The following is a 121,896-nucleotide window of genomic DNA, read 5'->3' on the forward strand; positions in this document are numbered from 1 at the left end:
GGCATTTTCCCATGGATTCAATCCAACTGACCTGGATTCTGTGCTTCTCTTGTACACCAATCATAAAAATTAAGAGTTAGGCTTCAAAATGAGATCTCATATTTATATGGAACAAAGGACAAGCTTTAGGAATGGGAGGTTAACATTTTTTAGCCACTTTAGAACTTAAGTATCAAGTCCCTGAAAGTAACAAAAAGTTATGCAAAATAATGTCTATTATAATGTAGTACAGCACAAGTAGGTAAGATATTTGAATGCACAAACATCACGTACAGCCCTGTTTTCAATCAGCCTTTTCAAACTTGTAGACACTATCCTTTAATCGTTATTAATGACAAGCACTCAGACTTCACCACAGCAGCAAAACCCTTATTAAAGGGGGTGGGAGGAAAGAAGAAACTCACCCTAAGATAGGTTTTTCAGCAACACTTATCTCAGTGACTTCCGAAATCTTCACTGCCATGGATGGTGCTGGCCTCTATGAGACAGAACATAGGACCGGGCTGGGGATAAGGTGAGCAGAGCAATCCTTACAGTAAGAGAACCAGCTTTTGAATCGAGGGTCTTAAAGAGGGTAGGAGAAAATAAAGCAAACAACAAAACCTTTTCCTTGACAAGATAACACATGGAGAAAAAGGAAACGTGGGTTTCAAGATGTGTTCCCACCTCTCTCTGGATACCTCAGTCTGACCAACTGAGTTTTCACTCCCCAGAGCATAAGTTGCAGTGATTACTACATCACCCCTTTTTGATGGCTAAAGGTGGGGAAAGTGAAAACACGTAAGATGATGTATCCTTTATCTCCTGTTTTTATCAAGCCAGCTTTGGGGAAATTTTACACTCCTACATGAGCTCCAGAGGATTTAACAGGAATTCCTGTGCTTTCTGTCAGGATTTCACTTTTTCCATGTTGGGTTTCAAAATGTTCCCATTTTAGCATGAAAATGAGGGAGGGTTTAAACCAACCCTGCAATGTTCTGACAACCTGGTGCAACTCAGAAATACTCATATGTGAATGATCTGACAGGGGTTTGTCAAACCAACCCAGAAGACTTCAGTGTCCTCAGTGGAGGCAGGATGGGTCCCTGGCAATCCAGGATTAAATCAAATAGAACACAGTGTATTCCAGTTGGATTTTAACCCAAGAAAACTCTCCTGACTGTAATGGCACACCTACATTTCAATTTCCCTTTCTCCCTTCCATTCCTTAGTTCCCTATGCCAGCAACTCCCCACCTTGCCCTCCAACACACAGTGCTCTTTCTCCACCTCAGCCTCAGTCACATAAGTTGCTCTGAAAGGCAGGATCCCCAGGCTCACATGAAGCTCCTGCTGAAGTTAACAAGATCTGGCACAAGATCTACCTATAGAGAACGATTTGCAAGAGCAGCACCTTCTTTAGTATCGGAGACAACACAAAAATCACTTCTCCACTGACAGTTTCCATCCTCAGCTCTAATCTTCACCCGAGTTCGGAATAATTTTTGCTTTCTATCTGACTTGACAGTTATTAATACTACTGTGAGTACATCCCACCTGACTTTATGCGATTTGGAAAGAGGAGAGAGAGCAAAGATAACAGTTTCATTATAAGCTTTAAGTGCCCATAAATCTTTCGACATCAAGCCACTCCTGATCTCCCAAGAGGGACTCTCCAAACACTGCAGCCATGCCTGTTTGGCAAGACCTACAGACAGGGATTTCATTTTTAGCCTCCTTCATCTCTACAGAGGGCAAAAGTCTTGGATAGAAAATGCTGGTCCTTTTCCTTTCCCTGTCGCAGTTGGAGGCACAGTGATAGTTTTAATAGAGCTCTCTAATGGCCCTATTGCTACTTTTTATGGCTGTTTCTTGGAGTCATAAAGCAGCAGAGGCAGCGGTACTGAATCACTGACTTTTCTGCGCTGAAGATGACAGTGTAATGAGTCCATAAAGTTATTTTCATTCAAAGCCCAGTGCCCAACACATTCCAAGCTCCTGCAAAACACAGAGCCCAAATCCCTTCTCACCTGTGTGCTCTCCCAGTTAACATCAGCGGGTGAGCTTGTGCTGTGCAGCTACTTGGGGGGTAACTTCAAAAGTCCCACCCTTCACTTCTGTTCTGTGATGTTCCAGTGACTGTTGCTCAGAGTGCCTGGAATAGAGCAGATCAATGCACCCCTGAGGAGCTGGTGCTCTCCAGGGAAGTGCAGCTGTAATGAGGAGCTCCACAGCCTGACTTCTCCCAAGTGGGCATAGCACAAGGCAGCTCCCTCCATAGTCACCTCCAGGGATAAATTGCACCATCTCTCTCAGCTCACCCTGAAAAGGGTCAAGGCTCCTAATTTAGGCAATTTGATGACAGGAGCAGAACAGGATGGTTCTAGACCCTCACACAAGCACTTTTTCTAATGCCAGGGATCTTGCAACATAAAATCATATGATCCCAGACTGGTTTGGGTTGGAAGGGACCTTAAAGCTCATCCAGCTCCAACCCCTGCCACAGGCAGGGACCCCTCCCACTGGAGCAGCTTGCTCCAAGCCCCTGTGTCCAACCTGGCCTTGAGCACTGCCAGGGATGGGGCAGCCACAGCTTCTCTGGGCACCCTGTGCCAGCGCCTCAGCACCCTCACAGGGAACAGCTTCTGCCTTAGATCTAACCTGAACTTGCCCTGTTTCAGTTTGAACCCATCACCCCTTGTCCTGTCACTGCAGTCCCTGATGAAGAGCCCCTCTCCAGCATCCTTGTAGCCCCCTTCAGACACTGGAAGCTGCTCTGAGGTCTCCACCACAAATCTTTATAGAAGTGCAGACTGAGACTGGAAGACCCATTCAGTGGCTGTGAAGTAAAATATGAGTTCCACATAAGGGACCTGATTTTGCCACAGATTGCAATGACTGGAATTTCACTCCCACTTATGCTCGAATGGCCAGCTTTATTAGCAGGAGACACCCCAATCTAGTCAGTAGAAACCTTATTAACTTTACAAGAGTGTATCTAAAATCACTATCTAAACCAATCACAGCTGAATACACGTACCTCATTAACCAAAACCAAATGTGTTTTCCTCTACAGTTCAGTTCTTGCTGCAGCTGTAGCTGCGACATGGTTCTGTGCTATGCTGTACTCTAGCAAGGCATGGCAAAAATGCAAATGAAAGGGTAAAATCGTTTCATTCCCAAACTGAAGAAGTGCCTTGAGTCAATACCAGCACACAAAAGGCAGGTATTTTCAATTCAGGGACCTGCAGGCAATTGGTTCCTCATGAAGCTTCAATTAGCTTTCAAATTATCTCCCTCACAAAGTGTACAAATATTCCTAACCAAACTCCACTGAAAAATGGATTCTCGATACTCTTATTTACCTAATAGTTAATGCAAGGATAACAACACACATGCAAATTTAAAACAAAAACACATGCGGGGACTTTTTGCCCCAAATAAGAATTCGAAACAGATGTGCTCTTCTAACTGTATTTCTTCGCCCAAAGTTTTTCTCTTCACTGTTTGTATTTTCAGTGTCTTCTTTATTTTCCAAAGGTACATAATAATTTATTCCCCCTTTTATCTGACAAGCGTGGCTTTCAAATAACTTATTCTATCTTTACTTCTGCCTGGTGTAATTCATATCACTGGGTGTTTCGCACAAAGGGAGGTGACTGCAGTTCAGCTATAAGCAGGGAGACTATTTGCATTAGAACCGTATTCAAAAATGAGCATAACACACTGGCAGGATGCAAACATGCTAATAATCACCCCTGCTTCTGCCAGTCAGCTGTTCTCACATCTTCCACTAAACCCAAGCTTTTGTTGCCATCCGACTTCCCGTGTTTTCAAATAGTGCCTAATGTTTGGAGGGGTAAATCAGCTGTCGCAGCTTTTCAGTCCCTGACCCAGGAATACTGGGAAAGATACTCGATGCCCCTTTTCCTTCTCAAAACTGAAAGCTTTGCAGAAAAGCATCAAAACTCTGGCAAAGCAAAATTCCACGCAGCAGCAAAGCACAAGAGACATCAAAGAGTCAGCTCCCTTCCAGGTGCACCAAATCTGAAGGCCTTCTCCAAGACTGAGATTGCAGGGTCTGCTCACCTACACTGCTCCCAGCTCAATGAGTTCAACAGATTATTGAAGACATCAAGACAGATCTCAAGCAGGAAACAGCAACTTGAATGGCTGCAACAAAACATCATCAGGTTTTCTTTTATAACAAATGATACAAGAAGTAAGGAGTGATAGCATCGGGCTGGTGACCCCAACCTGCTGTGTCACCTCACTGAGGGGACTGGGAGGCTGTGCTGAGACCAGGAAGGAAGACGAGAAGAGTGTGACTACCGCCAAGCATGGGGAAAAGGGATGAAAGCTGTTTCGCCAAGTGTTCATCAAATTGCCTTTTTTCACCTCAATGTATCAGTAATCAAAAGGATGTCAATTGGCAGTAAATTAAACTCCCCGAATCAAGATGCTTTTGGCCATGGCAAACTTAACATTTAGGGGAATCCTTATCTGCCCCTTTCCAGTGTTTTCCTGTGTATTTGTTAAGACAGGCTCTTCAGCTGCCCGGCTGTAGGCTGCCTTTACCACCAATCACTGCCACATCCACCACAAGTGATGTAATGATGAGAAAATGGCCTCAGATGACAAGGAACTTTTCCTTCTTTTTTTACCATTCATACTCAGAATCTTCTGGAAATCAGAATTGGGAATTGCCTTGTTAACATTTCCAGTGTAATAACTTCAAAATACAGTCTCCAAGAGCATTTACCACATGGCAGCAAAGAAGAAATCACTTCAGTAATAGCTGAGCAAGCCAGAAATTTGCAACACCCAGGCAATGGAAATGCTTCACATAATTCACACTTTACAAGCTCAAACGTTAATGAAAAATAGATTTGAGTTCTGATTTCTGAAAAGAAGTGATAATTTCGTCAAATAAGGTCAGATTTTTTGATGGCAGATGTCAAAAGACAGATTTCGGGCCCAGATACTAACACCTCTGGCTTTGTCAGGTCTCTGATTCAAAGCATGTGGCTACAAATGCTCATTTTTAATCCTTTTAATACTTAGCAGTTAAAATAGAAATGAAACCGTCTATTTCTTCCCGTTGCATTATTCTGAAGGATGCTAGAATAGAATGCTGGTGTATTTTTTGTCCAAGGAAACACATTTTGCTTGATGCAGACACCTTACAAAATTTAAACCTAACAGTTAAAGTCTGGCAAAGCTGAAGTGACTGAAATAGGGTCTTATTTCATAGGGTCTTACGAGAATAGCTTTATGGAAATGGATAGAAGAGGAAGGCAAATTCAATAACAGGGGAACTTACTAGGACCAGGATTAATTTGGATACCAAAGAGTGAATTAGAATATTTTAGGAGCTTTGGCGTCCTCGAAGAAGTGGCGTTCCACAACAATCGGCTAGAAGGGGGGGAAACAGGGCCATCTTGCAGAGCTGGCACATCTCACTGAAAGTTCCCAATAGGAAACCAAGCTGCAATGGCCCTACACCAATCACAAAACCCTATAAAGACTGAGGCTGGGAGACGGCACTATAAAAATCATAATCAGACTCAGGAACCAGGCTGAGTGAATTACGTGTTGGCCTTTGAGCAGCAAATCCCAACAGCCAGCAGAGAAATCCAAGCAGCAATTGAACGTTGACCATTGGAAAGGAAGAGCAGCAGCAATGCCCTGAGATTTTTCAGTTTTCTTAAAGAGAACTCAAGGAAAGGCAGTAAAACTCGGCAATTGTTACCATCCCACCATAACTACGGGTTTAATAACGGCTCATAAAGGGGAAGCATTCGGAATTCCCATGCAACACACCCATTTCACACTCGCAGGCAGCAGAAAAGCAGATGAAGGTTTATTTTTCTTCTGATAAAGAAGTTAGGCAGATTCTGGCAGTTTGCCACCCATTCGACCCCATCCCCCAGCTTCCCCCCTGCCCAAACGCTATAAATTAATCTTACACTGGTTGAGGGCTAAAAAAAACACAACTGAAACTCTTCCAACACGCAAGTCCTTTGGCTGAACCTCTCAGGGGCACTTCCCATGGTGACAACCTTCAGTCTTGACCATCTCAGCTGGCCTCTTCCCCACAACCATGCCTACAGAGCACACCTCTCCCTTTAACTCCAATTCCATTTTCTCTTGCTCTTGATATTACCATCAACCACGACTTGGTGTTCAGACTCTCTCCCGGACTAGCTGCTGGTCTTCACACAAACACTTTTGCAGAGTAACTTTGCTCGGCTGAAGTCGCTCCAGGTTTCCAACTATGAAACCTAAGAGCCTACAAAGTTAGTCCCACAGATTAACAATTAAATCCAGGACTTAGGCAGGGAGGAAAGAGGTTTAGTTGGTTTTGAATGAAAAGCGAATTAGATGAAGATTTTTATAACATGTTTGCATAGCAATGAATATACAAACAGTGACCAAACGACTCAAAGGGATTCCTACTTTACACACACACAAAGTGCAATGCACAAAGGTTATCCTCGGCCAGATACTGACATCCCAATCCCTCTCCTCAAAGTTTAACCATTTTTCTTCTTATAACGATTCTGCAGCAGTTTCCTCCGATGCTAAACCCCCAGCTTCCTCACTTAGATCCTGACATGATTTTTCAGGACAGCCTGAAAATGGAGGCAAGTTTCAGAGTTTCCATGGAAGTCTGATTTTTTGGGAAACAAAAAGCTGGTTGTTACATCACTCCATGGAAAAATATTTATGTTGGCTCTTGCTTTAAGGTTACATTTCTCAGTTCCTGCAAGTGGCAGGAAACATGCAGAATCTAATCAGGAGATAGTCCACAAGGCCTGTGAAGTGAAACGTTAAATAAAGGCTGGTTATGAAAACAAAAAGATGCAACTCAGGAAATGAGCTTGGTCATCTCACAACTCTCTGCTGTTCCCCAGCCAAGCATTGGCTAAACATTAGATTATCATTACAAACAATACACGGGGGGAAACTGCGTTCAGGATTTACCCCTAGAAGTAAATTTGAAGAGCACCAAAGTGACTTATGAGCCTCAGCTTTATTTTCAGATCTGTCTTAAAAGACTAATTCAGGTCTTAATGAAAACCAGGGAATGTCGGCTTCCAAGTCACGCACTTTTGGAACGCTTACCTGAAATCTAAAGTACAGTTTAATGCACGAGCCAGAAACACCTGCAAGAAAATGTATTTACAAAATGTGAACTCACATCCACAAAACTTGGTTTTCCCATGGAAGAGTCTTTCTTTGAGGAGGAAACTCTCCTTCGTTTTCAATGCAGAAGGTCAGTGTCACTAGAAAATAAATAACATGAAAGAGGAGGAAGAGGACAGGGGAAATTGCTCTGCAGAAGAAAAACAAAGGGCACCAGTCACAAACTTCTCATGAACTCCCGAACTACCAAGTTACCCAAGGTAATCTATTGCTATCCTCCATATTTCTGGTCCAGCCCTTTGTCCTCACTGCTGTGGCTTTTGTACATTTGTAAGAGTGAACTCTACGTTAGCACAGTGGATGTGATCTCTGAGTTACCAGTGTGGCTCTCAAACCGCTCCCCATCAGTTTCAGAGCAAGCATTTCTTCACTTCACACAAGTGCAACAGCAGTGCCTTATATTAAGATTGTTGCCTCTGGTTTTATTTGACAGCATGATTACATTTACATTTGGGGGAAAGCCTGTACAAAGGGATGGCTTTTGATCTTGGCTCCCGTATATGCTCCTAGCTCCTAACTTGGTGAAATTAATAGCTATTTTTACTTCATCTGGCAGGGAGTTTTGCAGCCAATGTAGGATTGCATCTCCTGTGACCACAGGGTTTCTCAAATTTCCCAACAGTTTCATTGCTCTATGCTACGTGAGGCTGCATTTTCAGAGAGAGAAGGAGCTATCTCGTACAGCCAGAGCTCTGCAAAGCAGGCAGCATTCTTGAAACTCTGTTCTGTGAGAAGTAGGGAAAGAAAATGAGAAACATTTCATTGGATCAAGAGCCTAATAAAGAGCTTACGCTTAGAAATTACTATGAATCAGCCTGATAAAATTAACTAATGAAGTGAAGGCAGTTTAAAGCAAAACCTAACATGTTCAGTGAAAACCTGACTACGATGGAATGATTTAAGTGTCTTCACTATCCTTCTTGCTGCATTAAAATTCCATAACCCCTTGATTTCTACAAGTGGGAAAAAGGGGAAAGGAGAGAAGAAAAAGGCAGCCAAGTGAGTTGGTTGTCTGGACAAGCAAGGAAACCTGGACAATCAATGAAAACAAATACTTGGTTTGTTTTTACTTTCCTCTCTTCCTGAATGAATTAATGAAACTGCTGAACTTTGGCCTCTTCTTCAGGCTAGGGCAGCAAGGGGACGGGCCCACTTAATATCCCCCACAGCAACGCTGATGGAAGATTCTAATGCGAGAACACTGTGTGCTCGTTTGGCATTGCATTCCCTTGAGGAAGCAAGGTAGACAGAGTAGAGATTCAATTTAGCTACAGTTGGACATTAAGAAACACATACTTGTTGCCTTGATAGTGAAGAGCAAGGGAGGTCACTTTATACTCGGTTTCCTTTGTAGGTTTACAATGCCTTTGCCTTTCTCCCTTCTTTATTTTCTTTTTATGGCATAATTGTTGCATAGATAACTATTTTGTCTTTCTCAGTGATGCCAGTTAGACAATATGGGAAGGCAGTGTCAGGAAAATAGTCAGGCCTCTCTGAAGCACTTTTGAAGTCCTTTCAGCGTGCCTCATAATTGAGTTCAAGTGTCTGATGAAAAGTCAGGCCCTGCGACACAATTTCCCTTTGGCTTCAAAATCAGATGAAGAAGAATTGCTGCCATAGGGAAAATCACAACTTCAGCTCTGAAATGAGAGTTTTCTTGGGTTTTTCTTTTCGGACACGGAATGCCACTGTTCAGAGGTATCCTCAAGCACTGCACCAGCTAATAACAACACAAGGAGGGTGAGCTGCAGCCCCTCTTTGCAGACAGTAAAAAGGCTCGCTTTTAAAGTGTGGTGCCAACAACAGTTTCAGGTCATTTCCCAACCGGCTTTTCCTGTCTGGCTTCAGAGTTTTGGCTCTGTTGACACTGCGGGTTAAATGAAACAAAAAATCCAAACAGAAGCCACAAAACTCAGCAACTCAGCCTTTTTGATCTACCTAAGTGGTTTTAAGCCTGCTCATCACCACGGGATCTAAGTGCCCTTTTTCACATTTCAGTGTTTCCAAAAGGGTCAAGCCATGGTGGGACTACAACGCTTGAGTGGTTGTTGCAAGAAAAGACTGCTTTAGAGAAGAAACAGGTCCTCTTCTCCCAAAATAAGCCTGAACATGACAAATGAAAGGTGGAATAGGACAGAAAGGAAAGAACTGTTTCTCCCTGGCAAAAAGATTAGCAGAGTTGGCAGCATATGGAAGCAGAGTTGTAAAGAGTTGGAAGAAAATGCTTTCCTCTAACCTTCAAAGGCAGAGAGGTCACTGTTCTTTCAGAGGGCTTCCCTTGGGATAACGTGAGTATGGACCATCCCATACTTCACAGATTGAATAACCATCTGAAAGTACAATAATTGGAGATAAACTGAGATTAGTTTCTTGCATTGACATCTGCTTAGAAAATCTCACACAAGGGTCATTTGGCTTTGCTATGTTAATGATAATACTGCCAGCATCCAGTACCAAAACAATGAGTAATTTGTAAAGATTTGGCATATTACATCCTGCTTAATAAATTCAAAGTTTTGAACATGACAGCATATTGTAATGTAGTAACCTAATATTGTACGTTTGCAGAGCCAGATTCAACCCCTAAGCAGGCCCAACGCTGATTTCAATGTACATACTCCAAACTGAACGAATAGCCTGAATACGTACTTGGCTGAATAAATCCTAACCCCACTATAGACGTGACAGAAACAATTTATGCTCCTTTTTTCTAGTCATTTTATGTAGTCATGCAATAACTGTAGTTTTTCATACATATTTTCATCTATATTTCGGCAGTGAGGAAAGTATACATTTAAATGCAAGGCAAGATAATTGGACTTTGAAGATGTGGCAGGCATGCTTGAAGTTAACAGAAGCACAGGCAAGGCATTCATTGAAAAAGGGCACAGTGACTCTGGGGTGAAGGGAAAGGAGTCAAATGAAAGGCAAGACCTGCTTGGGTCACCCAATATAGCTAAATAATAATGGAGAGTACAAACTGGTCAAGGGAGCAATGGAGAGAGGGACGGGATAACCAGTTACTAACACTGGCACACGGGACAAACAGGTTAGTATTAATTGCTTGATTTCCCCTAGTAAGTTGCTAGCCTGACCACCCACTAGAGAGCCTAAAAACCATCTCTCTGTCCATTTTACACTGTTATTCCAGGATTCCTGACTCTGGGTGTCCCATTGGCAAGATTCTACCATACATCTTCGCAGAAAGAGGGAAGTTTTCCATTATCAGAGATGACAGCATTTCTGCTGGGACAGGCTAACCACCACTGTCATCTCCTTCCTACAGAACACCTGATGAGCTTGTGGTCAGAGCAGGAACTCATGTGGAGCGACTGCCAAGTGGGAATAACGCCAGATAATCCCTACGCTTCGCAAGATATAAATGGAGAGGCACAAAAGAAATGGCCATAGATGCGCAAATCCTGTTACTGCTCCAAAAACGGGTTCATTTGCTGCGTGAAGAGTGAAAGCTCCCTCTATTAAAGCACTTCCTCTGTCAGCAACAAACATGGGAGAAACGACCCAACGCTATATTACTATCCAAGACCCAAGTGTGCCTCTTTGGCCACCTAGAGAGAGCTAGTGGAGGCAGAGGGGGAAGCTGGGCAGTGCGGAGAGACGGCCCGCTAATCCTGTGAGGAGAAAAAGTGTTTCATGTCACTCAACAGCATCTCCACAGGGCAGTTACGGGAGAAGCGCTGACAGCCTCTGAAAGGAATCACATCCAGTCGTCCTCCAGCAGGAAGAGGCTGGCTTTGACACGAAGCTTATAGGGTGGGTGAGATGAAAGAGGGGGGAAGGGACCTCTGAGCTCCATGCAGGATTTCACCTTCCTCCGCCCCATGAGGAGACAGAAGAGGAATGCATTAGCAGTCCCGACTGCTTTCAGCTAGCCTGTCCTTTCTGACCCCTTCACCAAGCAGTTTGGTATCTCTCTCATTCCCCACCTTTCAAAAGCTAAACTCGCTCACCCCACTGCCAAAAATACAGACAGAAATAGCATTAGGGTTGAAAGCAGTTTCAACGCAAGGAAGAGCTGCAGGGGCCGAGCAGGGATTCTTGACATGAAGTACATCCCATTCCGCAACATACACTGATGAGGACATTTTGCAACCAATTTTACACACTTGTCTGCTTTTCCTTTGAACATATTTAGTCCGGTTCTTTCAGTCGTCGTGCACTCAAATGATTTTCAGCAGTACAAGAAGTAAATAAGCGTAGACAAAGAGCTGAAACATCTACAGAAAGGATGAAGGCAGCCAAGACATCAACGGGGTTAATACACCTAAATCATATACCAAACGTCTCTGTTGGTGCAGAGTTACCCTCTCAGAAAGCACACAAAATTAAGGTAATTGATGTTCTACCTAAGGGCAACAGCTCTTTATTGGGTGAATGGGATCCATCATTCCTGCACCACACTAGAGCACTCTGAGGGACAGGAGATTCAGCTGCCACCAAGGACCGAAATCCTCCCCCAGAAGACACCTCCAGAGTCAGGTTTTTAAAACACAGAGGTGTGCAGGGTTACAGATGGGCATCTGGGTTTTTACACCGGGTATCCCTAACTGTGTAGGAGGTTTATACAGCGTTTTTACTGCAGCACACCGCCTACTTTCTGCCATTCCTCTGTGGCAGCAGCACGCATCCCTCTGAGAGACCCTCGTCTTTCTCTTCCAGGCCCCCAGAAACCCCTTTAAAGAGGCAATAATTGTTGCCGCAAAAAGCAAGTGAAAATGTCTTACTCCTGATGCTGAATGACAATACAGAGAGCAGCCCCTCACCATCAGTGGGGAATAAACTCCAGAAGTTTGGCTGCTCCTTTGCTTCGATTGTACTTCAACATCCCGCGTTTCCCCCCTTTGGTGGATTAAAGCTGAAAGGCTTTGTAGGAGCCACGTCTGTTACGGTAATGTAAACAATAAATAATAACAGCAAAGAGAGAGAAAGACTGATTTATTGAAGGCTATGCACGTCTATAAAGTAAATAACCGAACTCTCAATTTAAGAGGACATTTTTACTACCCAATAAATCTCCTTGCACAGATATGAGAGGAGCAGAGACTTCATGTAGTACACGGAACAGAAAAAGCTAGAGACATCCAGATAATGCTAGTAAGCACATAGGGCCAAACTCTTTATGGATACTGCTGGTTCACACCAACCTCTGATGTTTATCTATTCATCTGCCATTGAATGCTAATGTTATACACTAAGATACAGCAGAAATAAACAAATTGCTTTTGAGTAAACAAAAAAACCACCCAGATGCCTATTCAGTGGCTTTCACATCATGATGAAGAAAGAGGGGGCTGATCTCTGCTCCCAAGAACAAGGGATGGGACAAGAGGAACCGGCCTCAAGCTGCCCCAGGGCAGGTTTAGATGGGGCTGAGGAACAATTCCTGCCCCAGAGGGTGCTCAGGCATTGGAACAGGCTGCCCAGGGCAGGGCTGCAGGCACCGGCCCTGCAAGTGGGATGATTAAGATTGTTTCCTTTGTTTCCTTAAAAATCAGTAGTCCTTGCTTTAACAGTGAAGAGCTAGTTGATATTATTCTTTATCCAGGTACAAACACAATGGACCTTTTTTATTCTAGGCTGATCTATTTCAAGAGCTCTCCCTGTTTTGGGACCACAAACAACAAACCAACTTTTCTGTAGCTAAATCAAGCGGATTGTGAACTCTTCTCTAGACTGAGAGCAGGCTTTGAAGCCAGAGAGTCAGAGTGGTTCAATTAAAATGCAATAGGACATTAGTTCACTGAGTTCATGTACCAGCAAAAATCTGTTTAAAGATTGGAAACTGAAGTTAAAAGCACAATAAAGATACAAATTCCTGCTAATCTGAAACTTTCTCTTTCTCACCTTGTCATAAAAGCCCTTTGTGCCTGTAACCTCAGCCCCTTATCTATCCTCCAGGCTCTGCCAAAAGGAAGCTGACACCTCATCAGAAGATATCTGGGGGGAATGGTACTGCTTGAATCCTGCCTCTATCTTCAGAATGACATTTTAGTCTTCAAGGGATGGCAAGGGATTTCCAAGGGCAGATGGATCAGCAGAATACGTAACCCAACAGCTCATAAACAACATGTCCTCCTCATAACCAGCTAGTCGGTTTTCTGTTTCATGGTCTTACTTTGAAGACTTCAGCTGTGACTGTATCGCTGCCCAATACCTGTGAATTTCATTTCTTTAACTCCTACCCTGGAATTAGAACCAATTTAATAATTACTGTAAATGAAAACAGTGTTTCCCTTCACTGCCAATATTACTCTGGTTTTGCTATGGTAGATACATAACTTTACAGTATTAAATGTTAGCCACCCCGCTTAGCGGAAGCTAAGCACTAGAGTTGTTCTAAGAGATCAAAGTAGGCAAAGTCAGTCACTGCTGAGTGTAAGAGAGTTAAGCCTACTTAGGTACCGAGTGGTATCAACCCGTAATGCCTGTAGGACCTTGCAGGGTAAGGCTTGGCAGAAATCAGTCTGGTTTTACTGTTTCCTTATGCTTTAGATATATTCCACTTTTCCAAGTGTTCACATAGCATTTCCCAAAACCAGATTTGGATGATTTTTGCTCAGTCAGTGCATTTGACTGTTTGTTACATCAAAACGCAACTTTCCATTGATGCCCCTTGACTACAGGTTTTGACTCAAGATAAACAGTTTAGGAGGAGCAGGGGTAACACCGAGTACAGAATAATGGGAAATGAACAGTAACGATCTTTATTCAAAACTATCTTTTATTGTGCCTGGTGTAGCCATCAGAAATAACGTTCTCCTAAAGACTCAGGAAAAATGAGACTCGGAATTAACAAACCATTCAAGCATGTGCTTACCTTTAAGCCTGTAGAAAGCCTTACAAATGTTAAGTGGCGTAGTCATGTGCCTGGAGTTAAGCATGCTTAGAAATACTTCACTGGACTCAGAGCCAAAACCTGTTTGCTTTATGGCTTGGGAATAGCAAGAGACAGAGAACAAAAGGAACGGCTATTCAGAACTTGGGCAAACAGCTGTAAATACGTTTTTGGGTATTATTTAGCCAATATTGGCTCTGCTCAGAACACACTGACTGAACACAGTCCTAACAGTCACAGCTGAAAAACACAGCCCACGGACGTTTATTGATTTAGACAAGATCACTCCTCACAGGAGAGCGAGCCTCTAGTTTTACAGACCTTTTAATTCCCTGTACACCATTCCTTTCCCTTTTACAAATCTCCTGCTGTGAAACTCTAATGCACCCTTGAGACACCAGAAATCATGGAACTAACTCTGTAAATTATGTATCAGCCAAAAGAGAAAGCAACTTCCAAGACCGAGGAGCTTAGTTGTCCTTATCCATGCTATGCTTTTGTCCAAGCAATAAAGCAACAGAGTCACTATGTACACATAGAAACCAAAATGCTGTTGCAATAGAGGTAATAGCTGCATATTGCTGTTGTTTCTATTGGTGCTCTTTAGCCAGCTCCCACCGCCCAGAAAAGGTACTTAATATCTGGCGTGCCTACTGGCCAAAACCTCCTTTCTTATTTTAAGCAAATCCAACATTGCACTCAAATGGAAGTAATTTCTGCAGTACAAGAAAGGCCTTTCAGAAAACGCTGAACTGATTAATATTATGGAAAAGTGGAACTAATTACTAGAGTGATATAACAAACAAAACCACTCCAGAAATGAAAGCCATCCAATTCTTGCAAAAACACCCGATGGTGTATACCCCGCATACACATTTCATGCACACTCAGTAAAAGGTACAAGCAAGCTTATCATACATCCCCTATCTAACCCAGAAATGTCCTCTGCAAATCCTTAAGGACCAGGAGTACAGCAAAAGCCTGCACAAAATGTTCATGCCTACACTTCATTGCTCTTCACAAGCTCACCAAAAGGGCTATTTTAATCCCCAAACACGGGCTTTGCTAGCACAAACCTTATCTATCAGTCAAGCTGCACGCGAGCCTGAGGCAGAGACCTCTCGCTGGCCCTTCACTCCATGCTAAATTTCACCTTTGGACAAGCAGAGAGGCCACGGGCTCCTCTGAGCAACATGTGCCCCTGGATCTGAAGGAAGACTGTCAAGGCCACAGGGCCAACTCATTAACCTACCCCCCAGCAGTCCCATCTGGATGGTCGGATCTGCAGGAACTCAGGCGTTCATTTATTTTTGTAACCACCGTTTGTGACAGAGTTTCTTAAAAAGCAGACTCATGACTTATTATTAGCACATGGGCAGGTCAGAGCACGGGTTTATTTGCTGTTAACCAACATCCTAACCTGCTGCGCTTAAAATTTCCAAAGGGACTATGAATAGGTTGTAAAAGTAGGAGGTTGAATTCCTGAAGGTAAGAGCTTATGATGGGACCACTGTCAAAGCGAGTCACGGTTTGCCCTGAGAACCCACGAAAACTGCTGTGCAAAGACACGTCTTTCATACACACGTGAGTTCCTGACAATTCCCTGTTTTAAAGGTGCTTTGATGGCTGGTCTGTAACACTTCAGCTGTGCCACTTAGGGACAACGGGAAAATAAGCGAGCCTTAAACTTGGAAAACGTGCGATCGATCCAGTAAAGGTAAGAGACAGGGAGAAGCTGGGGTCAGGAGAGAGAGGAAGGGAAAGAGGAAAGAGGGAAAGAGAATATCCCCACGAAAGCATATGCAGCAGAATTCCCGCAGGCTATTAGGGAGAATAAATACTTCCATCACTTTTGTCAGGGGCAAGCCCCAAGCACAGGGAAGTGACCTGTAGGACAGTGCTGGGAATGCTTGGCAGATCCCATTTCCTACCCAGGATGTCTATCAGATCCTAGGCTATTCAGAGCTTCACCCGTGGAAACACTCACCAAAGTACCCGCACTGACTTCTCGTGGACATCCACTGCATGCACACAGCTGGACACCACATCCTAGGAAATGATTCCTAGTGGAAGCAAAAATACAGCATCACCTCCAGAAAAGATTATGCACTCGCTTGCTTTCATCTTGCGCAGAGCGCTGGGAAGTCCGGAAAGAGATAAATCTCTCCTATACAGGGATTTACACATTTCAGCCAGACAATTGACTTAGACCTGCAGCATGAGGCCAGAATTGATCATTTATCAAGCTAATCTCCATGATGTGTCTAACCATAACACCTTCAATTGCCTTCACAGTCTGCAGAGCACCTGCTGAGAATCAAGAACCAAGAAAGTGCTATGCAGTAGATCGCAGTTACAAATACTGGCCCTGATCCTGCAAAGGCTGAGCACCAGTGTGAACGAAGCTACAGCTGGCTGCCTTAGCGGTCTGATGATTGTCTGTTTCAAGCAAGGACCACCTTCTTCGTTCGTGGAGAGGCACGCAAAAGGATTAAGTGCGCGCTGTGGTCCACCATTTCATTTACCCTAGTGAAAGAAAGGAGCTGTGAAGGTAACCTGATTACAGCATTAGCCCAAGTTGTTAGGATATCCAGCAGCTTCCTTTCACCACTACTGCCTTCATGTTTAATCAGCACCGAGGAACTTTTGTTCCGATTGTCGCTTTTTATCACGCTGCTGCCAAAAGCAAGTATTAATACAAAAATCACAGCTCAGACATCCCTCCAGCCCCCATATCCAAGTCAGCTTTTTAAATCATGAGCTCTTCCAGCCAGTGCAGAGTCAGAACCTTATTTTCTTTCTGGAGTGAAAGCATAGTTTCTCAAGTAATACTCCAGTCTCAGCAGCGCTAGGTAAATCGGGAAACCTCCGATCCCAACTGACGATGTAAATCATGAACATCTTTAAAGCTAAATTAGTCATTACCCAAAGTTCTGCACCTTGAACTTCAAAACTAAACATTCTAAATAAATATTCTTCCTGCTAAACTGATGTACAAATACCAGAAAAAAGACCCAAAACTCTATTCTGGGTTTAGAACACAAATCCTGCTGACTTTCCGGAAAAATTACGCTCCTGAATCTCTTGAGCGTATTTGCAGAGCTTTGCCTGTTTTGTAAATGATCCTGTCAAACTTTAACGTTTGCTTTGCTTTTCCAGCTCTCCTTCCTATATATTTCATCTAGTTTCATTTTCACTGACTCTTCTCTGCATCAGCTTGAGTGTAAATGAACAGGCCAAAGTGTTCATTCTTAAAAGCAAAGGGTCCTCTCTCTGCTGCTGTAAGCCTAGGAGAGTGGACCTACAGGCCAGTTTCTTGGCTGTCTGTAACCATCACACATCAATAGGTGCTGACTTACAACAGCACTACATGCTGAGGAAAAAGAATGACCCCTTAGCTCTCTAATTAAATCAGCATCTTCCCCCCTCCAGCTCTACCCTGTCATTTGATGACCACATCCATACCAGTGGGAGGAGGGGTAGCGTTCAACCGCTACAGGGGGTCAAGCAGAGGAATGAAGAAGGCTCCTTGGGTTATTTTCCAGCCCACGTATCACAAGAAGTGATTCTTCATTCTGATTTTGTGCAACACCTTGACAGCACAGAATCCTGGTTAGAGACAGGAGGTTTTCAGCACTCCTGTAACGCAGGAATTCAATTAACAGACGCGGAGGCCACTGGGGTTATTCTTGGGCATCACTGTGTGAAGAGTTGGGGTGCTGTACCTCTACAGTCACACATCCCGAGTAGTACAATTATTTCCATTGCAGATGTCAAAGACTGGCATTTATACACTGAACAACTGCAACGAGAGTTTTAATTACCCAAATGAACGAGATGATCGCATTCAAAATCATTGCTGCACGCGTTGTCTAAACTGTTCTTAAACACGCATTTCGCCCTCAGTTCGGTAAGCCCAAGCACAGATCACAAACGTGTGAAAGTCAGAGACGACGGGGACCAAACCTGTAAACTTCCATTTGTGCTTTTTCCAACTCTCTGGGGTTAGTTCTGCATTACCTCTGAATAAAGAAAAAAGAAGGAAAATCATGATGTCAGGGTGAAAACGCACACATCTGGGTAGGAGGGAGACAACGCTGGTTTGCCCCTTTATACTCCAGAATGGGCTTTATTTCAAAATGGGGAAAAACCCTTTAGGATCTGTATTAATTATTAGTAATTTGACAAATAGCCAGAAGCACAAGCCAGGCTATGCAAGGCAGATGGAAGCTACTTTGGCCTGACTTTTGCTTTCTTTTCTGAACTGCCGCTTCACTAAGTGGCAAGCAGCAGAGGTCAGAGGCCAAACGAAAAGGATAAGCGTCAATGGGAGGCCCTGTGGTGTGACACAAGTGCATAGTGGTAGATTGTCCACAGCCCATGAAGAACTTGTCAACAGCTCAGTGAGAATCCCTCAAAGGAGCGTCTATAGTTTCATTGCATCCTGCTCCCTGGAGGCGGTGGCAGATACCCTGGGAAGGAACAGCTATATAAGCAGGATGGCTCTCCAGGAGCTCTGCTGCCTTCTAGGATTTGGTTTTATTTATCAGCATAAAGATTAACATAGAAAAAGCTTCCAAATACATGGAAAGGTTTCTACAAGCAAGAGCAGCCACAACCAGGCTAGACTAACAATCAGTTCTGCCTTAGAAAGCTAGATGTGAAAAACGAATCCAGACCATATTTGCTAAATTGGCCCAGGCTACATTAAGCCCCTGCAAAGTCTTCTTGTGACATCCCAGTGTCCGGCCTTTCATTCTCATGTGAAACCTGGACTTACCTACGCAGCAAAGCAGACGTGGACAGACCAGAATGTCCCACAAGGGAAATAGTTACTAAGACATAATGTCCTTTTCAGGAAAAATTGATTATCAAGTTATCTTCAAAAATGCAACCTGTTGCAACAGGCAAGCTCTCATCTCATTTGTTCTCACCAATGAGGTTATCAAGGCCAGCACGGAGAGCATCTACTGTTAAATGATCATAGTCAGACTCTTCAATCCCGATATACGGCTAATGGAGTTGAGCAGAAGTGAATTTGTCCCACCCCTAAGGAAAATTCCTGCCTTTCTAGAGTAACCAGCCAAAAAGTATGGAATACGCACACACATTGCCTTTGTTCTGGTTTTATATAGCTCCTGGAACAACTGAGGAAGAGCCCAGGCTCTGAGGCCTAACATAATGCAAGTAATAAATCCTCATCCCTATTCTGTTCTGAAAAGAAACCAGGAAATGGAATAAAGAATCTTGATTTGTGTCTGTAACAACTGTGACGAGGTTCATCAGGAAACGAGATCAGGAGAAATGAAGCAGCATTTGGCAGGGGGGTTGGAATTAGGTGATCTCATCAGAAACTGAAAGTATGAGGGAAAAAAAACTGAAATAAGGCAACATTTTGTTCTCTTAGAGATAGATTTTAGGAAGCCACAGCTTGTGTTTCTATCACCTCTATTATTCCAGTTCAGCTGTCTTGAAACAAATGGGACTATGGCAGCATGAACTGAAACACCAAGGTGAACCGGACCCTTGCACTGCAAACGTGATGCCATTTGTGGGATGCAGTGTCGCATGTTCCCATCCACTGCTCCCAAGGCCAGAAGAGCTCAGGCTCTCCCATTGAGCAAAGCAAAATCCAGAGCACCAAGGTTTCGGAGAAGTGACCGGCAAGGAACCAAACCGTAACTCATAGACACTAGAAGATGGGTTGTGCTGCTCTGAGTAAAATACCGCCCAGGTTATAGTAAGATACATACCTTATGATTGTTCACAACAGTAACGTGCAGGTGTTTAAACATCTGGGGGATCTTAAAAACACTGGCAAATATCAGTCAGCCAATCCTGACAGTATCCCATATCTTCAAGAGACACGCACAGACACTAGAAGCAGCATTTTCAAGCACCCACTTGAAACCAGGAGTATCCAACTCGAATCAAGTCCTGCTGTTCAGCAACATCGCCACCTGCATCTCCTGTCGATTCCAGCAGGAACTGTGACTCCTTCCAATCTATGAAATTAGGGTTTCGGACCCAGCCCAAAAGCTGTCTTTGGCTCACACCTCCTCTGCTCCAAGCAAGATATTGGCGCGCTTATGTCAGAGCTGAGAAGACAATATCAAACAAGAGCTCCAGCTCCTGCACTGACAGCCTATTATTTCTCACTCTTTGGCGCCTGCTGCAACTAAATGTACAACTCAGTGTTACAAGCACTCGAAAATCCTTGGCACTTCCTTCCCCACAGTTATGAAGTCCCACTCTTCACACTAAGCTAACCTGAAACCAAGTGGAGACCAGAGAGCAGCTGCCTGCTGAGAGCTGCTCATCCAAAGAGAAGCACAGGCTAGCACTCGGCCATGCTGCTGCTTCGGGAAAGCAACTCAATTTGGGTGCCTGGGAAGCATATTGTGCTCTCTGCACAAAGCCCCACTTTGATCAGCTCCCTTAAGAAGCCCAGAGGAAGCCCCTTTTAAATACAGTATTTGAACACTCGGTAATAGGAAGCTTTTTGTCTGAAGGTTTCCCAGTAGGATCCAAAGGCTTCAGAAATCACAACTATACTCATCCTTGGAGGCCACATTTACCATTTTTGTCTTGTGAGCCCATTCCCCATTAACATCAACAGGAGACAGACACGGAAGCTGAAGACCTTAAGGGATCGCTCCACTTTTCATACCTTAGTGCTTGAACTCTTACTAAAAAGGGTATCTTAATGAACCAGGCACAGCTTGCAAATCTACCTGCAAAACTGACTTCGGTCCTGTTCCTCCCCTCTTCAGAGCCAAAAGTGGTCCCATTGTGCCTGGCTGCAGTGACCCACCAGCGCACCATCATTTCTTACAGGCTGTGGTATTCAGAGTGTTAATGGAAGAAAGAAGAAGGAAAACAGAAATGTTTTTCTCCAAATCCCACAAAGTATTCCATGGCATCTCCATAAGCAATAGAAACGGTCATTCACAAACCTCAGCAACTGGTACGGGATCACAGTAAAGAAACAAGAAACTCTTTGTGGAAATGGGTGGATTTCTCTGTGGAAAATGGAGAATAATGGCCATTTGAACAAGAGGATAATTATCCGAGCTCTGAACACAGAAATTTGGCTGACTTGAGAGAAAACCCACACAGCTTAGAAGCACATGCTAAACCAAGGCTATCCAGCACAAGAGCCGACCCTGCACTACTGTAAGGCAACTTGACTTTGTTGGATGATGGGCATGATAAGGAGATGCAGAAGGGAGAGTGGCAAAACTGCCCTGAGTTTTATTCACAGACCCGCCAATCCCTGGGCAACCGTAGTGTGGGAAACCAGAATAACACACTGAGGCCTAAAGATGAAAACCGCGTTGAAAGGACTAAATGTCGCTGTGAGATTGAAAGATAAACAGCATCTTTCCCTTCAACGGCACCAGTACCACGTGACTCGTAATCAATTACGTGAGCAGAGATTTACAGGCTCATACCCTAAACTTATCCCTGCTTTGATAAGGAAACGTGCAAACAGAATGATCTGGAGAAGAAAATTAAATTCCCAGGACTGGATCATATTCAGAACAAAAACAAAGAGGTTCTTCAAAAGCTAATCGCTCAGACGTCTCAGTACAACATGATACTCTCTCAAGGTGCAGATTTCTTTACCTTGCTGCTTAAGTCTGCTTTACTATGCAGAGCATAACAATAAAGGGCATTTCTTTCAATTTAGTTAAAAGGTAGCAAACTATCCTAAATAACAAAAGAAGAGAAACAACTCTCTTAGAGCATGAAATTAGAAGTGGTAGGAATCAGATTCTCAGACAAATACAGCGATGTCACCCTGACGACTGGCTATTAGATATCTTTATTTTATGAAAGTCTAGCAGTGTTTTCTTTATCAGCTACTGCGTCGGGCGTTCCTGAATGAATATATTCAGACAGCCAAAGCAACCCCTCCAACGGAAGGAAGTGAACTTTATTATTACACTGACCTGTAAACAAAGCCAGTGCCAAGGGTGTTTCAGGGAGCATCACCCTCATGAAACCAGAGCTGGCAGTCACCTTCCTGCTGATTTCCCAAAATCCAGACTAATATGAGCTGTCCCCCAGGGTTTACAGACCCCACTACCCACAGCCTCGTCACTCACACCCTTCCACTCTCTTTCCAGCTGGACAAACCATTTCTCCTCCCCATAATCTCTGTGGGCAGACAGGACCCCTTGGCTTATGCCACCACCATAAAATGGGAAACACACCCCACTGCAAGAGCCCCCCTGCAGGGTCCGAGACTGGTCCAGTGGAAGTTGCCACCATGGAAATACACAGGCTGTAGATAAATGGCTATACAGGACGCCCTCGTGCACTGTCAGAAATCCAGACCAAACACTTTGGGGCAGCAAGGAAACCCCGTTTCATTTGTAACTTCGGTTCACCATTTGCAGCTCCCTCACTGGCAGGGTCAAGGACAGAACCAAGAGCTCCAGCTTAAACCTCCAGCTCCATCATTTTATCTTCCTGAAAACAAATCTGAGAAGAAAACACCTACCTACAATTAGGCAAAATATGCAGCCCAGAGTCTCTCAAATGCTCTCTTCTGTGTGGTATTAGCTTGACAAATGACAAAGACACTAGGCCATCAGACCCACCTTGTTCTGCAAGCAGCCGGTGCAAAAGCAGGGGTAAAAGCCCTGTAAAAAGCACTGTAAAAGCCAGTGTAAAAGCTCCCTCAGGTCAGAGCCTGGCACAGATCATGGCAGAACAGGACACCACAGCAGAGAGGTGTGGATTATTCCAATTGATAGCTCCTTCCCTGCTGTGGACCCTCCTCCTTCAAAGTCACTGCCTAACCACAACTCCAGACAATTCAAAGAGCAAGGAAAGAACGCATGTGTTGCATATTGACTATATCTTTCCTGTGGTCTTTGGTGCTGAAACTTTGCCCCCCTCTACCTTTTACTATCATGTGTCACAGTGAAGGACCAGTCCTACAGAGCGGTGAGATTATCAAATGCCTTTCGACTTGGTTCTTCAGGCAGTCATAGAGTAAAGAGTCTGTCCTGGAAACCTCTTGAAGCAAGATCTACACGTTAAACCCATGGTTTATTGCCCTTCCTGCAGTGTTGCTCTCCATCATCCAACATTATCTCAAAAAGGCTACAAGGAAGCTTTAAAAGTAAAAAAAGGCATCATAAAAGATTAAATACCTGGATCCCAGACTAGCTGCTTCCTATAGATTTATCTGTAGAGCAATCCCAATTTCTGCTTCACAAAGGGAGATTTACATAGGCTTATCTTGCACTCTGGAGGCATCAGGCCAACTACATAGCATCACAGAATACTTTGGGTTGGAAGGGTCTTTCAAAGCTCATCTAATCCAATACCCCTGCAACAGCAGGGACATCTTCAACTAGATCAGGATGCTCAGAAGCATCTAGTTCCAGCCCCTGACTGATCTTAACCCAGCTGGTCACTTTAGACCAGTTACAAAAATGCAAACAAAATTCACTTGAATAAGTACAAAATTATGGTGTTTATAGATTAGAAACGTACATCTTTAACATGCTCAAATCTTCTTCCATTGGGCCTTCGGAAAAGTTCAGGGTATGTAAAATATCTGCAGGCTGATATCCCAAAAAGGCCGTGCACCTTCTCCTTTTTACACACACATTGTTCTTCAGGAGGCAGCCACTAAATATTGAATGTTCATAGTACTGAAAACTGGGTAACTGGGTAAATGCATGAATCCAGAAATGCTGGATTCTTTATTGTGTCCTGTTATTTCTATATGTATGGGGCTACAAGGAGGAAACTTGGGGGGGTTATTATTTTTTGTTGGACATGATGATCTTGAAGGTCTTTTCCAACCCTGTTGATTCTATGAGTCTATGATTCTCTCACATCAAGTCTCTTACATGCGCATGTACCAAAAACTCCACTGTTCTGGGACACGCTTCAAAACTTCACCTTCAAAAGGTAAAACTGGTTTTTGACATTTTCTTATTTATCTAGTGCATTTACAAGGAACAATCCCACATTGTTCTAAGGCATTTCTCAGCTAATGAAACATGACTGAAGAGGCAACTAATACCACTTGTATTGGTTCAAAAACAGAATTGCGCACACATGATGCAGAAAAATACATTAAGTAATCCAGTGTGAGCTGGATAATCATTTCAAACGCATGCTCTGAACCCCTGAATGTGTCAGCCCACAAGTCCACTTCCTATGGGCTTCTATCTGCAGGATCTGCAAGTAATTTCTTCTTGTTTTCACAGAGTGCAAAGACATTCCATTTGTTTACACTAGAGACAAATTTTACTCAATTGACGCAATTCCATTGATTAAATAATGGCTTTCTTCCTCATTTGAGGCAATTTTGGCCTTATATCATGACATAAAAGAGGTAAGTGATTGTCATCTGCGCTCACATTATGTGACGGGCAGATTATCAGCTCTGAGCCTTACTGCCTAATGACAAGACCTTTCCAAGGACTGATTTGAGTCTGAATGCTCATAGGCTGCTCTGAAAACCAGGCAGATGATTAAATAAGTGAACAAAAGGGCAACTATGAGCCAACTACAGGTGATGTAGCTGGAGGGACCTCTAGTAGGTCTAGTGAAATAAAGCAGGTATCATTTGACCAACTTACACATTAAAAACCACTGGTGAAAACCAGCTCCTGTTTATCCGCCATCTTCATCACAACCCGTCTTTAACAAGATTATTGGGCATCCAGGTCCTCTTTACAGACCTTTAAAAGGGAAAAAGCATACAAACGACTGCATGTTCCCTATCAGCACGGAGTTTTGTCGTAGAATAAAACACAGAATTAGCTGTTGCGTTTGGAAGAGGAGGAAATAACATCCTCAGCAATCCTGGTGAAATCCTTTCACAAGAGAGGTATTTGCCCTGATGTGCTTGCATGGTGCTAACCCCAAAGACGTTACTGCACCAGTCCACAGACTCTGCAAAACCTTAACGTGGAACACAGGCTCATTTTCTGGCCTTAACCAGGGGACAGGCCAACATGGGATGTCTGAGGAGAGGCAGGAGAAGCCATAGAACAGGAGCAGCGCTGAGGGATGCAAACACAAGTGATGATGCTCACCTGTATACCTGTGTATCATCTCTGGTAGGGATGGTACACAGGTATATATACATATATATCTGGACCATATATACAAGGAGCTACCAGAAAAGGCTTTTTAAACCTTGCTTCAGTGAAGTGCCACTGACATCTAGTGGACAGCTCTTCTCCTGTGGTGCATCCCATGGGGCAAACCCGGGTAACTTTCCTATTTCTTTGAGGGAGGTTCCAACAGAGATTGGTAGATTTAAAAGGAAACTTTAAAGGTTTTCCAAGTCCAGGTCCCTGCTCTAATGCAGAACCGACTATGTCTGTGCGGTTCCCAACAAACACTAGCAAAAATGGATCTTAACAACCTTCTGTGATGGGGCCACAGCCTCCTCCTGAGCAATCCAGCAACAGGTTAGTGAATTACTTGCTGCATTGTAACACCCTTTCTTTCCCCTTCTTGTCCTGCTGAAGACAGGCACCGAGAAAAGTGGGTGCTTAAAACTCACCTAGTTACTCGGATAAGCAACTATAGCATGGCATATAAATGGTCTGGACAGGTTAGTTACCTGCCTAGCAAGTCACTGTGCAACACACGCGACCTCAGAATGGTCTGTCCAAACCTGGGTGAGATTTCATAGATGCAGCAGGAAAAGCACATCCCCGGCAACAGGACAATGCCCCAGCCAAACCGCAATACCTTGTTCCAACAGGAAGAGCACAACCCCCCTTTCTCAAACACATTTTCAGCCATAGTTTCACAAACAGCCTCATCAAAGTGCTCTGCTCACACAGAAGCTTTTAGCCCCAAAAGCTAAAGTTTAGCAGACGTGTGTAACAGCAGCAGGGATTTTGTAAGGGACAATACTAGGCAGTTGTAGCTTCTAGGTACAACTTACCTGCATTTGCCTGTATATAACGTATCAGCAGCTAATCCTTTCCCAAATAACACCAGCCAAACGGCATTTCATTTCTCAAGCCACGGTACGGACTTGTGAGGTTTCAGCAGTAATTCCCAACACTAAAACCACCTAAAAGCCAGAAAACCAACAGCAATTTATTTTCTGAATAAGATTCCACATAAGCACTTTATGGACACTCCTGAAACTTGCTGGAATAACACAAAGATTCTTTTCCCTAAGCCAGCATCCAGACCCGGGCGGTTTGAGCTGCTGCGTGTGCTTCACACCGCACAGCAACATCTGCTAGCAGTTAATTCCGAAAATGGGAGACTGTCACCACGGAACGCAGACCTTTTAAAATAAACACCACAAAAATATTACCGAGCAAAAATAAAAGTGCACAATAAACACAAGCGGGTGGTAGCGACACGCGGGTACAGAGGGCTTTACAACAGACCAAACAAATCACCGCGCTGGGACTGCCCACCGCCGCGCTGCTCGCAAGAGACTGCTGCTGTCAGGCGGACCTCGCTCTCATCCTGCCTTCGCCATTCCATCCCGTGTAAAAAGTCCTGGTTATCTATGTATTTCCATGGGATTCTAATAGCAACAAGATAAACCTCAAACCCTAAATTTCCAATGGACTCTTGTCAGCAAGAGAAGCTCGGTCTTCCTTCTTTAAGAACTCTAGCTATAAAGAAGCAGAGAAGTACGATCCCTCCCAATATTAGATGAAATCCAGCTTAAAAGCAAAGTCAGAACTTAGTTACTGCGCCTCAGTGGAAGCGCTGCTCTCAGAGGGACAGAGCTGCTTGTGTTAAATAACGGGGGCTGAAGAAAAAGCAAAGCTTTTCCCTATGTTTTCCTATTCCTCAGTCTGAACAATGACAAAAGGATAATCCTGCAATTCTCAAAAAGAACAAACCTCTAGTGAATTTTAAATTCATTCTAGTTAATTTTGAAATGGAAGGCAAAAATTCCAGTGGTCCAGCTGGTAACAACTGGCAGTTCTTTTATAAGCCTTGCTAAATGGGGCTTAGTAGATGTTATTGTGAGGATCCTACTGAAAGAAATATCCCACTCTCATAAGCCATTAAAGCTCAGTAAGGAATCATGAGGCAGGAATCATCCCTGGCAGTGCTCAAGGCCAGGTTGGACACAGGGGCTTGGAGCAAGCTGCTCTAGTGGGAGGTGTCCCTGCCCTTGGCAGGGGCTGGAGCTAGATGATCCTTTCTGACCCAAACCACTCTGTATTTCACTGGGAAGCCCATTGGTAAAATGAACTTTCCAGGCACCGCTGTCATTGTGAGGATGGGATCTCCTGTGCTGATTGTAGTTACAATTTGACGTTCATAGGGAGTCCCTTCCTTGGGGAAGGCTTTCAGGAGGACTGTGCCATCTTTAGTCTGAGAGCACATTGCCTCAGGGGTCAAGCTTGTGCTTGGCATTACCAGTTCAGAGCTGTTGACTGACTGCATGGGAGCCTATCTCAGGAATGCTTAGGGAGAAGGGTTTTGTGCAAAGCTCCCCAGGAATCACACTAAAAAGATTCTACTAAAGGAAAATTAAACAGCCAGAGAATTAAGGCTCTCCGTGTTTTGGTGCACAAAATGACCTGGATTTGGCCAGTAATTTGGATAAAGCTCCAGCTGAACGGAGTGGGGAAAAGAAAAACCCCTTATATTATCAACAGTGGGGCAGAATAAAACCCTTTTATTTGAACACTGATGCCCCTGGGGGGGGATTTTCAAACATCCCACAGAGCTGAACCATGCATTTACCAGCCAGGTTTTACATCACACGTGTTTTCTCCCTCATTCTGCCTTCTTGAGGGAAGACTTGAAGGTGCAAAGTGAATGCAGGGAGAGCCGCTGTCATGGCTCCAGGACGTGAATGCTGCTCTCGGTCATTCAAGTTCACCTTTGCTGATGGGCAAGGCTTTCAGGTGGCTCTAGGCAGCTCAGGTACTCCCAGTTCCCTACAGATGCTCACCGGTTATGGGAGTTGTGGCACTCAGGGTGAGAGTCTGAACCAGATTTGGCTGGAGTGCTACCCAAATAGTAATAGTAACAATAATCATAATCATATCTAAATAGTAATATTAATAATGTATCTAAATAGTAATATTAATAATGCTATCTAAATAGTACTAATCATAATGCTATCTAAAAAGTAATAATATTATTATTAATAATAATAATACCACCAGCTGAAATAAGCTAATAATCAGTTAATAATAAAACCAGCTGAAATTATTCAAGACTCTCAACATCCCCACTGCAGTTTTAATCCCCTCTGCCACTGGTTTGGGCCATTTCCTCACCTCACAGGGGCAAAGTAAAACTGAAGGCATTGATTTTGAAGTCTCGGATAACTTTGTGACCGTCACCATAGAAAAGTCAACAAAAAGAGAGACCTTTACATATAAAGGATACTTTGGAAACATATAGGACCCAAAAGCTAGCAAGAAGACATGGAATAATGAAGTGAGATGCCGAATAACTGTTCATCCATTCAGGGAGTGCTATCCATCCTGTGCAAGGCTGAGCTGCCCTCAAAGGTGCAAGCTACACATGAGCAAAGAGGGCCTCTTCTGCAGTGGAAACAGACACCTCACACAGTCTCAAGGGGAGAGCCCAGCCCTCTGAGTTCTCTGGCCCCTTGGGTCTACCAAGAGCTACAGGAAATATTATTCCCTACAGCAAAAAGCTGGCTTTTGTAGGCAACTGAATGCACTGCAAGTGATAGTACCCGGGTCAGATGTCAAAGGACTGGTGCCAGAACGGTGATATATGGCTGGCATGAAACGGCTTGGGGCGTCACCATCACCTTCCATCTGAGGATATCAAAGACACAGCCGGACGTGAACAGATAACATCCACTCACACTTGGAGCAACAGGAATTCCAGTGCTTCCAAATATTTCTATCCCCAAGGTAGTCCCAATGAATTAACCCCTGTAGAACTTGGAAGTATGCAAGTATATTTGGTCAGGGAGTTAGAACCAGGAAAACAGCAAAAGAAGATCCTGACAAGCATTTTGAGGTGTGCTCAGTGGGGAATGTCACTGTTGGATCTAATGAGGTATAGTAGCCTAAAGTTCCCCTTCCGTCAGTATGAATGGATCTAGAGGACACAACTCTCACGGGGAGCAAAAGCTGCTCCTGCCATTCCTCCCTACCTCAAGGCTGTCTCTCTGTACCCCAGAGAGCCCTTGATTAACCAAGCCTGGGTTAACCATGTTAGACCTACGCTGTTTCTCTGCTCCTACTCTTCTGTTGCTCATCCACCTTCATCCTTTTGCTCTCAGGCGAGGCGAGGTCAGAGCACAACATCCCCCTTGGGCCACAACAGCACTGGAAATGATTCCACGTAGGAAGCTGCTGTCAAACCAGACTGGACTGGAGCTCACTTGCCTGAGACTCGTGTGGCTATTCCATAGCAGTGATTCTGAAACCACATCAATTCACATGAGAACTGTGCTGTTCACTGCGGCGATGCCCATGATCCATAGGAATCACAGGGTGGGAACAGCACATCATCTGACTCTTACACTCCAACATGAAGTTAGTGATACAGCCAGACCTTTAGCTTCAATGCCATAATAAAGATTGCCTCAGGGGCTCAGCTCTTTCTGACTGGGCATAGAGGTCTCACCCCTGTACTGAGGACTGGGAATCTTCCCACTGTGGTACAAGTGAATTCATGGGGTTTTATCTGACTTACGGGTTCTTGCAGCTCACATCGCCACATCCCTGCATTGCACTGCTTCTCCAGCAACTGCACTATTACACATCTCATCGCTTTCCGGGACCTTTCACGTTTCTCTTCGGTTATTCAAAGCAGCCAACCCTTCCAAGCAGCATGTGAAGTGCTGTAACTCACATAGCCTGCACTGAAACTGGCAGGCAGTGATGGAGACACACAAGTCAGTGGAGCTTTTGCTCACATGCTTGTTTTGCCATTCAGCTTCCAGGGCTGGTTTTTATGCCTGTCGCAGGGTGTCTGTCATCACTTGTCTTCAGAAGCCCAGCAGGGCATCCCAAACAATACCAGCCTTGCAATGGGGAAGAAGGTTCCTTTCTTCCCAAGGTTTTAGTGGCAAAATCTCCAACAACAGAGTGAAAAACATTGTGTGGCAGAGCCCCAGCTGGAGAAATACAATAACACACACATAAACCCCTCCACCCATAAACCAGCTTTTCCACCCCCCGCCTTTGCCGTGAACCCAAACTCTCCCTGCCTTATGGCAAGCACCCTGGAAAATGCAAGATTTTTCCAAATTAAAAGACCATATGTCCCAACCACAGCTCCTTTCCAGACAAAATCCCAGCAAACCCCCTGCGTTCACAGTCTGCTCCAGCGGGAGCTAGAAATTCTGGCTTAGCCTTTCTCCTAGGACCCAATGGGAAGAACAAACGGAGAGTGGTTTCGAGGAGGACTACACGGCACTGAGGCCCAGGCATCACCAGCGCTGCTAAATGACAAGCAGACACCTTGGGATCGGCTGCATTCTGCTGGTTCCTGCCTTTGGTCTGCAGAGAGAAAACGAACCCCAAGTTTTTCTTGGTGTGAGGCTCCCCTCTCAGGGCACGTGCCTCTGCCCTTTCGGTGTCCTGCCATCAGGCCACTGTTGCCCCAGCTGCTGGCCCCTCCTTTACAGTCATCCTAAAGTCCCAGGCAGGTCCAAGGTGCCCATGCAGGGTCCATTTAAAGTACCCTTGCACCAGGCTGGACAGGGCCTTGGGTGACATGGTCTAGTGGAAGGTGCCCCTGCCCATGGCAGAGGGTTGGAGCTGGATGATCTTAAGGTCCTTTCCAACCCCAATCCTATGATATCTCATGCCCAATATCTGCTGCATTGTGTCTGGGAACTGATAAAACAGAGCCCAGGGTCCTGAGTCACAGTGATTTCTTTGCAGTGATTCGAGGCTGTCTCAGCAAAGCTTTTTCATCAGGAAGACTGAGGAGCATCATATTCATCTGCTGGCTCCTAATCCCCCCAGACTAAAGACTACTTTCAAAAGGTTTGTCAAATCACTTTCAACTTCTTCGGTTAGATCTTGAAGGAAAGAATGCACAGAAGATCTTATCTGAAGCCTGGCATGCAGTGACCCTGTTGCTTCATCTCATCACTGGTTTTGGAGTCATGTTATTAGGGATAATACTGGGAATTACAGGATTATCTTAGGCTTCCAGATATGTTTTACATTGACTAATTTATTCTGTCTTCCCTTTCATGAATGCCTGATGCAATATAGAAGGCAGAGTTTATAAGACTCTGAAGGAATTAAGCTTTCAACTAATCACTATTGTTTGAGGTCTGATGGAAACTCAGCCTGACCTGCAGCTGGGTATTACTGGTATCTGACCCCAGACATGTGATGGTACATTAAAAGTGCTAGTAAAGTATCTGCTTAGCAGATTCGTGAAGGGAAAGGTAATGAACTAGTACTGTACGTATGCTGCTGTGTAAGTTCTATCTGGCTGCCACGTGTGCCCAGAAGCAGCTCTTTCTCAGAGCATGCTGAAAAGCTCTGTCACCACAAGTCAGGCGCACCCTTGATACTTTTCATAAGGCTCCAGAGGAAATTAATGTTGGTTCTTCCAGGTTATAGCTTTTATATGATAAAAAACCCCAACGCCAGCTGTATCATATGGAAACCAGAAACAGAGCACAACAGAGGCAGGTAACATAATCCACATGCAACTGATAATTCAAGTGCAGGTCTGATGTTCAGCATTTGACAGCACAATAAATGAGGCCAGGGTTTACCTCCTTAAAACATCCAATATCAATGGGAGAAATGAAAGCAACACACAAAAACGTGCAGCCTGATCATGACTGAGGGACACCTGGTTTGCTGGTGACAGGCGGGATACACCAGTCCCAGAGAAGAAAAAGGGTTTTGGGGCAGGAGTTAGCAGGGCTTATTGACAGGGCTTTAAACTAGTTATGAAGGGGGGAGGGGATTTAACAGGGCCTGTTGGGGACAAGCCCAAGAGGAACATGCTAGGGATTGAAGGATGGCGGGCTAAGGAGGACTATCAATCTCTTGTTTCACTTGTGGGAAAGGATAGCTTTTTAGACCCTGTCCCGCAGGGGAAAAAGGGTACTAGGACTGGCTCCCTGAAATGCCTGTACACCAATGCACGCAGCATGGGGAATAAACAGGAGGAGTTAGAAGTCTGTGTGCGGGCTAAAGGTTATGATCTAGTGGCGATTACAGAGACATGGTGGGACAGTTCACATGACTGGAATGTGGTCATGGATGGCTATGTCCTTTTTAGGAAAGATAGGTCAGCAAAGCGAGGTGGTGGAGTGGCTCTTTACGTGAGAGAGCAACTAGAATGTATTGAGTTCTGTCCGGGGTCGGATGAGGAGCAAGTGGAATGTCTGTGGGTACGAATCAAGGGGCTGACTGGCACGGGTGATACAGTTGTGGGGGTCTATTACAGACCTCCTGATCAGGACGAAGGAGTTGATGAGGCTTTCTACAGGCAACTGGAAGTAGCCTCGCGACTACATGCCTTAGTCGTCGTGGGGGACTTTAATTACCCCGATATTTGCTGGAAGACTCACACAGCCAGTCATTCACAGTCTAGGAGGTTCCTCGAGTGCATTGATGATAATTTCTTAATGCAAATGGTGGACGTACCAACTAGGGGAGCAGCGCTGCTAGATTTAGTACTCGCCAACAAGGAGGGTTTGGTCGAAGTGGTGACGGTCAATGGCAGCCTTGGCTGCAGTGACCATGAGATGGTGGAGTTTAGGATCCTGTGTGGGAGGAATAGAATACCTAGCAAAGCCACAGTTCTGGATTTCCGAAGGGCCAACTTTGGCCTCTTCAGTCAACTGCTAAGGGAAGTCTCATGGGAAAGTGTACTAGGCGGTAAAGGGGCTCAAGATAGTTGGTTAGCATTCAAGGACCGCTTCTTCCAAGCTCAGGATCGGAGCGTCCCAATAAGTAGGAAGTCAAGTAAGGGATCTAGGAGACCGGCGTGGTTAAACAAGGAGCTGCTGGGCAAACTCAAGTGGAAAAGGAGAATCTATGGATTATGGAAGGAGGGGCTGGCCGCTTGGGAGGAATATAGGACAGTTGTTAGAGGATGTAGGGAGGCAATTAGGACAGCTAAGGCCTCCTTGGAACTCAATCTTGCTAGTCGGGTTAAAGACAATAGAAAGGGCTTCTTCAAATACATAGCAAATAAAACTAAAACAAGAGGCAATATAGGCCCACTGCTGAACGAAGTGGGTACCCTGGAGACAGAGGATATAAAGAAGGCAGAGGTGCTGAATGCCTTCTTTGCCTCTGTCTTTACTCCTGCAGACTCTCCCCGAGGGCCCCGGATTTCTATAGCCCCAGAAGGAGTCAGGACAAAGGAGGAGTTTGCTTTGGTAGATGAGGATTGGGTTAGGGATCAGCTATGCAAACTGGACATCTGTAAATCGATGGGTCCGGATGGAATGCACCCACGGGTGCTGAGGGAGCTGGCGGAGGTCATTGCTAGGCCACTTTCCATCATCTTTGGTAAGTCGTGGGAAACGGGCGAGGTGCCTGAGGATTGGCGGATGGCAAAGGTCACACCAATCTATAAGAAGGGCAAGAAGGAGGACCCGGGTAATTATAGACCGGTCAGCCTTACCTCCATCCCTGGAAAGGTGATGGAACAACTTATTCTTGACTCCATCACTAGGCATATCAAGGATGAGGGGGTCATTAAGAACAGCCAACATGGTTTTATGAGGGGGAAGTCATGTATGACCAACCTTATAGCCTTCTATGAGGAAGTGACTAGGTGGAGGGATGATGGTAGAGCGGTAGATGTAGTTTTTCTTGATTTCAGTAAGGCATTTGATACTGTCTCCCACAGCATCCTCATAGATAAGCTAAGGAAGTGTGGGCTTGACGATCAAGTAGTGAGGTGGATCGAGAACTGGTTGAAAGGAAGAAGGCAGAGAGTTGTGGTCAATGGCGCAGAATCTAGCTGGAGGTCTGTGACTAGTGGAGTTCCTCAGGGGTCGGTGCTGGGACCGGTGCTGTTTAATATTTTCATCAATGACCTGGATGAGGGAACTGAGTGCACCCTCAGCAAGTTCGCTGATGACACAAAACTGGGAGGAGTGGCTGACACACCAGAGGACTGTGCTGCCATTCAGCGAGACCTGGACAGGCTGGAGAGTTGGGCGGGGAGAAACTTGATGAAATTTAACAAGGGCAAGTGTAGAGTCTTGCATCTGGGGAAGAACAACCCCATGTACCAGTACAGGTTGGGGGTTGACCTGCTGGAAAGTAGTGAAGGGGAAAGGGACCTGGGGGTCCTGGTGGATAGGAGGATGACCATGAGCCAGCAATGTGCTCTTGTGGCCAAGAAGGCAAATGGCATCTTAGGGTGCATTAGAAAGGGAGTGGTTAGTAGGTCAAGAGAGGTTCTCCTCCCCCTCTACTCAGCCTTGGTGAGGCCGCATCTGGAATATTGTGTCCAGTTCTGGGCCCCTCAATTCAAGAAGGACAGGGAATTGCTTGAAGGAGTCCAGCGCAGAGCCACAAAGATGATTAAGGGAGTGGAACATCTCCCTTATGAGGAGAGGCTGAGGGAGCTGGGTCTCTTTAGCTTGGAGAAGAGGAGACTGAGGGGTGACCTCATCAATGTTTACAAATATGTAAAGGGTAGGTGTCAGGATGATGGAGCTAGGCTTTTTTCAGTGATATCCAGTGACAGGACAAGGGGCAATGGGTGTAAACTGGAGCATAGGAAGTTCCACGTTAACATCAGGAAGAACTTCTTTACTGTAAGAGTGACAGAGCACTGGAACAGGTTGCCCAGGGGGGTTGTGGAGTCTCCTACACTGGAGATATTCAAGGCCCGCCTGGACAAGTTCCTGTGTGATGTACTGTAGGTTACCCTGCTCTTGCAGGGGGGTTGGACTAGATGATCTTTTTAGGTCCCTTCCAACCCTTGGGATTCTGTGATTCTGTGATTCTGTGAAGGCAAACTGCAGAAAGGGAGTAACTGTTATTAAAGGTGACCTTTCAATCTGTAGTAAAGTCCCCGGTTATTTCAGTGGGCTTTAGGCTGGGACAGACGTGACCAATCTGCAGGTATCAAGAGATTTTCCATATACCACCAGGCTCTGAATGATCTGGTCCTGAAGCTGTAGTGGACAGACAACAGCAACACACGCTCTACCCTTGTCAGAGCTGCCAGCCTTATACACAGGACTGAAGGGCACTCAGTTAAGAGGATGCACAATAAATGCCTCAGTGAGACACAGAAGGGAAAAGCTTGGAGGTCACCCCACGGTGTTACATGGGTATGAAACTGGGGTGATGCAGCACTGAGCCAAACCGAGGGCACAGAAACCAACTAGCATGAGGGCTCCCTTCCTGACAGGCTGCACATGAGCCTGGCGAGAGCAAAGTGACCCCCGCAGACAGGATTTGGGGTGAATCACCCCTTCTACCTTTTAGCTACTCACTCGCAGCCCCTTTCCGTGCTAAGGCAAAGACAGGCTGTACATACAGACACAGGCTGTGATGTATGGGGATGGAGGAGGTGTGCTTACATTGAAACCCGCCTTATGCCCAAAATGCAGCACCCAATTTTTCAGTGATTATCTTTTTAAATGCACCCCTTGGATCTTAAATGCTACAAATATCCAGGTATAGCTGTATAGAATTTGTCACTGTCTACACAAAAATTCCTCTTCAGGATCCATCATTTCCCCTTAATTTGCTATTTTCGCTATCTCTGGGTTTGCCTCATCAGAAGAATTCTTCTTTTAACCTGGTTTCACATCAAAGCAAGCTCTATCTTCATTGGCACACAATTTATCACAGAGAGAATGAAGATTTACAGCATCTTGTCTGACCAAACCAGGGAACACTCTACCAGCACAGCTCAGGGTGTCTGCAAATGCAAAGTCCCTGAAACTGGTGGTCCCATAGAATCACAGAACACTTAAGAGTTGGAAAGGACCTTGAGATCCAGGGATGGAGCACCCACAACACCCTTGGGCACCCTGTGCCTCAGCACCCTCACAGGGAAGAGCTTCTGCCTTAGATCTAACCTGAACTTGCCCTGTTTCAGTTTGAACCCATCACCCCTTGTGCTTTCACTGCAGTCCCTGATGCAGAGTCCCTCTCCAGCATCCTTGCAGCCCCCTTCAGACACTGGAAGCTGCTCTGAGGTCTCCACGCAGCTTCTCTTCTCCAGGCTGAACAGCCCCAATGTTCTCAGCCCGTAGCCCACTGAGTTAAAGGTGTTATAATGTAAAGGCTCTCTCTATATGCACTTTTTTAATAGGATATTTAGACTTCTCCTTCCTAATTATTTTAGCTCTGGAATAAATCTTGCACAAAGTGCAAAGGTAAAGAAGATTTTCCTCCCCTCCAATCCTGAAGGGGAACCCTCTGACAGCCTCAGAAACAGCCTCTTGATTAGCAGTGACAAAGCAACCCGGACTCCAGAATTCAGACTCCCCCCAGTTCATCATGCTGATGCCTGGCCTGATGCGTGCTTTCCCAGCTCATAAGTGCATCACATGCAGCATCTAGGATTAAAGCATTCAGCCCAAAAAGGAAGAGGAAACACATCCGGATGAAACCTTGTGTGGAACAGTCAGTGCTGTCCTCCCCTGCTTAGCAGTCTGACAATGCTGCTCCAGCTTTAGCTGCTTTCTCAACTTGAGCTGCACTATGACCCCAGATGCCCCAGACTGCTATGAACATCTGATCCAGAGCCCTAAACAACCGGGGTCATTTTCAGTCAGTGCTAAATCCAGCCTGACCTAGATAGAAAAGCCCTTACATCCCATCGCTAATCCCTTCGGATCCATCCAAGCAGCGCAGCCTGCGAGCAAACACAGCACAGGGACTTGAAGAAAAGCAGGAAAACAAACCCTGCTCCACAGAAAGCTGAAAGCTCAGGCTTCTGGAGATCGACCCAATACCAGCCTCTAGAAGCACACGTCTCTGTACTGCCCAAACGCTCTCAGAATGACTGTGATGGAAAACAGATTTCATCTTTCCTTAGTGCCTGTCTCTCTGGACCAGACTGCAGCAACAATACATCCATTATCTCTTTCTGCTCTTCTAAAAAGCACCATTTTGCACGAATCCCGCTAGAAGTTACAACGAAAGAGTCACAATGGTAAAATATTCCACATGCCAGGCATTCCATTTTGCATTTTTCCCTCAAAATCATGATTCTCCGCCACAGCCACTTCATCGGTACAGGAATAGCTGCTTTTCCTGCAGCCTCCTCGACGCTCAGGCAACAAACCTGCACCGAGATGGCTCAATTTCATTGGAGTCAGCACCTACTGAGCTGCGTGGTTCGGGCTGCTTTAAAGCACTGAGGAACGTTTCTCACCGTAATGCCAGATGGCACTGCGAGCAAAGCCTCCACGTCCAGCCCTCCACCTCCAAATCCAGCGCCGAGAGCGGATGGACTGGAACTGGATTACACAACACAGAAGCAGCTTCAGCCTTTCTCAAGAACGTAAACCAAATTACCTGTGTAGCAACACATTGCCCACCTGCATCAACGGGTCCCTGCCTTCCACATCCCTTTCCAAATATCACATGAAGAGGGAAAGCCGGAATTCTCGACTACAGTCACCACAGAAATTGTTCCTTAATTACAAACAGGACACCCGTAAGCCAAGAACTGAAGAGAAGGGCAATCTATATGACCTTTCCCCATCATTTTGCTTTGAAATATGGGGTAGGCAGAACCAATTGATGTGAACAGATTTAGTAAGATAAACACCAGTGGCAACCCTCTCTATTTAACACCACCAGGCCTTCTGCAGGACAAAGAAGGAGAACACTTGTTATATGTCCTCTTGCAGACGGGACTGGGTATTGAAAAAGAAAACATTTGCTTATCAGTTTTGTGGCTGTCTAATGTCAAACATCCGGCAGCTACGTGGTATTTTAACCTTCCCCCCAAGCTACAAGGAAACTGAGAAGACAGCTGGTTTTCTGGTGTCTTAAAGTACCTAAACATGAAAGGTCAGACTGCGGGAGAACAAGAGATAAAGCTGTCCAACAAGGCTGGCAGAGCTGAGGAAACACGCTCATGTGCGGTGCATATCCCAGTGTTTGCTTAGGAACGTGTCATACATGTAACATTTAGTGATGGTTCAAAGTACCCCATGTGAATAAGCAGTGGAATTTACACAGGAAAGGATATGAGGGACTGGTTCAGAGAGTAGAGATTGCTGTGCTAACGCTCTCAGACCAGTTTTAATTAACTTTAGGATATACCCCCATAGTTACTGGCCTTATGGTCACACATCACAGTTAATGCAATCACAGTTCCCATGGAGACCGAGACACCCAGCCTCAGCACAACATCCTGCACGTATTTTAGCCACTGTGTTGATGACAAAGGGATGAAATGGGGAAGATTTGCCTGGGCTGAACCCAGCATCCTCTCAAATCAACTGCAGGAAGTTTTCCACTGACTTTAACATAAAATTCCGGAAGAATCGCGAGCACAATTTTAGGTGCTTGCTATTAAATTCTGTCATAACTTGTATTAAGAGTTGGAGGGGAACTGCAAACGTTGCAAGCTTTTCATGCCAATACAGAACAGTCCAATACATTGGAGAAAGAGATATAGGGCCCGTTCCTATGCACAGGATTCGAAACTCCACTATTCAGTGACTGTGCCCAAGACATCTGGAAGGCAGGAGGTCTCAGAGAGAGCAATGGGTCCTACCACAGCCACCCACCACCAAGGCGGTGTATCCTACATTCAGGTAGGATGTTCAGGGCACTGCTCTTCAGTGGGTACCTCACAACAGTGCCACTGTCACCACAGATGATGCTCTCCAGTTGTCAACTCTAGGAAATATTTGGCTGTTCTGGTGGAGGCTTGGCTGGGTAGAACTCAAAGTGAGTATCTTCTCCTCATCAGATTGCTTTTAGAGCGTGGCATCCCATGCCCAAACTCACACCACAGGGAGGCTGAAAGCAGGGACCCCTTCCACTGGAGCAGGTTGCTCCAAGCCCCTGTGTCCAACCTGGCCTTGAGCACTGCCAGGGATGGGGCAGCCACAGCTTCTCTGGGCACCCTGTGCCAGCGCCTCAGCACCCTCACAGGGAAGAGCTTCTGCCTTAGATCTAACCTGAACTTGCCCTGTTTCAGTCTGAACCCATCACCCCTTGTCCTATCGCTGCAGTCCCTGATGAAGAGCCCCTCTCCAGCATCCTTGTAGCCCCCTTCAGACACTGGAAGCTGCTCTGACCGCTTTGCTCCGAGGCCGGTTGAAGCAGCAGGCACTCACTGCTGCAGAGGTTAGAAACTTGCAGCGCACAAGACAACTGCCACTGCAATTCAGCAATCGGAGCTCTCATCCCAACAAGTCACAGCCACCGCGGTTCCCTTTGTGTGGTTCACGGAATCAAAGCCACATCCCTCACCCGGCTGCAGAAACACCCCCAGAGCAGCACTGTTTGTCCAATGGGCTCAGTGAAGCTGCATCCAGTGCCCGGGTCCCTCTGTGGCTGCTCTTCAGCAGCACCAGAGCTGCACAGGGGCACTGCAGTGAACCAGTCCCTGTCCCCAGCCACACTCCAAAGCTGTCCCGGGACCCTTCCCGTGTCCCATCTCAGTGCAGCACCATTCACAAGGACACAGGATAGGGATTCATGCGATAGAAACATCACGAGCCTCCTTCCACCATCATCCTGAGCCAAAGCCTGTGCTATACTTCCAACAAACAATAGCAAATGGATGTTGGAGTTGGAAAATCTCACAGTTAATGGAGGTGCAAGTGCCAATTTGAATAGACTCCGGTTAATCTGATATTCCCCTATTGTCAACTTGTGATACTGTACTTTTGCCTTCAATTCTGATGAAATCTTCTTTAACTTCAGTTTCGAGTGCACCCCCTGACTTCCATAAGCTTGGGGTTTATTGTGCCCCAGTCAGTTCTCTCACACCCAGCACAGAGTGCCCATAAATTTCAGGTTAACTGACTCACATCTGGTTTGCACAAGCAGAAATGCCAAGTTCCGCAGCCAGCTGCTCGTACTGGCTAAAGCGCTTTGTGCTCTCACTTGTCTGGGGATGAAACCAGTGCATCCTTGATTTCAAACTCTATATTCCTCAAGCCTGATGCCACGTTAGGAGGCCAAGGGTTATTAATTTCACAAACAGAAGGGGGAGTTTAATGAATAATGAATAGCAGCTGTTGGAAACAAATCTTTGTAGCCCTGGGACCGTCTTTCCCTATGTTACAATTACACTTTGATTGACCTCAACAATAACTAGCAAGCATGCCCAGCTGGATCATAAACCAAGTATATACTGTGTCCAGACAGGGTGTAAAATTTCACATCACTGTCAGTCTGACTTCGGCCCATCATACGTCAATCAGACTTACAAATAAACTGATTAGAGCAGGGATGCGAGTTTTCCGAGGGGAAAACAGAGCTCTTTAAGCAGCAATGGACACAGTCTAGAAAGCCCATGAGTACCTAAGGGTGGCTCTTCCTTCCACTCTGACAGACCTGTGGGGTTTGCTCACTGTGTGGATGTAGAAGGGCTTTAAGGAGAGGCAGTTTTCCAGGTTGCCTAAACCAGTTATAGCCCCATAGCTGAAAACACAGCAGAACATTCGGTTTGGGCTGATGGAGCATCTGCCACATTTGCTCTATGAAGGAATGTGCTGCAATGGGGTCTGGTAGTTTGCATGGGGGGCCTGGAATTCACTGGGGGTTCAGCGCCTCTCTGCTGTGGATGTAGTGCATACAGTGAAACACGCAAAGTGGGATCTGTCTAAATAAATGGGAATAAAAATGCAGGGACAAGCTGTTCATGCCCACAAAACCAAGGAAAAGCGGCTCGTGCTGTTTGGTGGATGGATTGCTCACAGTTCTACATCCTGTCTTATCAGACAGGAACCTTGGGCTACGGCCAAACAATATTAGGGATGAGCCACAAGTGAATAAAGTACTCCAGCCTTGGCATGTATATATACTCTCAGCTTTATAAGACCTTATCCTCCCTCTCCTGACAGTTCCAGGTGAAACAGAGAAGCAACAGCTCTTTCTCTCATCAAGTCACTAGACTTCTCCATGGTTTCCCATTTAGAACAGCCAGGCCTTGTTATTTATTTCTATTGTCAAACACAAGAAATTCATCCGTCACCATTTCTTCCTGTTCATGGAATGCACTGTTCCAAACCCCAAATCGTTTTACAGGCACTTTCTTTAAGGGCACAGCACAGCCAGTCAAAATCACCGAGATGCCCAAATATCCCAGGTCTGGTTTTCCATACAGTACCTCACACAGTCTGCCCTGCGCAACAGCCAGCCCAGCCTGTGTGTCCTGAGGGCAGAACTGGAACTAAACATCCCATCCTGGCTCTCTCCAGCAGAAATCACGGTCAAGCACATCCCACCCTTTTGCAGCTTCCCCTCTTCTGCACCTCATTTAAGGAGGTAAGAATAAAACAGAGCGCATGACAAACTTCAGCATGGGTTTTGCCTCCCTTTATACTGTCGCTTGTCTTTGCTTTGTTCTCTCCAGCTAACATTTCTACCCTATATTGGCATGTCAAGTCCTTCTATCAGAGGTTCCTGATCTCATCCATCTTTACACAGAACTTCCTTATAGATTCTTAGCTGACAGCAAAAGCTTCGCTCAGGGGAATAAGACCTATTACCAAGGAATGAGTTGTGCATTCCCACTGATTTCAATGGAATCAGAAATGCAACTAACATGCAGCTGGCAGCGCCTTGGCTCCAGGCGCACGCTGTAGCTGCGGTATCATTTCAAAAGCAATAGTGTTCTCTCCAGCACAGAGAAAGGAAAAGCCACCCCACTCACCCGCAGGTAAAATCACACCCCACCACGAGCAGAAAGCAAACCTCACACCATCCCCTACCAGCTCATCAGGCAGAGAGCTGAGCTTCCAGCACACACTGGCTTTTGATAGAGCCCAGCCCAGGTGGATGGATCTGGGACGTGAATTCCAAAGCCGAGGTCAAGAACTGGCTGTTCCCAGTTCCAAGGGCTGTAGGAAGGGAAGCAGCCCCCTGGGTAACCATTTGGGGCTTTATAGGTTCAAGCTAACACCTTGAATTCTGCCCAGGAACTTATTAACAACCGGCAGAGCTGATCTGAGGCGTTCTTGGCACGAAGCTCTGCGCTGTGCACCAGCTCCAGTTTCCAAGGGTCTCAGCACACAGTCCCATATGGAGCGCATGGCCAGAACGTAACACAGCACCAAGGTGTCAAAGGCATGGATAACTGCCACAGGGCTCCTCCGCTGGGCAGAAATGGCAACACAAGGGAGGAAAGTCATGGATCTGTTGTCAAAGGCTTTCCTCAGCACGCTTTTATGCCCTGGACACCACTAACGGTGGAGCCCTTATAAAGGCTCGGTGATGGATGTGCACTGAGTTCCCTGACCTCACCCTGGTGAAATGAAGTCACCTGGGTGCGAAAGCAGCGTGGGGGGTCCCAGCAGCCCCAACACTCCTCGGGTGGGAAGATTACCTAGGGTCTATGGAGGAATTTCAGTGGATAAAATGTCCTGAGCTTGCTTGGGCCATGCCCCTTCGAGGGCTTATGGAGGTCAGTTCACTCTTCTCTGTTCTCCATTCAGGACCGAGCTGTACAGAGGCTGGAAAACCTACTTAAAATCACACGGAGCTGAGCGGAATTTCTCCACATTTCCTCTTTCGATACTTTATTTCTGACTGCAATTATACAAACATTTCAAATTACTTTAGGACCAGAGAAGAATCCAACGTAAGGCCTCATCCTGCTCTAACAGATTTGCTAGACCAAAAGCAGACATGAACAAATACTGGAGATTCCTCCATACGTAAAAGCAATCTGAGTCTTGGATAGTGCAAATGTCCAGCACAAAGTTGAGGACCCAAGCTCTGGCACACACAGACGGTGTTACTGATTTATGGGCCATAATAAGCAGCAGGGATGCAAACCAGTCAAGAGCAAACTAGTCAATGAACTGGAGTTATCAGATAGCAAAGGATGATTTTAGTTTATTCTCCAGCCTGGAAAACCATCCAATTTCCTCTATGATTGAACTGATCTATGTAATTGGGAGGCTATGTGTTGAGTTACCAAGAATGCACCAGGTAGTCGCAGCTCAGTATCTTCTTCCTAAGTGACGAGTCGACAACGTAAGGCCGAAGTAACAAAGCTGGCTACGAAAACAGGCATCAAAAGAGCACTTCAGATAAAAAGCTTCCTAAGAGAAAGGGGTCAGAGGAGACAGACTGACGGAAGAAGGGAGTGAAAGATCCTGAGAGGGAAAGTTTCCTCCTCCACAGTATCACAACCAGGGGCATGAAGGAGAATTGGAGCAGTCCGGTACAAAACTAAAGGACTTGTTTCTGAAGCTAAAGGATTTGAAAGCAAACGTCTTCAAAAGTGTATCTCTGCTTTAAAACCCATTTACTCTGTACCACTTGGCTAGAAGAGAACTTCGGGTCTTTCTCCTCCTCTTAAGAGGAAGCACAATGAAGGGCCAGAGCCTGGAATCATTCCTGCAGAAATGGCTGCTCTTAGAGCTGAATACACAACAAGGAGACGACCTGAAGTCAGAAAATAGATGAGGGGGGTCTCCCTTGGCTTTTCCCACTGGAGCCCACCTTCAAGCCCTCGTTTTCTCCAAATTTTCAATTCAAAGAGCAGCTCCAGACTACAGAGAACTGGGAAACAAGCACGTGCAATGCAGCCCTGAAGGATGCCAGTTATTGCCGCTCAACGACTCAAGAGAAAGCCCATGTGTCCATTCAGAACTGGTGGTTTCAAACCATATCCATCACACCCACAAGTCCCCAGAGCCTCAATTCAAGTCTTTGGTGGAACAAGATGATGGAACAGAGACCCTCCCACAAAGCAGCATGATTCCAAGGTAGTTTAGCAGTGCTGTCATGCTTCCTACGGTATAAACATCGCTCCAGGCAGAAGACCCTTAAAGAAGGGAATGCTTTTACTAAAGGTGAAGGTTTTACTAAAGTGAGCTCCAACTACAATGAAGATTATGGCTAAATCACTGAAGAACCTAACAGAGCTCACAATCACCCACTCGCAACTGCACGGAGGTGACTGTTCCTTTAGGCCTTCACTCCAATAAGAGACAACCCATTCTGGATATTATCTGAAGGCCCTGAGCACGTAGAAAGGCAAAGTCTTTCTCCTGTTGCTGTTCATCACCTAAGCAAAATAGCCACAGATATAAGGAAAGGAGAGGAGCCTCCATCCACCACAACCAAACCATACAAAACACCCATGGAATTTACACTAAACACATCTATGAATCTGAATGTCCTTACCATAAGATTTATCCCACTCCTATCCTGACAGGCGAGTGCTTGCCCCTAAGTCAATTATTACTTTTGGTTTATTTCAGTAAGTAAAATCCTCTGCCTTCATCAACAAATGCTGAGACAATCCAAACACAAAACCTATATATCCTAACGTGCAAGCTGTACCAGCTCTACCAGCACATGCTCTGCCTTCATGGTAGGAGGAAAGCATAGAATCATAGAACATACAACTGTTTGGATTGGATTTGGCAGGACTGAAAATAAACTGTAAAAATACTCTGGAGATGAAGCAGCCCCACAACACTGGAATCATAGAATCATAGAATAGTTAGGGTTGGAAAGGACCTCAAGATCTTCCAGTTCCAACCTCACTCTAAACCAGGCCACCCAAGACTCCATCCAACCTGGCCGTGAACACTGCCAGGGATGGAGCACTCATAACTTCTCTGGGCAACCCATTCCAGTGCCTCACCACCCTAACAGTAAAAGAAACACTGATCCACACAAAGAGAAAGCTTCCACTCACAAAAGAATTCCCTGCACCAAACCCTGTTGAGATGCACCTTACAGATACAGCCGCAATAGAAATGCGCACGAGATTCATGTTGTAATGACAGCTCCACTGCAGAAGGACCTTGCTTTTGACTGTGACTGAAAGAAGCCCAAAGCAGCGAGGTGTAAGAAACACTTACCATGAAGTTGGCACCTTGCCTCCACTGACAGCAGTAAACGTTTTCACATCAGGTCACCAGTTTAGACTGTTTGGGCACCAAACCCAAATGGGTTCTTCTTCTGTAGAGACACTAAATAACTGCTCTTCAAAGCATCCAAAGACAACACACAGAGTTTGAGGAGGGGGTTTTAGTATTGCAGGACTTCCATACAAAAAAGGTCCATTTACTCCAGTCACTAGAAAGAATAACTAAGTGCAGGAAACGCTACATCACAGCACGGAAAGCTCCTCAAAGCGTTCGCTAAGGAAAGAATCCCAGCCTACCTCCACATGAAAACAGAGGTCAGATAGGAATCTAAAGAATAGCAAGTTACTAAAGCATCCTCCTCCGAGCTTCCAGGAGAAGGGAAAACAGAGCGGGGTGTTAAATCTTTGCGTAAATCTCCAGTAAAGACAGCCAGAAACGATGCTGCCTTTGGCCACATGAAAGGGAATAGAAGGATTTCTCTTTTCAACTTGCTCTTTACTGTGTGCTTCGTAAACCGTGCCCGCATGTGGTATTTATTAGGGGGAAATTTTCTTCCCGCTCCAGCCTCTCGCCTGCGTTTGGTGCTTTCTGGTTATTACACAAAGGATTCCTGCAGCTCTGTGCAGGAAATGCCCTGGCTGTGCACATGGCACAGCCACGGGGACAACCCCGGAGCCGGCAGGAAAACGGGGCGCGCACGCGGTGGAGCCGCGACTCAACGCGGCAGAGTCTAGGGTGCGTTATCCCATCTCTCCAGCTCATCCTAAAGCCGTCCTCTTACAGCTAGGATGGGAACTGAAGCCTGCAAGGTTTTCCTGTGTAACTTCACAACACGTACTCCTTACCGTAAAGCCCAGAACCACCCCGCTAGGAACTATTAGGAATTATTTCAGCCCTTCTACAGCTGGCCAAGCCCTTTCCAAACCAACCAAACAGGCAAAGCCAATTCACAGGGTGACACAAATTCACCTCCCCACCGAGGCCGCGAATCACCACGTACAGAAAGCCCAAAGGAGGCACCGATGCGACCGCGGATAAACACATTCCTCGCATTTCCTTGCTCCACTTGGAAACTGACCCACGTTTGGTTTGAATTAAAGATTCATCGCGCTGAAACAAATAACTAAATGGAAAGATATGAGGCCCTTTGAAGAGCGTTAAATCAGATTTGGGTGATAATTAGCAGCAGACAGTTGAACCCCGCTGTTTATTTGCGCAGAACCTGATGTTACTGAAACGCAGCTTGAATTCAGGCCCACTGTGAACCCAGTCGCTGACGATTCAGGGATTCACTTAACAGTTTAATAGCTGAGGTAGAAACAACCACGCTTTTAACAGAACGAGACAGACGTACACGTGCTCAGAGCCGTCATTCCAGCCACCGTGCCCTGCTGGACGGCCACGGCCCTCCCCAGGCTTCGCATGCAGGAATCTCCCCCCCCCAAACACTTCTCTCTTGGGAGAGCGATGCGCAGGGATGCCATAATTGGGAAGGAGGAGAGCCGCTCGCGGCGCGGCTCTAATGAAGCATTACCTCCTCCAGCGCCTGCCCAGCCTCGTCCCTGCTTGTTTAACTTGGTTTGCCAGGGAGCATAAATACACGTGTCATCAGCCGCACGCTTGGCAAAGCCAGCGGCTCTCCCTCCGGGTGCATTTGGCCGCAGCAGAGGGGGAAGCGCAGCTCTGCAGCACAAGTGAAGATGAGACAAATGGCTCTGCAGCACAGAGCAGGCGGGAGCGGCAGCTCCCAGGAGATGGATTTGGCCCGAGCACTGCGGGGAAGCTTTGGTGCATTTTTCACTTCACCACATGTTTTATAGATTTATGGGGGGGGGGGGGGGGATCAGCCTCTCTGAGCCACCAGCAAATAGAAGAAGGCCTGATAGAGATTTAAAACCTATTGGAGATGATAGCATCTTGGTGATGAAGGCAACAGGCAATCGGGATAATGAATTATACAGGGCGAACAGCGCTGTTGCAAGCTTTGAGACACAGATCTTCCTGGAGCAGGAGAATGGTCCCAGTCTGAGCCACTAAAGCCATCACTCCAAAAGGAGGACACAGTGTTCACAGAGGCACAGGCTGGGTTGGAAGGGACCTTAGGGCTCATCCAGCCCCAACCCCTGCCACGGGCAGGGACCCCTTCCACTGGAGCAGCTTGCTCCAAGCCCCTGTGTCCAACCTGGCCTTGAGCACTGCCAGGGATGGGGCAGCCACAGCTTCTCTGGGCACCCTGTGCCAGCGCCTCAGCACCCTCACAGGGAAGAGCTTCTGCCTTAGATCTAACCTGAACTTGCCCTGTTTCAGTCTGAACCCATCACCCCTTGTCCTGTCGCTGCAGTCCCTGATGAAGAGCCCTGACCCTGTAGAGAAGCCACCAGAGCTTTCTCTGCTGCTCTCCTTTGGTTTTTGCCCTGAACCTGCTGCTGTTGGAGACCTTGAGGCTGTCCTTCCCCTTCTCACACAGAGAAAATAGGGTGAAGCTTTAAGGCAGCTGCTGTCCCATGCTGCTCACTGTGACCTACTCCCCACGTAGGGTACATGGGAGCACCGCCCAGCTTGAGTCCCCTGCCAATAATAAAATAGCAAAGCCAGCAACGCTTTTCAGGTCTCGGGCAGTCAGTTTTGGCTCAGCTGGGACAGATAACTCACATGATTGGGCACAGCTCCAGAGATCAGGCATCCCTGGCCACAGCTGTGGATCTTCAGGGTAAACGCGCTTTTCTTCAAGCAGTTTGGAGTGTGTTCCCATATAGTTACCCCTCCGCCCAGAGAAAAGGCATTACTGTTGAATCGCCCTATTACTGACACAGAATGAAGCTAAGGTTCTACTAATCACAACTACAGTCACCTGAAGTTTAAGCCTCTAGAGAGGAATTGGGGCTTGGTCACCGGACTGATTTACCACACTAACAACACTGCCATTAATCAACCGAGTCTTCAGTAACAAACCCTGTTCTTTCAGCTGTCTCAGAAGCGAGCAAAGCTTGACTCCTGGAAACCTCTCTCAGTGTGGTTTATGTTAGCCTTATTTAGTTTGTCACAAGCGAACGCATGTAAGGGAACAGGGACCAAACCTCACTTGAACTAAAGCTCCCATTTCCAGGCTGCTACAAACTTCAGTCCTGGCCACGAGCTGGATGAGTTACTATCATAGGTAACAGCAACCAGAATCAAGAAGGAATTACAGCCCTAGCTGGTAAAGCTATGCTAGAAGAAGCCCCTGTGTATTGTGGCCAAAATAACTTGTACATTAAGGAACTGGCACAAGTAATGCAAGTAAAGGGGAAAATCAGCAAAGAGAAAGCATCACCTAAACCCACCCCTGCCTGCCCTTACCCCAAAATAAAGGCTGTGGGGCACTATGGAACACCCTCCTTTGTCCATTTAAAAAGAGGCTCATGGATATTTTCCCTGATTTCCCTTGTTTGTCAAATCCGCACCGTCCTCACCTCCCGCTTCTTCCATACCCCACAGTGCTCGTGGGACACAGCAACAACAGCTCACAGAACTACCCTCTTGTGTAAGCTCACAGGCCAAATCCTGCCAACAACATAGGCACAGCGCATCACTTGGCAAGGACGCAACGGCTCCTCAACACTCCTTTCCAGCCTTCTTTCCAACAGTTTACTATCAGCCTTCAGTTCTACTCCTGTGTCCACTCACTCTAAACGACCTTACACTATCATTGTCCATTCATTGTAAATGACCTTATAATACCCTATTCCAATGGCACTTTATCTTGACACAACCAAGTTACCCGGTGCAACTCAGAAACACCTTAGCACCACTGCAAACACACAAATGCCTTGAGAAACAACTCACACGAGTTGCCACAAGATGACCACAAGAACAGAAGCAGGGCTCTGCCATGTGCAGCTGAGCGCTAACAGCAACCTCTTTTCTTTCCAGCAGAAATCAGCTGCATTGCATGTTAAAAGTACCCGACACTTCGGGCTGGGACACGTTTCATGCGGGCAAAAACCAGAATCAATTGGACGATGGGGTTTAAGGCGAGGGAAGGACATTACGTGGGGTTTGGCTTCAGCTGCAAGGGCTGAAAACACAAGATGCACGCACACAAGCTTGGGGCTGATTGTGCGAGGTTGAGTCCTTCCAAACCCCACCACAGCCAACAGAGAGCCTGGAGCTCAGCGCAAGTCACACTCTTAACCCCAGGCACCAGCCTTTACGTGTCCTACTTGTATTTTATCCATAACGAACGTGGATTTACAGTGAACTTGGTCCCTAGGGGTGAATACCCCGCAGCACAGAGAGCCGGGGGTTTCCGCCAGCCCAGCCACCCACCGCACGCTTCGCTATGGGATGGAGCTCCTCCTGCGGAAAAGCGGCTGGCACCACGGAGGAGCCCTTTGTGGAGCCGTGCGGAACGCGGGTACCGGCACCCCGTTACCACCTCAGTACCTGGTCCTGCAGCCTCCTCCCGTGCGGGCAGACACGCGGCCAGCAGCGGCGGGGGCAGGAGCCCTGCGCGGCCCCGGCACAAAGCGAACCCAGGGCGCTTCCTCCACCTCGTGGAGAGCCACGGGAGTGATGCGCAAGGCGCAGCCGCCAAGGGCTGGTCGAGCACGGGCGTTCCGAGCGCAGGGAGATGCCCCGTGCCCGGCCCGGGGAGCTCCTGCAGGGTTGGAAATGGCCTCCGGCTCCTCCTGATGCGAGTGGTCAAAAGCCCCGGTTGGTTTCGTTAGGACAGAACATCCCCAAATTTACTGGAGATTCAGAGAAGCCGCTTTGTCAGATCCTGAAGCGGCTTGAGAGGTACAGCTTTCACAGGCTATTTTGTCATTAACAAGTGCCCTCAGGCAGGGCCTTGGGTTTGCTTTTCCATCTCACTGCGCTCCGGGTTTCAAACGCTTGCACCAGCAAAGGCCACTGCTGTCACACATGGCAGGAAGTGCTCTTTGTTCCTATATTCTCAATAAAAGGGGTTTGACCTCACTATCAAGTTCCTATGACCTCACTATCGTTGCTTCTTTAGCTGTCCTGTTCTCCTGGAGTTCAAGTTTACATGGAGGTATCTGGTGCACCATCTGTGTCAGCCCCTGTTTTGTCAGGTTCCCTTTCACTTGGTACCTTTGTAAATGCACAGAAACATTTTCCAATTACCCCTCTGTCAGCTCTCTTTGCTATGGGTTTTTTTCAGCAAAACGGAAATTAACACTTCATTGCAATTGATTTATCCAGAAGTACAAGATTACCAGCTTTTCTTGGCTTATTCCTGCTTCCATAGCCCCAGACTTCGTTCTTTGACTACTCACGTATCTGAAAGGGATGTTTTGATTGAAGTGTCCATATTGACACCCAGCCTGACACTGCACAGCTGAACTAACCACACGTATTAACTGGGTGTTAATTGCACAGCAAGCAACAGTGAAATTGGGTTTTAAAATCAACACTCCATTAAGGCAGCTGGGAGAAATTCACACTTCACAGCTATTGCGTCTGCCTGCTCACAGCACCCACCTGAGCCCGTTCTTCCCAAAGAGAAGTCAAAATGAAGGAAAAAGAAGTGCCCGGAGAAGCTGTGGCTGCCCCATCCCTGGCAGTGCTCAAGGCCAGGTTGGACACAGGGGCTTGGAGCAAGCTGCTCCAGTGGAAGGGGTCCCTAAACCCACTCCCCTGTCTGAGGGTAGGGGAGGGCAGACCCTGCATCCCAGCACCATCGGCGTTGGAAGGGCCCTCTGGAGCTCATCCCGTCCAACCCCTGCCAAGGCAGGGCCACCCAGAGCAGGGCACCCAGGAACGTGTCCAGGCGGGTTTGGGATGGCTCCAGAGAGGGAGACTCCACAACCCCTGGGCAGCCTGTGCCAGGGCTCTGCCACCCTCACGTACAGAAGCTCTTCCTCGTGTTGAGGTGACTCTTGTGGTGGTGCAGTTTATGGCCATTGCTCCTCATCCTGACGCTGGGCACCACTGGATGGAGCCTGGCACCATCCTCCGGGCACCTCCTTTGAGATCTGCACTGATGGGATCCCCTCTCAGGCTGCTCTTCTCCGCACTAACCCGGCTCAGTGCAGTCTGCATCCCAAAGCAAGGCGGGCTCCAGCCGGGCTGCAAGGACCCTGACCCTGGAAGGTCGCTGTTTTCCTGCATGCAGAAGGGGGAACAGGAGTGTGCAGTCTTGAGCACGGTGTTTTGCAAGAGCCTGTGCGTGCAGCTGCACAGAGCTGCTCCCGTTAGCAGGGCTCGGCAAGGATTTCACTACCCCCTCTCCAGGCAGCAGCTCACTGATTGGATTTACCCTGGTGCCTGCTGTGGCTGGTAAGTGCCTCACCAGCTGGATGGCAGATTGCTCTCTGGCGGGATCCATTACAGCTCAAAGGCACTAAATAAATAATGCATTTTGATCACAGAGACTGAATGCACAAAAAGCAGAGGCTCAAATGTCCGGACATTTCCAAGCTTGCCATCTGTGCTTGGAGAGCAGTTGCCAGCATCGCTTTCACCACGAGCTGAAGGAAGAGATCCAGACTGTTCTCAAGGGGAAGCTGACAGCTACTGCAGTAGTGGATAACAGACTAGATAACAGAGGCTGTGGATGAGGTTGGACATCAAACACTTTCAACATTGAAAACAGCAATGCCTGTTAAAATGAAGGGCATTCGCTCCATCCAAAAGCGCTTTGGGAATGCCTGCCTGGAGCTACCTATGAGCTGCAGCATGCAGCAGGCTGCCCAGCACAGGACCAGAGGTGTTCAGTGAACACTCAAGAGACGGCTCTGCCAAAGGTGACGCTTCACTGCCAGTTCCTATTGTGGCTTCACAGACTGGTACTGAGAGAACCCAGGGGATCTTGAGCTCACTGCTCTCAAGGAGGCCATGAGGATGCTCAGGGGCTGCAGCACCTCCCATCACAGACAGGCTGAGAACATTGGGGCTGTTCAGCCTGGAGCAGAGAAGCTGCGTGGAGACCTCAGAGCAGCTTCCAGTGTCTGAAGGAGGCTACAAGGATGCTGGAGAGGGGCTCTTCATCAGGGACTGCAGCGACAGGACAAGGGGTGATGGGTTCAAACTGAAACAGGGCAAGTTCAGGTTAGGTGTAAGGGAGAAGTTGGACACTGCCAGGGATGGGGCAGCCACAGCTTCTCTGGGCAGCCTCACAGGGAAGAGCTTCTGCCTTAGATCTAACCCAAATCTCCCCTCTTTAAACCCCTCTTAGCTTTGACAAATCAAACGTGGTGCAATTCGACTTCAAAAAGAGCGGGTATTCAGCTCCTTGGGAGCTCAGGTTGTAACGCTCAGACTGGCTGCAACAGAATTAACATCGCCCTCCCTAACCACTGCAGGTGTCAGGAGGTTGTACCTGTTTTCACTGAATACTCCAAACCTACTCTAGTAATGGGGAAAATATAACCTCCAGGAAAACACTACTAGCACAGTAGCGAACAGCTTCCACCCGTTCCTTACCTCTTGGTAGAGAATATGGGGCAGTGATGCCCATTCATCATCATGGAAACACTTCACCAATTCCACAGTATTCTGGATTCCACCCACAATTTTTAGCAATGTTCTTGCTCAGTTTAAAACCAGACCTCACACGTTAGGTATCTGCCTTCACAGCCAGCTTTCAAACTGTGTGTTGAGCCCATCCTTGCAACATAAGGCACGCAAATATACATGCAAGTCTAATATTCACTAGGCTAAATTCATTCTTCACCCAGTATCGTCTATTTTCATAGAGGTGAAATGAGGAAAAAATACAGCATGTTCAAGGATCTAATACAGAAATGGACCCAGGCAACCTCCTGTGTTTAAATACACCCCATGCTTCTAAAATCAAGTTTAGTCATTCAGGTCTCAAAGGTCCCCACAAAACCCATCCCACCCATACCTGCTCGTGCCTTCCAAAGCCTGGAGCCTTGCTTCCTTCAGCTTCATCTGCATTTCCTGCTCCATACACAATGGCTTCCAAGTCTGTTCTGAGCATTCCACACACAACCTTTCTCAGCCACAACAGACTAGCCTCTTATTTGCCCCTGTTAATAGGGGCCTTCCAAACACCTGATTAATTTCACCTTGGAAGCAAGGTGAAGGTGAGTAGCTCGACCTCAGTAATATTAACCACATGTGTGTTTCTTCTGTTTGCCATTTGTCAGCCTCAGGCACACCCGGCAGAATCAAGCTGTGACATGAACCACAGCAGGTATCCGCCAGTGTTGGTGCTGCTGCTCACAGGATACACAGCACACACACACCATCTACTGCACAGCTAAAAAAGAGCCCGAAAGATCTATCCGGGGATTTAAAAACCAAGACAGAGTTTCCGTGGGTTGGATTTTGGAATGAGGCTTTGGAAGTTCTAATCTGAGATGAAATCACCTTTAAATGGAACTGAACTTGTTTAAATAATCATCACATTCAGTAACAGTGCAGAAATATTCTTGTTTGCATCAGTTAAAGCACTCCAGAGAGAACAAAGCAGACACGTATAGATGTATTTTGTCAATGCTGCTATGTAAGAAAGGCATCTCAATACCTATTAGTCCCTTGACTTCCAATAATGATCACTGACGCCAGATTTTTTACATTGGATCTAAGGAGGAAATTCTTTGCTGTTAGGGTGCTGAGGCACTGGAATGGGTTGCCCAGGGAGGTTGTGAGTGCTCCATCCCTGGCGGTGTTCAAGGCCAGGTTGGATGAAGCCTTGGGTGAGATGGTTTAGTGTGAGGTGTCCCTGCCCACGGCAGGGGGGTTGGAACTGGATGACCTTGAGGTCCTTTCCAACCCTAACTATTCTATGATGCTATGATTTTGAGGCCTTCTCTATGCAGACAAGTACATGGTGCATGCAGCTCTCTCGAAGCCTATGAGCTGCCTTACTCATCAGCAGATGGAATTCACTCCCCAAAATCATAGCCTAAGTTGTGCTTCCATCTGTAGGAGTTACAGGTTTAAAAACCAAGCACCTTTTCCCAGTGTCCTTTATGTGCCATCTGGTAGCTGCAAAAAGCTGTCAGGCTTAACTGCCTCTGCAGTAATTCCCAAAGCCTGAAGCCAAGGAGAATCCCAGCTCAGGAATGATGCACGTTACATGACTGATTTCAGCCTTGTACTTCTCCAATTGAACTTCACCACTGGTAATTTCTACATTTCAGCTGCTGCACTTCAGTCTTGATCACAAGAATCCAGACAGGCCTTCAGCCTCATGTCAATGTCAACTCTTTCACCTCACTTAGAATTCCAGCCACTGTACCGCTTCCTAACACTGTATTTCTCACCATGACTTGTGCATGGCTCCGCATCTCAGTAGGAACATTTGGTGTCAAAGCGCTCAGGAGAGTAAAGCTTTGAATTCTCAGATCTGAGCAGGAATTGTCAGGAGTTTCTAATGTTTAGAGGGAAAAATAAACCAGCAGCCTGCTTGTATGAAACCATTTTATTCCATCACCACCCCAGGTAACGCCATTAACTCAATAACGCTACCTTACCTAAGCACCGAGATGGTTCCTGCTGGCCAATCCGAGTGCTTGCATCGCCTTCCACCCAAGGGTACTCCATCAATTCAGTTTCATGCTTTTTTAAACTCTATTTTTTACAGAGAAGTATTACCACCATCATCCCAAATTGAAATTATCTTCCCACTCATTCAGTAGACTGGGGAACAGGCCCTATGTGCCACGTGTCTACAAAGGAACATCAGAGATAGGTCTGTGTTGCTACCTTCTCGATGAGCAGTGAAGCTCCATCAGGGCAAGCCTGTTTGGGTAAATGAATCAGAATGAAACATGTAGTAAGTGTGTGACAGTGAGGAACTCCCATAGCCGAGGGTTCAGGATAATGTTGAAAATGTGGCTTCTGGTATGACTGTGCTATGTAATGAAAAGCTGTGTTGACACAAAAGGTAACTGAAGCATTAAGAGCTGTCTAGATCTATCAGCACAGAGTAACTAAACTTGCTGCCCCTTCAAAGCACTGAGTTCTAAAATTTCAATATAGCTGGGACATGGAGCTGTGGGAGCCAGTCCAGAGGAGGCCACCAGGATGCTCAGGGGCTGCAGCACCTCCCTTATGGAGCCAGGCTGAGAACATTGGGGCTGTTCAGCCTGGAGCAGAGAAGCTGCGTGGAGACCTCAGAGCAGCTTCCAGTGTCTGAAGGGGGCTACAAGGATGCTGGAGAGGGACTCTTCATCAGGGACTGCAGCGACAGGACAAGGGGTGATGGGTTCAAACTGAAACAGGGCAAGTTCAGGTCAGATCTAAGGCAGAAGCTCTTCCCTGTGAGGGTGCTGAGGCGCTGGCACAGGGTGCCCAGAGAAGCTGTGGCTGCCCCATCCCTGGCAGTGCTCAAGGCCAGGTTGGACACAGGGGCTTGGAGCAAGCTGCTCCAGTGGAAGGGGTCCCTGCCTGTGGCAGGGGTTGAAGCTGGATGAGCTTTAAGGTCTTTTCCAACCCAAGCTGTTCTACGATCCTAAGATAATTTACCTCAACTAATACCTCATTTGACTCTGCAGCTTAACAGTTGGACTCAATGATCTCAAGGGTCTTTTCCAACCATAATGATTCTATGATTCCCAAGAAAACAAACAATTGGAAAAAATCAACAAACCCCTGAAGAGCAAAAGCAGCGATTAAGACTGAGCACTACATTCCAGAAAGCAGGAAAAAGCAGGGGTTTATGCTAAGCACACAACAGGGCAACAGAGGCTTTTACTTGTACATCAGAAACACTGATTCAGCGGGCCACGTTGTGTTCTTTTACTTTTTTCTTCCCTAGCACAGCAAGCTTATGCTTGCTTATTATTATCATCCATAATCATGTGTTGTGATAGGTAACAAGCAGCTCCCTGCTTGCTGCAACACATTATTATGGACGATTGTATTCCAATTTCCAGTACAACGACCGGTTGCAAGACCAGGAGCACAAACACCAATTCATCCATTCCGAACAAGTCATTCAGAATACCCACCACTCCTACACTGAAATCTGTGCGCACTGGACTGTACGTGCCCCAGAGCGTGCTGCTTTTCAGACCTTCACCACACCGTGCTCATTTTCTGCAGTGACATTCCTTGACCAAGGTGACAGCAGACCCACAAAGTCATGAAGGGAACTTCTTGCAATTCTTGATGCTGACAAACGCATCCTTGTGAGGATCCCAAGGAAAAGTGTGTACAATTCTAAAGGAAAAATTCATAGGCTTATAAAGAAAACGATTCCTGAAGAAAAGAGAAACTTCTTGAAGGTTTCAACCCATTGCATACCTTTCCTTGTGCCAAAATTATTCTGGCACTTCTTTCGTGCCAATCCTCAAAATGAAGGGGGTTCTGATTTTCTGAAACAAGCTATGCGTTAACAGGCATGCCCAGATCTTCAGAAATCCTCCCCTGAATGTTGAAATCAACCTAACAATCCCAACCATCAAAATGCTATTGAAAGGCAATTAAAAGCAACACACCATTTTCTTGTAATGGAATGATATTCTGAAGTGAAGACAGCTGCATGGTAAACTGTACATCAAACACTTCCCAACCCAGAAAGTTTGCCTGGTAATTCTACAGGGATATGAGAAAGAGAAAAACCAATCCAAGCTGTTTAGCCACCCTAACCCGAACAGAGATCAAAATAATACAGGACTGCTTTTATTGCGTTACTGTCTGAATCCATGTGGGAAGCATTCAAAAGGCATGTTTATTTGTCTCATTGACAAAATAACAAATACTAACCATGAAGTGTTCTACCTTTGAACATTGCAGGCCCTAATCCCAGTGGAGAGGCAGTGCACTTCAATCCTTCGTTCTCATAGCCTCCAAAAGTAAAGTGTTGATGTTCCAGTAGTAAGAGCTTTACTACAGCAGAACCTCTGCATGCTTTCTGAAAAATTCAATCACAGCAAGAAAAGGTTCATCACCTCTCAGAAGCAGGAAGCAGCATTATATCCCCAGCAACTGTCATCTCTTCTCACAGCCAAACAAGGAAGGAATGGGCAATCTTGCAGACGCAGGGGGCTATAACCAAATACAAGTGGCACAGCTCTGCAACTTGCAGCATGGATAAGGTGGCCAGGTGACTAACACAACCCCTCTCGTTTCTTCTATCTCCCCAAGGTATCAGGAAAATGATGCCTGTACCTCGTGGAAACACGCTAGAGGAGGAGTGTGTCACAGCAACCTCACCATAGCAAGATTCCTAATGGCAAAGGAGCAGGACCACTGGCAATCTTGTGATCTGGAGATCAATGTTACCAGATGTAGTTACAATGCCACGTGAACCAAATCCTAAGAGGGTATGTTCAGAGAGATTCATGAAGAGTACAAGAAGTACTCTTAACTACCTCTTATAACAGGGCTGCATTAGACAAAGCACAAGAGGAAGAACGTTTTGCAACCATATGACTTCAACTGAGAACAGTCCTCGTTTGGACATGGAAATATTCAACTTGGTTAAATCAAGACAACCACAGATAGACATGTTTTTCCCAAATCTTTGGCTGTATTGCAATGGTTGTTTCAACTTGTAATCTCCAACTAAACATTTCCTATCCATGGATTAACAATATATTTACTGACTTGTGTCTTTTAACAGTATTTATCCAACATAACAAAATAAACTGCAATTTGTTATACTTCTTTTTTTACAAAACATTTTATAAATATTTTTACAAAATGTATACAAAGCAATTTCAAGTGAGACATACTTTACAAATGAAGGTATTTAAGCAAATAAAGTCCATACCACACTGACAATAAGTGACACATCCTCTTTAAGTGAAGTCAGTCTGTAAGGCCTCCCTAATCTAACAGATAAATTATCCTAAAATCTTCAAAATGAACATAGTTTTCTTAATTGCCAGTTGAAAATTTGTTTTACTATTAGGCAGTATTAAATAACATGGAAATCACAATGCGGATCCAGCAAAATAATGAAAACATGTTGGAAAGTCATGCACATTCACAAGACTTTGCTGGACGTGAGCCCATATGATTTATAAATTCATATTTTTCTTTTTTAAAGCACCACAAAAATACACTTCTTTCATTTACTGCTTCACCACGTACCAGAATTCCTTTAGAATTGAATTCAAAGGAGTGAACAACAGCACACTAACAAATCTAACATGAATCTTGCTCGGATTGTTCAACGGGTTCCTCTCAGAAGTAGTTCAGAGAAATGTGTCTGACCAAATCAACCATGATTACTTCTTGGACTTTGACATTGTCCCCCATCCCCAAATGAGATCCAACAGAAGACACATAGCCTGAGACTTCAATTATGTATTTGCTGTTGAGAGGTTGGAAACCCCACGTACCCATTTGGAGGTGGTACAAAAAGCAAGCGGATCAATCCATGTGCAACTTGACTCTTTTTTGCCTCTTCCCTGTAAAAGAAAACTGGAACTAGTTCACATAGAGCTGCGTAACCTCCTGTTTGCTTTCCCAGAGAGTTTAGAATGGTTCAGCTTCCAGAACGACCAAATAAAACACACATCAGGATACACAGCCATGAGCGTATTGTTAAAACTAAAAAGGCAATAGGTGAGACTTCTATTGTCAGTTCTGCCAATAAGAAAACACGTCTCCGTCTGAGAGCCTATTCTATGGACACCTAACTAAGAATTTAAAACTGGCAATACTTATTGTTACCTTGAATAGTTCATACAACACTTGGGAATGTCGGGCTTTAAAAACAGGTACTTAAAAATTGGCACATTTCTTTTTTAAATGGCAATCAGTAACACACAAACCCAGTATTTCCATTCACGTTGAAGGGCAAACGAATTTTAAGGAAGTTCATCTTTCTCACATTGCTTTCGAGATTTGGTTTCCTTTAGTGGTCCGACAGTGGAGTGCAGCTCAATACTGAGTTGCACTGTAATCTTGTCCTGTCACAAGGATCTAATCCTGCTTTCTCCTGTGCTATTCAGCCAGAGTGAATCACACAACAGCGAAACCTTTTTGTTTTCTTTCCTGGCAATCTGACTGACAACCACAGCTTGTCAATGAGCCTCTCTAACAGGAAAGTTTTGATCAGCAAGTCTGGCAAATGGCTGGTAATTCTTCTAAGAAATCGTGGAGGCGGTCTGGGGAGAGAACGTGAGCATACCTTAGAAACCACAAAAGCTAGATCCTCCTGAGCAGACACATGTATGACACGCACGTGACAAGTGTCAGTGCACAAAAGCACTCGTGACCAAAGTAAACGAGGAAAAAGCAGCATGGGCAGCAAAAAAGTCATAGATTAAAATAAATAAATAAAATAGTAAGATTCTATCTTAACAACATGACAGCAAGCCAAATCCAAACCACGCAATGGTCTCCCTTGGCTCTACAAATCTGAGTGAATCATTACACACTCGGCGATATGTTTCAACACTGGGATTGCTGATGGACTTTGGTCTGTACAGCTCTTGATCATGATGACTGCAACGGCGGATGGTTTAACATTCTCTGACAGCAAAAAAAAGCAGAAAAATAAAACACTGGCCTTCAAATTGAATCAGAGTAAGGCTAATGTCCTCTTCAAACAGAAGCTACAAATATCAGAACAGTTCTCAAAGAAAAGTGCTTTTGACACTTGGTCTAAAATAAAAAATCAACAAATAAAAAAGAACAGTTATACCACTTCAGAAAGACTCGAGGCTGACTACATCCAATTATAAAATGCAAAATCTTTTCCTCAAGAGTTAACATATATATGTATTATATATATAAATTCATGGCTCTAGCATGGCCTCATCCTGTACACTTTGCCATTGCCTGGCTTCCATTCTACCTTCCTTAGTCAAGCATTTATTACTTCATATCATGCCACTGTGACTAAGATCATATAATACCATCCCACAGACTAAAGTTACCTACTACAAATATATCAAGTACTAGTTTCTGCTCAGAAAGCAATAGAAAAGCACTTTAACTTATGAAGCCTTGTAAACACACTGATGATACCCTTCCGACTGAAGAATCCTTTAACACAGATTCACCAACAAAGCAAATCTTCTGAATAGAGGTACAGTGGGTTTCCCAGAATAACTAAAAACTGGATGACATGTGGAAGAGAAGGGTAGGGGAGAATTGTTGCTTCCATCACCTTTTAAAAACACTTTCTTAATAAATATATCCTTTCAAATGACTGTGATTGTCAGTATACTACCATGTTACATAGGGCCAAACAACCTGCAACCTTCTGATGTTGCAGTACTGCACGATTACCAAAAGCACTACCATAATAATACTTGAAATAGTAAGGCCCTAACAGACTGCATTCTACCAAGGATTAACTTTACTTGGATCTCTCACTGTAACCACAATGAGTATTGCTCTCAAACACCAAACAGAATCTAGTTTAGAAAGGTTAACCTTAAACGCATGTCAGGCTGTACTTGTGGTGTCATTCACATTTGCTTCTGCTAAGAGAAACATCACTTGTCCATGGTACTGGAACTATTAACACTCTAAGATACTATTTACAGCGGCTTCTAAAATAGAGTCAGTTTCTACAACACCTTCGCTGTGGTCTGGAATAAATTTTTCCAGGCAGTTTTCCTGTGAAGCAATAGGTGAAAAATTGGGGAATTCTAATTCAACTGAGCCACTACTTGTCGCCTCATTCTGTGGCTGTCTCCCACCTCTTTTAAGTTCCAAGATGTTTTTAAATGTAGTTTCTAAACTCTTACTGAGCAGTAAGTCTTGCTGGGGTTCACCAGAGCCTTTCCTGTTATCAGGATGTAAAACCTCATTCTTTGGAGAGCTCCTCAGAGTTTTGTCTTGGAGGGAATTATTACACGTTACCTTTGAGAAAGACTGAACTGTGTTCCTTGTTACTTTGTGGTGTGTTCCAGGACCGGCTCGTGACATGGTTTTGGACAAGTCTTCAGAACTCAAAGAATTCTCAGTGGACTTGGCAAGATCCTTCCCAGCCAGCTTCTCTTCAGAGAGGGCCACGTACTGGCTCTCAGAAGAACAATTAGCTTTCTCAAACTTTAAAGCTTTAGTGAGGCTCTCCGATTTCTTAGTAGAAGCTACTCCTTCTTGTGGTGTCACAACGTTGTTAGGCACTAGAGGAAGTTTACTGTGATTTGTGGACTCTGCTGAGCTGGATTTTGGTCGGTCTCTGGCTTGGGTTTTGGTAGTCTGACTTCGAGAAGGTAATGTTTTGCTAGGCTGATGGTCACTTTTACTGGACTGTGCTTCTTCAACTGCTTTATCAAATTGTTTGGCAGAACAACAAAAATCAGCCTGGTAACCATCTGAAAAGCAAGCAGCAACATTAAATTACCTATACAACAAATTAACAGGCTCCAGTGTAGCTTCTGAGTATTAAATTCAAGTAACACCCAGGACCTACAGATTCATGCCTTTAAGAGATGTACACATGCTTAAGTGTTCTGCTGCACCCAGGGGACACTATCACCAAATTAATCAGCACACTACGCACATAAAACCTGACTAAGCGCACTTCCCTGCATTCTAAACATGCAAATATGGCATCTGGAAGACTAGTCCTTTCTTCAACCCATCCTCTGAATAGCTTTTAAAATACGCAGAATATGCAGAACATTTACATAACTGTTATCTTACACAAATAACGTGTTTCTAGTTGTTATGTTCAACAACAGTCTGGTTAAAAATGCTGCCATTTAAGTGGCCATGCCATTCCAAAAGCAACACCATGTTAAGATAAGCAAGAGTATTCATGCTTCAGACAGGGGTGTTCCTTCTGCCTGCCAGCAAACTCACAGCTTCCTCCTTACTAGAACTGAGACCATGCAGGAGTCATGACTATTGGCAAAAGAAACTCAGGAATATTTCTCTGCTGAACAGGCCAAATATATTTTTTCCCAAAATAACTTCCTTCAACCTTACAGTGTTTATGAACTATTGAATTAGGGAGCTGTTAAAACTTCACTTGCAACTGCTTACGCAGTATTTCAGCTACTGGAATCCCTAGCAATCAGGGCCTCGCTGTGGGCACAACTATTTGTAAGCACCCCATACTCAAGCTGCTTTTGTATGGTTCAGAAGTGAACCATTACTTACCAGGATCCACAAGTGCAAGACGCTTATCCCGGGTCAGAGATGCCCTTTCTTCCTGGTTAAACATCCTGTCAATCATAACCATTTCTGCAGAGGGATTTATCCGCTGCAGAGAAGGGGATAAATCTGTAGTCACTCACATCAGTATCAAATCAAAACATTTATAGTTTAGTTACTTCTTCAGAGAAAAAGAAACGTTCTATCATTAAAGAGATGAGGAGAATGTTCACAATTCCACAGCATCCTCAACAACCCTGACTATGACCCCAACCACTACTGGAACTCAACCGTAAATGACTATTCCCATTTCATGGCACACTGTATCTGCTGAAAGAGTGTAAACCAGGGAATTATTGTTCCAATTTTAAGAACTGTATCTTTTCAGGACCAAGTATGTTCACCACTACGCACCACAGTTTCTTACACCATACAGTATCATTCTCTTTTAGAGAGAACACCAGAGAAAATCTTGCAATGGGACCAGCCTATCATCTTGCTTCTTCTCTGCACTTTCTCTTCCATCCTTTTAATCAGTCAGCACCGAGTTGCATTTGCCTTCAAACCAGGTGAATCCATCACAGAGGAAAGTTCACTGGCTACGAACTCAGGCAACTAAATCCAAACCCAAACACACTGTGACACAACCTCTTCAAAATGACTGAATGGGATTTACCATACAAGATACCAGATGCTAAAAGAACAGATTTTAACTTCCATGCCTGCTTTACACCTGCAACTACTTGCGAGTATTTAATGGTTAGTATCTTTTAATGGCACTGCTAGATTCCAAACCAATATTAACACTTGGATTACATGTTCCTGTCTCTAAAGCAGAGTGATTTAAATGTCTATTATAATCTAATTCAAAAATGTTCCAGACTTGAAAACTAACATGTCTAAAGCCACAATGGTATTTCCTGATCCTTGAAAACATACTCTTACAGTAACTTCTGTCAGTTTTGTTTTTACCTCACACCTGGGATTGTGAAAGTACTTTAAACCAGATGAATTCCTTATGAAAAATGTCAGCTCCACCTAGCTTCTAAGGAGAAGTAATGACTGCCTAAATGGTAATACGATTTAGCTCCAATTAGAATATGGCTGCAGGCATCTGAATGGAGATTTTCAACATTCTTTCAGGCTCTGTCACCTACAGAAATATAGAGAAATCACCTGCCTGACTAATAGAAGCTGTTAAGTGCAAGAGAAAAGGGTAAGCAACCAAGAAGTTTATGTGACTTCAACGTCTATGGAACTTATATAAACAGCACCCTTCCTAGGGCAGCATGTGAAATACAAACTCAACCCATTTCACCGATTTTAAGATGTGTTCACACACTTAAAAATGCAGCTTGGCCACTGAGATTGCTGGTGCAATAACAAGTACATTGGCTATATATATATATCTAAAAACTGTCTGCATATTCATCACCTTCCTAAGGTGCTAAATAGTAACAATAACATGAATTGTAATATGCTAGCTTTCACCTTCCTTTAGGTGTACTCTCTTTAACAAACTGAATCACACCCTATAAACACAATGTACCTGGGTTACACCACTTACCATTGCATCTTCTATAAGCAAACACCTGTATTTGTTCAGCATAGCCTGTGTCCTCTTCAGAAGCTGTGTAGCTACAGTTTCAAACTCACTGTCCACTAGAAAGACAAGAATATACTTTCAAACACTGCTCTTCAGCAGCCTGCACAAAATTGAACATGTGCCCTTTCTCATTCCTTCAACTTACACAAATAATTCTCTCCACAGACTGCTTACAAACTTCGCACCTATTTTTAGAGAAAAAAAATTACCTTTTCTCAAGTCTTCCTCTGTTGGCAGCGATCCCTGGCACACATGGTATGAAAGGAGTCTCTGAACTGCATCATTTAATGATCTGAACTGGCTTTTATCTGGTGTCACAGCATGCATCTGATCCTTCTGTAACTGCTGGAGGATACTGGAAGGAAAATTAATGATACGCAATTAACACATACTCTAACAGATGTCTATACATTAACAAAAACTAACAAGAAATGAAGGTTAGAAGAAACATCTGCAATAAGACTACTAAAGAAGGGTAACTTACAAAGCTCCTTTAGTTAACTGCTTAGCAGCAGGCCTTTTCTGTCCAACCAAATGACCATCCACCTGAATTCAAAATAAAAGACAGATTACAATGTATCTCCTCCTTTGCAAACCCTAAGTTTCAGCACTGATTTCTGCTGATGATCACCAATACCAACTGTAACCACCACAGAAGTATAAACACTTTCAACTCCCTCCTATTTTGCTAGGGCACTGTATCCATGAAATAGGGAAGTCACTTCTCTTCCACAAACCACAAGTCTATAATGCTGTTTGTAGGCAAATTCCACAGCAGTGCATGTACATGCTTCACTAGGAAAGAGGCTGGTTATCAAGTTTAGCAGCTGAAAAGGCACAACTGAGAGCTTCTCCAAAATCTGCTCTCAAGAACTCTCTCTGCATTTCTCAGTTGATTTCTGTTGCCTGGTTTTCATGGATTAGAGTACCTGTCAGGAAAGCAGGCTAAGGTTGTGAACCTGAATCCTCACAAGCCATGGTGGCTGGGTAGGGGTGAAAGCAGTTCTAGGAATTCTGTTCCAGTGTCAGTGCTACAGATACACCTATCAGGCAGACATGTATCATTTTCTCTTTTTCTCAGACGTTTATGAAGCCAAGGTTTTTCAAAGGAACACTGTCCTAAGAGGTGAGGCTCTCTAATATGGCAAAGGCTCATGTTCCTACTGTAGGAGAGCCATTACTGCTATCCAAGTATTCTCCCAAAGTTGCCATTCTGGAACAAAGAGTCTTTGGCTAATACAAAGGTGTTAGGGGTTGTTTTAGTCAAAGCTAGTCTTACCAATGAAATTGGTCACAGAGCTACTTAGGATTTAAAAGACAACTGCATGGAAGCTCTTTTGAACATGGTTAGAAGCAACAAAAAAGCATTGTGGTACAGAGCATCCTTCTTAGCAAAGCAGGATAGCATGAAGCCGACACATGGTAATGGTACTTGCTGGCCCAGAAGCCTCGAGCTTCAGAGTTTAAAACATATTCACTAGCACAGGAGAAGGAACATCTAACCAACAATTACAAACCAGGCTGAACTCTGAACTGAGTACTACTTTATCTTCTGCCCTACTTGTTTGCTAGTAAGAAAAGGAAAACATTCATGTCAAACTATATTGACCAAGATATGTATAGCAAGGAACAAAAATTCTAAATCAGATCCTCATTTTCTTCCATGATTTTGTAGTTCCACCCACCACAAATCCCACATTTTCAAGCCTACATCAAACCCTACTCAGTCCATGAATGTAACAACTCTCTTCCCTCCCAAAGTTCCTACATTCCCTCTCTAAAAGGGCTGCCCCTCCTTCCACCTCAAAACCCTGGCTGGAGTGTTTCATTTTTGCACTGAAGTGCCACATATAGGAGAATCTGTGGTGGTAAAAAAGATGACAATGCAGTAAAAAGTAAACCAGACAAAGACCAGATGGGGTTTTCCTGCTATTTCTCACAACCCACCCCTTCCCAACAGCTAGAGAACAACCATGTTGTAAGAAGTCATAACAGCAGGTCTAACTTCTGTCCAACTTAATGACGAATTACTCCAACATATCAACATCTCTTCAGGAAGCAAGGCAGTCAGAATCCACTGGCTGAATTACATCTCAAAGCAGCACGCAGAGTAACAGTCTGCAGAATACTCAATGTTCATTAGATCAAGGGAGAACGTCACAAGCTTGGGTGACTTCATGTACTCTAAACAACAACTGCAAGGACTCCTAGATGGACTTGAAACATCCCTAACAGCACTAGAGTTTTAAGGCAAAGGGAAGCATATAAATAGAAGTATTCTCTACCTGTATGCTCTGTTGAACTGATGATGATCCTATTACTTTTTCTTGTGGCTGTGCTGTTCCTAGAGGCTGCTGCACGATTTTTCCTCCAGAGTCCTGTCCTATAAAAGAGATGTTAAGAAGACACTGTCATGGTAAGCAGGAACACACTAATTTCACGTACCTATCCTGATCATTTTACTTGAGTTTTAGGAGAGACATGTCTTGTGCTTAAAAGCGTTAGTGCAGCAACCCTGGAGAGAAACTGGCTCATAAAAATGAAACAGGACTGGTATTTTCTGCTGCAAACTACAAAAATCCTCACATATAAATCATCTCCATCCACAGTACTGCAATGTAAGAAGAAATTCAAGTACCGTAAGTGGAGCATCCCAATGATTTACTGAAAATCATACAGTGCATTTCATCAAGCTTTTCAATACTAACCCTCTCTCAAGCATACAAACCCAGTTCTTCTAGAGCTTTTTGGAAGGTTGGTCTTTTTGGTCTACATTTTCTAGATGGTCAGACTTCCTCCAATTGCTTTACCCAGGAATTCAAACAGCATCTTACCAGCCGTATCATGTCACAACCAACACAGACATTTCCTTCCCCAAAAACCCCATACTGTGCTGACTGTAGAGAACTGCCTGGACAGCTTACACAAACAGTACAGAATGAAAGATAAGATTATGGGACCTTACACAAAAGGGTTACTTATATACACACAGAAGATGAAGATTACTGCATTCTTCTGCTTACTTTTGACATACTGGTTTTGTGTAGGTTAGATATGTAAGGAAGAAGTCCCTAGCACAGGGTGTCCAGAGAAGTTGTGGCTGCCCCATCCCTGGCAGTGCTCAAGGCCAGGTTGGACACAGGCTTGGAGCAAGCTGCTCTAGCTGAAGGTGTCCCTGCCTGTGGCATGGGGGTGGAACTGGATGGGCTTTAAGGTCCCTTCCAACCCAAACCATTCTGTGATTCTGCGCTCTTTTATTAGCATGGTGCTGCTTGAAAAGGCCAGTATTTTGCCAGGAACAAAGCACTAACTAGCCTAATCGAATGTGACCCAGTCAGTAACAAATCAAGCGATGACAAGGCTGCACAGAACCTTGCAATCCTGCTTGGCTTTCCTCTGTATCTGAAGCAGCCATCACAAAGAGGGGCTCTAGGAGTTTCATCGCATTTTTAAGCAGATGTCCAGATTTTGGAAACTAATGATTTCTGTTTTCCTAAGCTGAAAAAAGTAAGAAAAATGAAAGAAGGTGCAATTTGGGATTTGATAGAGGGGAAAATGATTGCTTACAAAAATCAACCTTTCACTCTACAAATGAAGGGCCCTGGCTGGGAAAAAGAAAAGCACACATTCAATACTGAAAAATGTAGCTTAAAAAGGAAATGTAGCCTAAAAAGAAAGTTGGGATAACCTCTAGGACCCTGCCAGCATGAGTCAGTAATGCAAGTCTGACACACTGAAGAACCACCTATTTCTGTTGCTGGGGAAGATAAAAGAAAATGATTTTAAAAAGACCTTAGTTGACCTGATAGTGTGCTGCTCAGGAGACTTGTTAGCTGAGGCTGTCTCAAATTATCTTGTGTCTTCGATGCAGAAACTGGTGACGTCTGGTTCAGAGATTTCTTCTGTACCACATACATTAGGGGAAAAAAAAGTCAGATATTTACTGAAGGCTTTAACAAAGCGAGGAAGAAGCAAACAAGGCAGCTCTAACACATGCTTTTGTAACCTCAGGCTCCTAAGTGGTGACATTTGAGGCATCCCATTTCCTTTTATGTTCAAGAATTTGATGAAGTGAATCAGGGAGGAACATAAATGCCACTGAAAGTACAAATCTACACCAGTTCTATCCCAGAAGATCCATGAATTACAAGTTGGTAAAAGCTCAATTTTGAGATTCTCAGAACTGCAAGATGACTAAATAACCTGTCGCACAACTAAAAATACACAGTGGCACAAGCCATCCAGTGTTTAGGGACTAAATGATACACAGCTTATGGACAATCCAGTATAACATTTAAAATGCAAGTACAAGCAGACTAAAATGATTTTGGTTAACAGTAGAAATTGTACTCTCTGGTTCCCATTTTCAGCTCATCTTTTACAGCAGTAAGAAATAGTCTGCTTTTGTAACTGCTGGAACTCACTGACCAAGCACATACCCTATAGATAGGAAGATGCAGACACATGAGGAGAAAGTCAAGATGGGCCTGAAATAACTCATATGCAAACAAAACATTACAACTTGCACTAGCAGTTTGGGCCAAGAATAAAAATGTGGTTCTACAACGTGTTCTAAATACACTTTATTTTCTAAGACACGTCATTTCATTGCCCATTTTGGTCTTGGTTAAAAAAAATCCATTAGACCTCTGGCAAAACAGAAAAATCCAAGATAATCAGTGCAAATGCATTCTGAGACAGTTCTTATCAGTATTTTATAGTGACAAAGAGGGAAAAAAAGGCCAGAAAAAGGACAGAAATGGAGTAACTGTGATAAGTCAAACTGGGCTGAACATACAGCTGAATCCACTGGGGGAAAACAGCCCAGTTCTCACCTTTAGAGTAAATTCACGAAGCTTTGTCCATTATTACTAAGTAAATCTCTTCTTAGATAAGGTATGTTTTAACTGTTATGCTTTTACACACTACTGTCAAAGGTTATTTCCTTTCAGGGATTCTAAGGAACAAATCTTAAAAAACAGAGTTTTTAATGAGGCCAAAAGACTTCTAAGTGCTCAGAATGTACTCAAGCCTTCACATCTAGCTCTCCAGTTAAGCTTTTCAGGGGAGCTCACAGGGTAATGCTGGAGCATCCATTCCTTTAAACGGAAGCAGAAATAGATCAGTGCTATGCAGTTCTGAAAATATAATGATAAGTCACCAGGAAAATCTTCTGCACTAACAGAAGTGACAGACTTATTCACTCAGTGACTTTAGAAAATACTGCGTGAAATCATGCCTCTGGCTCACAGTAATGTTCAGCAGTTGCACAGTACCACCACAAACTAGCAAAACTCATGTTTTCTGTGTTAATACCAACTTGGATCCTTTGTTAGCCAGGTTTTAGCACAGCTTAGAAGCATTTCTTTGGCTACATATTCAATCAGCTTTCATACCTGACCAAAAGCAAACTGCTGTTGTGTTACTCCCACCGACGTGTGACTGAAGGTGCTGGCAGATTTGGAAGAGGATGCTGGAAGACGATGCGATGCACTGATGGGAACTTGAGTCCTGCTCTGCGTGAGCTGATCTCCAGTGAAGTTTCCTCCTGACGCGACAGACTGAACTGATGGTCCCAAGCTAGGATGTACTGACCCAGAAGAACTTGCAACAGCAAATCGGTTCGAAGCTGACATGTTGGAGACTGCAGACTGCCCGGGGGACATGGTGGTAAAACTGGATCTACCTTGAGAAACATTAGCTTGACTGGGTGACAAATGCAACACGGTTGGTGAAGCCTGCTGCAGGGGTACCTGTCCACCCACGATCTGTGAGGTTCCGTGATTGACTATGACTTGGTTTCCAGGAGCTGTGAATGTCTGGCCGGAAACAAGCTGAACAGCCGTGTTCTGATTATTCAGTATCTGCCCTGAATACGACTGGTTGGCTCTTAGCATGTTTGTAGAGTTCCTGTTGAGCATGACATGCTCAGCAGACACTTGGCTAGGAACCAGCTGGGAAGGCTGAGTCTGAAGAAGTTGTCCATTTATGGCCTGGACGTGATGAACTGAATTAGAATTAACAGACAAACTTGTAGGTATGAGAAACTGGTTCTGAGGTGCATGAGGCTGTCCCATAGGAGAATGGATAACAATACTACCTCCAGCATTGCTGACTGTCTGAGGTGTAACTGATTTCCTTGTGTTCTGTTGGTTAACAATATTAACAGACATATGAGGACCAACTACTGAACTCTGAGGTGAGTTTGCAGAAGCAAACGGAATCCCTTGCTGTACGTGATGCTGCTGTATTCCCAAGTTATTCACATTGTAAGCAGTCTGCTGACCCATTTGGACAGGCTTTGGTTGGATATTAACAGGTACTTTGTTAGAGTTTGGTGCCAAACCCCTTTGAATGATGATATTATGGACAGGCAATGATGTCTGAAAATTTGTGCTGTTAAACGGAACAGTTACAGGTTGTGCTACTGGACTTGAATTTGAGTTACCAAACAGCGAATTACCATTTGGGGTTTGCCTATGAACCAAGAGGCCACTACTCATGTTTGCAGGTGTTTGTTGACCATTGCCTTTCAGTATGATCTGGGATCCATCAAGGTTATTAATGGTCATCATGGAAGGCTGATTACTGAATGAACCAATTAGCTGGATCTGCCCAGAACCACTGATCTGGCTGCTATTAGACAAATGCTGGCTGGGAACACTAATTCCGACATGTTGCATAAAGCCATGTTGCACACCAACTGTATTGCTTGCAAAAGATGCTCCAACAGGTTGCTGTACCACTTGAGTAACTCCTATAGGTTGCAACGTCTGACCTGAGTAATTAGAAACATTAGAAGCCTGAGTAAAGGATGCTGATGAAGAAGGATGAAGCTGAGCTTGTGCAAACTGTTGGCTAGAACCTACACTGGCATCCAAATATGCCTCTTCTGCCAAAGTCTGTTCAGTAATATTGGCCTCCTGCAAGGACTTCTGAAGAATATCAAAAGGCTGATCCTCAGTAAGATCAGGTAAAGGAGAAGATACAAGTTCATCTTCAAGAAACTGAAGGCTACTGGACAGCTGCAGTCCATCACTAGGCCCCTCTCCAAGCTGACTGCTTACACTTTTCACAGACGACTTAGGATCAGTGTTCTGAAATGCAAAACAAGAAACACATCATTGCAGAAACCCCGATCTCTACCCTGTTTCCTCATTAAGCTTCTTTTCATGCAGACAAACCGTTTTCTTTGCATAGTATGTACACAAGATGACGTTCACCCTAGACACTGGGCCAGCATAACCATGTGTGTCACATCCCACCAATGCCCTCTTATCAGACTGCCGGAGACACTACACTCTTTCCACTTCCCACATCTCCACAGCAATCAGCTCTGCAGCTGCCCTGTTTCAAGAGGGTATGATACGCTCCTTAAGTGCCATTTACCCTTCCTCAAGCTGAGCACTGTATGAACAAAACGGTAAAAGAAAGGAGAGAGGAGAAGACCTCCACTGTAACTCAGTTTGGGGCAAGGTTTCAGTAGTAGCAGGATAAAGGCAGGAGAAAGCTGCTCTTTCACTCTCTTTCCGTGTCATATGAGATCCATCTCCTAAATGCTACCAATATTTGCGGCAATCCCAGGCACAGCTACAGGTTGGGTGGAAACATGATTCAGAGCAGCCCTGCAGAAGACTTGGGGGTGTTGGTTGATGACAAAGTGAATGTGAGCCGCTTCAGTGTGCGCTTAAGCCCAGAAACCACCCATGTGCTAGGTTGCATCAAAAGGAGTGTGAGCAGCAGGTCAAAGGAAATGATCCTGCCCCTGTGGTTAGCTCTCATGAGACCCCACTTGCAGCACTGTGTGCAGAGCTGGTGTCCTCAGCATAAGAAGGACAGGGAGCTGTTGGAGCCAGTCCAGAGGAGGCCACCAGGATGCTCAGGGGCTGCAGCACCTCCCGCACGCAGACAGGCTGAGAACATTGGGGCTGTTCAGCCTGGAGAAGAGAAGCTGTGTGGAGACCTCAGAGCAGCTTCCAGTGTCTGAAGGGGGCTACAAGGATGCTGGAGAGGGACTCTTCATCAGGGACTGCAGCGACAGGACAAGGGGTGATGGGTTCAAACTGAAAGAGGGCAAGTTCAGGTTAGATCTAAGGCAGAAGCTCTTCCCTGTGAGGGTGCTGAGGTGCTGGCACAGGGTGCCCAGAGAAGCTGTGGCTGCCCCATCCCTGGCAGTGTTCAAGGCCAGGCTGGACACAGGGGCTTGGAGTAAGCTGCGCTAGTGGAAGGTGTCCCTGCCCGTGGCAGGGGCTTGTAACTGGACAATCTTTAGGTTCTTTCCAACACAAACTATTCTGTGATTCTATGATTTCTAGTCACACAGTGCAAACTGGCCATCTTTTCATGAAGTCAAGGAATTATGCTAATTCTTTGTTTAGAAAAATCTTAGAAACAAAGCAGTAAGAAAAACACTGCTACAGACTTGGTAGTTTATGCCAGTAAAAAACTCCAGACAACTATAAACACTAAAACTACAGCTAATACTGTAGTGTCACCCAATCTACACCTGTAAATATTGTGCTACAGAAAATCGGAACTAGTCCACGTTCTTCTGGCCTATTTTCAGTGAGTTTTTCCTAAAAATCTATGTCCAGAAACTCTAAACAAGTATCAGGTTTCTACAGGTGAAATAATGCATTTAAATGTGTAATACTAGTGGCAATAAAGTTAGACTAAGAACACCTTTTTAAACTGCAAAATCATGTAGCGATTAGTCAAAAACATCCAGTTTCTTTTTAGATCAGGATAAATGCAAAATGTGGGTGTGAAATTATCTGTCACATTCATACTCCAACCCTTCAATGCTTGAAGGCCATGGATGTTTTACAGAGTCACAGAACGATTTGTGTTGGAAGGGACCTTAAGATCATCCAGCTCCAACCCCTGCCATGGGCAGGGACCCCTTCCACTAGAGCAGCTTGCTCCAAGCCCCTGTGTCCAACCTGGCCTTGAGCACTGCCAGGGATGGGGCAGCCACAACTTCTCTGGGCACCCTGTGCCAGCGCCTCAGCACCCTCACAGGGAAGAGCTTCTGCCTAAGAGCTCATCTGTAGCCACCCTCTGTCAGTTTAAAACCATTACCTTTCTCACCTCATACAAACAGTGTGAAGATGCTGCAAGCTGTAATCATCACAACCAATACCATTCTCCCACTTTCAGCTCTCCAAGCATATTTATTCAGTATTTTACCCCAATCTGTTTTGGAATCATCCTATGTATTTTTAAATGAAATTTCGCTCATGTTTTAAATTATTAAGATACACTTCTTAAAATTAAGTATTTTCAAAATGTAATTAAAAATTACAATAAAACTGTTTACATTTTTGTTAACAGAAGGAATTAAAACTTGAACTGAAATGTCTCAATGTCTGCACATGAACAACCAAAATTACAGATCAGGTTCTCAACTGTCCCTAGCTACCATCAGGCAGAGTAAGAAGAAATCACTCACTAGGGCTCTATTAGGACTCACAACTGTTAGGTTACTGTTCAGAACTCCCTACTGCATCTGTAACTTGTCTCCAGTGACAATGACCAACCTGGAATCTTTCACAACTGTGTAATTTAGTGGGTTCCATTTAACACTATTCCAGATAGTACCAACAATACAACTATTACCACTAACAGTCATTGTAATAATATACAGGATTACATGCAGTCAAGATTAATAGTTTGAAACTCTCCCACTAGAATGACAAATTCCATGTTTCACTCCCTGCTCCCAGGACTGTTTCATATCCAAAAACAATTTTATGTGCACCAACTGGAAGCAGGGACCCCCCAAGTTTGAACTGTATCACTGCTGCCCAGATTCACAACAGCCACCCATAACACCAGACAGATTTCAACAAGAAATGAGTGCTTCTGCAACTTCATGTACCTGCTTACCAAGAATCTTATTTGTGCTGACTCCATACTCCGCTCTTTTAATCTGTACTACTACAATAGGAAGGTGGAAGCAGTCACTAAGTACAGCTGGGTAATGGGGCAATGGCTATGGAAGCCTCTCATGAGGTTTATAACAGAGACTGATGACTGCCCAAGGAAACAAACCTGGAATCATTAAAGGAGGTAAACAATTACTCAGTTTGAGATGGTTGGGATCAGGGCAAGGGAGGAAGAGTGGATGGACACTGCTTTCTTGTCCTTCAGTCAGCAACAACTTCACCTGCATAGAGTTATACCTGCAAGTATTTTCACTGCTGAGCAAGCTGCTTTACAGACTGACATGGCCCAATAACGCAGCATCTTTCAATTAATTCCCCACTGCAAACCCAATGAAATACTTCAACATCAACAGCAGGAGATGGTTCTATGCTAGAATTCAGATTTTACATATGAAAAAGGTCAAAATCCACATCTAATTCATTCAGTTTTCTAAAAGCCAAGTAAAGCCATACCAGAAACCTGCAATCTCAATACAAGTATTATTTATCTCCTGAGCACTTACATTGGAGTTGGCAAAAATGGAATTTGAGTTGGCTACAGAATATTCTGCATTAGTCAAGTCTTCATTGCTCTGGTAAAAAAAAAAAGGACAAAAATCATGGTTAAAAGTCATATACTCACTGAAGCTTATGTATGTCTAACACACAGGAATGCTACTTACAGATTTACTGCTAGGCCCATGGAGGAAGTAATTCAGTGCCTGTGGGTCCCTTAAGGGGAGACAAAAAACAAAGTAAAAGTTACCACTTTTAGGAAGCTCTTTCTAGGAGTGAGGCTAATTTAACTAAGATACTGTATCCAGATAAGATCAGGTTTACCATAAAAACACTGTGCACTGACTGCAACACACAGCTGAAAGTCTGTATCACGGAAGGATCTGTGGGTCTGTATCAGCAGAGTTTCCAGATGCTGATGTGATTTGTACTCCAAGCAATAAACTATGTCCATAACAAAATTTTAGTTGCATTCTACTTTATTTCCCTCTATGAGGGTATTACTCATATTCTCTTCAAACACACAGTATGACTGCATAGAGCACAAAAGCTAAGGAAAATACTACCACCAAGTAACATGAGAACTAAACCAGATACCTTTTCTTCTACAGAGATGAACCAGAATGCCTTTTTAGCTAAGTCAATAGCGTATTTACAGACCTGACTCTTGAACATGTTTTTCTGCCACTGTCAACGTGAGTTAACAAGTTTAAATCAACCATAAAAATAACTGATTAAATATTTGGAAATACAATTTCAGGGTATTTCATTAACTTGGCACTATCAGTGAACAAAACTCAGCTTTAGGATGTGGTCTGACAGAAAACGAGTCTTGGAAATTCAAACCAAAAGACATTAACGTAACTGCAAATACAAACCAAACCAAGAAAACATTTAAAGGCTGTGTTACATGGGATTATTTTAATACAACAGTAATACAGCATTTCCCAACATGTCCATTAGCATGAAGAGTAAAATTACATGGATTTTTTCATGTTAAAACATCCTTGCTGATTATCAAGCAATACTAAAACATTTTTGAGAAGCAGGAGACACTCATCATCTTGCAGCAGGACAAGGGGTGATGGTTTTAAACTAAACCAGGGGAGATTCAGGCTGGATGTGAGGAAAAATTTCTTTACACTGAGGGTGGTGAAAACACTGGCACAGGCTGCCCAGAGAGGTGCTGGATGTCCCATCCCTGGAGACATTGAAGGCCAGGCTGGATGTGGTTCTGGGCAACCTGTTCTAGGTGAAGATGTCCCTGCTCATTGCAGCGGGTTGGAACTAGATGAACTTTGAAGGTCCTTTCAAACCCAAACTATTCTGTGGTTCTATGAGTCTCGTGTAAATAAAGTATGAATTTAAATCATTCTCTACTCTCTTCAAGAGCCTAGAAAATAAACTTGGAACAAGTCAAAGATATTTCAGGTTTACAGCCAGTCTTCTGAAAGCATAAATACACCTCTGTTCCTCTTTTTTTCATTTTATAAACAAGCTGCATTCACATGTTTACAAAAGATGTGTTAGACAGTACTTGGCAGGGACTTTCTGGTACAATCACACAACATACAAGTGGTTACATGTATTTTCAAATGAAAATGTCATTTTCATTGTAGATTACAGTGAACTTCAAGAATAAAGGAAGCTAGAACTTGATCTCATATACAATCTATCATGCTTCCCGAGTTTAAATTTAACCAGGGGAGATTCAGGTTACATCTAAGGCAGAAGTTCTTCCCTGAGAGGGTGCTGAGGTGCTGGCACAGGGTGCCCAGAGAAGTGGTGAATGCTCCATCCCTGCCAGTGTTCACGACCAGGCTGGACACAGGGGCTTGGAGCAAGCTGCTCCAGTGGAAGGTGTCCCTGCCCATGGCAGGGGGTTGGAACTGGATGAGCTTTAAGGTCCCCTCCAATACAAAACAGTCTGTGATTATATGATTCTATGCTTACAAGCTTTATCAATAAAATAACCAGGCTGTTAAATATTAATCACACTCACTGACTTTAAGATAATGAAGACTGCAATTAAAACTGAAGAACATTTCTTCACCTTAAACACTGTCTTTAGTAAGGAAAGAATTTTAGAAGGCACTTACCAAAACCAAAGATCAGGTATAAAAAAATTGCTGGTTTCCATTTCTCTAGATACTTAGGACAGTAACTGCTGCCAGCAGCAGGAAGAACACTGTAATTTCTCATGCAAACACTCATCTGTATAGAGAGCACTTAATTTTCTGGACCACCTGTGAACTTGTACCAGGATCCTCATGATTCATGCTCATGACAGAGCACTTCATTGTCCCATGCAGTCAATTATCACCTTTATGTTCCAAGCAGGATGTGGTTTTCACATAGCTACAAGCACTGATCTTGCAGAGTCCACCTCAGAGGACAGAACTGTGAGCCATGACTGGCAAGGCTTTGCTAACAGCATCAACTGAGCAACCCCCATATGACAGAAGCCACTGTTGTGATACTTGGGGTTTTCTGAAGTGAAAGCTCTCACTGGTTTTGCTGGAAGCTTTGAGTGCATGAGGAAGGTAAAGGCCTATTTATTTACTACATTTAAGACTGTTAAATATGCTTATATGAAACCAAGATGATCTTTTAGCAGCTGCTCCAAGACTGATGTCAAACTCATTTCTGGCAGAGCTTGAATAAAGTATCATATATGAAGTGTTCAATTTTCTCCTGAGGTTTTTAATGCATTATAGCATATTATCTGTTCTTGAATATTGACACCAATGTTAGCCAAAGGAAGGGAACTTGTCACACATAGTTCACAAATATTTTGCTCATGTTTTAGCAATCCTCATTATTTTTGAGGTTCCCAAATGGAATTAAAAACCTCTAAATATATCTGCTCTGGAAATAATGGAACAACAAACACATGTACACCCAACGAGCAAGGACCACTTCAAACCCCTAACTTGATTTTAATAAAGTCTCTTTGAGAAAACTGCTGATAAATCCAACCTCCATGCTCATTCCCTAGCCCCTCCTGAGGAGGATGCCTGCAGGTGAACTGTCAGCTAGTCAGTACAGACTGGGACTGAAGGCTCTGCAATACACACATCTCCACATGGAGACAAAGCATAGCTGCTTATTTCATTTGCAAGACACCCACTCTTGAGACAATACTGAGACAGAATCACCTTCTGCTTTTCCCAACTTTTTTTGTAAGAGTTGCTTAAGGAAAACTTACCCAATAAGATCAAGGAGACAGGATTCATCGTCGTCATCATCCATGACAACTAGAAGAAGAAGGGAGAGGAGGGATATTTGATACATACCAGACAAAAGATCACCTTCAGCAATAAAACCAATTCAGACCAAGTATTTATTAAACTATTTCTGAAGCTGACAGGTCTCTCCTACTGGGCAAAGTTCTTAAAACCTTCTGCAGAGGTGCACTGATGAATCTCAAAGTCAAATTCATGGAAGGATACATAAAATCCCATGCAATGCTTTACCACTGAGGGGTATTTTTAGATTTTTAAACTGCAGAAAGACAAACGCTTAAACCGTACTGGTTAAACAGAGCTTCTGTGACTTAAAGAAAGTAGTAAAATAATCAACACTGTCATCTCAAGACTCCAATCAAAATACTCCTACAGGAAGGTACTCCCAGCTAATCCCAGTGAAGGAATAATCAAACACTACAGAACCCACAAAGACTGTTGCAAATGAATGGCTACAATACTGACCAGCCAAAAAGGTGAACAAACTTAGGTTAGCATCATAACCTAAATGGTATAGGCTAGAACCAGAACTACAGCCAAGTCATTACAAAGCATTCAAATGAGCAATATTCCTATCAGATCTTTCCTAGCTATTGCTAGTGACAACAGGACCACTACAAACAACTGACAGGACAAGAGGAACCGGCCTCAAGCTACCCCAGGGCAGGTTTAGATGGAGCTGAGGAACAATTCCTGCCCCAGAGGGTGCTCAGGCATTGGAACAGGCTGCCCAGGGCAGGGCTGCAGGCACCGGCCCTGCAAGTGTTCACACACCGTGGAGATGAGGCCTCAGTGCCGTGGGTTAGTGGCGGCCTTGGCAGTGCTGGGGAATGGTTGGGCTCGATGATGTTTTCCAAGGTGTTTTCCAACCTCGCTGATTCTGTGATTCTAGAAGTTTCTTCTCAAGAAGACTCAGAAGTGAACTTGTGATTAACAGTAGAGAGTTTTGAACCCTTTTACTGACATGGGCTTCATTTGCATTACCCAAGCTGAGCATAAGCACCCATTCACTGGGTGCAGAGCAATTTTAGCCTCACAGTAGCATGGAAACCAACACTTTAACGCACTGCATACTCCATCAGGTGCTGCCTGTGCAAACACATTCCATCACTGTTCTTTCAAAGCTTTCATTTGCATATCCTGGTTCTCTCCCATCCACTTTAACTCTCACAATGTCATCTGAGACTGTATCTTCTCCCTCTTCTCTGCCAATAACTGTCAATTTCTCTGTCAGTGACTCTAGGGACCACTCTGTCCTCTCTTATTCTCTCTGTGAAGATCCCATCTAACCCACCAGTTCAATTAACAACTGCTGCTAGCGTTTCCTAAACCTTTTGGTACCCTATCTTCTATTTAGTTATCCAGTTTCGTCTTCCGAGTATCTTCTAATCACATGAAATTAGCCACTGTGCATTCCATGCTTGGGTTTTTCCTCAATTTCCCTTTAACAGTCTGCTACCATATTTATCCCTTAAACTTACTAACATAGTTTGAGCTTTAATTCGTTCTGTACCATCTCTTACTTCTCGCCAAACAGAAACCTACTCTCCCTGACCAGATCTACAAGAGCCACTCTCCAGGTTCTCCCCTCATACACATCTCCAGTATGATTAAGACAATAAAGGGACTGAAGCATCAGTTATGCAAGAGGCTGAGAGCACCAGGGCTGTTCTGCCTGGGGAACAGCAGGCTGTGGGGGAATACTCTCTGGGTATAGAAATACCTGGTGGGAGGGCGTACAGAACGTTGAGCCAAACTCTTCTCAGTGGGATCCAGTGAATGAACAAGAGGCACAAATCAAAACAACAACAGCAAAACATATATTTAAATAGACAAAAAAAATTTTGTGGTTTGTTTTTTCCTTTACTCTGAGAGCAGTCAAATACTGGCACAGGTTTTCCAGCAAGGTTAGGGAGTCTTCTGCCTTGTTGGTAACCAGAACCCAGCTGGACCTGAGCAGCGGCTCTGGCTAAGCCTGCTAGGGACAGGATGCTGGATGAGGTGATCTCCAGACCCCCCACCTCAGCTGCCCTGTGGTTTTGTAACCTCTTTCCTGAAGCTCTTCTGTACTTCACTGATTTTGAAACTAGTTTATACTTCAGCCTAGCAGAGGGTACCCTGTCCTCCACACTGGATAGCCTCATTCAGCTGTTTTCCTTCCGCCTCCTGTGCTCTAGTTTACAGCAAGGGTGAAGCAGAACATGAGCATACATCACTGTAAGAATCCCTCAGTATGACCTCTTTGGGAAAACAGGAACATAAAGCACAGCTACAGAGAACTACCTCAGATCTCAACAAAATCAGCATTCGGCAGGTGATCACACATCCTAAGGAAATTATTCCCCCATGATTCAGTATTACATCTGCTCACTGCTGGGTACAGCCACCAGCATGAGCACTGATCTTACAACCTCACACTAAGCAAGTAACAACATTCTATGTCACAAAATCTAAATGTGCAACAGTAAGAACAAATGAGTAAGTGCTTAGCATTAAGCAATGAGCACTCTGCTTTAACTGCACTGCTAGCACAGCTTACAGAAAGCTGTGATCTCCTCTAACAGCTAAGCAGCACACCCACCTCCAGAGCAAGGTTACAGACTCCAACTTAACCATAAGTAAAAATAAGCTCTATAGAAAGCGAACATGATCTTTGTTCTCATACTGCAAGCCTACTGTTGAAAATCCTATCCCATGTGTCTACGGCAGTACTAACATTATGACTCAAAATTAACACATCTTTGCTTTACCAAACCAAATATTCTCTGTGATTATACCACAATAAGGGTTCAACATTATCCAAAGTGAGCAAACAGGATTTTGTTCTATCACTACTCATGTGGGTACTAAAACTACCAAGTCAAAGTAGACATATTTGGTACATTCACTAAATTCTTTAAAATCTGCATGTAACAGAAAACAAACTGCATGAACATACTAAGAAGAGACAGCCGTGATGGTAACACATAACCTTCACCCTTCAGCTGAATGCACAGCTGGCTTTATTACAAGCAAAATCATTTGTTATGTCTTACCATTTCACAAACATGATAACAAGACAAAACTATTCAGCACACTGCAAGCGCCTACCAGATTACAACAGATAATAAAACCCAAACAAAACACACACCAAGAATCACAGCCAGTCCCCTCCAGAAGTGCATCTTCCCATAGCTCTAGCAACATTCTTGCCATCACTAGCAGGATTCTAAACACACAGGAAAAAGCAATTACGCCAGCTTTTTTTCTTTAATACCGGTTAACCAAAGAGCTCATCTCTGTAAAACCATCACCAAGTTCTCCTACAGCTGAGCCATCACAGAGGCACAAACAGAAAAAGGTGTAGAAGCATACATGCTTCTGCACCTTGAAAACTACAAGCAATGTTCCTCCACACATACCCAAGACCTACGTAACATTAATGGCCATAAACTGAACCACCACAAGAGTCACCTCAACATGAGGAAGAGCTTTACATGAGGGTGGCAGAGCCCTGGCACTGGTTGCCTAAGGGGGGTGTGGAGTCTCCTGTCTGGAGCCATCCCAAACCCACCTGGACAAGCTCCTGTGTGCCCTGCTCTAGGTGGCCCTGCCTTGGCAGGGGTTGGACTGGATGATCTCCAGAGGGCCCTTCCAACACCAACCATTCTGTGATAACCACACAACTGCATGTTGGTTCAATCCAGCAGGCAGCTGAACATCACACAGCCATCCACTCACCTCACCCCACCCTCAGTGGAATGCGGAGAGAGTAAGAAATAAAGGTAAAACTCGTGGGCTGAGATAAAGGCACTTTAAGAGGACAGAAAACGAGGGGAAAATATTAATAACTGTCAAAGAACATGTAACACAAGTGATGTACAACGCCATTGCTCACCACTCTCTCCAGTGCCCAGCCAGTCTCCAAGCAGCAGGCCATCCCCCGGGCAACTGCCCCAGCTTCACTGCTCAGCATGACATCACATGGCATGGAACACTCCTGGCGTCCCCTATTCCAACTGTGTCCCCTCCCGGCTTCCAGTGCACCCTCAGCCTCCACGCTGCTGGGGTGGGGTGAGAGATGGGTTGTCCTTGCCGCTGTGTAAGCTCTGCTCAGCAACAACTGAAACATGGGTGTGTTATCAGCATTAACCTCAGACTAAAGCCAAAACACAGCACTGTGCTAGACGCTATTAAGCAAAATTAACCGTGTCCCACCCAAAACCAGGCCAATCTTTTTAACTGATCCCGATTTTCAGTGAGGATTTGTCCTGTCAACTTCAGAACAGCAACAGAGGTGCACAATCAGACTGAGTCCGCGCACACCCAGAAGCAACAACTCCTTCAGTGTGTTTAGAAAAGAAACACCCGCAACACAAGACATTGACAGAGATGATCCCTAACACGTTTCCTAGAGCAGAACTGCCAGAGGAGGTTGCTGCTTTTCTTCCTGTCTCTTCAGGTTTTCTATACTGAAGTTATACAGGTTCTGTCCTCCTCACTGTTAACACAGAGTCAGTCAAATCAATGACTAATGTATAAAATGGATATAAACCATATTAAAGCCAAGACAGTTTGAAAATACAACTCAAAACAGTGAGTAGAATTAAAGAATTAGTTACATAGCCCAGACCAGTGATCTCAAAGCGTGCAAGGCAATGCGATACTGGGGTGAGGGAAGAAGATCCCAGAACTTCAGCAGTACACACATGTAATTGGGAAATAAACACACATATAGCAGGGGTGTACACCCAAAAAACTTTTCGTACTAGGGATGTGCAGTCAAAACCATTTGGAGACCACTGGCCTAGACTCTTGAAGACTGACTCACTTCTGTGTGCAGATCAGCTAACAGGGCCTTCAGTCCATTGGAAGAGGTGTTGGTGAGGTCTGTCCCAGCCATTAGAACCCATTCCCGCAGCCAGGGGCCTGCCATGAGTTCACGCTAGGAACAGCTGAGGGAAAGCAAAGATCTAGTTACCATCAATACTAGCCTACAGTGTAACCATGTTCTCCTAAGTAAGCCACACTCAGCCCTTCTGGTGCACCCCATTACTTTACAAAAGGCAATCCTTACTCGTTCGTCACAGCCCAGCACGGATATTCACTGTTACTTGTTATTAGCAAAGCCTCTACCCTTTTATTTCATACCCCTGCTACTACACTGGTGAAAGCCAGGATATACTTCAGCTTGGAGCACATGTGTGTGTGGAAGCAGCACTGCTTGTCCTTTCTGTGAAAGGCCAGAGTGCCCTTTATCACATGCTCCCAAACAAAATATAAGAAAAGGTGAAAGTAATCAAGGTGACAAGGAAATCCCAGCCCTGCAGGCCAATTCTCTGGGGCACTGTTATTACCTGGCCTTAAAGCCTCTGCCTCCCCTACAACACTCTCGACTACTATACAGTGACCAACAAAAGAAGAGAGCAGTGTTGTGCCCCCCTCATCCATGATCCCTGAGTCAGCCCAAGGCTTTGAACAGTCAGCCGGCACTGAAAACTGATGTGACAAAATACATCTATCTGTTTCAACTTGCATTAGCTTCCTCATGTGGTTCTGGCCTGCCATGAGGCTACAAGAGTGCTGCTAGTACCAGCACAATAGAGGGAGTAGGAATGAGGGAGCTCGGTGGTTAAGTATAGGGGAAGCAGCAGTGCTTCAGGCAGCTTAAAGCAGCTGTCAGAATATAGCTGCATATGTACAGCTCACCTTAGCTGCTGCGCAGGGCAGCAGGTCGACGGTAGCGATTACTCCCATGTACTCAGCACTTGTGAGCTCCCATCTGAAATACTGTGCCTGGTTTTGCCACACACAAATACACCCTCAAAAGAAATACAGAAAAACATGAGAGTCCAGAAGAGTACCAGTAAAATCCTGCAAGTACACGACACTGAGTTCTTAAAGTCTGAGGGAACCTCATTTCTGCAGGCTAGACAAAAAGCAGCTAACCCAGGTACTACCTGCAGTCTGCCACTAGCTGAAACAGGTACTGAGATGAGCAGAGCCTCTTCCCATCAACGCAAAGCAAGACACAAGGCAACAGACAGAACGTGTAGCCCAGAAAATCCCAACCACATAGAAGGAAAAAAAAGCGGCTCACAAAGAAGAATGCTTAAGCAAGAGGGTGGAATCACCAAATCGTGTCAGTACCAAATGGTGCTGACAAATCTGTCCTAACTTCAAAGCTAGTTCCGCTTAGAGCAGCGCCAGATAACCTCCGGCAATCCTTATCAGCCTGTGTTTTTGATCACTGTGCTACACAATCCACAGTATCATGCAATACATGCGGGGTCACCTGCACAGTCATTACAACTGGATTTGTCCAGACACAGTCCAGCTATTCATACACTGAATGTGATTTTTATAACTTAAAAAAATAGGAGTATTCAAAACCACTGTAAATCCTGGATTTTAAATTCAAATTCTACTCAAGCTTGTCACAAAAGAATTACTTCCCTTTCTCATTTATAATTTCATACAACCTTAATACATAACTTCAGATACAATGCAGTAGAATATGATTTCCACCTTTTGTAAAAAGCCTAAGAAAGAAGCTAGTTTAGGAAAGCAACATTTAGAGCCATCATTCCCAGAAGTGTGATATGATCCATGCGAAAGCTTGGGAGGCCACAAGTAAATACACTTATCTGCAAAAACTGCTGGAAAAATCTGGACTCTTAACTTCCATGGGATCAATTCCTGAGTGGCAGCACGACTTCGGAGAGTGAACACTGACCTTTGGAAATCACTGCCTTAAAGCAAGGAAATGACTGCACTAGTTACAGCTTTACAGTGGAAGATAATCAAACCTGCACACAGTAGTATATACAGCACCTGAAGCAACTACTTCAACGTTTATGAGCAAAGAGATGCCCACTAACCCTCAGGAGTTCAGTGAGACACTGTACACATCCAGACGGTCCCAACTCTTTGTACTGGATCCAAGCAATCACATCTTCTGTACCTCTGCTGCTCTACATCATTCTCCAGAATTTTCATCCATGATCCTAACAACCTCGCTATGGAATATCTGAAGAAATATATTGTCACTGTACCAGTAATTATCAGAACAACAAAAAAGGAAGAAAGTTACTGTAAGAGCCACTGTAGAGAATGGAACTTTAGTGAACAGAGTGCTACATCAAACTGATGACATTTTTATCCCTTATATCCTTTTTCAATACAGATGTAAGAGAACTCCATTAACACAACACAAGCATCCATCCCTTGTTCAGTTACACCAAATGATCACAGCAATGTCGAGTGATTCCACAGACTGCAAAGGCACAATGCTCAGTGAAGTCCTTCCCTCACACACATTGCCACCACGACTCCCATTCATTTTCGCAGTGCTAACATTTTGTTCAGTGTGCTTCTGAACTAAGGAATATAAAAAAAAAAAAAAACTATTTTACCACATATTCGGTAACACATGCAATTTAAGCAGTACATGCTTCCAGTTGCTAAGGTGCTGTAAACTACTGCCTTACACTGGCACTTACGCCTCAGGCTCCTAACAAAGCAGCAGCCTCGGATTCACTGAAGGAACCTCACCTACACAGGACCAACCAGACCCCATTTGCATTCTCTGTCACACAGGAGCGTAAGAAAGGAGTACAAACTCAGGCCCTTACTACCATATATTATGTTCTTACATTTCAAGTCCATTCTACTTTTGAACAATCCAGTATCTTGTGGTCAGTTTCAGATTCTTCTAACTAACCAAGCACGTGTTTTATGACCAACTTTAGAGCTGCTCATCCCCTCAAGCCCTTTAAGTTCAAGAAACTGAATTTTACAGAGATGGAACATGATAACCTAATATTAAAAGGTATTTCCACTTCTCCCATCATCAAAAATTATGTGCTGTGGTACGATGACATGGTATTCAATGGAAGAGAGGTAAATACTGAAAAACTCGATTCCAAGTTAAAATCTCACTCTCCATTTTCACTCAGGCAAAAATACCAAAGGCATAATCATCAACGAGATGTCATTTCAGGGCAACAGGGGTAAGGAAGCAAAATGCATTTTAAAAGTGTACTTTATGAAATGCAAGGACTTAACTACTCACTTTTAAACCATGTTGTGCTCATATTCTACAATGTGTGATTACTCCATATGAATATTTTCTCTTCCAGACTGGTCCACAAAAAGCAACTACTATACTGCTGCAAAACCTAGGAGGAATTGCACTCTAAAAAAGAGCTAAACAAGTAAGAAAATTGGGATTCCAACCTAGTAACACATAACAGAGTGCAATACGCAAGTGTGAGCTTTCTGTATGTATGAGAACATGTTTTCATCCCAGGATTCTACAGATGAGTAGTATGTTGGAAGACGAATTTACAATGTCTGAAAATGCCCATGGAACTGAATTTAATCCTCACTATTTCAAAGCCATCTGCACATAACAGAGTAAGAGAAGAAATTTCAAATACCCAGAAGAGTGATGCAAAACCTAAGAAAAACTACTCCAAAAAATGGCAACTATTGAGGAGTCAAATAAACAGCAGCAAGAAAAGAAACACCAAAGTGCTACCTCTCATGAACTGCTAGGAGCAGCATTAAACATCTTCATAGTTTCCAAGATCTGGCAGGAAATGAAGACTGAAGAGGACCAGCTCCACATAAAGAAAGGCAAATAAAAACCAGACACTAAAGCACAGACAACCTACAACAGTTAGTTGTATTTGTAGCAGTTGTAACAACCAACAACTCTTAGTACACCATCTAAAGAAAAAACATTCTCTGAGTTTGGCAAATATGGAAACTTAAGCAAAAACTTGAGTAACTCCCCAAAACTACACTGAAATTTTAGTATATTAAGGAAAAAATGGGAATGTGCAGCTGAATTGTTAACAGTATATACAATAGGAAAGGTTAATCCAGCTACAGCCAAGCACACCAAGTGCATGTGTGGATCCACAGTGCAGCTAGCTCTCTAAAGTTTCCCTCAGATACATACATTCAGCATCAGATTTCTAAGTTATTTAATACATTTTTCTTCCTACTGCACCCAGAGCTGCTCTTGGTAACACCTGTACTTTGACCAGGCTTTCACGCGGGAGAACTCTTTAAAGCACACAATGAAACTGGCAGCCTGGAAGTCAGGATGCTTACCTACCACATGGGATTCACTCTGCTTGGGCCATTTTCCCAGCAGGGACTATCCTCATCTCTGTGCATACGGCCTATTTTTGGCTCCGTCTTCTAAGCTGCTCCACTGCATACACCAAAATTCCTCAGGAATCTCAGTATTCATAAACCATGTCCTGGTTTCATCCCAAAAGAGAAAAAGGAAGAGGCATAATCTCAACAGGTCCTTAGGAAAGCAATACTTGCCTGCCCGAAGGAAGTTAGATACTCTGAAGTACTTCTAGTAACTGCTGTATGCAGTAACATATTAGCAGATGTCATTTGTGCAACGGAATCTTCAACAAATGTTGAGTCAATTCAAGAAATGTTGAGTCACCTGAGTTCTTCAGATGTTCAGAGAGTACCTGTGTTACCGTGCTTCTCATCCTGCGCAGATCAGTTCCAAAGATCCTGAAAACTCACTTACGCAGCCCCAGAACATGACTTCCTTAAGAACTTCTAATCATTTCTCAATGAATTATGAAGCAATGCCCAATGAATACCTTTTCATTGCCACTCTAGTCCATACTAGTTTAAATTAAAAATAAAATGGTAATAAAAAAGGTTACCTTGCCACAGTTACAGTTCCCCCAAGATAGTATCAGCTAACAACTGCCAGCAAGTAAAGCTGAACAGAGATTTATACTCTTTTTGGTTACTATGTTTGGGAAACCAACTGGAATTTGAGTACAATGAACTGACACACGTGTAACTAACTCAGCAGTGCAGTCCGGATTAATGACCCCAAAACCAGGCTGAAAATCCTCCCCCACTGCCAATCCCATCTTTGCTGAAGCCAAAGGAGATACTGCCACCTACTTCACTGCGGGACAAGATTTTTTCTGGAGCTGACACACCTTCAGCACCCAACCTTGGAAATCCACACTCGGATTAAGCTCACAGCAAAACTACTGCAAGCTCCACCTGAGACAAGATCAGCCCTCACAAGAATTACTGTTTCTTGCAACAAAGTTAAAGCTTTCTCCCTGGACTTCCCCTCTCTTCACCACCATTTCTTAATACCTTTGACGAAGGAAAAGCTATTCTATTGACAGTGATTTACTCACTTACATACTTGCTCTTCCTTTTGTGGAGCATTCCCTTACTCAGAGTAATGAGAAATAGCTCTAGAACATTTTAATACTAGTGCAAGAAAAAGAAAGCAATAAAAACCCCTTATCTGTTAATCATGTTAGTTTTTATTTTGTGTAAAACCTCAGTGATTCTCAAAGCAAAAACAACATACAACCAGTAGCTGTTTTTCCAACAATGAAAGCAGGGGCAAGTGAACATTTTAAAGCATCATTTATCTACATGATGACGTTGGAAAAAACCCATCAGTTCAGGTTGGTGTTTATGCATTTATGTTGGTGCAACAAGAGCTTCACCAATACTACTTCATGCAACTTTCAAACTACAACAGCTGCAGGTCACAATCAATGTTAGAACAGTTTATGGTCTTGCTGCTTTTCCTCTGCTGGAAGAATGCAAAACACACTTGGTTTTGTAGACAATTACCATGTCTACGTTGGACCAGGAACATCACCATAAAAATCAAAACGTTTCAAGCACAGATGCAGCTTATTCCAGCAGAACTACCGGAAGAAATGATGCCAGCTTTCTGAGCTGGATGAACCACGTTATCAAAGAGGCTCTTCTGCCCAGACTGCATCTGTTACTTAGGCTTGACACAGTTTCACACTCTCACCGCTTATACGTATGCTAAAAAGCACCAGCCATTAGACTTCTCACAAGCCTAATGCAGCATGAAAAGGCACAATCATTGTCCATTACAGACACATATGCAGATAAACTTTGCTGGGAACTCTGGAAATACACCTAAGAGTATAAGGAATGCCCAAGGAGCAGATCAACGCATTCGTGCCTGCAAAGCTCTTCAGCTCTAGACCACGGACTTAAACCTCTGTCGCCAAACTTTATGAAGGCCATACATATCCTGAGAGTATTATCAACTCACTAATACAGGTATAAGACACAAGGCAAGTGTTCAGAGTATTAACAAAGAACATACTTAAGACTACATGAGTATCGTACTAGGGAATACGACAAGGTGAACCAATGGAAGTACAACTGGACTAGTGTATCAACACCTTGAGCTCCTGCACTCCAACAGCACAGACCAGCTATGTGAAATACAAAGGACCACCTGCAACAACAGAAACCCAATGGCCAAAGAACTAAGTCTAAAAAGATCTAGTGCATTTAAATACTACCCATCAAATACCTCAACGCAAGAGAAGGATATGGTTTGCTTTAATGCAAGCAGCTCAGAGAGGATACACAATCATATGGCAAGTATTAAGCCCTGGGAGAATATAAACTGGTCCGTTTTATCCCATTTTTGTCATTTCTTCTTTACTTTCATGAAATTAATAAAAAAAATCCATGCTCTGCCAGACATTAGCATGTAATAATCTTACTACATGTAATAATCTACATGCATGTAATAATCTACAGCACCGCTAAAAAACATTATCTTGATCCCAAGACTACTGTTAACCAATACATGAAATAATAACTTCAAGAAGGAGCAAATATCTTGTAATAAGAGTTCTGAAGTGTGTGAACAAATACTGCGCTCCACACTCAATGGATCTGTAACCACTGAAGCTTTAACAGATGTACTGTTTAAAACCCTACAATGTTAACAAGGTTGTCCCCATTAAAGCCTTTTCAAAAGCCAGTTTGTATCCAAACAAGCAGTAGAAGTATTTCACAAGAAGTCATTTAAAACCCCTCAGCTCCAACACACAAAGAATCTTAGAATTAATCCCAAATTCGTGGAAGTCTCCTGCTTCCTTCAGGAATGAGCACAGGGCATGGGGAATCCCGGCTCTCACCCATCACAAGCACAGAACGAGGAACCGCACGAGCATCCCACACTCCTCAGTGGGCGCAGCGTGAGCTGGTCCGGCGGCATACTGGCTGCTCCTCAATACAGATGTTGTTGCTATGAAACTCGGGCCTCGTGAGCATCGATCAGATTACCCCCAAATGGAGAAATAAAACAAAAAGGGGAAGTTTTGATCAGAAAATAGGAGACCCTTTTCAACACTCTATGAACCAGCACCAAAATAAGCTCACAAAGCGCATCAGCAGAGCTGCCAAACTGGGATTATTTGGAAAAAGCACTGCTTCCTGTGAGACATAACGGAGTGAGAAACACTTGATCAGAAAGTAACCGCTATAAAATCAGCTATTTACCCACCCACACCTTTATTTTTGCAAGCACTTCTAAGGGCATTGGAAGCTCTGTAATGACCATTTCTTTGCCCTGTCTGCTCCATTACAGCGTTTTTAAGGAGCATGGTGTCTTTCTTGAATGACACTGTATCTTCCACTGAACAGAAGACGATGCTCTTTCAAGCATCCTTTTTCTTCCCAGGCTCTGAAGGCACCTCATGTCAAGAAACACACATGAAATGCACCGTAGGAGAACACCACAAGCTGTGAGGTGACGTTCGAGCCGGGACCACAGGCCCTTCCGAGCCAAGCCAGTTCCGCACTTAACGGACCGAGACCCACACTACCGAGGAGATGGGGATGAGAAGGCAGCGATGCGGGCCCATTCCCAACAGACCCACCCCACACCAACCCACGGCCGGGAGTCCTTCCCCTCTCTCCCTGGAGCACACCCCTATTAAACCCCTCTCAGCAAACAGAGAAGGAGGCAGTGGGGAGGCAAGCGAGTTATTTCGGGGAGACGCTTTCAAGGCCCGACAGAGAAAACGCTCCCGAGCCACACAAACGGCCCGAACGGGCCGCGACGGCAACGCCCCGCGCGGCGGCAGCTGAGAGGACCCTAAAATGGCGCCCGTGGGGGAGGAGAGACGGAGCGAAACTGCGCAACAAACGCTGGCGGGGAGCCAGGCAGCGCCATCTTCCCCGTCCTCCCCCGCTCGCACCCGGCGGCCGCCGAGCCGGGCACGGCCGGAGCCCGGCTCCCCCTCACCCGGCTTGTGCCGGGCCCCGGGGAGCGGAGCAGCGCGGATAAGCGAAGGCCTCCGCGTCCCGTTCCGGCTCCCAGGGATTAGCAACAAGTTCTGGGTAAACACAGACGTGCCCTCTGTAAATGGTTTCATTCTGCCCGAGTTTTAACGCTACATCCGCTTTCTGCCATGAATTTGGCAATTAATAGCAAATGTATCAATTTAAAGCGCTGACGCCCCGCCATAACCCGAGAAACGGAGAGGAAGTCGGAAAAATCCCCTCCACAGCCTGGTTTAAAACAAATAAAAAGAGCTATTTATAAAGCATTGTTTCTTGCACGGAAAATCATCCCAGCAGCACAAAGGATTCACATCCACTCCACAGCAAAGCCAAGCGGGTTACTCCAGGAAGAGACGGTTTATTGGTACGGTTTAAAAAGGCGTTACAATAAAAATACATCTCCAAAAGAAGGAAAAAAAATACGTAAAAAAGGAAGAAAAATAAAAAGGCGGAAAAACTGTTCCCGAAAAGGGGGGGGGGGGAAAGCGCATTAGCCCCAAACCTACCGCGCACCCCCAAAAAGCAGCGCCGCTTCCATGGCTCGGTTAGAAGCGAGCGGCACGGAGCGATCCCGAGGAAACGGCAAATAAAGGCTCGAATGAATCGCATCAAAATCGTAAGCGGCGGCACGGAAAACGAGGAAAAGCGAAGAAATAGATCCCCAGAAGGCAGGAATGGGAGAAGGAAACGACAAGGTGAGGGTGGTGGCGAGCGGACGGGGGAAAGGGGCGAGAATCGAGAAGGGAGAGAAAAAAAGGGGAAAAAGGCAGGAAAAATCCTTCCCCGGCGCGCGGCCGGGAGAGGGACGGAGCGTCTCCATTTTCCCGACGAGGAGGATGAAGGAGTGTTTCACAGACCACAGAGCTTTAGAGGGAAAGCGAAGAAACGAGGGGGGAAAAAAAAGAGGGAGGAGATTTGAAAAGATTATTTTTCTTTCTCCCTCACACACTCTCTCGATCCCCCTCTCTCACTCTCTCGCACTCACACACAGACACACACACACGCGCCCTCCTCTCCTCTTTCCATCCCTCTCTCGATGGCCGTCAAGGGGGCGGAAAATAGAGGGGGGGGGGGGGGAAGACAACAACAACAACTAATTTTAAACCGGCTCAATCAATGAGTCATTAAAAGAGATTTCTCCTTCCCTCCTCTCCTCAATTTGCATGGCATCAGCGAGAAGGGGGGAAAAAGAACCCACACAACCCACCCCAAACCTCTCCCCTCTCTGCAGCTATCAGCCTGGACCTGAAACCTTATCTCTCCTTTCTACACACACACACACACACACACCCCTCCGCCTTTATTTTAAGAAACAACTTTTTTTTTACGTGCCCTCAGCAGCCACCACCACCAACCTCGCGGAAGAATAAATATATATATATATATATATAGTTCATTTCCATGTGAAGCCACATCTGCCCAAACAACAGCCACCCACAAAATATCCCTCTTCTTCCTCCTCGTCTCCCCTCTCGCTCTCTCTCTCTCTCTCTAGATATATATTTATATACATAGCCCCAGAGCCAATAGCTCTCTGGGCTGAAACCTAATATCCTGGTTTTGGCAACTCCTGGTTGTTAATTTGCTCCTCTTTCTTTTCTGTCTGTCTGGAGATAGATTTTCCTCTCCCCCCCACCCCCCCTTCTCTTTTCCCTCCCCGAAGGAAGGGAGGAAGGAGGTTGTGTGGGTTTTTTTTTCCTTGAAATTTTTATCACAAAATTATAATACACTCAAAGGGAAACTCACCGTCATGAAAAAGCAGTGCCTTGTCAACGGGGTTTCTTCGCCATCACATCAGGGGCTGGCAGTGTAAGAGAGAGAGAGGGAGAGCGGGAGAGCGAGGGAGGGAGGGGGGAAGAGAAAGAGAGCGGGAGGAGAGCGCGGCGCGGCACCACAGCACACCGCGGCGCGGCACCGCGGCGCGGCACAGCGCGGCCCCGCTCCGCTCCGCTCCGCACCGCACCGCCGGGACACACTGCCGCCGCCGCCCCGGCACCGAGAGCCCCGGCTCCAGCGCCATCGCCACAGTCAGTCCCTTTAACAAAGTTCGGCTCCTTTTTTGTCTTTCCTCCCCTTTTTACCCCCCCTCCCCGCTTGAGAAAGCCGTGCAGCTCGCACTGTAGACACGGCCGAGCGGTTGACTTTCGCTTAAAAATTGGGGTGTTTTGGGTTAGAAAGTACAAAAATAACCAGCTTTTTCCTTTTCTTTCCCCCACTAAAAAGAGCATTAATTCTACCTGGCTGATTTCCTTCATATTAAAGTTGTAAACCACGACAGGCTCGGAGCAAGGGGGACAGCAAAATGCAAGGTCACCTTGGCAGAAAAGTCAGATCTGACCCTTTCCCAAGTTGCCGTATTTTGGATGGTTTTTGGATACATTCTTACCGCTGCATGGCAACAAGATGACACCGATTTCAGCGGCTTAAAAGGAGCTGGGGGTAACCTGGAATGCTCCTTTGCAAAATGAGCACTTCAGGTTAAAATGCTCACTTGGAGGCAAAGCTCACAGCACTGCGGGTTCATTAATACAATTCTACAGTTTACTGCATCTAAACGCGTTAATACAGGAATTTTGGTCAAAGCTTTTGGGTTCTACAAAACTAACTCAAAATACTTTAGTCATTAAACATATAACTAAAACAGTCTTCGTTCAGCTGATTCAGACAAGCCTAGTTTCTTAAACAACATTTTGATTGAAAACAGAGATTCTTAGCATGTAGATATATATATAGTATATATATAGTAATGCTTTTAAAACAAGAAATCCCTTTGAGACCTTTTTCTGCTAGTAATAGTAATTCCCAAGGACTTGTGCACAACAACCTTCTCTGGTTTTTGCAAAAAGTAACTTAAAAAACTCCCTAGAGACCAGGATTTGAAGCCTCTGTGTAGTAGCGCATGCTTCATTAGCTTTTCAGCTCAAAAAGCACTTGAGGTTTTGAGTTTTTAAAAGACAACCAAACGGTTACAGGCAATGTACTAAGTGGACCTTCCTGAAGGAGTGGACCAGATCTTTTATGTTTAAAAAAAAGTCAGCACCTCAGCGTTGTTTTCAATTAGGATCCGGTTATAATACTGAAGTAATCAACCAGCTCACATTATTATATGGGAAACAAAGGTTAAAAGCCTGATGCCAAACCTTTGCCAAAGCCAATACCTGCAGTTGTTGTTTACACGTATTCCCACAGTAAAGTTTCAAATCACTCCCTAAATGGAAGGGTTGGGCTTTAGCATGAACACAACAGATCCTCAGTGCAGCCCAGACATAGCAAACACAAGCATGGTGCTGCCTATCCCATCAGCTGAAATACTAACTTCACTTCTCATAAATACAGTATGAACCTGGCTTAGCCAACAACATGGACAGAAACACCACCTGCCAAAGAGCTCCACATCCTAATGACTCTTACAGCCCATAATACTCTGGACACTAGCATTAGAAAATGGAAAAGGCCACACGTGAAGGTCCCTAACTTCAGCAAATGCTTCAGGGGACCAGACACTGCCCTGAATTAAAGCTTACTGAGCATCACTGGCTGAGAATTAGAGAACGTTGCTACAGTAGGAACTTGTGAGCTGCAGGGCCACCACAAGCGTTCTTCTGCTCGAGTTAACAGGAAGGAACTTTGTTTCAGAGGTTATGAGGCAGAACATCTGGTCGGTGTATTATTATTAGTCTCCCAGTCCTACAAAAACCACAATGGGAAGTAAGCAAGACCAAGAAGGAATAGGAAGAAAGAGGACAAGTGATTTTCAGTAGCTTCCCTTCCTATAAGTAACATGAGCAAGCCTACCTAAATTGTCCACGACTGTACCATAATTTATACTTACATTCCCTGGAGGATGTTTTAAAGCAGCGTTGGCAATAACCTTGCTAAGCAGGGACAGTACAAAAAGGGAAGGAGAGCTAACATCTAATACAGTGAAGTGCCCTGACAGCACTAAATTTCTCCAGATCTACACAAAAGGGTGAGTTTAAGAATGAAAACCCTTTACATTGCCACTGAGTGAACAAAACCACACCAGAACACACTGTACTCTCTGGAGAGGTAAAAAAGCATGTATTTCTATCTTTGCTATATTGGTTCAGAAACAAAACTGGCTCAGGTAGAAATGGGTGGATGTGACTTTATAGGTCAGACTGAAGCACACACTTAACATTACTTTCAGTACTAAAAAGTGTGGCTGCAGTCTTCAGTTGTGGTGTTATCAGTTCCTGGTGTACTACAGAATTTTCCAGACCACATTTATAAAGAAATACTGCTTTTTGCTATGAGGTTCTCATGCTTATTTTTAAAGGGGAGTACATGGTGTTTCTGAAGTGAGTGTCACTCCTCTGGAGGTTGCCCCTCTTCTCAGTGCCTAACAGCATTAACACAAAAACCCTAACCCATCAAAATTCTACCCCCAGGTCACCTGCCCAGAGCTGCTGTCCTCAGCCAAAGTCCTGTTCTCTGAATTGTGTACAATGCACATTCAGTTCCTGTCTCTCTTTGGCTTCCTCAGTCACATTAATTTGTTTTCTCATTCATTTTCCCGTAGCTGCTTCAGGAGGAGTAAGGGGAAATAAGCAGGAGAAGAAAGGCCAGAACAATGTCAAGAAGGAATAGGAGAAACCTTTAGAAAACAGGCATTGGCATAATAATTCTCAAGCAGAGCTACAGGGAACATCATGTGCACCCAGCACACAATACACCAGTCTGCTGTATTTTGACATCAGCTGTCAAACTGGGACCATGCTGTTTAACAAGTACCACTCTCATAGGTGTGCAAAGACACCAAGTGACATTTGGAGCGAGCTGAAATACATGGCCCTGAAATGACAGAAGATTGTGCAGAAGTAAAAACTAGGCTTAGATATTGAGAGGGAGAAAATAAGGGGGGTATTAAACACCCTCTTCCTTCATTCTGTCTCCAGGTTTCTCTCAGATCAAGTGACTTTATTATTACTCAGCCCATTTCTCCAGGTTTGTATCACAAGCATTCCAATCCTTGTGCAATCATAAATTAGTACTCCAAAGATCAAGGACAGCAGATTCATAAAGAAGAATTTATGGACTAACACATTTGCATTAAAGGAATAAATTCCACAGTCATCCCACGATTCTGCTTGAATAGTTGCTTTGTAACCTCAATTCACTGCATCCTCTCTGAGGTATATTGGATGGAAAAGAGCTGTTTACTGCTGCCTTGCTTCCTCAGACTGAGTGCTTCAGCTCTGTGGATGGCACTTCTTTATCTCTCCATCACTTAACCTGTTTCTTGTGTCAGCTCATCACCAGACACACTATTTATCCAACTACATACTGCTTTATTAATTACTAATTTAGATAAGAACAAATAACTCTAAGCTTGAAGGCACAAATAGGTCATCATTTTTGAAAGGCAGCAGCAATAGAAAGGAAGGAGTCACAACACTTAAAAGGTAGGGCACTCAAATACAGTGGCATGGAGACAAAGACTTTAATTTGGAATATAAATGCACCATACCACATGAAAAATTCTGTTTGATACCTATATCAGTATCAATACAGATATCAGTATCAGGACCCTCTCAGTAAGAATTTCCTAAACATGACAAATTCCAGCTTGCACAAAACTACTTACAAAAGCAGGCTCATAATTGCATGATGTAACCTCCAAAGCTGCATGACTCCAGTATCAATCATCATACCAAACATGTGACTATCTAACCAATACGTATCTTAAGAGATGGTTGGTTACGATACAGGTAGTAAGAAGAGGTAACAAAGAGTGAGCCTCAGAACAAGAGATTTATACCAGTACCAGGAGACAGACAGGTTTCTATGACTGGAGGTTGTGTGAATGCCAACAGGGCTGTTCTGTGACGAATCTGAAGAACAGATTTTGGAGAACTGTGCTTCTGTGAGGTGTGGATCTGACGTATGGAAGACAAGTAAAACCAAAGAAAATGTGGTGACTGGGCCTCACATCGAAACAAATGACAGTGCAAAATTATTACTGAAACAGATCAAAAATAACTCTTTCATACTCTAGGTTATTTAAATAGAGTCGTATTCTTAGAGTGCATTAAAAAGGAGAATCAAGTTTGAAAGATGAACAGCACTCACTTCCAATTTAGAATAGTCTTAAGATAGTAAGCCACTGAAATGTATTGGGGAAAGACCACCTCTGCAGATAGAACCTTACTACGGTGTCTGGAGAAATAATCTTCAACAGCTTACACCGCCAGGATTTATATAAGCAATTTAAACTAAAAATGATGGCAGAAATTGGGAAAAGCCTCTATACTATTCAGAGATGAATGGGGAAAAAGACCCAGGTAAGTAAGGATACAGAAATACATCAGTATGTAATGAGCAGATGGACACAAGGGTTTGCTGTGTTTGTTTTTGAAGTAGTAATTCAAACCAGCAGGTGGGCCTTGAAACTAACAAAAGGGCCATTCCTAATACAACCGAGGTGCTGCAGATGATTTAAAAAACAATAAATAAAACCAGAAGGAACTTAAAAACTGGAGACCTACAACATGAAATGAGGCATTAGAGGGGAAACAGAAACAGTGAAATAGTAAGTTATACCAAAAACATTAAGAACACAAACATACTAAGCTATACTTGTAGAAGGACAAGACAAAATGGACATTATGAATGAAGCACCATGTAAGTCCCAACTTCTGAGAAAGAATGGTTTTACTTGGGTATTTCTGGGACCCTACTAGAAACCAGCTGGATAAGATTTGGATATGAATAAAGACTGCTGAAAGATAAGTCTTAATATTATCACTAGAAAGTGTATTGCCATGAATGGAATTTATTCTCAGACTGAGACTGAAGAATAAATGCTAATAACAGGAGGAAGCAGTCCTCCTTCACAACGAGAGCTGACAGATTTTGTTCCTGCGATGAATAAAAGGCAGAGTAACTTTCTTAGTAGTATTAGCTTGGTTAATGAATATACTACAGGAGAGCTAACAGAAAATCAGGAAACTTGGATATAATGACTTCAAGTTATTTCTATATAAATTATTCAGAAAAAAAAATGGAATATGTTTACAATTAAGATCCGTAATTCCAAAACAGGAAATTCTCTTAGGAGCTCCAGGACTAATAGAATTATTACTTCAAAGGGAGAGTACCTAAGACAGCATCTGCAACTTACACACTTGGTCTTCACAATTTAACTTGTCAGTTAGGAAGTTTAGGATTCTAAATACCCATTACAACAAGGCCTGGGCCAAACCTAAGTGCTCTTCTGCTCTTGGGCTTTTGTGCTCTGTGTATTTGTGTCTTGATTTGCTCGTCTTGAGGTGCCCCTTGTCATAAAAGGTTACACTTTGAAGTCTGTCCCTGCTTTTGGAGGGTAGCTCATTTTCCTAGAAACGAGTTTGTTTCTCCACCTTTGGCATTGGGATTGCCAAGTTCTAGGAAGGGACCAGCTCAGACTCGTTTTGGAACAAGTGCACCTTGCCTGGTTGGAATATAATTAGTATCTTAAGCATTCCCAAGGATTACATTTCAAAGCTTTTGCATTACTCACAGCAATTAAGATGCACCGAGTAAGTTTCACAGTTGTAGCTCTAACTCCCTAATTAGTGATTTAAAACACACACATTTTACATTGTCTTGCCTTTCCATATGGCCAGATACATAAAGCACTACATTTTAGTCCAAACAAAAGCTTTTTAAAAAACACCCAGTATGCCAAACGTAATGGTAAAGAAACTTATCTTTTTTCCAGGAGAACAGCAATACAGTGACTTGACAGTCACTTTTATTGCAGCCCCATTCCACCGTGAAAAATGTAGTGTACAGTATCTTAAATGGATCATACTACAGCTTACATCTTTAATGCCTGATCACAGTGCCAGAGGAGTTCAAAGAGCCCTTGCTAAAACCAGCAGTAGAATGCCATGACGGTTATACAAGCCACTGAAGTACGTACTTTGTAGCCAGAAGTGATTATGTTCATGTGCTAATCTCTTCTGGAGAAGCTCAGTGTAACAGCAGAGATCCCATCTATCAGATAAGAAAGAGCTCCGTGCAAGACAAAGAGCTGCTTCTTTTCTTGAAAACACAGCTAAAAGGCAAACCAGCATTTTGTGTGTGACAGTGCAAGGTACATGCAATTCCACCCTTTGGAACTAAAAACGTCAGTGCTGGGAACACAGACCAATGATAAAGAATAACTGCATCTACTTCCTTTGCCTGAGAGAGCACAAAACTGCACCTCAAGATAGTGCCACAACTATGAGGTTCTTGACTTCGCAAGCTCAGGAACCTCAGGTTTAAGAATCCACTGCTATGAGGCTGGAAAGCCAGTTGCCTCTGTAGATCTTGCTGTAACTCCCCACTTCTCTTAAAATAAGGATGGAATGAGACAGAATCTTGAACCTGCACCTGAACTATGCAATACATCTCACTTCCAAAGGTTACAAGTTAATGCCGTTGAGCCAGTTTAAGTCAGTACAAAATATTTCAGATAGAAAGCATTCAAGAGCCATCACTATGGGATACAGATTTAAGCACAGAAGCACGTGTAACGGAGCTTATGCTCTGGAGTTCCACAGCACTAGATCCAAGTTAGCAAGTGCAACCTGCAGCTTCTGGAAAACAAATGACCCTGTACAGTCCAAGCAACGGCAGAAGGTCTTAGTAAAATGACTATTATCTACCTTCAAACCAGAGAGGAGCTAAAGTAGGGAGTGAGGGGGGAGAACAGGAAGCAGGAAAAAATTGTTACTTTTATCTAATAGCCTCAGACAGCTAAACTGCTTGTTACAGCTTACCAACATGTGTCCAAACCTGAGCTAGAAGGCTTACATGTTATTCAGGTGGTTACTGTTTGGGAAGTTGTAAATCCTCTGTTCTCTATGGCTTAGAGCATGCTAAATAGCCTTAAAAGCTGCTGCCAGCAGAGACAGGAAGAATACTGTCAGTATTTGTATTGCCACAAAAAGATAAATATACACCAATATCAATCATACCAAAACCTCAAACTGTAGGTATAGGAAATAATTCTGGAACATCAAGATGAGATAGTTGGCAGAATTTTGCTGCTCCCATCTTAATTTTTCAGTACACTTCACCTTCTCGTATCTGGTGTTATTTGTGAACATTAGCAAGGTGAAAAGATTCCGGTCTCTCTCAAAAGCTCCTATTCACAACTGTATTTGGGCCTCATTAGTTTAAAACCAATACAAAATACTTTCTAAAGCTAAGTGCCCAAATGTAATAAAAAGTTATCATTATACTACAGCATAAAATACTTAAGATTTATTTTAGGCTGTGCATATTACTGTTTTACTGTAATCTTTTCAGGTATAAAACTGTTTTATCCACTGCAGTTCATCTCTGAGGCCACATTTATGCAACAACACCAAAGCCAGTAACATTTGCGCATACTGAAAAACAGCAGAAGCCTTTTTCTATCCATATTCTCATGTATGGGATAAACACATGTTACCTATAGTGGTGGGAGCGTAAGGCAAAGAAGCCGGCTATGTAAAACAGAACTCAAGTCTATTTCTTAGGAAACAATATGGAAGTAAGGATTTCTTTTTTCTTACAGTGAATTAACAGCACCATAGTCTCACCTGATGTAACATTATTGCAATTGCTGCAGAACTGGATTTCATTCTTTACTAGCAAAAATGTCTAAGACATACTAAATGCATATTTAAACACATTGGTAGTAAAAAAAACAACCACTTAAGTGAGAATATTTCAAGATACCCTTCCGTGTTCACAACTGAGCGTTTTCCCTTTCTCCAGGGTTTTGATTTTTAAGACAGAAAGCTATATTTTCAGGAACAGATTTCTGGCCACATGAACCATGCAGCACTGTGACAGTTCAGAGCCGTAATGCATTAACCAGGACATTACCCCTCCTGCTGCCCCCCATCCAACCTGCTCCTGCACAACAGGAGCTGTTACACAACAACCCCTTGAAAACCCTCCGATTTCATCCTGTAACCTTTACAAGGAAGGAATATTCTCCATTTTAGTGCAAGTACTTTGTGCATTATGAGGATTAAAGGTGTTTCACTGTCCTCCTTTCATCGTCCTAACTGTGCTATGTAGAAGATTCAGGTACTCCCTACTAACTCTAACAATGTTACGTCTAATACCATATTTCTCAGGAAACAGAAAACAATTGCTACTTTCAAGCTAAGGCCACTTTCAAATGCTAACCTTCAGTAGCATAACAATCTGTGTTTTCCAACAGGAAAATTAGACCAAAAAAGATCAATGCTATCACCCTATTAGAAGACAGTCAATTTGGAGCATCTGCTTTGGGTTTACCACCTTTTCTCTTCCACTGATAGGTTTAGGTCCGATGCTAATTTACCATAGGATACTTTGAAATGCAAAGGGATAAGAAACGGTATTTATAGAACTGGATGGGATTTATTTATCTCAAAAGAGTGCTTTGTGTCAACTTCCCTTGCAAAAGTTAACATCCGTGATAGAAGCACAGATCTCAAAACACATCAGAACGAAGGTCACTTTTCCACTTTGCGCTTAAAGCACGTTTCCTAGCTGTGAAAACTAACCGCGTGAAGAGAGCCCCCCCCCGCCGCGATGGCGCGGAGGCCTGTGTGAATCCCTCACGGCCCTCTCCCCAGGGCACAGTGAGCACAGGCACGGCTCTCTGGGCACCAAGCACTCCATAAACCAGCCAGGCAGCCAAGAGCCAACACGGCCCGCTCGGCAGCACCTCCACCGCTACCTGCGAGCCCTAACACCCGCTCCGCACCCGCTCCGCTCCGCACGGGGCACCAGCGGGGACGGTTCGCGGCCGCACCACGGCACAGAGCCGCCCAGAAACGCCGGGCCCGGGCCCCCGCGCCCGCCAGCACCACACGGCCCGGGGCTAACGGGCAAAGGGGAGCGCCCCTCGAGCTGCGGCCCCAGCCGCACCCCTCCATCCCCGGAGCGCCGCGGGAGGGCGAAGAGGCGGCCGGGGCGAGCCGCGGCGCGGCGGCAGCGCGGCTGGGGGCGCTGGCAGCCGGGGCACCGCCGGGCCTGCGGGACGGGAGGAGCAGAGGGAAGAGGGTGGAAGGCGGCAGCCGCTGCGTGCGCAGGGGGCAGGAGGAGGGCGGGCGTTATTTATACCCCGGCTGCCGGCCCGGGCCCCGGCCCCGCGCCCCGCCGCCCCTGCCGCCGGCACTCACCCCATCCCGCAGCCGGGCGCCGGCCCCTTTAAACCGCCGCGCACCCCTCCCACCGCGCCGCGCTCTGCCCGCCAATCGGCGGCGCCGGCGCAACCGGGGCTGCCGGCAGCCAATGGGTGGGCCGCTTAGTGCCCGGCAGGAGAGGCGAGGAGGCAAGATGGAGGCGGCGGGGGAGGCTGCGGCGCCCCGCGGGGAGCTGAGGGCGGCCGCCGTGGCGCTGCCCGAGCGGCTGCAGCGGCGAGAAGCGGAGCGGCAGCAGGGCGTGGAGCGGCAGCGGCAGGAGAAGGAGGCGCGGGTGGTGCAGGAGGAGCAGAGCGAGTTCTTCATGGCCGCCTTCGCCCGGGAGCGGCAGGCCGTGGAGGGGCTGCTGGCGGCGGGGCTGCTGGAGGAGGCGGCTGCCGGCCTGCAGGGGCTGCAGAAGCTGCTGACCGGGAGCGTGCGGTTCCTGGCGCCCTACGAGGTGCGGCAGGGGCAGGAGGCCGTGGCGCGGCTCCAGAGCGACCTGGCGGCGCGGCGCCAGCAGCTGCAGCCCAAGAAGAAATTCGCCTTCCGGACCATCAAGAAGGAAGCGGCTCCGGGCTGCGAGCCGCGCCCTGCCGAGCCCGCCCGGGCCCCGGCCGCCTCCGCTGCGCCCGCTCCCGGCTACGGGCCCGCCGAAGGGGAGCCGGGCGGGCCGCCGCTGTGCGGGTTCAGCGGCGCCGAGGATGAGGAGCTGGAGCTCGGCCCCGCGGAGCTGCTGCAGCGCGACGTGCTGCTGTCCGGGCTGCGCGGCTGCCAGGTGCGGCTCCGCGGCAACGCCAACACGCTGCGGGTGCGCGACTGCCGCGGCTGCACCGTGCTCTGCGGGCCCGTGTCCACCTCCGTGGTGGTGGACGGCTGCAGCGATTGCCTCCTGGCGCTGGCCTGCCAGCAGCTCCGCACCCATCGCACCCGCAGCAGCCGCTTCTACGTGCAGGTGACCAGCCGAGCCGTGATCGAGGACTGCACCAAGGTCTCCTTTGCCCCCTACACCTGGAGCTACCCTGGCATTGAGAGAGATTTCGAGTCGTCTGGGCTGGACAGGGACAGAAACAACTGGAACCTGGTGGATGACTTTGACTGGCTGGCGACTGACAGGCCTTCACCCAACTGGAGCCTGATCCCTGAGCAGGAAAGAATCAGTTGCTGGGAGTGACTGCAGGGGCAGCTTAGTTCTGAGCAAGAAATCCTGGTGTAAATGCATTGACTCAAAACTGTGGGAGTTCACTCCCCGTATATGCCATTAAATGATCGCATTCAGTATTTAGATGGCAAATTGCAAGGTGTGACTGGATTTATTTTAGCTGAAGAATACCAGTCAAATACAGTTTACTGTCCTGCACTAGATGCTGCTATACTCTTTCTGTATCACTATGGAATTTCCCCACTGCTGCAGTACCTGATTGCAGACTTTTTTTTCCTAATTAAGGTGGAACAAGGGGCACTGATACACAAACGAATGAGCCTCTCGAAGCTGTTGTGCTGCTTTCACTCATCCAGACCTTGAATTAGCAGCAAATGGTATAACATGCACTGGAATGGAAAGATCAAATTTTTCATATCTCAGTGGTTCTCGGGTTGCAGGCAACAGTATGCTACCTTTTGAGGAGCACAGGAGGGGGCATTTGGGGAGTAATGGAGCAAAAGATTAAAGGAGTTTTTGTAGCTGAACAGTGAAGCATACTTTAGATGAATCCTAAGCCTATGCTATATTTATGAGCCAGGTTCTGCTGGTAGGGTTGAAATCTGAAAGTTTTCTTTAGGCTTTTATGAGAGAAGCCTAAAGGTAGAAAAGTCTCCTAATGAACACTTCATGCTCTCCTTATACACTGATTGCTTGAAATTAATAAACTTACAGAGGCTGTATAAATATGAAACTTGCATGATCTGAAAAGAGTTTGTGAAAGGGTGCTCCTTCTGTAAACACTTTTAACCTGGGATGAATTAAATGAGTACTTTTAGGGGTGTACAGCAAGTGCTGATTAACATTACAGAAGCTGGGTGAACTGCTCTGCTGCAGTTGAACTTCAGAAGAGGTGTTCAGGGACATCCTACTACTTTCATCTGTCTACCAGACATTAGGCTTTGGTGCTGTGATTAATTTACAGCACACTGCTACTGTGTAGGTGCAGTGTTGACAGGGGGAGTCACTAAAACGGGAAGTTGAGGTGCTAAGTTTCAGTTCCCACACTGGATGCTATCTTGCATAAAGTGCAATGTGACTTAAGTTCCATTTCTTCATTCCTGCTAAATAAAAAAGTAGCATCAGCATGGAATGCAGTGTTTTTACAGTGCCCTGGTAGTGATGGTGAAGTGACCACTCTCCATACATAAAGCATACGCAGTAGTTTTAGTTTTCCAGAACCACTCCATAACTTGTGACATATTGCAAGAATCAGCTTAGAGTTCTATTTTAAAACTGCAAAATATTGATGCTGTATGTATGTCATATCTGTGCCTCTAACAAAATTAACAGTGGCTGAACTATCAAAACTGCATTACTGACATGAGAAGTACTTGAAACTTCACTTGAAGGCTTGACTGGGTTTGAGTAGAGAAACTAAGGAGTTTTCAACATATTTAATTCAAGGGGGGTGGGGAAGAAGGGAACTTTTGTATGTTCTTTCACAACTTTTTTTTACTTCTGTTAATGTATACTTTTTGACTGAATTGAAGTTTGCATTTCAGATATATTTGCCCTGATTTCAGTTGTCCCTTCACTGATGATTCTTCTTTGCATCAACAGGGTCATAAAATGATTTAAAGAAAACCCTTAGTCTTGCTTTCATGTATGTAATTTTTAATGTCTTGTTAAGGAATGTGATCAGAACTTTGAGGTTAATCTTTCTCCACATACCCTGGTAGTGACAAATCAGTCCCCTTGGCATCCTCTAGTCCTGGGACTGCAAATTGTGCAGCCTGTAAGGATTACAGAATGCCTTTGTTCTGCCAGCCAAAAGCTATAAAGATGTAAACTTACTTACTGTGTGGGTAGACACTGGCAAATCTAGAAATGGAGAGACTATTGCAGATACCAGAGATGTGTGCTGCTCCATACACTTCCAACTGGCGTGTAACTCTATTAGCTGCTGGTCCACAGCACGCAGTATTGCCTGCATAAACAGAGCGTGACTCAAAACAAGGGAATTTAGACTTCAGTTTCAGCCCGAAAACACTTTGTTGGTGACAGCTGCCAGAGGTCAGTTACTGACATCCCAGTTCCTTTCTTTCCTCCGAGTCCTTACCCTTGTCAAACCAAAATCATCAGGTAATACTCTTCAGGAGCATGACTTAGAGGAGGCTTCTGAAGGTGTTCCAGACAATTACTCTCATTTAAAGATTTACCATTATCTTTGTAATACAAAACCAGTAACTGAACCTGTGTAACAACTCCATTTGAGAGCAGCAAACTTGCAAAAGTGTGCTCAGGCAAATGCTTATGTGTGATTTATAGCTCTGAACACACACACACACACACAAGGCTGCACACATTAATTCCCTATTGGAGGATCATACTAGGAGAAAGTCAAAACAATTTTGAAACAGATGTGAACACAAGTTACACACTAGAAAAGGTTTACCGGCATATCCATAGCCTCTAGCGGTATAGCAATTGCAACTTACTAAGGTCTGTTTGAAAGAGATTCACCTCAGCATTTCCATCAGGTTATTTCAACAGCACTACAGTATTCTTTCATTAAAAACCCATATGGAAAAGGGTCCAGACAATCAGTATGGACAATCGGTATTACAATACACAATCAGTATCAGCACAGGCAGGCTGTTGTCTGTGGCCCTCCTGCCATCACCAGTGCAGACAGCTCATGCGTTACTCACCTGTGTTACAACTGTGGCATTCTGCAAGCCCGGGCAAGTAGGAAGAAAGTAAAATGCCATGTGAGCGAGAGTATTAGCTGATATCCTGTAAGTGCAGTCACTCATCTGAGAGTCCATTTTCCTGTCAGATCTAGTGGAAAGTGATAGGTGAATGGAGAATTATGATGTACTCATCAAATCTATACAGCAATTTAAAATCTCAGCTCTTTAATTTCTTAGCATCTATTTTCTAGATGCAAAAAGAATTCTTTTTATGTATGTTGACACATGATTCCCAAAATTAATGTTTTGGAAATGAAATGTTCGGGATCTTTTGGCAGGTCTGGACTATAAAATTTGTCTGATTATTTCATTGGAACCACAAAAAGTAAGGGCTAAACATGGACAGACTGGAAGTTTAGTCCTCAGATTTGTAGCTTCATATTGTACCTTTCGCCTCTACTGACAAGGCATCAGAAGAAGCTGTTTCCTGTCTGCATGTGAGCCTTAACCCGTTTGTTCAAGAGCTCAAAAACCGTATCTTGGTCATGCGAGGGATTATATAGTTATACTGAGACTGTCCAGTTTCAACAAGTGAGGAATTCCGTGCTATCTTGTCTCTAGATGACTTGATGATGAAACCTCTCGCTGAAGGAAGCCTCCTTCAAAGGGAGTAAAGGAGTGTCATGACAAGCCCTGCGCTGCCAGCAGCAGGCTGCCAGCTCCTGAATTCCCTTTCTGAAGCTTGCGGCTAAGGAATACCCGGAGGGAAGCTTGGGCAGAGTTTGAGCACAGCTGGCTTGAGGAGAGGTACCCGGCTGTCTCTGTTCCCTTGGGTCAAGGAGACTCAGTGCAGCCTGGTCAGGGCTGCTTTGTCTTCGCTAATCTCAGCTTGGAGAAGGGAGGGCGGCACAAGCTCGGAGTCTTCCCTCAGAGCAATAAACAATGCTGACGCCAAGAAAATGCCTGGCAGCCTCTTCTAGGCCAGAGCCAGGGCTCTTTTGTGCCTAACCTGCTCGGGAGAGCCTGCAAAAGTCCCCTTCCCTGCAGACCCGCAGTGTGCAGCAGGGAGGGAGGCCTAAAAACCTGCTGCAAGGGAGCAAACTGTTCAGAGGAGCCCATTGAACGAGTGCGTTCAGGGACAGCAACTCCCAAACAGCTTCTCTTCTCCAGGCTGAACAGCCCCAGTGTTCTCAGCCTGGCTCCATACGGGAGGTGCTGCAGCCCCTGAGCATCCTCATGCCCTCCTCTGGACTTGCTCCAACAGCTCCATGTCCTTCTTATACTGAGGACAGCAGCTCTGCACGCAGTGCTGCAAGTCTGTCTGTGCAAGAAAATACATAAGGAACCTATGGCAGAAAACTGTGCCCATTCCCCAGCGCCACACAGAGCTTGGAGTGTCGGCGCTGGCGGTGGCTGTGAAAGGTCGCACGGGCCAAAGCCTGTCTCCACAGAAGCAGCAGAGAGCTGTGCTGCTGCACGCAGCGAGGCCACCATCCGACATGGACATCCACCACGACAGGCTCCCAATGGAGTCCAGGCATTTCCTCCCTCTGCCTGTCCCCTGCTTCTCTGAATACCAGGAATTAAAAAGGAGTTATTTGCATTCTCCCCCTATTTCATTTAAATAGATTCTGCTGTGGGCTCTAGCCATAGCAGTTATGTGAAAACACACCTAAGAACTACACAAAGAGCACAGTTCTGTGCACATTTGTCTGCGTTGTGTTTTTGAGGGCTTGGATTATTATTATTTTTTAAATTAAGTCATCCTTTTGGGGTTTGTGTTTGGGTTTTTTGGGGTGTCCTTGAAAGTTTCTTCCTATGTAAGCAATAGCTACACATAGACAAGGATCAAACCTCAGTGGGTTCACCTGGAACTGATTCAAATGTTACCAAATACTTAGCAATTCTCCCGTGGAAGCTTTTGTGCATGCATACCCACCCTTCACGTGCATCCTACTTTTATCCAGGTGGATTTCTCCCAGCATATAAGAGTGCTATCTGAGGGCAGACTTGTTGCATTTGAGAACAGTCTACAGACAAGTAGCTTTCCTTACCTCCTTTATGCATCATCCTTTCACACCTCCGCTCTGCCCCCTTTCCATCGGGCACTCCCCACCTCTCATGTCTCCAGCCCATTTTTCCACACAGCTTTCCCATTACAGCCGCTGGATCTGCACAAGAGACCTTGTGCCCGTGTTGTAAAAAGCCAGGAAAGATACAGCTAGCAAGAAAAACCCCAAACTGTGCAGCTTGCGGAATCTCAGCATTTCCATTCGCATCAGGATCTCATTTATCTCACTGGAGGATCTGTTGAGCTGTTTTCCAGCTGTAATAACTATTGTGAGCCTTTGGTGAGCTTCTTTCAATTCCCGACATACTTCTTTCCTGTTTCTACAAGCGCAAACATTGATTTATAACTTTCCCTGTTCCCTTTCGGTTCAGCAGGGAACAGTACACCCTAGGCATCACAATCGTACGTACTCATAATAGTATAATAGTAGTAGTAGTATAATATGCAAATGAATACTCACGGTGACCATTCTGAGGGTCAAATAAAGGTGCTTTCTGCACATGTTACACTGTGGATAAGGATGGTTGAAATGCTGGGAGCTGCCCATACCAAAACCATGCAATGCTGTCTCCCCATGTGCCATGGTGCAGTTTAGGAGCCACAGGATCAGCGTCAAGTCAACTTCCCCATGTGTCCAATCGCCCCAGCAGTGATTTAGAGACTTGCCTGTGTTTCCAGCCTCAAGTCCTGCAGGCAGAGCAGCCTTCCAACTTAGTGGTGTACATAGGAGGAAAAAGGAAGTCATCAATAAGACTTGTTTAATCATACAACGTGGTACAGCATCTTATCACGTTGCTCCTGAGGAACATCCCTGTACCCACCGCACGGTTACAAATGTGAGCAAAACCTGGAGTGCATAAAACCCCCTCCTATCTCCACACAGTAGCTTCCTATCACAGGTAAACCCAGACATCTTCACTCTTACCATGAAACCTAACCACTTCTGAGGAAAGGAAACAGTAAAGAACCCAAGAAAGCCACGTCTCATATCACAGAGCAGCATGAAAGAAAAATGGGGCCAGGGGTTTATTTTGTTACCAGCTAATAGCGCTTCCGTAGATCAGGTACATGGGACATACCTGTATAAAGGGAATTTGCCTTTTATACCTCATATTCCCAATAACAGGTGGTCCAGGATGGGGCAGCAGATTCTATAGCAAATACCAGATGGAATTGTCTGCATTAAACCCAACTTTTTCCTCCCTTTTAGCATTAAGTGGAAGGTTTGTGGCTTATGTTTAGGTCAGCAGGCACAGCTTTTTTGGAAAGCTATCAATGTAGCATTGCTACCCATAAAAATGATGGTATTTTAGCAATGTTGTGGATCTGAACACATTCATGGTGAGTTCAAAGTAGTATTTTCAGTATTTTATGCTAACACTTTTCTCTCCAGAATAGCACATGAATTAGTTACACACTTGTGTTCACTAGGCAGCCTCCAAGGAGACCATTAACTCAAACATCCTTCCAGCAATTAGGTTGTCTGCTATAGATCAGCTTCAGTATTGCCTGCTTGAGGTAGGAAGTCTGCTCGATTAAAGGTGAATCCCAGCTAAGATAAAGATGTGCGAGGAAAAGCACACCCAGGCAAAAGCTGGCTGGAATAAGTGGGAAGCCTTAACTCCCCTCTTTGGAGCGTGTTAACTTCACGTTCAAAGGGAGCCTGAGAGCACAGCGTCTGATTTACTACTGCCACCAATCCCCCTTAAAGCTTCCCAGCATGGTGAGAGCTAACTTGAGAGGTGAGGATGTTTTGTCACTGTAGGTCCCATCCAACCCAAACCATTCCATGATTCTATGTCCCCCGCTGCTATCAGACTACTGAAACTACCTCAATAAGCAACAGCTTTCCAGATCTGGGTTGGGTTGGTTGTGTTGATCCCTCTCTGTGATGACTTTAAAGGTGCCACCTAAAGTCTGAGAGGTCTAATTGGTACCCGAGTGTCCCCTCCTGAGCATGAGGTCAATCCTTGATCATCACCCAGAAAACACTAACATTGAGGAGTGGTTTATTAGACCCCTTCCTGTTACCTTGGCTTAAGAAGAGTAAATTTGGAGGGACCAGTGAGCCCTGAAGCATATGCCGCATGTTCTCTTTCACTATTTTACTCCTGACTGAACAAGAAACACCCTGGTGCACACAATAACATGGGTTTGCTGCACCAGGTTCATCATGGACATCTGGATGTTAAATTACTGAGGTATTCAGACTCATCTGTGCTCCTGAATACAGACTTCCCCACATCCCCACATCCAGAGCAGCACCAGGCTTACGCCTGCTGTGGGCAGGTTTACTATTTCTTGTCCTACTAACTGCACCGCAGGACATAATTCACTGCATATCCCTGTGGTCCCGATGGAAAGTTCTTTTTCACTGTAACTAAAGCTTCACTCTGTCATCCCTGACCAGAAAGGAAATAGTTTTAGGTTCATTTATCTAGAACTGACTTCAGGCTGTCAGGTAAAATGCACCCTCCAAACTACCTCGTGTTTCCTGGCTGAACCCTGGAGGAGTTGGTGAAATACAGCAGCATGCACTGCATGGGCATGGGCTATTTTGGCAAGAAACCGGGAGGGATGTTATTACAGCTTATTGCACAAAACCCGGTAACAGAAACAGCACTTTTCACCCACTTTATGGCAAGCAGAGAGAGCAGTCACTGATGGACAATTGCCTTCCTCCTTTCCTCTTATGCACCCTCTACCTGCAAGGCAGCAGCAATGCCAGCAGCCAGGCCTGCTTTAGGAACATCCCAGCTACAAGCTGCTCCCCAGGTCACTGCAATCATGGAATCAACCACGCTGGAAAAGCCCTTTAAGCTCACCCAGTCCAACCTTACCCCGCCCTGCCCAGGCCACCCCTGCCCCATGGCACTGAGGCCTCGTCTCCATGCTGTGTGAGCACTTGCAGGGCCGGTGCCTGCAGCCCTGCCCTGGGCAGCCAGGAAAGCTCCACCACAAAACCCCTCAGCACAGAAAAAAGCAGCAGCTCGATAGCCTTGTCCTTACCGGGGAGACCTCCCGAAGCTCAAACGGGAGCCGAGCAGCATCCGTGGTAACACAGGGCAGCACGCTGCTAGGGCCTTGCTGTTTAATCACGATCACTTTTCACACTCGCCTTCCTCCTGGGCAGGTCCCTCCCTCCACCTTCCCCTCAAGGGCTGGCGCTGCAGGTGCCAGCAGCCACAAGAGGATGCCCCCGGGTACCGGGGCAGCGCCATCAGCCCGGCCTGGCTTGCGCAGAGCCTCCCACGCCCTCCGGAGCCCGCTCCTTTCTCACCTGCAGTGTGTCCTCACACCCGCACGCAGCGGCAGGGTGATTGTGCAGGGCCTGGGGTTGCCCGAGGTCAACTCTCGTTGCGGTGAGCCGGGACACGACTGTCCCAGCGCTCTGCGCCTCTGCAGGGCGAGCCAAGCAAAGCTCCCGAAGCGCTGCCAACAGCTCGCCGGGACCGCCGTGTGGCATAAGGAGGAAGGTCACCCCCGAAGCGGGGGGTTCCATCCCTCTTTTCCTGCCCGCTACAGTGCGAAAGCAGACCCCAGGGCTTCCTCCTTTGCGCTGCATGGTGACGATGACCGGAGGGTTCCTTCCTGGCGGCAGCTCCCGGGTCCCTTTGGGCAGCGCTGCTTCCCTCCCGGCTCAGGGATTAGCAGGAAGCTGCTCGCTTCAGCTCCCTTTTCATAAAGGCCTCTCTAGATTCCAGCCCAGGGGGTATTGACTGAGTTCCTCTGAACTTTTCCTTTCTCCTTCCCTCCTATGAAGGCCCTGGAGATGATGGAAGCCATGGGAATAAGTAAAAATTGACAAGCTTAGGGGTTTTAGGTCACTGCCAACTACACGCGCATCTGCTTCCAGAGCACATAAGCCACGGGATGGCATCTTGAGTCAACCAACACAGAAAGATAGGGACTGAAAAGGTGGTTTTGACTGTAGATATGAATAGATGAGCTTCATGAAGGGAAAGTGTATTTCTATATTCAAACAGCCTTTGGTTTTTTTAATCTCAAGCCCTCCTCCTTTTTCCTCAAAGGATTCTTCTGGCCACAAAGATCTTTTTATGCCTCTGGGTTTTCATATTGTGCCCAGCAGCCTATCATAAGGAAGCACAAATCTACTAAATAGTAAAATGAGGGATTATTTCCACTCATCTGTTGACAGACATCTCTCCAGATTGGATCAAATGATTAAAGGCATTAGAGTGACGTCTTGCAGATCCAGAGCAAATCATCTGGAACCTTGGGACAGTTTCTCCTCTGCTTGGAAGGAACCACCACCAAGCGCTGGAGGTGCCCGTTGCCTGGTTTTTCTCACTAATGTGAAATTGTCCATTGGGATCTTTGCATATTTTACTTGCTTGAATCCCCAGCGAGGGGAGCCCAGGATGGAAGGACCGTGCAGCAGTTTGCTTCCCGCTGAGCTGGTCAGGGTCTCTTCCAATGCCTGAATGGTTTTTCCTGAAGTAGCTTCCGCCGAGAAGAGGGGTCCAGGCTGTGAAACCTTCCAACGTCTCCCATTACAAAGATGGCACTGCTGAAAGTCAAATTCAACCAGAAGAAAAGGGTAAAACTAGCCCAGGGACTATGGCTCATGAACTGGTTTTCGGTGTTTGCTGGGATCCTTGTGTTTAGCATGGGATTGTTCCTCAAAATCGAGCTCCGGAAGCGAAGCGAAGTGATGGACAATTCTGAAAGCCACTTTGTGCCCAATTCTTTGATATTGATGGGTATATTATCCTGCGCCTTCAATGGGTTTGCTGGCAAAATCTGTTACGACTCTCTGGATCCCGCTAAATTTGCCAAGTGGAAGCCTTTGCTGAAACCTTACCTGGCTCTCTGTTTCCTCTTTAACATTCTCATTTTCTTCGTTGCTCTGATTTGCTTTCTCATGCGGGGCTCTCTGGAGAGCACCCTGGCCCAGGGGCTCAAGAACGGCATGAAGTTCTACCGGGACACCGACACCCCGGGAAGATGCTTCATGAAGAAGACCATCGACATGCTCCAAATCGAGTTCAAGTGCTGTGGGAACAATGGCTTCAAAGACTGGTTCGAAATCCAGTGGATCAGCAACAGATACCTGGACTTCAGCTCCAAAGAAGTGAAAGAGTAAGTGACTTGGTGGGGTTTGTACCTTTGGTAGCGTTGTTGGACAAATGTTATGCTAAAGAAAGGTACCAATAGGCAGTGACTGCAGGGGTCTTGTGTAAACTGGTGAGATTGCTTCCCCCCCCTGCAAATTCATGGAATCATAGAATCAACCAGGCTGGAAAAGACCTTCAAGAGCATTAAATCCAACCAAGTTCCCCCAGGACATAAAATGTAAAGCACCAAAACGCAATTCTCGCTGTCAGTGTGATGTAAACGGGCTGAAAGATCGTATTTTTTACTGTCTTTTACCTCTTTATAAAGCCTTTCCATTGAGCCACTCACACGTACTCCCCAGATCAACAGGGAAGCATCAGAACTTCTCTAAGCCTAAAGCAGATTTCAATGCAATTTATTAAGTTTCTAAAAATAGCCTTTCCTGGCTATATTCTGTTGATACCACTTTTCAAACTCCACCTAGATGTTGGCAATCCATCAGTCTTATGGAAACCAATAGAACCAATAATGCCTTGCCAATAATTCATGTGTTTTAAATCCTTAAGGTTTAGAGTTTTCATTTTCTGTTCCCTCAACGGATTGCTGTGAAGAGATTGAGCATCAACACCCTTTGATGTTCTACCTTTACACAGCATCCCCTGGAGCCAAGGGCATTTTTGGTTCTCTCCTTTGTAAAGCCATGTTCTATGCGTATCCTTGTGCCTTTTTTGGTGAAACCTGACGTGAAAACTAGCTTCCTCGATGCAAACCAGAACAGATTGTTGAGCAGAAACACCTTAATGGCTCTGATGTCAGTGCCCAAAGAGGCAGTAATCTCCAAATCAGGTTAGGTGCAGTAAGCGCAGGGAAAAAATACGCATGAGAACAGATGAACTTTTGCAATGAAAAAGCAGCATTGAGCAGAAATACCCCAAACCTTTTCGAGAATTCAGCCCTGGGGGAAGAGGTCTTTATTCGAAGTTCTTTGGGATCATCATTCGCTGACGTTCATACCGGGTGGTTGCACAAAGGGCCTCATGAGCTGGAAGCAATCTGCCTCTTAAATGTACTGCCTATGCTAAAAGTGGCTGAAGAAATGTTGGGGATCCCTCTGTGACTGTGTAAATGCTATTTCACTGTGTGTCTCTCTGCATGTTGTTTTCACCTGGGGGGTCTGGTTGGTTTTGCAATCCAGAATCAGGACTTTAGAGTGAAAACTGTTCCAGGCTTGACCTATGGCACTGGGGGGTTGTAACAAATACATTTGCTGTTTAATAAGGGAGTATTTGCATTGCAAAGGTATGCCCGCGGGTATACATAACTGCTTGAAAACACCTTGCTGGCATTATATGGAGATTTGAGGGCTGTAACTTAATCCAGCAGCAGTGGAAGGGCAAAGCACAGAGGGAAAACAAGGTTATAGCGTCCTTAATAACTGATGGCTTGTTTGTGACGGAGACTTGCAGCAATTTCTTTGTACTACCGAGGCAGGAAATAGGGCATTAAAAGTCCACAAATGGATGTAAATTCGAGGTTTGAGCTACACAGTGGTGCATGGTCTGTGCTCACATCCCTGGTAGGATATTCGGGCCCCTTTGAAGCCAGCAGCAAAGATCTCCTTAATTCCAGGGAAAGTCCATCCCCTGCAATATGATTGTTGTGTTATTTGTAGAGCAAAGACCTGACCCGATCTGTCTGAAACTGGTGGAGCATTGACACATCCATGGGAATTAGACCCAACTCAGAGTATACTTTAAATCCAGAGATAAAACCTCAACCGCATTTGGAGTTTAGATATATTTAGGTCATGGCTGCAAAGTGGAATGTTGCTTCACCAAGCCATTGCCATCACCTCTCTATGACGCAGCTTTAAAATACCCATATAGAAAGCTGCAAGTGACTCCCAGCTTCTCTTTTCACCTTTCTAGGTCATTGGGGCTCTCCATTCTGTCATTTTCTACGCAAAATGATATTTGTTAAAGTTGCAGCCCTGTTACTGGGGTCTATTTTGCAGTGCCAGTGGAAGTAATCGCCTTCTAAGTAGCTCTCATCTAAACATCTCCTAAAGCACCAGACTAAATGGCTGTTTATGGAGAACAACCACACTCTCAAGTCAAAAATAGTTGGGGAGCTCCTCCAAAGAGTTTCAAAGCACGTTTCATGTCTTGAGTACTGCCCACCTTGCTAATGTAGCTGGTATTTAAGCCAAGAATAAATGCATAGCCCCTTTCTGGAGCTGTTATCAGAGAGAAGCTGTTAGGTTTGCTGGACCAGTGGTCTAGCTGGGTATGGTGGGCTCTAAAGCTGCTGTAGGTCCTTTTCCAAGCTCAGGTCACCTCGGGCATCTCCCTCCCATTCTATGCTGTGATCACTCTTTTCTGACTGCCCCTCCTGGAAGTCCTCTCTGCTGTTTACTTTCCTTAAAGCATCGTTTCCTCAGAGCCACCCGAGAGGGCGCGTTTCCATCACCCAGAGTTCATTATAGACCCAGTGCAGCCTTGACATCAGGAAGGACTTCAGAGAGGAAAATAAACCCGGGACAACCACCACCGCATGCACAGGGGCTGTGGAGAAACGGCACGAGCAGGAGGCATGGTGGAAAACCCGCATTGCTTTTGCTTTCCTTTCTTGTGCACGTTTGCCCCGGTCTGGCTTTAGATGTGTGTGTGTTCACGCTCCCTTCTGCCCTTGCCCGTAGTCGGATCAAAAGCAACGTGGACGGAAGGTACCTGGTGGACGGTGTCCCTTTCAGCTGCTGCAACCCCAGCTCGCCGAGACCCTGCATCCAGTACCAGGTCACCAACAACTCCGCTCACTACAGCTACGACTACCAAACGGAGGAGCTCAACCTCTGGCGCCGCGGCTGCCGGGAAGCCCTCCTGCACTACTACAGCAGCATGATGAGCTCCATGGGCGCCGTCATCCTCCTCGTCTGGCTCTTTGAGGTAACCCTGTCCCCTCCGCCCCGCTTGGCTGCAGCACCAGCTCTGGAGGGGCTCCGGAGCTTGCGGGGTTACAGATTCGATCTGTTCGGAGTCATCTGGTGCTGTTGTGTGGCTGAGAGAGCATCCCATAGGGAACAACTGCAGAAGGCCTGAAAGGTCAAAGGCACAGCTGGAAAGCGTGGGGTGGGCTTGAGGTTACAGACCCCCCTTCAGCGAGGGGCCAGAGCCTGGAGCATCCCACAGCAGAAAGGGGAACGGGACCAGTTTTCTGCCCAGTGCAGGGTGCTGAGCAGCGAGGGCTGGGCTGAGCAGACGCGTTCATTTTACATGTGTCACCACGAGTGGCACAAAGCATCAGGACAAGATGGCAGTGATCTGTGGGACGGAGAGCGCAGTGAAGGGGGTTATGTGCTGATGAAAACAAGCCCCAGGGCCATGCGTGGTGCCCTCCTTGGTGCCAACCAAGGGCAGCACTTGGTTGAAGGTCCTCCATGAGCCCCACCGCTGTTTCCAGTCACAAGAAGTGGTTTAGGTGAGGCAGATGGATTAATTTCACTGTGTCTGTAAAGAGGTGCCAGTACTGCCCAGTGCAGGTTCTGTGGGCACCAGAACCCAAATGCGTTCATTCCATGGGAGGAAAACACGTCCTGCCCCTGCGCTGTGTGCTGATAGAAGCACTGAGCTACAACCTGCAGGAATAAAGATGCTTTTCAGGAAAGAAACACCCGGATAATCCATGAACTGTAAAGAAAACTTACTTTACATTGGGTTGTTTTAAACATAGCTCCTCTGCATGGCGGGAGATGCAGAACCTCCTCATAGCGCCGTTATTCCAGTTAGGAAAGAAAGAGGAGCTCGTGTCTTAGCCCAGGTTAGTCCTGGGCTATGGGATTGATGGGCCCTCTGGAATATTGATGTCTGATATTCCCTGGTGCTATTCCACCAGAAAGGGTCTAAATTTGGCTCTCAAACTCCCTCTGCTTTTTAGCCAGCTTTCGAAGGGCAGAACCAAAGCAGGGAGCAGACATTGCTTTAGTCCCCACTTGAAACCTGATGTGCCAAACGGGTGCAGGGCCCCCAAGGAAGGTTTAATGATTCTCCATCAGGTGTGAGGAAGAATAAACCTATTTGGAAGCATCAGAACCTCTATTTGTAAGAGGAGCCCAACCACGCAGTCAGTCGTTGCTCCTGGCAATGTGTTATCACCCACACACTGCCTGTACCAGCAGGAGCTGGAGGCTTCCCATGAGTGACAACCGGTCATGAGGGTGACAAAAAAAGATCACCCCTGCTCTAGCTAAGCCGCCTCAGGCTAAACCCTGGTAAACAGATGGGCTTCGCTGCAGAAGGTCAAGTGGAGCACGCCTCGATGTCTTCTTGACCTGCCTTGGCCAGCAAAGAGGAGATGGGGGCTCAAGGGTGCCCTCAATGGAGCCTTTCCCAAGCGAAGGGGTGCAGAGGCTGGCTCCGAGGTGCTCCGGGTCCTTCACCCCTATAACCACGTGGCTCTCGGTCAGTTACGGCTGCTGCAATGGCCAGGACCCCGAGATCCATCCCACCCGGGTGCCACAGGGGGAGCGCAGCGCTGAGCTCCGGAGGGCAATGGGGCCCGAGCGGGGGGTGCATCCTGCACTGGGGGTGAATCTGATGTGTTGATAGGGGTGAACTCCCAATAACCCCCAGCCCAGCCCAGAGGCACCCTGCCCACCAGAGCTGGCTCCGCTGGCACAGCAGGAGGGGCTGTGCATGTGTGGGGCAGGGGGATGCCCCAGCCCAGCCTTGCCCATGCAGAAACCTTGTTCTTGCTGCCACCCTAAAGCTGCTGTGAAGTGGCAAGAGTTTTCCTGACGGCTTGTCTATTGGCCAGGGAAGAGCCTCACTCGGTGAGACCGGGCTGGCTTGGGACCCTCATCCCAAGCCTTCTCTGCGGGCTGTGATTAAGCACAGGGCTACAGACCATGGTTGATGGTCTCTGGAGATCATCTTGCCCACCGCTCAAGCAGGGCCACCTCGAGCCACTTGCCGGGGCCCATCCGGATGGCTTTTGAACATCCCCAAGGAGGGAGCTTCCAACGCTTTCCTAGACAGCGCGTGCCAGGGCTCGGGCACCCTCCTGGTGCTCCCACAGAGCCTTTGTGGGAACATCTGTACACGCTTCCCTTCTCCAGGCGGAACGTTCCCAGCTCTCTCAGCCTCGTCACCCAGGAGACGTGCTCCAGCCCCTTCATCATTGGTTCCAGCAAGGTTCCCCTGGCTGGAACCCTCCATCACGCCCCACATCTCTCTTTGTCCATGGAAACCCGGCACTGGCCACTGCTCCACCAGTGCCAGTGCTGAGCAGAGGGGAAGGGCCACCCCCCTCGACCTGCTGGCAGTGCTTTGTCCGTGGACACCATTCCATTTCCTTGCCTCAGGGACACATTTGCCGGCCCGTGTCCAACTTGGTGTCCGCCGGGACCTCAAGGCCCTTTACTACCAAGCTGCCTCCAGCCTGGCACCCCCAGCACGGGGTCGTTCCTTCAGGACTTCAGCAACACTGATGGTCCAAGGCTCTGTGCTATCATATAGGAGACAGAGTTACTAATAGGTATTCCCAACCCTCCTGGACGCTTCTCATCCAGAAGAGAAGGCAAGCCCCGATCAGTGGAGGTGATGAGACCCCACTCGTTTTGCACTGCTTTTAGGGAAGCTCATCGCAGGGACCCAAAAGCACCTTCCTTTCATAAGCACAACCATACTCAGTGCCGTAGGGCCAGCCAGGGAGCCTGTCAGTGCGGCTGATTTTGCTGTCAAGCAGGGGGACTCAGTAAATCAGTCACCAGAAACGCTCCTGCTGACCTGCAGGGAGGTGGCACAAGTGGAGAGCAATGTGGAGGTCAAATGCTGAGTCCAGGCCTATCAATATTAGCTTGCAACAGCCATTGATATGAAAGGTATTAGACCTGTGGCAGAGAGCAGCAAAATTGGGATTCAGGTGGAAAGGAAGATGTCAAAGGCTTTAAATCCCAAGACTGGAGTGATGAGATTTGTCACTTCTTGTGACTTTCATAGAACAGGGTTTGAACTGATTTAAGTCATCATAATAGTCAACTGATTTAAGTCATCGTAAGACCCACAGCAAAATGAGACTATTTCCGGACTCAGGGCCAAGAGAAACTTCCTTGAGGACCAAGGTGTTGTGAATCATGCATTCCTACGTTAAACAGGATGAAAATTTGCCTTTCCCTATGGGAGTATTTGATGAAGCTTGTTTCCTTGACCAGTGTTTCTCCCTCTCTGGTCTTGAGTAAAGGCAAAGAAACATGGGCATCCCAGAATTTGAGAGTAAGCAATGGTAGCTTCAGTCTCCCAAGAGCTTGGAGGCACTGATCATACACTAGCAGGAAGACCAGGGCCGATAGGCTAATGAATGGTCCATGGAAGCGCATCCGCGAGGAGTCCCGTAAGTCCAAAAGCCACATAGGAATTTTGCCACTGGCCACGATACGTGGCTGAATCCCGGCCTCAGATCAGTGCTGTGCTCCTGAATGGCAGCTTCCAAGCTCCCTCCAGCTCTAGGGCAAAAGCTCAACAAAGAGCAAGTCCTTGGAGGTTCAGGGCAGCTCTCTGCAGGCTTCGGCTGTGTAAGCAACGCGCAGGGATGCCAGCCTCTGTTAGAGTTTAACAGCACCAGAGGGAATCGCTTCCTTGGGAATTCGGATAGGATCAGAGAGGCGTGGTACTTCCCTTACTGAACCAGTCACCCCATGAGGCCATTAACAACAAGTGCTCTCAGTCATGGACTCAACCAGGCTGGAAAAACCCTTTAACCTCACCCAGTCCCACCATTCCCAGCACTGCCAAGGCCACCCCTGCCCCATGGCACTGAGGCCTCGTCTCCACGGGGTGTGAGCACTTGCAGGGCCAGTGCCTGCAGCCCTGCCCTGGGCAGCCTGTTCCAATGCCTGAGCACCCTCTGGGGCAGGAATTGTTCCTCAGCTCCATCTGAACCTGCCCTGGGGCAGCTTGAGGCCGGTTCCTCTTGTCCCATCCCTTGTTCCTCGGGAGCAGACTCAGAAGAATCTCAGCTTTACCCGTCACACAAAGGACTGAACCAGTCTCACTGCTGCCCCATCCTCACCACCTCACTGAGCTGCCTCTTCTGCGCACTGCCTTTTCTTTATTGCTCTGTGTCACAGATCAATGCTTTTTCTTTCCAAGTACAGCAACAGTGGGAGCCAGATTGCTCTGAACGGTGTTAGAAGGCAGCAGCCTGACTAGGAACATTCCTTTTCCCCAGAGGCAGGTTCGGGGAGTTGCACCAGCTTTATAGAGTAGGAAAAGTCTCAGCCAGGGCTGCTGGGACTGGTCAATACAGTATCAGAAGTGGAGATTCATTTGAGATGGAGCCAGTGAGAGCTCAGGTCACTGCTGCCTCAGTTTCCTTATTTGCACATCCCTATTTAAAACGAATGGCTCAGATCCCGGTGCTGCTCTCTTCTGCACAGGTGCTGATTCATTGATATCTCCTTGGTCACGTTAATATACTTGCCAAATGTGTTGAGGTCAAAGTAAAAATAGGGCGAGTTCAAAGCAAGCGGATGGTGGCAGGCGCGCCAGGAGGCTGCTGCGCATACAAACAGTTCATGTCTGAGCACACAGGAAGAGCTCACATGTGAACAGATATGAACAGTCGCATGTGAGACGCCTGTACAGGAGCAGAGGGCTCATTAGCAGCTCGCAGGAGGTGCTGGCCCTGGGATGGGGCACATGGGATGCCCCTGTGCCGTGGCCACACCAAGCCAGGCAGCAGCCGGCACCTTCTTCCTTCCTAAGCTGAAGCATCCACTCATTGCTTGCCAAGTGCCCCCCTCCCCATGGTGCCCACTGATTGCACACCCCCTTTCCCCCTGCCAGCTCCTCCTCACCCCTCCTGGCCACCTCAAGGGGGAGGCTGCTGGGGATCTGCTCTCACAAGGAGCATCCCCACAGCCCTTGAGCCGTACCTGGTGCCTTTGGCGTCCTGCTCACCCACCAGCTGGGGCTGTTGGTAGCAGAGGTCGTTGAGGACGCAGAGCGGGGTATGGAGGTTTGCCTGACGCTCTCTGCTTTTCCATGGCGCAGATGTCCGTGATGGCTGGCTTGCGTCTCCTGCACACCTCCCTGGAAAGCATCCCAAACCCGGAAGACCCTGAATGCGAAAGCGAAGGGTGGATCCTGGAGAACAGCCTGAAGGACACTCTGAAATCCGCGCTGGAGAGCTTGAAAAAGCTTGGTAAGTTCAACCAGGTGGAAGCAGAAGGAGAAGGGGCCGAAGGAGAGGAAGGTGGGAAGACACCAGCCATCACCACGGTCAGTTGAGCTCCTCTCCGAGGTGGACTTGTTATCAGAGAATAAACAAACTGAGAATTGTGCATATCGACACGACAAGCTACGCATCAACCATCAGAATACACAGTTCTACACATGCTTTTTGTCTATGGGAGTATACACCATAGTGCACCTGGGGAGAACACATTTATCCCCAGTGTGAATACACCACCTTCATATCTAACTGGGGGAATGACCCCACTAGGACTTGCCAGATTCACGTGTTCCTCGTCAGGGACAGCTAGTTTAAAGCCCACGCAGTGACCCATCCCGTCTGACTCTGAAATCACAAGTGGAACTGGAAAAGTTCATCTTTTCTTCGCTCAGGCTGGTTTATCAGTGTATTTTATGTGCTTCAGTTTAGAAAGCAAACGGATTGGGTGTCTGGGGAGTACCGTGTTAGAAGTCAAAGGAAAGAGGGTTTCCAGAGCTGTATATAACTTAGGATACAGGTATTTTGTCAAACCCCTCATCTCATGTAATTTTGGTTAATGTGCTAAGCAATGGTATTTTTCCCTGCTGTGTTCTTAAGATGTACATAGAACAAAATGCAAACTTCCGCTGAGATTTTATGTCCTAAGCAAAAACTGTAACTTAATGAAGCAGCGCAAATATCACGGGAACACCATTCAGGTAAGAGCTTTGGGGTTTGTTTCTCAGGGGGGTTCAGCCTGGATGTCTTGAATGAGCCTGGTGTAGACTTTTGCTTCCCCTCGTATTTAAACAAGCAGGAGCTTAGAAGATTCCTCTTGTAGCGGGTGGAATCAGTGCTACGAGTGTGTGCCAGTTATGGGTATTCCAGACATGGTAAGAAGCATGGAACACGCCACTGCTGGCTCCACAATACTCAAGTCCAACTGGTTTTAAGATAAGGAAAATACCCAACAGAACAGCAACAACAACGAAAAGAGGCCACTTAGAACTAAGACTTTAAATGTTTCCGGCGTCCTAGCGAATAGACACCATTCAGCTACACGTATGTCAAGCCTCAAGCTTTGAGGCCAGGGAAAAGTAAGTTTAAATCAGTCCCCAAGAG

General features: G+C 45.5%; 3 protein-coding genes across 10 annotated transcripts; 2 read left to right on the forward strand and 1 right to left on the reverse strand.

Moving 5' to 3' along the window:
- Positions 1-56,614: 56,614 nt before the first annotated feature.
- On the reverse strand, positions 56,615-101,604 carry BICRAL (BICRA like chromatin remodeling complex associated protein). Of its 8 annotated transcripts, XM_065679292.1 has the most exons (14): positions 82,981-83,467; positions 82,103-82,226; positions 81,170-81,394; positions 77,256-77,304; positions 74,215-74,263; positions 74,056-74,124; positions 69,002-70,702; positions 67,408-67,507; positions 65,891-65,988; positions 64,090-64,151; positions 63,815-63,960; positions 63,567-63,661; positions 62,006-62,108; positions 57,440-61,215 (listed from the first exon to the last, which is right to left on the reverse strand). In XM_065679292.1, the coding sequence occupies exons 4-14, from the start codon at positions 77,297-77,299 to the stop codon at positions 60,413-60,415; spliced, it is 3,270 nt and encodes a 1,089-aa protein (XP_065535364.1). In that variant the 5' UTR covers positions 77,300-77,304; positions 81,170-81,394; positions 82,103-82,226; positions 82,981-83,467; the 3' UTR covers positions 57,440-60,412. The 8 variants fall into 8 exon arrangements, with proteins under 8 accessions (XP_065535370.1, XP_065535364.1, XP_065535371.1 ...); XM_065679298.1 differs by lacking the exons at positions 81,170-81,394; positions 82,103-82,226; positions 82,981-83,467 and adding exons at positions 56,615-56,843; positions 92,167-92,489 and having other exon boundaries at positions 60,758-61,215; XM_065679299.1 differs by lacking the exons at positions 81,170-81,394; positions 82,103-82,226; positions 82,981-83,467 and adding an exon at positions 92,167-92,485 and having other exon boundaries at positions 57,440-59,049; positions 60,758-61,215.
- TBCC (tubulin folding cofactor C) lies at positions 101,598-104,367 on the forward strand. Its single transcript, XM_065679300.1, has one exon. It carries the CDS (start codon positions 101,692-101,694, stop codon positions 102,751-102,753), a length of 1,062 nt encoding a protein of 353 aa, XP_065535372.1. The 5' UTR covers positions 101,598-101,691; the 3' UTR covers positions 102,754-104,367.
- A 7,642-nt stretch (positions 104,368-112,009) lies between these two features.
- On the forward strand, positions 112,010-120,851 carry PRPH2 (peripherin 2). Its single transcript, XM_065682644.1, has 3 exons — positions 112,010-112,590; positions 115,265-115,511; positions 120,615-120,851. Exons 1-3 carry the CDS (start codon positions 112,010-112,012, stop codon positions 120,849-120,851), a joined length of 1,065 nt encoding a protein of 354 aa, XP_065538716.1.
- Positions 120,852-121,896: the final 1,045 nt, after the last annotated feature.

Source organism: Lathamus discolor, chromosome 5, assembly GCF_037157495.1.
Source record: "Lathamus discolor isolate bLatDis1 chromosome 5, bLatDis1.hap1, whole genome shotgun sequence".
Taxonomy (NCBI): Eukaryota; Metazoa; Chordata; class Aves; order Psittaciformes; family Psittacidae; genus Lathamus; species Lathamus discolor.

Coding starts and splice junctions, on each gene's coding strand:
- PRPH2 (XM_065682644.1), top strand. CDS start 112,010: ATGGCACTGCTGAAAGTCAAATTCAACCAGAAGAAAAGGGTAAAACTA. Junction 112,591..115,264: donor AGCTCCAAAGAAGTGAAAGA/GTAAGTGACTTG, acceptor CCTTGCCCGTAG/TCGGATCAAAAGCAACGTGG. Junction 115,512..120,614: donor TCCTCGTCTGGCTCTTTGAG/GTAACCCTGTCC, acceptor TCCATGGCGCAG/ATGTCCGTGATGGCTGGCTT.
- TBCC (XM_065679300.1), top strand. CDS start 101,692: ATGGGTGGGCCGCTTAGTGCCCGGCAGGAGAGGCGAGGAGGCAAGATG.
- BICRAL (XM_065679294.1), bottom strand. CDS start 77,299: ATGGATGATGACGACGATGAATCCTGTCTCCTTGATCTTATTGG. Junction 74,264..77,255: donor TGTCTCCTTGATCTTATTGG/GTAAGTTTTCCT, acceptor TCTCCCCTTAAG/GGACCCACAGGCACTGAATT. Junction 74,125..74,214: donor ATGGGCCTAGCAGTAAATCT/GTAAGTAGCATT, acceptor TTTTTTTACCAG/AGCAATGAAGACTTGACTAA.